General features: G+C 42.7%; 8 protein-coding genes across 15 annotated transcripts in view; 6 read left to right on the top strand and 2 right to left on the bottom strand.

Moving 5' to 3' along the window:
• The window catches only part of poc1b (POC1 centriolar protein B), a 25,804-nt gene extending 22,975 nt beyond the window's left edge, over positions 1-2,829 (top strand). For all 4 annotated transcript variants that reach the window (XM_027022254.2, XM_027022255.2, XM_027022256.2 and 1 more), the window contains 2 exons: positions 1,747-1,959; positions 2,175-2,829. In XM_027022254.2, coding sequence (XP_026878055.2) covers positions 1,747-1,959; positions 2,175-2,318 — 357 coding nt within the window. In that variant the 3' untranslated portion in view covers positions 2,319-2,829. The remainder of the gene's footprint in view (positions 1-1,746; positions 1,960-2,174) is intronic.
• Positions 2,830-14,541: 11,712 nt separating this feature from the next.
• On the top strand, positions 14,542-18,919 carry dusp6 (dual specificity phosphatase 6). Its single transcript, XM_027022252.2, has 3 exons — positions 14,542-15,495; positions 15,682-16,116; positions 17,115-18,919. Exons 1-3 carry the CDS (start codon positions 15,096-15,098, stop codon positions 17,426-17,428), a joined length of 1,149 nt encoding a protein of 382 aa, XP_026878053.1. The 5' UTR covers positions 14,542-15,095; the 3' UTR covers positions 17,429-18,919.
• A 15,151-nt stretch (positions 18,920-34,070) lies between these two features.
• On the top strand, positions 34,071-60,834 carry LOC113584991 (probable polypeptide N-acetylgalactosaminyltransferase 8). The gene is made up of 15 exons (XM_035532353.1): positions 34,071-34,223; positions 34,528-34,740; positions 34,788-35,243; positions 37,401-37,475; positions 38,008-38,110; positions 51,170-51,446; positions 51,768-51,934; positions 55,266-55,452; positions 56,793-56,990; positions 58,241-58,355; positions 58,521-58,706; positions 59,618-59,755; positions 60,248-60,340; positions 60,449-60,616; positions 60,715-60,834. Exons 1-15 carry the CDS (start codon positions 34,071-34,073, stop codon positions 60,832-60,834), a joined length of 2,649 nt encoding a protein of 882 aa, XP_035388246.1.
• Positions 60,835-67,582: 6,748 nt separating this feature from the next.
• Positions 67,583-74,657, bottom strand: ndufa9a (NADH:ubiquinone oxidoreductase subunit A9a). The gene is made up of 11 exons (XM_027022236.2): positions 74,554-74,657; positions 73,620-73,790; positions 73,260-73,357; positions 73,055-73,146; positions 72,784-72,925; positions 72,159-72,261; positions 71,815-71,885; positions 69,073-69,149; positions 68,446-68,541; positions 68,225-68,291; positions 67,583-67,861 (listed from the first exon to the last, which is right to left on the bottom strand). The coding sequence occupies exons 1-11, from the start codon at positions 74,606-74,608 to the stop codon at positions 67,691-67,693; spliced, it is 1,143 nt and encodes a 380-aa protein (XP_026878037.2). The 5' UTR covers positions 74,609-74,657; the 3' UTR covers positions 67,583-67,690.
• Positions 74,658-77,224: 2,567 nt separating this feature from the next.
• Positions 77,225-97,318, bottom strand: dyrk4 (dual-specificity tyrosine-(Y)-phosphorylation regulated kinase 4). Of its 2 annotated transcripts, none has more exons than XM_027022243.2 (14): positions 97,216-97,318; positions 86,923-87,006; positions 85,091-85,237; positions 84,742-84,889; positions 84,222-84,385; positions 83,265-83,401; positions 82,146-82,286; positions 80,862-81,000; positions 80,587-80,668; positions 80,046-80,218; positions 79,787-79,847; positions 79,531-79,660; positions 79,107-79,261; positions 77,225-78,809 (listed from the first exon to the last, which is right to left on the bottom strand). In XM_027022243.2, the coding sequence occupies exons 1-14, from the start codon at positions 97,267-97,269 to the stop codon at positions 78,490-78,492; spliced, it is 1,935 nt and encodes a 644-aa protein (XP_026878044.2). In that variant the 5' UTR covers positions 97,270-97,318; the 3' UTR covers positions 77,225-78,489. The 2 variants fall into 2 exon arrangements, with proteins under 2 accessions (XP_026878044.2, XP_026878045.2); XM_027022244.2 differs by lacking the exon at positions 97,216-97,318 and adding an exon at positions 89,898-90,453.
• A 5,253-nt stretch (positions 97,319-102,571) lies between these two features.
• c12h12orf4 (chromosome 12 C12orf4 homolog) lies at positions 102,572-116,336 on the top strand. Of its 4 annotated transcripts, none has more exons than XM_035532327.1 (14): positions 102,572-102,650; positions 103,176-103,359; positions 103,593-103,738; positions 105,494-105,675; positions 106,061-106,160; positions 106,656-106,777; positions 108,195-108,301; positions 109,033-109,230; positions 109,541-109,669; positions 110,271-110,342; positions 110,452-110,654; positions 112,265-112,322; positions 112,729-112,796; positions 115,892-116,336. In XM_035532327.1, exons 2-14 carry the CDS (start codon positions 103,182-103,184, stop codon positions 116,054-116,056), a joined length of 1,728 nt encoding a protein of 575 aa, XP_035388220.1. In that variant the 5' UTR covers positions 102,572-102,650; positions 103,176-103,181; the 3' UTR covers positions 116,057-116,336. The 4 variants fall into 4 exon arrangements, with proteins under 4 accessions (XP_035388220.1, XP_026878063.2, XP_035388221.1 ...); XM_027022262.2 differs by lacking the exon at positions 115,892-116,336 and adding an exon at positions 113,887-114,949; XM_035532328.1 differs by lacking the exon at positions 102,572-102,650 and adding an exon at positions 102,858-102,928.
• A 623-nt stretch (positions 116,337-116,959) lies between these two features.
• LOC113584973 (solute carrier family 45 member 3) lies at positions 116,960-138,374 on the top strand. Its single transcript, XM_027022237.2, has 5 exons — positions 116,960-117,123; positions 130,814-131,167; positions 134,146-134,991; positions 136,933-137,198; positions 137,671-138,374. Exons 2-5 carry the CDS (start codon positions 131,020-131,022, stop codon positions 138,082-138,084), a joined length of 1,674 nt encoding a protein of 557 aa, XP_026878038.2. The 5' UTR covers positions 116,960-117,123; positions 130,814-131,019; the 3' UTR covers positions 138,085-138,374.
• A 2,205-nt stretch (positions 138,375-140,579) lies between these two features.
• Positions 140,580-142,999, top strand: part of fgf6a (fibroblast growth factor 6a) — a 6,829-nt gene continuing 4,409 nt past the window's right edge. The window contains exon 1 of the mRNA XM_027022241.2: positions 140,580-142,683. Within this exon, the coding sequence (XP_026878042.1) occupies positions 142,344-142,683 (340 nt within the window). The 5' untranslated portion in view covers positions 140,580-142,343. The remainder of the gene's footprint in view (positions 142,684-142,999) is intronic.

Raw genomic sequence — 142,999 nt, 5'->3', positions numbered from 1 at the left:
TTGCAGTCATGAAATGCACAACCTCTGATGATCGAGCCATTGCCCAGAGCACTGTCAGGTTTTGCCTTCACACACGGGTGCTGAATCCACCAGATTTCGGCAATGGTGTCAGGAGGACATAGTGGTGAGGAGGCACGTGACGCCAGGCTTTGTTTTGTTAATGGGGCTCGGAGAGGACACAATGTCTACCGTGGCTCTGATCTTTCCTGCCGTTGAGACAAAACATTCCATTTCTGGGGTGTAGCATGGGGAACTGGCTGATATTTCAAAGGCTCATCGGGGCTTTTCTGCATGGCTGGAGGAGCTCATAAATATTCCCGCTGGCTCAGTGGAAACCAAGTACCTGTTTAGCAGCTGGCGAGCCTGTTGACATAAATTACAGCTTGGCCAGGAGAATGGCAGTGGGTCTGGCCTTGGAGCTGCAGGAAAACATCCAGCCTGTAATGACCCACCTGTGCCCACTTCAGACCCTCTGAACAGACTGCCAGGGTCACACCATCATTTGACTATATATGGTGTTCTGTACTCATTCGCACCACCATATTTGAACATTCATACTGCTAATTCAAAGCGCTTCTGGCAGTTGATAGTTGGAGGGTGTGGGTGTGTTGGGGTGGGTGGGTGGGTGGGTGTGGTTAAAAAAACAAAAAAACAATTAAATTAAATTAAATTAAAAGTTTGGCCCCTGTTCATGGGTTAGCATAACTGACCACGAGCAAGTCTGGAGATGGAATTGTTTCATCCAAGAATGTTCTTGCACGGTTTGGACAAAAAATTTAAAAGTGACTTTTTTAAGCACCTTTTGCAGATGCTTCTGTATAAGGAGCTAATCTGATGCTCAGTGTACAGAGAGAGCAATGATTTAAGAAGATTTTATGGTTTGAATGTGGCATATTTTTACAGATTTTAAAATGCTCCAAAAGGACTCACTTGCATAAAACAAATGACCTGATCTTATGAAGTAGTCATTGTGTTAAACTTACTTGATTTTGGTGGCAGCGATTCGCATACACTCAGGCCGGACTTCCAAGCGAGGCCTGTACAGACAGCCCCTCTCTGACGGCTGTTTGTCCGGCAGCCAGCCAGACCCCATTCTCCACGCCACCTTCCGCCCCACTGCAGTCAGGGGTGAAGTGAAGGGGGGGTAAAAAACACATCAACAACAAAAGAAAAAAGCCTCCTGAAAAAGCAGCTAGATCTGGAGAAGGACTTATGGAATAAGTGGACAGATGTTTCCCAGATGTTTCTCAGTGAGGGCAGGAGGGAACCCCGTAAGCTGCCTCTCCTGCACACTGGCTGCTTTGTTCCACTCCCCTCCTGACTCCACTCCTCCCCTCCCTGGCCACGCTGCTGTCTCTCTCCGGCCTGGCCTTTGAAGTCATGACGCGACACAGGAAGCCAGGGGCCACAATCGATTTTCTTCCTGCATTAGAGCAGGAATGTGTGGACCCTCCCCCTCCCCCTTGCCCATTCTGGTGAAGAGGCGAGTCCCAGCATGGCCAGGGAATCAGAGGCCCCACACACTGACACGGGGCTGCCAGGTTCCCAGAGGCAGTGGAGCTTCAGTAAAACAGTGCGAGGTGGCAGGTGTTTGGATGTTGACTAGAAGCAGAGAGCACTCTATTATTTGATTAAATGATTAGTTGGGACATAAAACACTGACCTATGTATTTTTTGGCACCGTTTCTTGGTTTGTGGCGCTCATATTCCATACCACACTTTCCTCTCCACTGTGTTTTCATAAAGGCCGCGAGAGGGCATGAGGATGGGCCCGCAGGCTTCAGAGGCCACGCCAGCGCCAGCACCCGCTTTACTCACCTGCAGCAGGAGATGGAGCAGGAGGAGTGCGAAGAGGAAGGCCCAGGGCTGACACACCTGCCGGGGGAGCACTCGGAGCTCCCGGGGGCGGTCAGGAGCACCCTGGAACACATCGTTCACCAGCTGGATGTCCTGACTCAGGTGAGCGGTGCCGGCTTCTGCTCTGCATCACGAGAACGACTGGGGCGTTTTGAAGTGGCTGTGTGGACAGAGGTCGGTTTAGTGCATGCTGTAACGAAGCTCATCATTCCGTCACTAAGGAGACGGTGGGCACGGTCGCACGTTTTTTCTGTAAGCAGTCTTTGTGTAGCAGGAAGTACTGGTGCCTGCCCTGACGCTCTCTGTTCATACCTCAGACAGTGGCTGTCCTGGAAGAGCGTCTCACCCTCACAGAAGACAAGCTGAAGGAGTGTCTTGAAAACCAGGTTCTCATTCAACAGGAGGCACTGCGGGCAGGCCAGACCCACGAGGAGAGCCGCGTGGAGGGGCCAGCCATCTAGGCTTCCCTGCTGCCCAAAGCCCTTCAGCTGACACGATTGCCCCAGCTTCGGTGATCACTGACTGTAGGGTTTACTAACCCCCCTCTGCCCCAACAGGCCTGACTCTTGACCCTTTGGTCTCCTCTCAACCCTGGGGTCTTTGTACCAGTCCAAAGAGAATTAAATCAAAACACTGAGTAAAGAAACAGAGGGGACTGAAAGTAGAGCAGGGTAGGGGGAGGAGAGGGGTGGGGGGGATTTGAGGGATCTTGCAGCAGTCTATTCCAGAAATTCATTAAGTCCCTGTGGAGGAGACAGCTGCAGCTAACAAAACATCCCGGCCTTGTTTTGACAGCAGTGAGGGGCTGCATTCTTCAGGACAGCCTCTCTAAAGACACTCAAGGAGATGGAGCAACACCTCTCTTGCTCTCTAGCTATTCCCCTGCTCTTTCACTCACTGTCCTCATGTCTCTGTCTGACTGTGTTTCATCACAAATATTTATACAAAAATAAAGACTATTGTGAATGGGTAGTAATGCTATTTGTGTACGAGTGTGTGCGTGCGTGCATGCATGCAGTTGTGGGTAGGCCTGGGCCGCTGTCCTCGGAGACTCTTGTTCATGTTGACTCTCCTGTAGCCGCGTGGCGTTCCTTTTGGCTGGAGATCAGGCATAAGTGGAGTGAGAAGGAGCACTGAGGGCCCAGCGGCCAGTGTTTGCTTTGGGTACCACATCCTTCCCTGTACTGGTGCCCAGTGGCTCTCCACCTCCCTCTCACAGAGCATTACAGCACTGGCCCAGGGACTCAAAAACAAAAGTTAGATCACTAGAAAAACAAAACACACAAAACATAATTTATGAAGTATGCACATGTGGTCCTCTTTAAAAGATAAATACAACAGTAAGATATGGTGAAAATGATTTGGGCCTATTAAAATAAAATGCATGAATATGCATTTTTTTAATGTAAGTCACTGGAACATTGGAGCTGCTCTGATGTGCCAGTTGACCTGTTTTCCGGTATGCCCCGATCAAAGAGTCTTTGCAGTTCGGCTCTGCAGGCTTAACATAAGAACAAACACTCAACACATGCCTCTTGTCTTTCTGATGCCCCCCACCAGCCCCTCGAGTGCTTCCTTACACACAGACACGCAAAGCAGGTGTGCCTCGACCTCCAGGGCAGAGGCACAGAGTCCTTGCTCCTTACCTCTTTGAACTGAACGAGGCTCTTCTGAGCAGTAACTAGGGTACATGTATTTAAAGTGTATGCATACACACACACACACACACACACACACACACACACACACACACACACACACACACACACACACACACACACACAGATGCAGTTACACAAATGTAAACTCTTTGTTTATACCGGTTAGGGGAATGGCGACCACTTTACAGGTAGTTCTCACGAACCTTTTTTTTTTTTTTTGTATAACATGTTGCTTGCTGTAGTTGTCATGCATATAAGTCTCCTCTTATCAAGGCTGCCTGGCACTAAAACTCAGCATTACTTTAAGGAAATCCCCTCTAAACCTCCAGGCCTGGAGGGAGAAGAGATAAACTGTGTGTGTGAGAACGAGAGAAAAAGGAGAAACTGGGTGCACGTGTGTGACTGTGTGTGTGAGCGCTTCAGAAACCATGCAGCGGAAAGGAACAGGACAAAGGTAGCATTCAGTCTCTCTGCACTGACACCTGCACACAGCGGACACGCTCAGGTGCTTGTGGCTTTTAGAAGGGAAAGTGTTGAAAGATTCCCTCAGTAAACAAAAATAGACGACGTGGAAAAAAGAAGCCGAAAGCCGTGTATCCACCTGTGAGAGCTGCAGGTCGGCTCCGGGCTCCGGCTGCAGCTGAGGTGGAGCTGAGTGGAGCTGGGGAACAGGAGGCATCAGATAAGCAACCCATGTACACACACACACAACGGTTAAGCTAAAAAGGGCAGGTTGGCACAATCTGGCAGTGTCTGCAAACCTTTTTTTTGCCTCTAGAATTGACATTTGATGTCAAGTCAACGATTTAACCTAGTTTGTCTCTTTTTTTTTCTTTTTTTTTTTCTTTTTGTAAATGTAATTGCAGCATTAGTATTTGCTAACCTGTGGATAAAGACCATACTGACTCTGAATTAAATAAAAACAGCATTACTGATATATTGGTTGATGAATCTAGTATTTGCAATTGATTTATGTCTTGCCATCAATAGATTTTATTTTAAATACAAAATCACAAAGCACCATGCCTGGGGATGGAGAAGGTGAGAGCCCTGATCCCTCTTTAGTGTCTGTCTGAACGTCATCCTCACTCAACACCAGCTCTGTGTGTGTTTGAAACAAGCCTGTCCCATCTGCTACCAAATCTCTGGCCTCTTATCTCCTGCTTTGCCATTCCAAGTCTGGCTGCGTTTGAAGCGGAACACTTGCACGGGCCATAGCAAATCCTTTGACCCCGAGCATCTTGGGGGTTTCCTTTGATTGGATAACACTAAGAGCCTGTTTTGCTTCCTGAAAGGAGAGATGTCTGGCCCACAATGCTTTTAGGTATGACCACATCACAGCTGCACGTAACATTTTGAGCAGAAAGGGATTAATGACGAGGGATGTTGCGCTTTTGGGCCTGCATGTGTCTTTGTTATACATTGTCTCGCAGCAGTTACCTTCTTTCTGAAGTCTGGTTTTTTTTTTTCCCCCGTGCAGTGTTCCAACAAGGGTGTTAATAGGGCTGGGAGCATCGCTTTTGAGTGTGAAGCTCTGGCATGAATGAATGTTTAGATTGACTGCAGTGTTCAAAAATGACTTCTAAGGGACTCTCAAATTGATTTGCAAATATTGAGCATTAAAGTGTGAACGGACACTGCTCAAAACTTTTAAAGTGAGCTGTGCTCTTTTTTGGCCTTTCTCTCCAGTCCAGTTTTTGCGCATGCTCTCGCGAGCTTCCGTTTTTCATGGATATCTTCCTTCTTTCTGTCTGCATCGTTTCCTTTGTACTGAAAGAGGAAGTGTGTTAATGGGCTGTTGATAACGTGGAACTCCACGCCTTTTCCTTGTGGGAATGGGCTTTAACGGGAAAGAGAAACTTCCAGGGGTGGCCACGAGGCCCCAACATCCTTCCAATCTCTCCACAACCTGTGTGAGAACCACCTTTCATCTGAGAGTATTACAGATCAGAAGGGTTGCAGAGGTGCATGGAAAGTGGTGAACTGCAGAATTCCGGCCAATGCCGAGCAGCTGTAGTTGTTATCTGTGCTGTATGCTGGTGTGAGTGCAGTCTCTGGAAGGGGCCTTGCATCTGAATCACCGGAGGGACTCCTGATGGGACAGACAGCAGCTGGAGAGATGGTGCTTCTTGAAGGAGCCATCTGGTGGGTGGGTGGCTGTACTCACTGCCACTCTGCACTCTGCCTTCCCCAAAGAAATGCAGGCCAACGCCGGCCACGCTGCCCATCGAAACTCGTCACAGCAACTGCCCAGCTCCTGTGCTGCCCTCTGCTAAAATGCAGCAATACACTACAAGAATTTGGCATTATATTTATTTGCGCATTTTTACGTGGTGCACGGTATAAGGTCCTTAGTTTGCATAGGGACAGTGCTCTAATGTTCTTTTGCTTCATTCCACCTGTGGTGCCTGCACGCGCACGTGACCGTGTCACAGATGCTCCTCCCAGCTCCGAGTACACGTGCCTGCTCCATCAGGTGCCCTCGTATCACGTGCTGTCTCCAGCATCTCTAAGCCTAATGAATTCTGCCTAAGCTGGACTTCAGGCCTGTTTCCTGTTGACTACTGAGGGGCGATGGGACCTGGGTCTGCCAGGTGGAGGGGCCACATGATCCCCCATCCCCTCAGCCCTCGCCTCAGATTAAGAGGCCCCCTGACGGATCTTGTGAGGGGTAGGCCCAAAGAGCTGGTGCTTTGTGGCGGAGACGAGAGCGTCACCGTGAGACACAGGCCTGTACACCCCCCTGCCTCCAACTCTGCCGTCTGCTCCAAGTGGATTGAGCGAGTCAAGGGCTCGAGTCTGCTGTTGAGTTAGGAAGGTCACAGGTTTGTTGTCTTGAACATATGTCTCTGTTTAGCAATTTCTCCTACTTTAGCTGTAGTTTTTTGTTGTTTGGGGGTTTTTTGTTGTTGGTTTTTTTGACATTCTTATTTAATACTGCAAAACATTTAGTATAAATTAAAATAAAATTAATTCAAATACTGCACCCAGTATTAGGAGTTTTAAAGTGTTGTCTTGAAGAGCAATGTTCTGATGGGTTCTCTGTGATTGACAGACGGCTTCCTCCTGAACCCATTCCACCTGAGTGAGTCACTTCCTTTCCTGCTGGAGATGTGCTTTTATGGGCTTCTCAACTGCCGCTTGCCAAATCTTGTGCAAAGTCAAACTTACCATCCATAGTGAGACTGACACATTATTTAGCTCCTCATTTTAAATTGTAAACGCACACTCCCACGCAAGCAAAACCTTTCAATAGTTACATATTTTGTTGTGATAATAGTATGGGTATTCAAGTTGCACCAGCCCCTGTGCTGAGTACTAGAGCTTCAGTTAAGTTACTTAATGTTTTGTATGACACTCTGAAGAGGATAATAAGGGCTTAGTTCAGTGATGTCATGTCCTCTTCCTGCCTGGTAGGTTTTGTGTAAGCGAGTGGTCACTAGCCACACTGCTGCACGGGTGTGTAATTAGAAAACCCCAGTAATCCCAAGAACCGCCAACAAAGCAGTGTCCCAGAGAACAGAGGGCTTTGCACGAGTGTGTCTGTGTGTGAGTGTGTGTACATGTGCGTGCGTGTGTTTGTGCATGTGTTTGCCCTTGTCTCTAATCCTTACCAGGTGCTTTCAGCAAAATGCCCAAATTCTCTGCCCCTTTAATCAGTCATTTCCTCTGGTGTGCATGTGTATATGGGACAGAGAGAGAGAGAGTCTGGCAGGCTAGGGGTGAGGTATGGTTATACCTGCCAAATGCTGTTATTCTATCAGATTAGCCACTCCTCGAAGTCCCACTACCACCGGAAGATATCCCCCACCCATCTGTCAGCTTTCTCCCCCGAAAAGAGGGGGAGAAAATGGGCTGAGCAAGTCAAGAGGAGGAATACAGAGAGAAAAGAGGATAAGGGGAGCGAAAAGCCTTGGGAGGTGGAGGTGCATGTGGGAGAAGGTCTCATGTCATCAGGCTCATCAGGCTGCCCTTGTTGTAGCACCTGGTGGCTTACAGCGAGCCCATAGCCTGTTAGCCTGCTGCCTCACACTCGGAGGCTTCGCTCAACTCAATAAGCAATGGCAAGGCTCTTTTTTTTTTTTAACATCGGATATTTTAAACTGTGGTTAAGTACAGTGGGATCGTTCATGAATTATAATGAAGGAAACAATCTCCGGTGTTTGATTATTGACCTCTAGGAAAAGCCGTAAGTGCGCTAGTGGTGTAAAGTGGGAGTGGGTCTCCAGTGGTGTTCTGGCTGATGCCGCGGCTCCTCAGATGATTGAGTCATGCTGGGAGTGCATGCCCTTACTGGCTGTCTCTTCCCCTCACAGGACGTGAAGGAACTGCTATGAACTCTCTTAATCTGACGCCAGGAAGGGACTTGTTCTCAAAAACAAAAGCTAATTTATGTTAGCCTTTCACATAACCTTATCATCCTGTTCTGGTTCCTGACAAAAATCTAAACAACAAAAAAAAAAAAACTCAAAACTTCCTGTTAGGAATCAGCATAATGTTTTCATATTTAAAAAAAATTAATAAATGCGTGACCAACAGCTAAAGATCAGAGTGAAGCACTCCAGATCTTCCTGTCAGCATCTGTTTAATTGAGTTTAGACTTCGGTTTTGCACAGAAAAACTTTAATTGAGTAATGGCCCCTACAGGAAGTGCTGCTGAAATTGACGTAGTTCTTGCTTGCTGTCGGGTGACACTTTTCACCCAAGTGCTTTTGTGCTAAGAAGGATTAGAACTGTTTTCTAATCTTTAAAATGCTGCTGCGCACGAGAGCAGGGTGGCCGTGCACGCGCCTGATTGGACGACTGCATGCAGACGCGAAGGTTTCACCACGGCAGGCGGCTCTCCAGCCAGTGTCGCTCTGAGCCAGTGAAACACTGATCCCCTAATGATGTTTACCAGGAGAGAGGCTCTTCTGTCCCAGACCTTCTGTTCTAAAGGGGCATAAGTCTTTTTTTCTGTAAGTGGGCAGTCAGAAACGTACAACTGGTGCTGTGTCTTCCGTGGTGTCCTTAGTGGGGGTTTTTGGGAAAACCGACAGTTATACACAGACTCGCTGTCTCTGTGTGTGGTACAAGCCCAGAAATGTTGATGACGGAGACGGAAAGGGTCGTTTCTTCCAGATCTTTCCAAAAACACCCCAAAAAACTCAAGATCTCGGTCTCTGCCTGGCACCTCTTGGTGTCTAAAGCTGGAGGGCAAAAGACAGGCGTTTTGATTGAATCCCATCTGTTCTCCTCCGCTCGGTATAACGCAGCTCCACCTGACCTGGACGGTGCTTGACATGCACGCTCACGCATTGCTGTAGACTGAGTGGAGCGGTCTGGATGCGTGCCAGCTGGCAGCAGTTCAACCTCAGCCTCTGTGATTAACACAGCTTCCACCATCGCTCATTCCCTTCTGTGGTCAGGAGATGTTTTGTGCTCGAGCCAGTAGAACAAATGTACAAACCAAAGCTCTGCACCCCTCAGGGTTTAGTAGCGAATGTCCACTGAACTGAGGATTTTTCTACCACTTAATTCCAACCTTCTGACCTCGGAGGGCACTTCTTTTCCAGACCTGAATGCACTTCACTTTCTAAAAAATAAATGATGCGTGTCTCCAGACTCTGGATCTCAGGATCTGGCGACTCATTTGTTTGTTAGAAACCTTTCTTTCCTAATTGTTTGAAGAGATCTTGATTTGGATAAATCAAATATCTGATTATTTCTCTAAGGACCAAAACAATGCCCCCATTGAAGGCTTTCAATCACCAATAACCTAGTGGGTGGTCCTCCCAGAGAGTTCTCCAGATGATAACATGTAGCCTGCCTACCTTTGCATCCCTATACACCAGCACAGGATGTCTTTGTGACCAAGACCCCTTGAAGGAGAAGAAAGGGGAGTGTGGTGAATGTCTCGACAGGCCACCGTGGTCCCGGGTCTGAACCCTCTGGCCAATCGGCTGCCTCAAGCACAGAGTGAAATAACACTCGCGCCTTGTTTGAGAAACTGCCGAGAATTAGGCAGGCGGTGACATAACAGGCCGGAGCTCACAGGCTCTACCTGGCTAAAAATGGGCATGTTGCATCTGCTCCAGTGGGTGGTCCAACAGCGCAAGCTGTACGCTCACAGCTTGAGCAGCTCTGAGTCTGATTATCAGAAAACGCTTATTTCACAGAAGCTAAGAAAGTGTGAGTCGAGTTTTGTAAAGGCTATAGGTTCAGCTGAGACGTCCGTTTAAACCCTTGCAATCTACATGTTTATCGCAGTTCTTCAGTGTTACTTTGAAAAGCACCTTTTCCGCAAAGACGATATTCCCTACAATGGCACAGCATAAGGCACCAGGAACATAATTACATGTTCTGACATGCTGACTTTTTGTCTTTGCTCCACTCAGTTCTGAATGATCCCTGATGCACATGGGCTGTCTGTAGACATGGGAATCGGGCCAAGCCGTGGTGCAGTGGCCCTGTTTGCCCATTGCATTTGGAGGGAGCCGCGCAGAACTCCGGCGTATTTCGCTTGTGTTGAATGCATCGCGCTGAAATGCACTGGGAGATCCTGAGAGGGATTGGCAGGAGGCCCGCGGGAGTCCACCTCTCCTTGTCTGCTTCAGCTTGGAGCTGGGGGACCCTTTTGAGAAGCGCACAAGGAAGCCACGCTCTTTCTACACTGCCCGTCTGCCTCAACCCACTGGACACTGATTACATGCCACTGGCACCACTGTCCTCCAGCCAACATGTAATAACCCTCATCCTGTCGACCCTTAATTACCACCCCCCCCCCAACCCCCACCTCCACCACACACGCAGTTATTACCCAGGATAGCCTGAGGCACCCCAGACAGCCACCCCTGTTTACAAATTCCTGTCATATTTCAGGATGTGCAGGACTCGTGTTTGGGGGCGGATAAAAACAGCTGTTCTAAGAGCAACAGCTTTCAGACTTATTCAACCCCTGGCCAACACCCGCCAGTCCTCTCCAAATCATTCTTCAGGAATGTGTTGAAAACGCGTGCAGGAGGCGAGAAGCACAAGGCCTGGGCTCTGCTGTGCTGGCTGTGTTATGTCTCGTGATGAGTGCAGTGGGAATTGTTTCAGGGGAGCCATTCCTGAGAACAGGAGCTCAGGGAGGCTAAAAAAGAGGTGAATGCTGCTAGTTGTTATGGAAACAAGGTGTCCTGAAATACCAGCACAATGGGCTTTTGTGTTTCAGGTCTAGACACACCCCATGAAGTGATAACGGTCTTATATTCAGTGCGGTTATGTTAATGGCCATGTCCATTTTTATACTGTACAGCTGGAGGTATTTGGGTATCTAAATTTCATCTCATAGTCATAGCATTAGATGTTAATTCATTATCAATACCCTCCATTAGTGTCTTCCTCTGACATCATAGTGGACAGTGAGTGGAAACTTCAGGTCCTATGTAAACCTTCTCATCTGAACATTTGTGTTTCAAAACAGCCACTTTGTCCAGCCTGGGGAGTGTCTGTCTCCCTCCTAGCATATCCTGTTTGTGGCTGTCCTAGCAGAGTCCTGCTGGGACGCCTTCTTCTGGAACTCCCTGGGGTGTTCTGGAGGACTCTGCTTCCTGTTTTGGTAAAGCAACAAGCATGCAATTTAGAAAATGTCCCTGTGATGGTACGCCTAGCCGCCCGGCCCAAAAGCTCAATTAGCCTGTCAGAAATACAGGCTCCATCTCCGTCCAGCACTACCTACCTCACAGCCCCAGGCTGGACTGCTCTCTAAGCAAGAATGCAAACAAGCATCTTTCAACACACACACACGTGAGGCTTGGGACGGCCCTCTAGAAATGCTCCGATATGCATCAAAATGACAGCATGAAGCTGTGCTTCCAAAATGTTTGGAATCAGTAAGTTCAAGCAAAACTACATTTTGTTGTGGAATTTCCTAATAAATGATGGCATCTAACAGCCTTCCCATATACTCCAAATGCAGTGCAGCAGGCAGTAAAATCTAAGAGTAAACACACACCCCATGCTGAAAGCCTCTTTGAGTAACTGTCAGTGTCTCCAGCCCCATGTTTAAGACCTCTGCTTTATCTCTAGCTGCCTATATTATCTCCTGACCTAGTCGCACAAAGGACAGAATTTCCACCTGAAACAAGCATGCAAACCCACACAATAGTCAGCCAGCAATGTGAGAGGAAGTGAGTGTCCAATGAACAGGAACTTCCCCTGTCCCTCGTTTGTGTGTGTGTGTGTGTGTGTGTGTGTGTGTGTGTGTGTGTGTGTGTGTGTGTGTGTGTGTGTGTGTGTGTGTGTGTGTGTGTGTGTGTGTGTGTGTGTGTGTGTGTGTGTGTGTGTGTGTGTGTGTGGAGGAGGCAGGGTGAAACCCAGCACACTACAGGTGACCTTTCACCCTCTGGGCTTTGACGGCCACCGTCCCTGTAGCAGAGAACAACAGAGTGGAGTGACGCAGGGCAGAGACAGCAGGAGCCCCGTGATAAAAGCGGAGCCGTCATTGTCTCGGGCTCCCGGCTGGCTGGGGGTCTGCTGGCTGAGCGGGGCCTCGCCATACAGCAGCTCCACCCGGCAGCCTGCAGGGAGCCTGAAGAGGGAGTGTTGGATGTACAGTGGGCGGCCACTAGTTGAGGAAGTGTGTGTATGTAATGTTTCTTCCACCCTACTCAAACACACACACACACACACACAATTGGAGTAATTTGAATGCATTTGGATGCAGGGAAACAGTAGCAACCTGATCTCAATCAGACATTTTCCCAACAAGCCATACGGGAATCTAAAGGAACTCTATGCTCGTTTGACAGTGTTTTTATTTTGTGTGAGCGTCTTGCGGGTTGAAGCTGTGGCACTGTAGCACACCAGCGTTCCACTCTGGCGTGTCGGACTGCGTCAGCGCAGCTGCAGTAATAGCAGGATGAGGAGAGTTGCCGCTCTATCTGCCTGCGTATGTACCTGCACGGCCTGCAGCCTACCACCCTGAACTTTATGCAGTGCCTTGCATGACTAGGGGAAGGCGGCGTCACCACAGAGTGGGCAGGAAAAGCACAGGGGAAGATCGGCGGCAGAGCGACTATTGCTGACAGACATCAACAGTTCATTATGCAAAGGAGCTGCTGCTCTAATAACTACACCCCAAAAAGTCTGGCCTTCCGTTCCCACCGGAATCTAGAGTAGGTCTGTTTCTGGATTAGGTTTTGGTTATAATTTATAATTATTCACCTAAAATCAGTAGGTACACAGGAAACCTATTCCTAGGTCAATAACTATGGCACTGTGTGATTCTTTACGAAGAATGTTTCCAATCATTGTTTTGGGGAAAAACTACTCATCATACCAATAGAGATGCTATGAATAGCACTAATATGTCTGTATCATGTATTAAACCAAATACCAGCCAGTCCAGTGTACAACTAATCAATCCAAAACCAAGGTTAACACTTGGTTATTGTCAAAATAGCTCACGCAGATGTTTCTGTCTCTTTAAATTTATCTAAATGTAACATCTACAGGCATAACAGATGCCTTGATGCGGGTGAAGACAGGAAACTCTCCTGTTTGAGACCAGGACTTCCTGGATTTATATGTCATTCAGCTGTTTATAAAAACAATGGCAAGAGAAAAGTCCTAGTACATGTAATGTCTTTTGACAAAATAAAGGTGATTTTGATTCTGACAGAGGATGGACAGCAGGCCAACGCCCAGAAAGAAAGAGAGAAACTGGAAGCACTACCAAAACTCCACAGAAGCATTTCTAAGAGCCCCAGGGAAAAAGACCTGGGTAAAGCCTGGCCTCCTATGTTAAAAGCCCCGCAACTGCAGCCACCTTTGTGGTCACTCTGCATGTGAATGGTAGGTTTAAATAGACTGGTGAGGGCAAGCGACTGCAGTCTGACCACTGGAGACAGGGTGTCTAAGAACATGGTTTCTGCTCCAATTCTTACTTGTCATTTTTGATCAACATGACAAAACTTTTATTGTTTTACAAATACCTGAGCATCTTGGAGTGCCCAATTACCATTAAAGTTAACTTTAAGACACCTATGAAGGTTTAATCTCAGTGCATTTATTTTTGAGGTAGGATTGCAGTGATTGTATTGAGTGCATAATTGATTGAATAATTCTGAATAATGTATTGTAATGAATGCAATTTGAGGATATTTGACTACATGCATATTCCCTACCATTCCTAATTAATTAAATATCTGCTCCGTCTTAAACTTACAGTTACGTTATTCTGTGTCTTATTGTCTTAACTTACTGGTAATGCCTGAATGCAATGCCTGAGAAATCTAAGTACTTACACACAAAGGTGTCTTGGCTCAAAAGACACTTTTGCACGATGTGGAGTAATTGCTTGCGCGTTCCCACTTAGGGAATGCAAGACGCATCCCGCGCTGAATTGCATTAATGGTTCTACTAATGTGTTTATTGGGCCATTACGTCTTTTACCATATCCTATTGATTCCCTGGAGAGAAACATAATTTGGGACAAGAATCTTCAGAGACAAGATCTAATCGAAACTCTCTTGACTCCTATCAAATTATTCGATGGCACAATGACAAAACTTTCCAGATGAACGAAACGTTATCTGAATTACAATCTTACTTAATTACAGTGAAATTATTTCGAAAATTGGTAACCACACCAAACTTGAATTCTGCATAATTGCTGAGCCAATATAATTTTTGACATTTCTTTCTCTCCTTCTTTAGCATAACTTGCGGGAAATGGCTGCTCGTAAGCACACGCAGTACCCAAACTAGGAAGCCGCACTCAAGCTCGCCTGCAGCTGAACGGCGTGTGGAACCTGAGCGTAAGGTATGGGCCCTCATCCTAAACACCCGCGCCGCCTCCACTGTTTGTTTGCGCTCAGTTGATCCGGAGCGGAAATTCTTTTCCGTTTTTGTGAATGACAAACTTATTAACAATTCATCAACACAGCCCGTTCCATCCGGCCCCGTTTCCAAGGCGACGATTGTTCGGCGCGTTCTCATTGGTCGGGCGGACATAATGTAATCCATTGAAACGCCTCGCGCTTGTGTCCATTCACTAGCTCGCAGAGCTCGAGAACACATTTAGAACCAGAGAGAGGAGAAGAGAAGAGCTTTCCGTCTCGGACGGTCGGGGACAAATCCTGCAAATCGAAAGGAGATACAGCTGCCAAGCGCTTTGTATTCTCCGCTGATCTGCAGTCAGTAGATATCTGGATATTTAGTTCGACTTTCGCGAACACAGAAACCTAGAGAGAACGTTATATAAGAGGAGGACAACATCAGGGGCTGCAGCTTACTCACTGACTAGTGTGAGTCATTGATAAATGCACAGGCATTCTTAGTACGATCGCATGAATGGATGGAAGCGGAGAGAGTCTGCACTTGACTCTTTAGCGAAAAAGAAAGCATTTGCACTCGAATTGTTCGTGGAATTCAAAGCTGTAAATATTTAGTAAAAAAATTCTCGATCGTTGAATAATTCAACAGCGGACTTTGCCTTAGCAGCGAGAACCATATGCTCCGGACACCGTAAGGCAACGGCCTCTCTCGGCGCGCCGACCAAACGCCTTCCCCTCCAGTTTAGGTGTCCAGAACGGTACGTTGTAGTTACTAATGCTCGATAAGTTTAAACCCGTTCAGTTCGATTCGGTAATGGCGATAAGCAAGACTGTAGAGTGGCTGAGGGAGCAGATCGAGACGCGCAAGGACTGTTTGCTTGTGATGGACTGCCGAGCGCAAGAATTGTATGAATCGTCTCACGTCGAAACGGCCATTAATGTGGCCATTCCGAGCCTTATGCTTCGGCGACTGAAGAAAGGCAATCTGCCGATCAAGTCTCTCCTGTCCAACGGGGAGGACAGGGAGCGATTTGCGCGGAGATGCAAGACGGATACAATCATACTGTACGACGAGTACAGCAGGGAATGGAACGAAAATGTCGACGGCGGGTCCGTGCTCGGCTTACTGCTGAGGAGAATGAAAGACGAGGGTTACAAAGCCTTCTATCTTGAAGGTATGTTTGTGACTTCTTTTTACAAACGCGTGTCACGTTTATTACTTTTTGTTCAAACGCGCGCCTTGAAGGCCTTAAGGAAATGCGCATTATTAAGACTTTTTTTCAAGAGCAAAGGCTTAATTTTCTCCGATAGCTGCACGGTGACGTTTGTCATTAAATAGCTCTAAACATTTGTTTTAACAGGTGGTTTCAGTAAATTCCAGGCCGAGTTTCCCGCATTGTGCGAAACGAACCTCGACGGCTCGCCCAGCAGCAGTTCACCCACTGCCCAGGTCCTGGGTCTGGGAGGGCTGCGGATCAGCTCCGACTCGTCGGACATCGAGTCCGACATCGATCGCGAGCCGAGCAGCGCCACCGACTCGGACGGCAGTCCCCTCTCGAACCCCCAGCCGTCGTTTCCCGTGGAGATCTTACCGCATCTTTATCTGGGCTGCGCGAAAGACTCAACGAACTTGGACATTCTGGAAGAGTTTGGCATCAAATACATCCTGAACGTAACCCCGAATCTCCCAAATCTGTTCGAGAACGCTGGGGAATTTAAGTACAAGCAAATCCCCATATCGGATCATTGGAGCCAAAATCTCTCACAGTTCTTCCCAGAGGCAATCAGCTTCATTGGTAAGCATCAAACACACACGACCAGAGGTACTTCTAGATGTTATTGCAAATGACTATGGCTGTTTCAGGTAGTGTCATGCCACCAGGCCTAGAACACTGGTCATTTCTGTTATAACCTCTATAATAATAGTTATCTTTAAAATGCATGATAGCTCTGTGCTTGTGACATTCAGATTAGATAGCTTTCTTCACTACAGAAGTAGGGATGGAACCCAGACTTGACATTAGTTTACAGTGTCTATACAAAGCAAGTCGTGCAAGTCTTTGTTTAAATCCTAACCAACCATAGTTTGACTGTAGTGGATGTCACTGTTCTTTTATGTTAGCAGTGGAGTTTAGTTGTGCCTTGTGTAATTGTGTTACACAGGCTTATGATGAAACTGGAGATTTTCTTTTTGGGGGTGGGGGGGGGGATGTAACATGAGCTCAACAGGAAGGAAGCAGCATTGAAAGTAATGTAGGACAGAGCAATGTTTCTCTACACAATGGGGCCCATTTACAGGGGAATGTTGACATCCTGCTAGCCATGACAGGGTGCCCCCATGGCTTCTACATTTACACGCCCAAATAGGGCCATTGTCAGGTAAGCTGGTGAGCGGAAGGATCATTTGATAGGCAATAATAGCCTACTTCCATGTCAGATTCCACAAAGAAAATGGAAGATTTGTTTTCAGCCTGTCTGCTGCCATGCACCAGAGGGCTGGTTGAATGAGGAGGTTTTTTGTGTTACAGCTGGGAGTCTAATGAATTCTGACACACAGCCCTCTCTAGGCAGCATGGGTAATGTAGTATTACACATTTATAAGGGAGCTTTGTGGGCTCACAAAGTGTGTTGTTTAGAGGAAAACAAACTGTGGCTTTTTTTTCGACAAACTAGTGTACACTGGGTCCATCCTGTCAACAGGCTGTGTGTGTGTGTGTGTCTGCTTGTGTATTTACTAGAAGGGCAGAAATGAACGATTTCTCATTCCCCGTCTCTCCCTGTTCACCTTGTGCAGATGAGGCCCGCGGGAGGAAGTGCGGCGTGCTGGTGCACTGCCTGGCCGGCATCAGCCGCTCAGTCACCGTCACAGTGGCCTACCTCATGCAGAAGCTCAACCTCTCCATGAACGATGCCTACGACATTGTCAAGATGAAGAAGTCCAACATCTCGCCCAACTTCAACTTCATGGGCCAGCTGCTGGACTTCGAGCGCACCCTGGGCCTGCAGAGCCCCTGCGACAACCGCGCGTCGGCCCCGTCGCAGCCCCTCTACTTCACCACACCCACCAATCACAATGTCTTCCAGCTGGACCCACTGGAGTCCACGTGAGGACCGCCCCTCCTGGCTCAGAGAAAGGCGCTCAGCCATTTGAAACGTGGGCTTCTCTTTTCTTCGTCACCCGGCAGAGGGTTCCCGATGTTCTCTTTTTTCCCCCCGACGCGATCGGCTCAAGACGGCGCCGGCACGAGGGGCCGCTTAGGTGGCGTGTGGTTTACCCGAAGAAGAGCGTCAGCCGCTGGACTCCGGGGGGCGCGATCAGGGAGCAGACCCAGCCTGAGCTCTGGCTCTCTCTCCCTCTCTGTAAGGTAGTTCCTGTTTTTTATATCTTCGTATCCAAGCATGTGAAGACTGTCAAAGCGGAACGTCAAATACAATATGGCTGGTGTGCCAAAGAGACTTCGTCGGAACTGGAAAATTATACAGAGACTCGTTTCTTTTGGTTTCGTTTTTGTTTGTTGGTTTCTAGCACTTGCACCTTTGCGTATTTTTTGGGTGTGATCTCCTTGTCTTCAGTGAAGACTTGCCTGTTTTGGGGATACCAGACACCCTCGGTGATGATGGCACAGTGTCGAGTACTCCAGTTTGTTTGCGTGGAGTCATTTTCAAAATGTTTATACATGTGTATATTAAAATCGTTAGTAAGCCTTGCCCTAAGCACAGTATACCTGTTGCAAAAGAGCAGGTACTCATTCTTTTATTTCCTGTTTTGTCAACTATGTAAACAAACTGAATATTGATCAATATTATCTATGAGTTGAATGCCAAAAATTGAATAGGCTTTGTGAGATTATAAAAGTGTATAATATATTTCTTCTTCTTCTTCTTTCTTCTTCCTTCTTCTTCTTCTTCTTCTTCTTCTTCTTCTTCTTCTTCTTCTTCTTCTTCTTCTTCTTCTTCTTTTGTTTTGCTTTATGGCTGAATTCAGCCTTTATCAACCCTCTCTCTTGGCCCCTTCCATACTCACAGGTCACCTCGTTCTTTTGCTTTAGGTCTTCTGTACATAGAACAATTGTTGTGCATTAACCTCTCAGAGCAGTTCCTCCATAAGCTTATCTGTCACCAGCTATTGGTTCTCCTTACGGTTAAACTATAACAAATGGCACATTCAGAAAGTATTGTTCAAACTTGTATCTGTATGTGTTCATAGCATACCTTAAACCCAAGTTGGCATAACTATGGCTGCATGCTCATGTTGAATCTAGAACCAGGACGCCTTGATCCTTTTTTTGTTTTTTCTTTAAGGTGGGGGTGATGGAGGTTTTGAGGTGAGCACCACGTTTTTGTGCGATTTGAGGTTTGGGAAATGTTGACAAGGCAGGAGACATTTGTATGCCTCTCCTCTTCAGGGAAATTATGTGAAATGCAATTCAGTTATTGGAGGAATGATTGAAATGGATTTTAAGGGGACGCTTGTTCCCTCAAAGCGAAGGCCTGTTCTGAAGAGGGAGGGGCTACTTTTCAATTGCCCTCCCTCCAACCCTACGAATGTAAAGAAATGATAAGTTATTAATAAATTGCTATTTTGTCTAATCAAACCTACTGACATGGCATTCTGTACTTTCTTTATGGTTATAATTTCAAAGACCCACACAATCACCCCACAGAAATCCTGCCATTCACAGACAAGCCAGTAATCCACCACACACATTACAGTTCACTTAGCATTTAATTAAGAGATTTCCATTTAACTGATCAGCAATCAAAGCACAAAGAACTTTTTTTGTGTTGTGCATTAACCTCTCAGAGTACATTCACTTCTAAGCCAGAGGTTGCACATGCACGGAAGCGTAACTCAGGCATATCCTGTCCTGAGGTCGAGATCATGTGACCGGTTTCCGTGGCAAGGCTGAAACATCAGCAGACAATGTGGGAGGTGTCTCAGTCCTGCTCAGACTGGCATTTCCAGGGAGCTTTGGGGGACAGGATTTTGGGGGGGGGGGGGGGGGGGGGGGGGTTCATTGGCACGCACCACTGCCCGACCGGAGAGCAATGAACCCTGCCGCTTCGCTTCAGTGTCTCTTGATGTCGGCAACACAGGAGTTAATACTTCCTCTTCTGTCTTTGTGAATTAAATTCTTAGGTTCCTGTAAATATACCGTACGTTTCAAGGTAGGTCTTTTCTTACTTGAATGTCACTGGCTGCACTCAGCATAATGACAGTAAGTTGTGTCATTTTTTAAATTTGTATTTGCAACGTAAGGTTTTGGACTTTTGACTGCTCTCTGAGCCGGACATGCCATTGCCACGGTTCATGTTTGAGCCTCCGTGACTTTCAGGCAGTGAAAACAAGCCTTGCAGGCTGAGGCTATACTTGGTCTGTGTGTTAATCCTGTGTGAAGGGTTTCTATAGCCCCACCATGCTCCTGTGACAGCCTCCCCTGCTGAGGATTTGCTAGCACTCCCAGCAATTTCCGGTCTTGTGGCAGCTTGAGTTCCCGTACCCTATTGCATAAACTCACACACACACACACACACACACAAAATGCCACTCGTTTCCGCCTACCCCTGCCTGCCAGGTGCACTCATGCAGTGCCATTGTAATGGATGTCACATGTTACACTCTCTCAGGCTCCTATCATTCATATCGTAATTAAAAGGTCCTTCCATTCCCTTGCTCCTATTGGTCAGTTCCCTATGAATTATTTACATTGATGTGATGTCAGCCCAGAACGTTTTGTGGTCATGTGTCCAAACGCTGAGCACGCTGCTCCTCTTTAGTTTCTCTTTGGTTCTACGCACAAGCTGCTCTACAGAAAGTTCCGGCATGTCACACCGAGCACGTCTCTCTCTCTCGTTTTTCAGAGCTGTTGTAGGGCTTGGCACACTCCCCTCCCTCCGATACTATTGTAAATGTGCAGTGGCTGCAAAGACGCCGTATCAGTGCACAGCCTACCAACCTCGCCATCGCTGCCGTCTTCCTGGAGTGGACAGCTGGCACAGACTAAACATGCTGGTGGTGTGGCACGAGCCAGGTGGAGCAGACAGCACGATGGGCGCGCGGAGATCTCCGCCATCGCGCCCAACAGCCGCGGGCTCTGCTCCAAACCGCCCACCGCGAGAGACAGAGCTTCCTCTAGCGCTGCAAAGCGATTGCTTAAGCACGTCCTGCTCTCACTCCCACCATCTCCCCACCCCTTCTCTCCACATAGACTTCTCTTTCTTGGATTCTTCCTCTGCTTCCTCTCTCTCTCTCTCTCTCTCTCCCTCTCTCTCTCTCTCCCTCTCTCTCTCTCTCCATCTCTCTCTCCCTCTCTCTCTCTCTCCCTCCCTCTCTCTCTCCCTCTCTCTCTCCCTCTCTCTCCCTGGCTATAACTCTGTCTTTTCCTCCCTCCCCCTGTACATCTCTTTTCCTTTGTCTTTCTTTTTCTTGTTCTCTTTCCCTGTGCAGTCCTTTTCTTAGCCAGAAGAGACTCTGTAATGAACGGCACTGCCTGGCAGGAATCAGGTGCCACAGTAGCAGAATTTAGAATGAGAATCAAAGTCTCGTTATTCACCAATACAGGAATAAAATGATTCTGATTAGAATACTCAGCTCAGCACAAATCACTACCCAGTCACGCACTGCATGGGTTTGTTTGTTTATGTGTGTGTGTGTTTGAGTGTTTAAGTACATGGGGAGATCACTAAAATCTCTCCACTCATCATCAGACTCTGTGTTCTGAACCTCCACCTACACATGTGCTGGAATGCTGGAGAGGAATGGCTCGAGTAACAGAGGACACAATGCTGAGCTTTGTTTAGAGATTGTGATTTTACTTTCATTTTTCTCTTTTGTGCAGTTCCTGGGCCCCAGCCCTGCAGACCAGCAAAGAGACGCAGTGTGTTCTGGTTTGTTTATGCCTGCCTCTGGTCCCGTAGCCCACAGTCCGGAACCCAGGCACAGCAGTGTAGTAAGCTGTAGGATTTTGCCATCTTGCGCTGTTTTCTAAGCCTGGGTGCAGATATGTATGTATGTGTTATGTGTGAGTGTGGTGTGTGGTCTACCTGCCTCAAATGAACCCTTGGGTGTCAAATTATATGTGGCCATCAGGTGAATGTCTTAACCTTAGAGAAGTTCACACCAGGCACTGAGCTGAACACTCATATAAACACACCTACACAGTGTGCTCGCATGAGAGAGAGAGACAGCAGTATCCTGGAGGCTGGGTGAGAACTGTGTTATGCAAGCCTGATCAGCACGCACACACTATTGTAAGAGAGAGGCAGAGCAAAGGCATCCGTGCAGACAGGACCCATGTAGTCTGCAGGAACAGCGAGAACATGACCGTCCCAGCAGTGCAAACCATGTCCCAGCAGGAGGCAAGCAGCTCTGAACTACACACCGTCAATAAGGATTCTGACCCACAACTCTGGGAGGAGGCATTTGCTGCTTTCCCAGGTGGCATAATTTGTAAAAAAAAAAAAAAAAAAAAAGTGTCTGTGTGTCTGGTGTTCAGCGTGATGTCTCATTGGTCAAGATCATATTAAGCAAAGCAAAGCGTCTGATGTGCCAAATCCTTCTACCTACAAACATGGAAACTGACTCAATGAGGAGGATGCTTGGCACATTCAGGAGAGCATGTCAAGTACGTCAAACAAATGCAGTATGGAACATATTTAAAAAGTCCTTATTAATGCCATCACAGCATAGTTAAAGAAACACACATCTCAGTAATAACAGTCTCAATAATAATCTAGAGTAATACCTAGAGCATCTTAAACAGTTACACATTAGAAGCCTACAGAAAATATGATAAACCAAATAGGTTGCATGTAAGGTACTGCTGTCATATTACACAGTGCTATAGTACGATAGTGTATAGCACTGCTGGTAATGCTATAGAGTGCTATAGTATGCTGCCGGTGGCTGTTTCAGGGCTGCTGTGGTCTTCTGTGTAGGCCGAGTAACCTGAGAGAGAGAGAGAGGTTCTGCTGTGGTTCTCAAAAAGAGCATTCCAGATGACATGATTCATCCGCTGCTGTCTCTATTGAGCCCACGCGCCTCTCAGAAATGGTGGGTAAAAATAGGCATTTAAAAGCGCTTTTAAAAATAACACGTAGGAGAGAGAAAGCGAGGCAGAGAAAGACGAGGAAACACTGCTCGACCCACACACTCTCTCTCTCGCAGACCTGATATTAGACCCAATGTCATTTGGTGCAGTGTGACTCCGCCACGCCGCACGCCTCTCATATGAAGTCTCTTTCTCTCTCCCTCTCACGCACAAACACACACATTTTTTATTCGGTCTCTCCCGCTCTTTCACTCTCTTTTTCTGGTGTAGTCATCTCCGTTCTCTCATTGTCCAGGAAGTGAGCTCAGAGCCTCTCAGATCACTGCTCTGCTCTCTGGGAAATGATTAAAGTCCCACATCACAGGACAGGAAGAGAGGACGAGAGAGAAAGGGGGCATCTAATTTGATGCCCTGCCAGTTGGAGATTACTATGCTTATCTGTGCACGGATATACTACATTTCGGCTCTCATCATTTTGATTGCTGGGTTAACATTCCTGTTGTCCAGCTAAAAGAATTCTGTGAAAATGTCCTGCACTTTCTCCTTGTGTTGCTCTGGTATTGAAACCTGATCTCCTTCTGTCAGTACGACAGCCCATCGACTCATCCCTACTGAGTCTCACTTTGCGGCGCCGTTGCTAAGCAAATACCAGGACATAAATAAATAAACAAACAGTTGAGAGAGAGCAAGAGAGAGAGACAGAGAGAAAAGGAGAAGAGATCAAGAAACAGAGCAAAAGAGAGTAAGAAACAAAGTGTGTGTGTGTGTGTGTGTGTGTGTGTGTGTGTGTGTGTGTGTGGGTGTGTGCGCGTGTGCGTCTGTAGAAAGTGAATGAAGAGTGTGATTGGATGAGACCTGCAGGTGTCTGAGTGCTGCAGCCTCTGGGTTAATGGAGCAGGTCAGTGAGAGCAGATGGACTCCTGCAGCCCGTCCTAAAGGCTCTGGCCTGGGGGGCCCTCGCTACCCTGGATGGCAAGCAAGCCCAGGGCCAGAGCTTTGGCTTCCCAGGCTGGGCAGAGTGTGCAGCTAGGCCCATCTCGGAGGGCCACACGCCTCCCCATCACGCCTGTCTGTCCCACCACTGCTCCGTCATGGTCTGGGCTGTGGGCGAGTGGCAGAGTCTCTGGAAAGCTTTCCTTTCTGCATCCCTTTGCCTGCTGAGGTTTCAGTGCAGCCACTCACGAGGCAAAGTGCGTGGGTGTGAAGCTCAGTTCTGAGCCAGAGCAGTTTCATGGTTGCGGGTTTGTAGAGCGCTCCCCTGATCTCCAGCTGAACTAGACATGTAGCTGCTGTGTGTTTGTATGGTTCAGTTAAACTCAAATGACGTTTAAGGAATCAAAACTGTGTTACATACAAGGTGAGTAGGCAGTGTGATCTTAAGGAACTTACATTAAAATACCTTCAATATCACGCAGTATATCACGCAGTAGGGTTTAGTAACTATTGAAACAAGAATCAGTCACATGATCCTTGAATGAAATCTCACAGGCTTGAAGTGACTCACATTAGCTGGCTGTCATAGAGACCTCCCAATAAACAAAGCCAAACACACACAGGCGCACACACACGCGAGCACACACACACACACACACACACACACACACACATACAACACAGGAAATGCGTTAGCTATTAAAAACAACCGTGCTTTTTTCTTTTAGGACACAGGTCATTGTGAAACCCAACACTACTGAACCTCCTCCCTACTACATGCCAGAGAACTGAAGCCAGCCATCCAGCTTTAGTCACACACACACACACACACACACACACACACACACACACATACCACCCCCATCTTGGCATGCCTTTGTGTGCAGGTATTTACCAGCATTACGACTTCCTGGCTACTTGAATACACACACACACACACACACACACACACACACACACACACACACACACACACACACACACACACACACACACACACACACACACACACACACTCAAATGCACACACAAATGCATACAGTCGCCCAGAGAATGTGAACAGCCCCTCAGTAAAATGACCAGCACCTTGCTGGCTAGCCCCTTCCTCCCCTGTAGATGTAATGGTGTTCCATTGCACTGACCTTACACTGAACCCACTCTGTTTTAAGGGGTGGAAGGACACTTCACCGCCTTGATAACATGATGATCACTTTAGGTTACTTTTGTTTTTCTTACTATTGCACCCTCTGAAGGTACTGGGTTTATTACAGTCTTTAGCAAGAGCTCAGTGACACTATATATATAATTGAGTCAGTAAAACTCATTAACTTGTCCTGTTTGATTTCACATCTTTCTGAAAATACAGTAGCGCCCAGATCTGCAACCTGATTATATCCTGAATGAGTCTACAGGAGGAACATTCGTGACTGTTCAGTTAACACAGTCAAAAGAGTTTCCAGCCCCAGCTTTCATAAGCAAATGCCATCGTGTGTCTTTGAATGGTCAGGATGAGATTGCACTCATAACCATGTGGCTGTCGCAGGCGGTGTTTACTGTCGTCATATCTCACAGCCACAGCGAGGCGTGGACACAGAAAACAGCTGCATGTACACCTGATCTACCACATTCATCTCTGTACTATGAACCCATGAACCTTTCGATGGAACAGGAAGAAAAAGGTTCCACAGAAAGAAAGAGAGAGAGAGAGAGAGAGAGCATGCAACACTTTTTCAGTGGGCCTGAGCGCACTTCACAGTCGTAGGCCCACCTCTCATCTCTTCTTGTGCTGTTCCAGCAACCATGCGTGTGGCAGGCTTCCTCGCTGCGGGTGACAGCTGTGCTTGGACAGCCTCAGGGGGGACGCATGGCCTGCTGGGAGAAAACGTATTTTTCCCGAGTGGCAGAGGGGATCACAGGGTGCATGACACCCTCCTGCTGCACTCCGACCCTTTGCCACCTCAACCCAATCATTCCACGATTCCTGAGGGAGCAGGCAATGGAGCTGACACACTCACAGCCTGGCATGGCCCCTAGCATGTGCTAGTCTGTGTGTGTGTGTGTGTGTGTGTGTGTGTGCACGTGCGTGCGTGCGGGTGTGTGTGCTCTGTAACGGTACCCACTGGGGAAGTCTGTGTGCTTTCTCTCCCACAGAATGCTGGCTGCTAGGTTACAGCAGTAGGTTATCAATCTGCACAAAGGGCCTTGTGGGGCCCCTGGCGCCTGGCAGCGACTGAAATGGATGCAAAAAGGGGTCAGGAACAGGGCTGGCCGGACGTTAACTGCCACCCCCCGCCCCCCATACCCCCACACCCCTGCCCGCCCTAGCTCGAGAGCAGATTTCACGCTGTCTGAGGCGGAAAGGAAAAAGCAGATTGGAAGTGTAGAGGAGTACAGGCCCCACAGATGCCTTTGAAAGGTGTTAAACGGTAGTGAAATGCTGGGATTAATGGGGAACAATGCAGGGCACAAATCCCCTTTTCCATGAAGGCTCGCTACCCCCCTTCACTCCTTCTGCTCTCTCTCGGCTCGCCCTCCCCAGCACGTCTTTCACCCTCCGAAGGACAGCATTGTACGGAAAAGAAGAGGCGAGGGAAGAGGAGAAGAAAGGGAGAGAGGAAAAGAGAGAGTGAAAGCTCCGGAGAGGCAGACCATGCGGCAGACCGCGAGAAGAAGAAAGAGTGGTAGACAGAGAGCTATGCAGGAAGAGGAACAGAAAAAAAGGGAAACTATCAACTCAGGAGAACTTTAATTTGTAAACAGAGTGTGTGAGTATTTTGTGTTTTCCTGTCAGCATTGCAGTGGAGGCTGGAATGTTTGAATAGTTTTCTGGGGAAGTCGCCAGTGGGACAAAGGTGTGAAAACCAACACAATCTCAGAGGCAGGGGCTGTGATGAAAAGGGCCGAAGGTCAAGGGTCATGGGGCTCCTGAGGCATGTGAGAGGCTGTTTTTCTTGTCACCCTCTTTGAGACAGCTGGTGGGAGGGACGTAGGCGAATGGAGGGGCCGTCACCGGGTCAAGAGGTCACCTTTGAATTTGAAAATAAGAGAAAGGCAGCAATGCTAAGATAAACCTGGAACGTTCCGGTTGAACATCCACGTGGAACTCGGAACACTTGTGACTGTGACAGTGAAGAACGACTTTGGGCACAAGTCATGCTATAGTGTCTGGCCTGCAGAAAATAACCTCTCTGTGGGCCGACCTGGTGTCTGACAGATGGGATAAAACACTGTCTGAGTCCCTGCCTCGCAGCCTGGGCCTCCTGCCCTGCCGCACACACTCCCTTTCCCTGTCCTGTATGGTATGGTGGCAGCCTGCAGGTTGTAGCAGTACTGAGAAACACAGAAGGGGAGAAAGAACAGGCTGATGCTATAATGTGGTTTCAGAAAAATTCCACATAGAGCCAAAGTTGTATGTGTATAGTAGATAACAGAGCTAATGGAGTTTCACAGAAGAAGATGCATTTCTGTTTATAAAGAAGATATATTTTAAAAGAATAAATAAAAGAAGTCCCTTAATTATGCACCATGTGCATCCAAAAGTCTGAAATAGAAAAGGAGTGGGTTTTTTTGAGTATGCCTGAACATGTTTAAGTATTTTATATGTTTGTGCCTCTGTGTGTGTGTGGAGTGAAAGAGAGACTGGAATGCATGGCAATAGTCATATTCTAAAAGCACTGCTGAAAGCTATGCCAGCTGCCTGGGGTGCCTGGACCACGCCCCCATCCCATCTGGGGTTTCCCACCACAGCTGCAGGGGAAGGAGCATTTCCTCCACCCAGGCAATACCCACTGCTCCATCACTCAGCTTGCTCGTCTACGATGTTCAAAGGGGTGAGAAAAGATTCTTCCCGTAAGGTTGACGGCAGAGTGTTTTATCAGTGGCGCAGTGTGCATAACCAGGGAACAGGCGAGCGGTGTCAGGACAGCACAGTGGTCATGCCAGATTAAAACTGTATACAAACAGAAGAAATAAAGACATAAAAAGGAGCTGGTTTTGCACTGCTGGGTCTCTGCCAACACACTGAAACTCCGCCTTTTAGTGAGGGGTGGAGCAGGTTCAGGCAGCCAGAGATAGGGGCCTCCGGTGTGGTGGGCGGAGTTAGGAGGGGGCTTGCATGCAGCAGCTGCTGGCCTGCCATCTGCGGGCGCGCTCCCTCCTCACTGGACTCTCACCCCAGGCCCCAGTCGAAGAGACACGGCTGCCTGTAGCCTCTCACACACTCTGGCTTCAGATGGCACTTTCTTTATTGTTCACACTCTAAACACACTTACAGTAAGTACGTGATAATTAACTATGAGGGCAGGAATGGGAGCTCATTTTTTCTTTCCTGCACACTCTTGCCACTGAGAGGATATTTTTACAACCAAACAAGAGAGATAATGAGAAAAGGAACGCTTCCTGAAGTTGTCAGTACTACAGCCTACCACTGACACACCCACACACCTATTCACACAAGCTTGCATGCACAATCACCTTCACAACACACACACACACATACGCACATACACACAAACGCGCACACAGACACACGGAGCGGAAAAGAGAAGCTAACAACCTTCCCAGAGGTCCACAGGGTCGCCGCGGAAGCTGCGTGACCCTCGCAGCTGGGGACAGAACAAACACAGCCAATAAAAGCCCCCGTCTTCTTTTACGGCCACTCCATGGAGGAAGCGGACCCAGCACCTCCTCTGCTTATTAGCTCTGTCTGTCATAAAAGCCCCGCACTGCGAGTCCTGGGGGCAAGAGGCGGAGGGGAGGTGTGCTCATTCAGCCTGGCCTTGGGGAAAAGGTTCACCTTGTGTGGGTCCTAATGAGAGAGAGAGAGCATGCGGTGCCTGGTGCTAGCCAGTGCCCGGCGCTAATCGCAGACGGGTGAAAGGAAGGAAGGGGCTCTCAAAGGGTGCTGTCAGTCGGAGCCCGGAACAGGCTCGCTTTAATGAGGTGGAGGTGGGTGGAGAGTTGCACTTAAGAGCCATTCCTCCAGACGGAGGCCACGTTGTGGCTGCAAGTGGCAGAGGAAGCCCAGAGTTTCCGTGGGGGGGGGGGATAATTACGGGCAGTCAGCCTTCTAATTCTAGCCTGATAACGACAGCATAAGTGATGCTCGCACAAGGGCCCCATGCACAGCCGGTGAGTGACAGGGCTCTGCGTCTCCGAGTTGGCCCCTTCGTGGAAGTGGAGATGGTGTAGTGCCAGGGTGAAGCCTCTGAGCTCATTCATTTTTAAGCAGCAGTTTACTGTGTTGCTGGGATCCTCCATTCCTCTCTTCTCTCATGACCGCTGCGTGAAGTTGCCCTGCCGCTTACCTGAATTTGCCCTTCAAGCTACGTGCTGCTGAATCCTACCCTTGATACGAAAACTCAAAACTCCACTGAGGATGTCTCAAAGTTCTTCTGCTGTTACTGCCAGACATATGATTAGAAGGCCTCCAAAAACTCCAGGGTCCTATCAACTATCTAGGCACTTTAGGAGATTTCAGCAATATGGCTCCTAAAAGGTGCAGATGCTCTACATGGTCTAGCATAGGAGATAAAATGAAACAAATTCCCTGTTGCGTCACCGTGGTCATGCGATGCCTAATGCCATTAACAATAGAAAGGAGGCTCTGATTTCAGCCTTGCTGAATACAAAGAGCATTCATGGTAAATCCTTGACTTGAATAGTACTCAAAAGACCAAAGTCTTTATTCTGGGCCAGTCCTTTGTTGATTCGGATAAAAAGCAGATCTAGGGTCTGAGACGTGGTTTCAGACAGTGAAAAGGTGAAGCTGCTGATACGTGTTTCCATGCTAATGAAAGTCTGCTTTCTCGAAGCGCACAAACAGGGTTATCGCATTGCTCCAAGTCACACCCTTACAGGTGCTGTCACCGTATGCCACAGGATAGAACTTTCCTGACCAGGAAGTGAACTCCACGACCCCACTCACATGACACGCAACACTAGCACAAACAAAACTGGGGTGAGTCACCAAATGACTGGTTTGGTCACTGAGAGATAGCATCACATTTAAATGTCTGAGAATCATATGAAAATGCAAGTGTAACTAATCAGATGTTTTTCTCTTTCTTTCTTTGCATGCCAGCAATATCTTCATGTTATAGTAACAGCACAAGAACAACAGTTACAAGAAAACAGCACAAGAACAACAGTCAGCACATTAAACACAACGGCAAGGACGGAGCAGATCAGAATAAGATCGTATTCACAAATGTTCCCAAACAATTAATTCACCTAGATTTTTATCCCCCTCTAGCTTCGTTTCACAGCTTTCAGTGGACATTGCAGTACAGTGGTGGGTAAAACCTTTCATATCCTTCGCTCGTGTTCAGGGGTCAAACCTGTGGCCTGAAGCAAGTCCCCCCACCTCTACCCTCCCTAGAACACTGACACCACCCCCTCGGCCAACACTTTACCCCCAGTTATAAAAATTCCACAGTGCTCCGGCTGGCGCTGCCTGGCCGAACGTTTGCCCCCGGGGAGGAGGTTCAGGAGGTCAGGAAGGAGTGGGAAAAAGCAGAAAGGAGCCCACACCTGATAAGAAGGAGATTATGCCCCACAGGGACCACGGGCCCCTTTCAACCTCTTCAGCAGGAGAGGAGGTGGAGAGGATTAGCACTTGACGACCACACAGTGTGACACAGGATGAGATGCTGGACTGGCACTTCTGTACCTCTTTGACCACACCGCTCTGTTTAATGAAGGTAGTTTTAGTCCAGTGAAAGGGCTTTCACAAGCCATCTTCAAATAAATGCTTTGTAATTACACATGTGGGAAGCACACAGCACTGATCTTTGTGTGGCTTGTGTGCTCATAGTGAGCATGCAGTAAATTGTGGGTGCTTTTTCCAAGATTGCAACACACTGTATGTCAGGGTTTAGTTAGAGCATAGCGTTTTCTAGATCAATCAGATAATGTGATCCTACTACAAAAATGGAGTGATCCATGAAATTGCCAGGCTGATGGGGACGTGTGAGAATCTGAACGTTTAAAACCGAAGTAAGAGTGATCGTGGCTGACATGGCTACAGTGTGTGGTGATCCCTAATCTGTCAGAGAAGATACAGTAAAACAGTTATCTTCCCTGCAGTTTTCCACTAACACATGTGAACTCCAGATGAAGTCTTGCTGCCTGAGAGTAGAGTTCCAGCGATCAGAGCAGCCTCCTCTCCTGTTACACAGCAAAACAGCCATTAATACTAAAGAGCTAAGACCACATTAAAACAAGAGATGTGCCTCCTCTTAAGTCTGGGGGCTGAGGGGAGGAGAAAAGGGGAGAAGGAAATGGAAGAAGGAGGCACAGGCCTGTTGAAACATTGATAAGCTGAAAACAGCTGTTCCCCAGCCAGTAAACTGCTCCTCTCAGCGTCCTTGTAGTGCTTCATGGCAACAGACACGATGCTCACCCTTCACTTCAATGCCCGTCTGTGGATGCATTTGAGACTCCTGTAAGATACAAGTCTGTCAGGTTGTAATACATTCCTGCAGGAGACCCAGCGGTGCCGCGCTATAGTAGTTTGAGATGCTGATGTGTAAGAGTACTGCCTGCGTATGTGATCAGTCAGAGAGATTCGGACCACAGGCCATGTTGTGGTCTCAGCTCGTGGCTGATGAGAGTGGGGTGGGTGGACTTTTTTTTAATGGTTTATTCAGATGAGGGGACGTCAACATTCCGCTCGGCAGGCTGTGACCCCATGTGGCTGCTCCATGTAACTGCGACTGGCGAGGTTCTTTCACCCTACTTTGCGACGGAGCTGCCCTAGTTTGCCCATCCCACACCATCATAATAATTAGCAGATTTTGGCTGAAGGAGCAAGGTTAATCATTCCTGTTGGTTAGGCAGGTGCTGGGCTGGGATCAGCCCAAAGACAGTGATGAATTGAATGCTGTGGGTGGATTAGGCTAATGGCAGATTCAGGATCAGGGGAGAGCTGTACAGGAAATAGTTACTTCATATTAAAATATTAACAATGCAGTCTCTAGACTGAAACAGAATTATGTGTATCCGTGATAGTCTCTTAGAGGACACAGCATGCTTCTTGGGAATGCCGATGCTTTGACATATGGTTGATATTGTTGCTCAGTTTCACTTAAAAGGAAGCTACTGCAAAAGTAAATAAATAAACAAACAAATTCGCAAGCTATTTTGAAGAGCTGCATCATTCTCTGTGCTGATCATCAGATCTCCTTTGCAGGGCAGTATAAGCAAAGAGAATAATGTTCTATTCTTCATTGGGTTTTGCCAACTTTTTCACTTTACATTAAAATGGAAAAATTTAAGTTTTTTTGGTACTCTTTTTTTTTTTACTTTAAATTAATGGGTCATTCTGACCCAAGAGAATCTAACATTTTAAACTCAGGTTTTACTGAATATTGCATCATTATATATATGTGTGTGCATGAGTGTGTGTGTATGTGTGTGTGTGTGTGTGTGCATTTAATATGATAGACAGAGGACCATTAATGCATTGGACAGCTGCGTGACCATTATGCAAGTTGGATAAAACCAACATCAGTAAGAAGTTCAGGTAACGCACCTGCTGTAAGCCCAGAATGTGTGCATGGTTGCCCAACCTACCACAAAGGAGAGAGAGAGATACAGATGAAGAACCAATTATAATATGTCATCTCGCTTCATCTTCACTTCGGTGTGGAGGAAATGGCCACAATGCTAACACTGTGAACGAAATATATGCTAACTTTAGTCACACAAAATCAATATGCTGGTGAATATTTCATATCATAACACAGCAGTCAGTGTTACTGAATATTTCATATTATACTGTCATAGTCCATTTTTTTGTAGTGTCTCTCTATACAAAAACATTGTTAATATTCTAAGGATTGCATCAGATTTTTGTCCATCGCTGGCTGGCATGCTTAAACATTGTACTCAAACTCATTTCTTTTTGACCAATTACAACAGTAGAATCAATAACAGGAAAACATATCTGATAGAAGATTCCGAATGTCAAAAAAGTTACCATTTTAAAAACAGTCTAATAATCTTTCTTTACAAATACAAAAATCTCTATCGCACACCCCCCCCCCCCACACACACACACATACACACACACACACACACACACACACACACACTCATGCACGTGCACACACACACACGTTTATGCACGTGCACGTGCACACACACCCACACACACACACACACCCACACACATTCATGCACGTGCACACACACACACACACACACACACCAGAACTAGGTGGGTGCTGTGTTACAGTGTGTTCTGGACAATTGTGGGTGACACACATTCCCACAATGTGTTAGATTAGGCTGAGAGTGTGAGGGGTTATTCTTGGTTCAGCCTGTGTGTTGCTGTCGGCATCTGATCTGATGGCCAGGCCACCACTGCTACGCCTGCGTGCCAGGTCTCTTCCATGTGTGAAGTCTGTTCCAGAACTCAGCAACACCAACTCTGTTCCAAGACATTCAGAGTAGATTGTCAGGCTTGTGCCCATATTTATCAGACTCTGTAGAGTGAGAGTGCTGCTCCTGGAACACTCTGATTTTTCATATCTGTAGAGACAATAATATTGATGGGGCTGGCCAGCTCAGCGCATGCTACCCATAGGTTCTTGAGAGATTCCTTCTTTGTACACAAAGCGTTTGGAGTAGATGTCAGTGTAGAGGTAAATGTTCTGCATCTACAGACTAATTACCATTTTTTATTATTCTTATTACTTCTTCACCTCCTTTCAGCGTAAAAAAAACATGATTAGGTTCAACCAATCAGGCTGTGGGAAGCGCAATCCACCTGCAGAGCCGACACCCTCTGTCCTGTTCTGGGTGCTGGGGATTAAAACCCACATGCAAGGTATCAGCTGGTCTCAGCAGGGATCTGGGAAAGACGCGTGAGAGGAACTTCTCACCTCTCCTTCATACCCGTACCAAACGCCTTGTATGGGGTCCATGATGCTGGGCCTGGGTGAACCCCTCTGGGTCGCCTCACTCAGCCCCACCGCTCAGCTCCGCCCCAGTCAGCCCTGCCCCTCAGATCCACCGTGCCTCTGCACCCTCCCTCCGCTGGGAGTGACTCCTCACCAGAGTTTTCCAGCACGCCAGCGCCTCTCGCTGGTGTCATGAAGGGGCTGGGGTGTGCTGGGGTGTGCTGGGGTGTGCTGTGTGCACGAGAAACCCTGAGCGATGAAGAAGAACTGGGTCAAGAAGTCAGGAGTAGTTGCAGGAATGGTTATCATCTCAGATCAGCAAAACTGAGCACAGTCCTGAAACGCTACTCACAGCAAAACATTTTTTGGGTAGTGCTTTATTTTAAGCAGTCTATACATTTTGTATAAAAATTCTTTGCTAGATTTTTATATTCCATTAGCATAACTAATTAACATATCCATTAGCATAAACCATTAACATAACCGATTAACATAACCTAAGTAGTAAATGTGACTGCAGAAGGTTCATCAGTTTTAGATGCATTTTTGCATTAATTTGCATTTTATTCAATTTGTTCTTTTGTAAGAAAATGGCTGTAAAGTATATTCAGGATATTGGTAATGGATGTATAAGGCCCACAGTAAACTACCTGTGGTGGCACACAAAGTTCAGGAAAGAATCAAGTTATGTTGAGCAGAACTCCATCCACAGCATGCAGGCCAGTTCTGCTTAGTGGGTGCTCACGAACTGCTGGCTAAGCTGCTGTAGGAAGAACACTAAATCCTCGAAACGCCTCAGCCATGTGCGCCTCCGTGTCCCAGTTGAGGAAGAGCCGATGACGTGTCTACCATTGCCATATCATGACTGGCCTAAAGCTGGGCGAGGCACCGCTGTGTGCTGGGAAGAGGAAAAGGAGAATAGTGTGGGCGATGGGAGAAGCACCCGACTTGGGCCGGAATGAGAAATTGGAACTGAGAGGAAAGCACAGGCTGCCCTCAGAATATATCCTGCATGTAGTGTGATGTGCAGGAGAGGGGAGGAGGTGGGTATGGGGGGGTGGCTGATTCATCCACTTCTGTAGGCTTCTTATTTTGGTGGAGAGACAGCGAGCACCGGTAGGTGGGGGGAGTGGATGTGGTGTCAAAGAACGCCGCTGACAACGGCCGTGACGTTGGCCGTGACGCGAGCAGGAGTCTCCGCTGCTCAACAAAGAAGGCCACAGGGAAGGGGCTGAGAGCTGAGATGGAGAGGAGGCCGACTTCCGTCAGGTGAAGGGTGAAGTACCGAACATCCTGCAAAACTCTGCATCAATGCCAGTTCTCACAGCTGGAGCTTCCACCCAACATCCACTCCTACACACAGACGCCCGTCATCCTCTCCTACACACAGACGCCCGTCATCCTCTCCTACACACAGACGCCCGTCATCCACTCCTACACACAGACGCCCGTCATCCACTCCTACACACAGACGCCCGTCATCCACTCCTACACACAGACGCCCGTCATCCTCTCCTACACACAGACGCCCGTCATCCTCTCCTACACAAGACGCCCGTCATCCTCTCCTACACACAGACGCCCGTCATCCTCTCCTACACACAGACGCCCGTCATCCACTCCTACACACAGACGCCCGTCATCCTCTCCTGCACACAGACGCCCGTCATCCACTCCTGCACACAGACGCCCGTCATCCACTCCTGCACACAGACGCCCGTCATCCACTCCTGCACACAGACGCCCGTCATCCACTCCTGCACACAGACGCCCGTCATCCACTCCTGCACACAGACGCCCGTCATCCACTCCTGCACACAGACGCCCGTCATCCACTCCTGCACACAGACGCCCGCCATCCTCTCCTACACACAGACGCCCGTCATCCTCTCCTACACACAGACGCCCGCCATCCTCTCCTACACACAGACGCCCGCCATCCACTCCTACACACAGACGCCCGTCATCCACTCCTACACACAGACGGGTGTGTTTTCAACCCCAGATATCGATCCTTTTGACTCCTCCTTAAAGGTAAGGAACAGGCCATCTCTGTTCGACACAAGTGCAGCTCAAACCTGTCAGGTCAGCTGCTTTGGGCACTCACCTTGCACTTCCATGTGCATGCATCTGTCATTACCTGTCAGAGACACAAATATCCTCTCTCTCTCTCTCTCTCTCTCTCTCTCTCTCTCTCTCTCTCTCTCTCTCTCTCTCTCTCTCTCTCTCTCTCTCTCTCTCTCTCTCTCTCTCTCTCTCTCTCTCTCTCTCTCTCTCTAACACTCTCTCTCTCTCCCCCTCTCTCTCCCTCTCTCTCTCTCTCTCTCTCTCTCTCTCTCTAACACTCTCTCTCTCTCCCCCTCTCTCTCCCTCTCTCTCTCTCTCTCTCTCTCTCTCTCTCTCTCTCTCTCTCTCTCTCTCTAACACTCTCTCTCTCTCCCCCTCTCTCTCCCTCTCTCTCTCTCTCTCTCTCTCTCTCTCTCTCTCTCTCTCTCTCTCTCTCTCTCTCTCTCTCTCTCTCTCTCTCTCTCTCTCTCTCTAACACTCTCTCTCTCTCCCCCTCTCTCTCCCTCTCTCTCTCTCTCTCTCTCTCTCTCTCTCTAACACTCTCTCTCTCTCCCCCTCTCTCTCCCTCTCTCTCTCTCTCTCTCTCTCTCTCTCTCTCTCTCTCTCTCTCTCTAACACTCTCTCTCTCTCCCCCTCTCTCTCCCTCTCTCTCTCTCTCTCTCTCTCTCTCTCTCTCTCTCTCTCTCTCTCTCTCTCTCTCTCTCTCTCTCTCTCTCTCTCTCTCTCTCTCTCTCTCATGCATTTCCAAGCCCTGCTGACAGGTTTACCTGTGGCATGTAATCATTGGCGTGGTTCACATGGCCTGTGGGAGGAGCTGAGGACGGCAGCCAACCTGCCCCCCATTGATGAACACTGGGAGGGATTCTCAGCACTTATATAAGACATTAGTCATCATGGCATGATTCATTTTTATACATTTTTCTCTTCCCTCTCTTTCTCTCACTCCCTGTCTCTCTGTGCTTTCACTCCCCCGTCCTAAGTCTTCAACCGGTTCTTCGGTTGCTGGAGACGCAGGAGGTTTTGACCTCTTTTTTTTTTTTTTTCAGCGTGGGTGCAGGATGCTATTCTGGGTCAAAGAAGAGCAGATTTGGGAAAACGTCCAATCCCCGCTCAGGAGACAGCACCAAATCCATAGGAACAAAGGAGAGTGAGGGGAAGTGGTTGGGATCGCTCTCAGGACAATAAGGACAGCTTTTTCTCAGTGAAACATTCAGAGTGAACTTTGGTGAAACAGCAAGAGGTCCATATGGATCACTGTCAATAGAGCAAAGCAGCTTTGGTACTAAATGAGCTCAGCACTGCACTTCTGAGCTTCTGTACATGTCACCCAGAGCACCTCTGATACGGCATCATCGTTATCTGTCCGATTCCTTTCATGTTTGGTTGGGTCCTCTACTCAGCGACCAACATGTTGCCAACTATAATGCATACAAGCTTTCATGCCCGTGTAAAACACGAGCCATCAAACAATATGTTTGTTCCGTATGCTCCTTGTTCTCTTCAGACATCTTCTAGAAGAAAGATACGAAAAAAACTGGGAATATGCATTGAATTCCCTGATATCTTGCACCTTCAACAAAGTGGCACAGATCTAGATGCTCTGTGAACGTGCCAGGCTTTTGGATGAGCCGATCGGCATGTCTGTGTCTCGATGCATCTCGAGCTCTGCTTGTGTCTCCCTGCACCTCAGGCTTCCTACCACGGATCCGCTGACGTCATCCAGCCAGTGTGACAGCCCAAACCTCACCGAGCACAGTGGTACTGCTCTGCTTTGGCTGAGAGCTTGTCTGAACGAAAAACCCGCCTTAGCCAGCACTGTAGGGCGTTTAGCTCTCTCTGCTTCCCCACAATTCCCTCCACCTTTGCTAATATCAGCACGTTTGATTTTGTCTGTAAGTCTGCATGTTGTTTTTGGTGATCTGTACTGAAAGTATGTCATATTTAAATTTATGTGATTCTGTGTCTGTCTGATGGTGAGAACGCATGTTTTTGCGGTGTGTGTTTGTAGTACGTGTGTGTTAAATGTGTCTATTGTGTTATGCGCATCTCCTTTGTGTGTGTTGCACTGCAGCACTGGTCTAGCCTGCAGAATCCAGCCTGTGTACCGTGCTGCATTTACCACAGCAGAGCAATGATGTCATCACCCTCCTCATCCTCAGCACTGATGAAGGTGGTAGAGTGGGCCAGGCTGGAGGATGGGTAAGCCCCTCCCCCCACCCCGCCCCATCCGTGATCGTATGCTCTGCTAAAAGGAGATTTCACTGCACTCCATTGAAAGCTGGCTGAGCCAGTGAATGGGGGAAAATATGAATGAATAAGCAGACATTCTTTCTATATCTCTCTCTCTCTCTTACTAGTCCTCTCATGCTAGTCCCCCTCTTTCTCTCTTTGTCTTTCACTCTTCATTCTTCTCTCCTTTCCCATCAACTCAGTGTGTATTTCTGTGTGTATGTGTGAGTGTGTGTGAGAGAGAGAGAGAGAGAGAGAGAGAGAGAGAGAGAGAGAAAGAAAAAGGGAAAGAAATGTGGGGGTTGTTGCCATGCAGATTATGGGCTGTAATCCTTAGGCAGGGAGAATGTAAATGACAAAGACCTGCTTTTGCTTCCGTTTCCAACAGCAGACAGGATGTTTCAGGCTTGCTTTTGTCATGGCAACAACAGCCACTAACACACCCCAGCATCCTTCCTTCTCACTTCTGCTCCACATTTCTCTCTGCTCATCCCCCGATCAGGGAGGGGAGCACCATGGCAGAGTGGAGGAAGTCAGCCTCTCTGTCTCATCATCCATTGAGAAAAAAGGCCAGCCAGAGGAGGAGGGATATGCTGCAGTGTGTGGTGAGAGAGAGAGAGAGAGAGAGAGAGAGAGAGAGAGAGAGAGAGAGAGAGAGATTCTGAGTGCATAATCACACACTGTGAACACACGAGGACACTCTGCAGTAGAGTGCAGTTAGTGCATTTTAATATCACGTTTTAGATGCTGCACTTTGTGTTGCCTAAGCGGCATTAGAATTGATAGCTGATAGAATGATGAACCAGATAGAGAGGGTGAAGGCATGAAACAGCTGAGAAAACAAAACGACAGCCCTGAAGTCAGAACAGTGACATCATCAGACTTCTGAACTGATTTTTCTGCCATTAAACTCCAGCTAAAAGCAGCTCTTTGAGCCTGAGAGGAAAACCTTTTTTGTTCTCGTGTGCACAGAAGTACAGGCATTATGCGCATGTCTAATGAATGAATAAAGACATTGCTCGCCTTGTTGATCCAACAGCTTGGCTGCTCTGTGTGTTGGGTGGAAATTCTCCCACTGCACGGCATACTGAGTTTCCTCTCACACACTAAGGCCCGGTCACAAATTTTTCTTTCAATTTATTTCTCATTTATTACATATGGGATGATAGATATGTTGAATTGTAACTGCTTTAAATGTGATTATAACTTCAGATCTTCATAAACAATCGGTCCAATTCTGTAATATTAAGGTAAATTGCAGACCGCTGGAAGGCAACAGTCTGAATGATGGGATCAAGCAATAAAGTCTCTGCTACCAAGTGTGATCAGTGGTTATCAAGTGCACGATAACATAAATAACAGCAACAGTGTTAGCTGTGTTAATCTTGCTTCTGGGGTGTCATATATAGGCACTGATGCTGACCATGGAAGAGAGTCAATCTGAAATCCCCTCGCACACGTAACCGTGCAGCTTAACAAATATGACACAAGTCCACTGTCTGGGGTTTAGGTTCAGCATCAGACTTGGTATGTTTGTGTGTGTCTGCAACTAATGTAGCGAATGTAAAGAAAGATTTTTAAAAATACAGCGACTACTTTTCTTTCTGTGTTTTTCTCTCTTGTCTCTTTTCTATTTCTTTCTGTCAGTCTGAAAAGTCAGAATGATGCAAACAAAACTTTCATAAAAACCTCAGGCAGGTATTACATCATCATCATCTTAATATATTATTCCATGTTATTACTATGGACCTGGTGACACTATAAACCTCACCCCTAGTGTCTATTTACAAGCCTTTCACGCCTGTCACTCTGCCCTGTGTTCACAGTAAGTTAATTGACCTAATTTGTTTGAACAGACAGCAAGACCATCAAACTGTGATTTCATTATCAGAATGAATACAAAACTAAAGACCATACAGATAGTATTTTTACAATAATTACATTCATTACTAAACCCTGTACACACTTGGCATTTTTACTGTGGAATACTATAAAAAAAATGCCTTTCAAACATCATGTATTGGTCTAAATTTCACCTAAACATACGAACATTCAATCCTCCTCAGTGTGCTTTCTGAGAATGATTCATATGTGCTGATCTGAGATGAATGGCAGGCCATACTGGACTGTGGCTGAATGGCTAACATGCTGTAGGAGGCGAGTTCACCGGATTTTTCGTCAGCCGCCCACTGAAATTCACACAGGTTTTGTTTCTTCAAATCAAGATGAGTGTCTGTTAGAGTGACACCATGCGCAATTCCCCCCCCCCCGAAAAAAAAGCATTCATGATACCTTCATACAGTGTCAGTCCATAGTTGCTCTTTGGCACATTTGTAAAATATCAAACATTAAACACAGTATTCCAGGAATAGTTCCCTTTATTTTGAGCCACCTTGTAATTATCCATGGGTTGATAGCCTTTGTAAGGCACGGAGTGCATGTCTGGGCCCAGAACTAATGTTCCGTTTCCACGTTGGAACGAACCCCTATAACTCGAGCAGTGTGATGCTGCCATCTGCTGGTTAGTGTGAGATAAAGACTCAGCGTTTCATGTCTCTGCTCAGGCTGGCATTGTATTGCATCTAAACGCATTATATAGATTGCCACCATAGTATTATAGTTACACATATGATCACTTTTTGAATGACAAGTAAAGAAATGTAAGGGATACTGATGATTGGGATGCTGAAACATTCCAGAAACATGCTTTAAGTCTCAAAGACTGAGTTCAGAGATCTGCTTTAGTTTCTGGTTTCTTTGCACCATCTTATCTTTGCACTCACTTTCTTTCATTTCCAAATGTAACACACCTTTTGCCTCAACAGAGCAGAGCCAATAGTACTTTAAGAACTTACGAAACAACAGGACCTTCGAGACTTTCCAATCTTTGAACCTCATTTGGACTGAGCATGCACACAAACTCCTGCATGCATAATTATGCTACATTTGAACTGCACCATCCTATCTGCATGCAAATACAATATATGCACTAACTCACATACAGATCCATTAACGTCATGTTCCTTAGCTAACAGCATAAAATGAGTTGTTTCACACACCCTGATGTATTCATTTCCCACTTATACATGATGTGTCTGATCTGTGGTAGACAGACATATGGCTCTTAAACTGATGTTTTGAATATGATATATTCATTATTTACAACTCTGCAATCCAAAAACATGAAAGTATTTCCATTAAATTATAAAAATATGAATTTTTTAGAAGCAATATTTACGTCATGTAGTAATGGTTCTCAGAAAAATTCTTATTTGACCAACAGCATGTTAGCTAAATAAAAACATTTATGCAATTATGCAAGGCAATCAGAACAGAGGGTGTGCATGTGTTGTCACAGTTGGTGGAAGTCAATGCCATTGTCTTCTGATTTACCATCGTCACGCTACCTTTATAAATATCCCGCATGCCATATACTTCCTCTATATCTGCAAAAACACAGTATAGCTCCTTCTGCCCTTCAAAATTTTCAGAGAAGACATTGTAAACACTGCTCTTACTTGGCATGAAACCACACTGCTGCTCATTAATGCTCACCTCTTGTCCTAATCTTGCTTCCACCACCCTTTCGCTTTCATTCAGTGACTGGTTAACATTATGCATCTGTAGTTAGTCACCCTTATCACCCTTATTCTTAAAAATGAGCACCAGTGCACTTCTTCTCCACTCCTTTGGCATCCTCTCACTGTGTGCAACAATCTACTTAACACCTCCATGCCTCCACACGTATGTCATCTGGACCAACTGCATTTCAACTCTTCTTCCTCTTCATATCTGCCCTGACTTCATCTTTGTTAATCCCCTGCACATCCAGATTTGTGACCCTGGAATCCTCTGACCTTCTCGCCCGCTTTCATTTTCCTCATTCATCAGTCCCTTAAAGTCCCTCAAGGTGCTCCTTCCACCTTCTAGCACATTCTCCTCACTACTCGTATTCCTTCCCTGTCCTTCAGCATGCTATCCTGTTGCACACCCATCCCAGCTTTGTCCCTCTGTCTAGGCAGTAGGTACAAGTCCGTTTGTCCTTCCTTAGTATCCAACCATTCTCACAACTCTCCATACACCTTCTTCTTTGCCTTCACCACCTCTCCCTGTACTCCTGTCTACTGTCCTCATTTCTCTGGCTATCCCATTTCTTCTTTGCCAACCTCTTCCTCTGTATACTTTCCTGTACTTCCTCATTCAAGGAAGTCACTTCATCGTTCTCTGTCCATGTGACATGCCAAGTTCCTTCCTAGCTGTCTCATCACTTCTGCAGTGGTTCCTTGGTCATCGGGAAACACTTCTATGTTTCTCAGTGCCTGAATTTCTCACAACAGCCTTTCTCCCATGTGCATATTCTTCCATTCTTCCATTTCTATTTTTTTTTTTTTTTTTTGCAAAAATTCCACCACCATCTCTCGATGTCTGATGCTGTAGTATGCTCTGGTCTCATCCCAATATGGCGCAGTGATATAACGTACAGCCGGTTGTCTTCACTGAACTGCTGGATGTCCAAGTGGTGCTCACAAAGCAATGTGGGATTTATAGATATTTGGAACACATTTGAAGGCAAGCCTGGCCTTTTAGGGTGGGATGGTATCCATCCTACTAGGGAGGATGCTGCTCTCCTTTCCTGTAACATAAGCCATAGTCTTACGACAGACCTAGTTAATCTATGACAATCCAGAGCAGAGGCCAGGCAGCAGACAAAGAGGCTGACCCAACCGTCTGCTGGTCGCTACATGACGTCACCCGAAGTTCATCATATTGACACTGTCTGTTCCCCGAGCTAAGCAGAAATACAGAAAACACAGGAAAACATGTCTTGATAACATACTTATTAAAGTATCTGATTCAAAGAACACTGCCTGCACCTTTTATCTAAAGCAGGGTTTACCAATTGCTAGATCCCTAACATCTAAAGCGCTCATGATAAATGAAATCCTAACAGATCATAGATTTAATGTCCTTTGCCTAACAGAAACCTGGATAAAGCCTTATGAATACATAGCTTTAAATGAAGCGTGTCCTTCTGGCAACAGCTATGTACAACGCCCTTGTCAAACTGGCCATGGAGGTGGCATTGCAGTTATTTATACTGGCACATTAGGCATAACCCAGAAAATAGGTTATGATTTTGAGTCCATTGAAATTCTTTTTACTAGCATAAATGATGTAGCCAGTGATAAGAAGCCCACCCACCCTCTTCCACTAATTGGCATCTACAGGCCACCAAGACCCTACTCAGAAGTTATTAAGGAATTTGCCGATTTCCTTTCTAATCCAGTCACTCTATTAGAAAGAGCCGTTATTGTTGGTGATTTCAATATTCACTTTGATAGTGCCCAAGACCCTCTGAGATTGGCCTTTACTTCTATATTATAATCAATTGGTTTCACCCAATGTATAAGAGCACCCACACACTCTGGTGGACATTTGACTTAGTACTGACATATGGTGTAGACATAGAGAACATAGTTACACTACCCCAGTCGAAGGTCATCTCAGACCATTCCCTCATTCCATTTGAACTACATATGAGCCACAATATAGTAACCTCACCTCGCTATCATACCAGACGCACGATCACATCAGCCATTGCACCTAGATTTATTGTAACTAGGATACCCTCAAACCCCACGATGCTTGATCAAATAACTTAATGCTTAGAATCAGTATTCCACTGCACACTCAATAAAGTTGCTCCACTTAAGAATAAAAAAATTATGGACAAAAAATTTGTACTTTGATATAATAACCACATTCACAATTTAAAACAAAACACTCAAAAAATAGAACGGAAATGGCACCATACTAAACTTGTAAGCTTCCAGCTTGCATGGAAGGAGAGCCATCTCAAGTATAGAAAAGCACTTATCTTTCTATCCTAATAGAAAATAACAAAAATAATCCTAGATTTCTTTTTTATTACAATTTACATCTAACTAGGAATAAAACTGACACCAATGCTCAGATTACAACATCACACAGTAGTAATGAGTTCGTGAATTTCTTTAATGAGAAAATTAAGCACATTAGAGATAACATTAAGTTTATTAACATGACATCGGACAGCTACTTACAGATCAGAACAACTAAAAACAACTCTAGAATCCTTTACACCGATTCAAGAGCTAAAACGTACATCTCTGATCTCGCGCTCAAAATCCTCCACTAGATTCACTGCCCACACACTTTCTTAAGGAAATCCTACCTGAAATAATTGAACCTTTACTAAATGTAATAAACTCCTCCTTGAACCTGGGCTATATTCCTAAATCATTCAAATTAGCAGTAATCAGACCACATCAAAAAATCTAACCTCGACCCATGTCAGCTGTCAAACTACAGGCTGATCTCAAGCCTTCCATTTATTTCCAAGATCCTAGAAAAAGCTGTAGCTCAGCAGCTAAGCTCATATCTGAATCAGAACCAGATACATGAAGTCTTTCAGTCAAGGTTTAGGTCTAATCACATTACCAAAACAGCACTAATTAAAGTAGTTAATGACCTGTTGTTGTTATGACTGGGGATATGTCGCTTTGCTTATATTGCTTGATCTGAGTGCAGCATTTAGATCACAACATTTTTCTAGATAGACTCGACAATACTGTTGGGATTAGCCCTTTACAGGTTTAAATCTTATCTAGCTTCTTCAATACCAGTTTGTTAACATAAATGGAGATTCCTCAGCATACAACAAGGTTAGCTATGGTGTCCCTTTGCTTTTTCTTTGTATATGCTACCTCTAGGTGACATTATACACAAACACTGCACTAGTCTCCACTGCTACACTGATGATTCTCAGCTATATGTCTCAGCCAAACCAGAGGACATATATCATCTTAGTACTATGCATAAAGGACAGCAGACACTGGATGTTGAGGAACTTTCTATCACTTAATCCTGACAAAACAGAATTGCTTCTATGAGGCCCAGAGACAGCTAGGTCCTCACTCTCTAATTACTCAATGAACCTCAATGGTCTCCCAATCCCATCTTCTCTAACAGTTAATGATCTTGGAGGTATTATGAATCCCATTCTCTCGTTTGAAGCTCATGTGAATAATATTTCTAGGACTGCCTTTCTCCACCTCAGGAACATTTCAAAGATTAAGAACATGCTCTCCTCACATGATGCAGAAAAGCTAGTCCATGCAGTTATTACTTCAACATTGGACCACTGTAATGCCTTACTATCTGGCTGTACCATTAAGTGCCTAAACAAGCTTCAGCTAGTTCAAAATGCAGCAGCCAGAGTTCTTATTAGAACTAGAAAATTTGATCACATCACTCTTATCTTACCTACTTTACATTGGCTCCCAGTAAAATTTCATTTTGATTATTGATTGATTATAAAATACTTCTAATAACCTACAAAGCACTGAATGGTCTTGCCCCACAGTACCTTAGAGAACTCATAGTGCATTACAATCCACCACGTCTGCTTAGATCAAAAGGTGCAGGCTCTTTACTAGTACCAAAATAAGAAAATCTAGCACAGGGGGCAGAGCCTTTTCCTATAAAGCTCCCACACTATGGAATAACCTTCCTAAATGTTCCAGACTCAGACACAGTCTCAATATTTAAGTCTAGTCTGAAAACCTATCTGTACAGTCAGACATTTTATTAATTACTTCCCATCTTGTGTAAAGGTGTAGATCTAGGGGTCCATGGGCATTGAGAGTTATGGTAAACTGGGATGTTATGATGCTGTCACTTCACCTCTCTTTTGTCACTTGAGTGTGTTGACTGAGAGCAGTGGATTGATGATGTTCCAGGGTGCCCTCATGCCTGTGTTTCCTTCTGGCTCTTTCCTTTTAGCTGTGCTGCCATATTTAGATCTGCCGGAGTTCATAACTGCACATGATAATTCCCTAATTTACACACCCTTGTACCTGGACATGCCTAATAATATAGTCTCTCTTTCTGCCCAGGTACACCTACCCATGATGTCATGATATTACCGAGCCTCAACCCGTCTCAGCTGCCATGACCACTACAGGCATTTAAGCCTCTATATGATCCCTCTATGACTGAACAGAGACAAGGCATCAAAGAGATTGCCTAATAGCTCAAAATTCATTGAAAAACTGTTTGTCAAGAATGGATGAACTCTATCTTCTCTTCACTATCATCGTGAAGCCCTGCATGCATCTGTACAGAAAAAGTACAAGGCCTGATTCATACCTACTGTAGATGCAGATATACCACGATGTGCACTGTAACTCCAGGCCATCTACAGTGCTCCATGTTCACTCCTCTTGTGCTAAGAGACCGTGCACTTTAATGCCAGAGCTGGGATGACGCTGCAGGACAAATCTTAAAGTTGCTCTTATTCAGTGAGCTGATTCAATGCAAACTCTGGAAACAATCAAATCCTGGAAGCTCTGAGGCTGAACCTGGATTCAGTGGCTAGTACATACTGATTAAATTCTCAGTCATCATTAGCAAAATGCACATGTTTCGGTACATGTTATACTGTTGTTGTCATCATAAAACTATTCCTATCAACAACAGGTCATTGTTGAGTCGTGACCGCAGTGCTGAAGTCCAGGCCACACCTTCAAACTCTCAGAACTCTAGGATAAGGTCCTATAAGTGTTCTCTGTTCTCTCTCTCTTTCATCTCACACACACACACACACACACACACATACATATATATATATATATATATATTAGTCTGGCACTGTGAAAAGAAATGAGGGGTGTAGAATAAGTAGGAGGCCCCAGTGAAATACCACTATTCTTATCGTTTCCTCACTAACCCGGTGAGGTGGGGAGACAAGCCACCGGCGGGCTCTCGTTCTGGCTTTAAGCATTCTGGGCCCTCTTCCGAGGAGTGTGACCCACTCCGGACAGTGGCAGGTGGGGAGTTTGACTGGGTGGTACACCTGTCAAAGCATAATGAAGGTGTCCTAAGGCAAGCTCGGGGAGGACAGAAACATAAATATAAGTATAAAGCAATACACACATTACACTGACTTAGCAACAAGTCAAATGTTACATACATATGTAAATATTTAATTAATTGAGAAATTACAACAATAATCACTAGACACCCAGCCATATAACTATTTTATTTAGGAGAGGCTATGCATAAGAAAAACATTTCTTTTTCACCCAAAGCAATCATTACTGTATTACTGTAAATCAATAAATAATACATTTTATAGCATTATGGCAGAGTGGTTTATATGCCACTACCTTAATTATTAGCTTTGCTGTTCAAGAAAGTGTATTTGGTTTGTTCTGTGAAAAAGGGCTAATATTTGTTTTTAAAACAGCTTTTATTTTTTTGGCCGCCTTGAGCAAACGGGCAGGCATTAGATGCTTCAGATAAACAAAATTGTAGGACATGTGAACACCCTTTTGGTAAATCATTATGTTTTGTTAGGTATGCGATTTGTATCGGAAGATAAAAGATGCGGTTAATGAAATTTACGTGGATTAGAGTTATTGCTTTTGCGGCCGTGGGTCTTGCATTTCTAAGTTACCTGACAATCCGAATAAATAATGAAACGGACAACAACAGACAAATTGAGGAAAGATTTGACAAAATGGAGCAAATTATTGGAAACCTCTGTGAGTAGCCTCTGAGTTCATATAGACTATACGGGAGCTGTTTCTTGATTTGTTAGTTTTAAATATATGCTTAAATAATGCTTGTAGTATAAGGCATAATTAGTTAATAATTATTTAAGAATTATTTGGATCGAAAATGCAGCCAGTGGTGGCCAAATTTGGGCAAAGCTTTGTATAGAAATAGTGGAATGGTCCGGTTTCTTTAGGTTAGACATTTGTTTAAAGTGTTACATCTGATGTGAGATTTAGACAAGAGAACAAACAACAGTTGGCAGCTCACATGCGATTCAGTCCCTAAGAAAGACCGTATAACAGTTCATATGTTCGTAATGTATAACTTGCAGATAAAAAGGATTTTGCTATTCGTGGTGGTGGTGGTGTGTTGGTGGTAGGTTTTGTTTTGTTTCACCAGTTTTCGATTAAGTTTGACTGATGGCTCTGTTTAAACAAGCGTTACTGCCTAGCATATGACATAAAAAGTAGATCCAGAATTGCATCCGAATTGATCAACTTTCTTGTTTTAACTTCTTCACATAATATTTGAGATTATCATATTAGTCAATACAAAGGCAACCGCACAGCCACAATTTATTTATTTAAAAATCAGTTTTGGTTGTAGTTAATACAGGCTGGCAATAAATCAGTGCTGAATATGATGACAGACAGACAGGCGCGAAGCTATGTCAGAAGAAAGTCTAAAACGAGTAGTGCTGTTACTGCTACTACTATATATAAGAAGAAGATTCCATATGAGTAACTGCAGTGTACTTTAGTAGGAGCTGTAGAAATATTAAAAATTTTAGTAAAGTGCAACAACTTGAAGAACCTCTGTTTGAAACAGTAAATTGTACTTTACTATATATATATATCAAATATACAATTCAAAATTGTAGTAAAGTATATCTATATTCAAAATTGTAGTAAAGTACACAGTTTCCAGCAAAACAGAAGTTTTCAGACAGTGGTTCTTCAACTCTGTATACTTTGCACTTTGTGTACTTTGTACATATACTTTGTACATATATGAGCACTGAAACAGGTACTGGGAGCCAAGTTAAGGGCACAATCATTTGTGTGTGTGTGTGTGTATATATATATATATATATATATATATTATATATACATACATATATATACACATATACATATATACATATACATATACACACACTTTTTTTTGGATAAAAGTGTCAGCTAAATGCTATACATGTTTTTTCTGGAAATCCGTTACTTTAGGTTTGTCTAGGAAACACACCCATGACCCCATTATGTCCTGGAAAAAAAAAACTTAAATGGTCCCCCCATTGTCTCATTCACTTTCTTACTCTTATTGTAAAATGAGAGGGTGCTCAACATCCCTTTATAGTAATAACTCCAATACCTTCAAACAGCCAAACACCTCAATTCCTGCCAAGCCAGGTGGTCTGCATTTAATTCAGGTTCTCCATTTTACCATCACCTATCGACCTGGATTTTAGAACACCAAAGCAGATGTCTTGTCAAGGCAGTTTGACTCAGATGCCATGCTCACCAGCCAGAAGCCCTTCCTGCCTCCTTTCTGCTTCCTGGGAGCCATTCCATATGGACCTGGACAAGCCATCCTGCAGGCAAACTTGTACCAAAGCTGTCCGGATCATTGATTGCATGTGCCACCTTAGTGCCTCTCATCACATGGGCCCATGCATCACTAGGAACAGGCCGCCCAAAGTCAACATGAACAGAACTGTTGCTTACTGCCAGATACTGCCTGCTACGCAGAAAGACAACATTAACCATGTAGCCTCCTGTACCTTCTGTGCTAGAAGCAAGTGCCCTTGCAGACAAACTGGTGTATCTGCCTATAGCTAAAGGCCATGATCTCACATAGCGATTGACTTCGTCACTTGTCACTTTGTTTCCATTGTCATTTGGTCCAAAATGGTCCATTTCATCCCTCGTCCAGCTCTCCTTACAGCTCTACAAATGGCCAACCTCTTCTTCCAACATGTCTCTTGTCCGTTTGGACTGCTGTAGGACACAGTGTCAGATTGAGGGGTATAATTTGAACCATGAGTCAGGCAAGAGCTCTTGAACATACTTAACATCTGTGTGAGCCTTACTGCTAGTTACCACCCGCAAGCTAATGGTGAAGTGGAGCAGGTGAACCAGGAACTAGGAAAGTTCTTCCAACTATACTGTCATGAGCATCCTAAGACATGGTGCAATTTCCTGACTTTAGTAGAATATGTCCAGAACTCCTTATGTCACGCCTCCCACAGGGATTGAGTGTGTCCTAAGGTTTCAGTCACCACTATACTCCTGGAACTCACCGATGTCATGGTTTCCAGCAAGGGAAAAGCTGATTGGTGAAGTGGACTGACACACGATCTCACACAATCCAAGTATGGGAGGACCAGTCCAGGAGTGAAGATCTACCCCAGGTACGTTGGCCTCCACGCCATCCAAAAACAAAACAACAAAGTCACCTACAGGATCAACTTACCTGTAGGTAGTGAAGCATCCTTCCTATTTTATGTGTCCTCCCTTAAGCCATTCATATCAGGCCCCCTCAATGAAGTCAACCCTGCAGCTGTTCCCCCACCTCTGTGGAACACTGATATTGGACACATCTACACAGTCAATGCCTTACCCAAAATTGCCATGGATGGTGTCAGTACCTAGTGGAGTGGGAGGGGTACAGACAGGAAGAACAACTGGCTAGTCAGATCCTCAACCCCAAACTCTTCAGTGCTTTCCACCATGCACATCTATCCAGACTTGCTCCTTGCCACCCTGGCTGCTCCCGCACCTGGGCTTAGGTGGGCCCTATACTTGTCACCCCTACATACCCTGATTTTGAAAAATCCATGGATCCATCCCTGAACATATCAGTGTGGTTGTCCCTGATCCATGGATCCATCCCTGAACATATCAGTATGGTTTAACAATGCAGGCTGGCAAGCACACATGCACACCTCATTTGCCTTTTTGCCTATGAACGTTCATGGAGATGAGAATATTTGAGGCATTTCTGGTGGTGCACACTATATAACTTAATGATAGTCTTGATACTAGGGTTATAGACTGCTTAACTGCATTTTCTCCAAATATCCCACCTGAGGGTTCAGGACTTGTGCCCCCACATGGACCCAAGCCTGTTTGGTTATTCTTCCTCATTTACATACAATTGATTGACTGCAGAATCTTCTGTGTGTATACATGTGTATAACAATTTTTTTTCTTTGCTGTGAGTTTAATGGTTGTGTAACTTACATTAATATTCAATTTATTTTGTGTGATTATGCATACATCACATTTTCTGTTAAAATGGTTTCAAAAACTGGATCAGCTAGCCAATCATTTGGTATAATAATGTTGCTTTTAGAAGCTTTAGATGTTTTTCCTGGTATGGCCTAACTGAAAACATATTATAAATTTAGCATCGTAAAATCAATGGCTCAGTTTTCGACTTGGTCCAAGCACAGAGTTAATGAAGAAAGCATTTTCAGAAAACTCACCTCTGGTGGGTTCCAAGAACTAGAGGTATCAGATTGAAGGGAAAAAAAACAAAAAAAACAAACGTGTTTAACTAAGAATATTAACAAAGCTTGCAGTCACAACTGGTGAGGGAGCGCGAGCTGAGGGTAAAGTAAAGGAGCGTTAATTCACCATGATTCAGATAAAGCAACGCAACAGGCTGTGATGCCTAACAAAAAGAGAACAGACACGATTAGGACATAGGCTTGGACCTTTTAGGAAGGGTAGTAAGTAGCTTGGTAGGCCGACAATAGGCAGCGCCCATGTAAGTAACCTTTGGGCTTAAATAAGGACGGGGAAAATAAGGAACAGGTGAGTAGAATTAATAGGCTGGTGATTGAGACCGGGCAGGTGCTGCGAGTGGGTATGCGCTGGAGTGGGCATGTCCCTCCTGCTGGATGGCCGACCTACCGTGATAGCTATTTGTAGCCCAGATGTAATGCCATTTTTAAAAAATTCATTCTGAATATTAATTACCCCTATATCTTTTTTGGTAAATAGTGTATGTGATGACATAAATAACATCTTTCTATTGATCTATTTAATGATGTTCATTTGAAGATGACTTGATGAGGACCTTCAAACAAAAGCAAAGTCAAATCCAAATGGTTAATGAGGAAATAATGCATGATAAAGGAGCAGGAAAGAAACCTTTGGAAGATCTTAAAGAGCCTGCACTGCTATTCCCAGAGTCTGATCTATTCAAAAACTGGGGAAAAAATCTGACACATGATGAACAGCGGGATGCACAAGCAGCCTTTGAACAATACGGATATAATGTCTACCTTAGTGACAGACTACCAATTGACCGATTGCTACCAGACACCCGTGATCAAAGGTAAATGATAAATTGTGGACTTCTGAATGAGAAAGAGGTAGACTAAAGCAGGTATTGAATGGAAGGATATAGTCAAATGAATGCTTTTATGATTTTTTTCAGGTAAGACAAGTTGATTTGTGTAGCAGTCTTCAGTGGTAGTACAAAGCGCTTTACACAGATAGTAACAGCAGGGGTATGTCCTACGTCATAAAATCTCATTTTACCAGGTTAGTGAAGCAAATGATGACAAAACAAACCAGGTGGTGGGGATATAGTCTAGATCCTTCAAACTGAAAATATTTTTCATCTAATTATGTTTCTGTAAACACCGTTAACCAGGTGTGCTACTAAGGTGTATCCAGAGACGCTTCCCACTCTCAGTGTGGTTCTGATCTACCTGGACGAGGCACTATCTATTATAAAGAGAGCCGTATGCAGCATTATTGATAGAACACCTGCTCACCTGCTCAAGGAGATCATTCTGGTGGACGACCACAGTACTAATGGTTCGTTAAAGGTTTGGTTGGTTTTGGTTCGTTTTGAGGTATTTTCTAATTATATTAATCATGATGGGGTCGATTATGTGACCTGAAATGATGCTGGCCCTCATAACGATAAACAGTGAGCTGTTGTTGGAGGGGGGCTGTTGTGGGCAGTTCTTTTCATTGATGGTGGTTATTTATCAGCCATTGCTTTTACAAAGTTATTAAAGCTGCTCACTGATTGCACTTGAATGAGTAAGAGCATGCATGTGTACAAGCATGTTCCCACTCACTGAATGTGGAATGGTTTCCGCATGGTTTAACATCACACAATTTGTTACAGTTTTCCTTCAAAAAGTTAAAATACTGATGAATATTACAACATTAAAGTTAACTCTAAACTTTTTTTGAGGTTTATATTAATGCTGCTGAATAAACATTTAGTCTATAGTTCATCAATATAGTCATCCTAGTTTACATTCTTGTGATTTAACACTGTAGTAACCCTTATCAGGAAGGGTAAAGACTGCTATTCTGTAGCAGTGTATAGTTCACTATCTGGCTCTAAAATCAAAGTCAAACAGCTTAGTTAGCCAACGCACACTAAACATTCTTGCACTCATTAGAAGATAAATGTGAATCTTAGTGTCATAACTGTAGCAATATATGTTAATTGACATTTAATATCTGGGACACAATGATGTTAATTATCATTGAAGACTAATTACTGTAAAGACTAATTCTGTAATAAAGACTGAAGGTTAATCAAGATTGTCTCAGTCCCACTTGAAAGCATAGTCTAGACATGGCCTAATACCTTTGATTAGAATATAATTCTTCTGATAAATTCAATTAATGAATGAGAATTTTATTGATTAATCAATAGCAAGAGAAATTAAGCATTATAAGGCATTGTAAATGAAAGTTGAAGACATGGCTCAGGTATATTAACTAGCTAAAGTTATCAGCATAAAGAGGAAAAGTGAATGAAATCAATAAACCATAGCACTACCAACTCCAACAATGACTTAAACCAAACACTAACAAGCAAAAAAAAAGAAGGAAAAAATGTTTTGGAATGAAGAACACTCCACCAGGAATTCTTAAGAGGGGTGCTGGATCTATGCCTAAGACTTAAATTAGACAGGATAATTAATCCTATAGTGAGAATAATTAATGGCAAAACAGATAGCGACTGTCATCAAATCAGAACATATGAACCAAAGGCCTTACTTTAGCTGTTGAGTGTTCAAGTTCACATGACCATCCGCTTGTGCTTCAAATGACATTACACTGTGTGATTCCAGGTATGAAAAACTGTGCATAATTCCAAGATGTTTGATATCACCACCACCGATATTCGGAACTGCCCATAGATACTCACATGTCAACGAGCCAGTTCCACTCAAAACTGACAAAGCTAAAAGATCCAGGCAAAATATACCAAGGAATATGTAGATACATGTTGTGGATCAGAACTTGGAAACTGATCACATGCATCTGGGTAGTCTGGACATTTACCAAATGAAGGTAGACAGAAAACAGCCAATATGGCTCACCCGTGAAGTAAATTGGAAAACAATGGAACTAGATACTGGTACTGCTGTATTTGAACAATATTTCAAATACTCTGCACTGAGGCCAACTGATATCCAGTTAAAGACCTAAACTGGAGAAAAGATCAAGCATTTCCAATACAGAATAGGTACATTCAAAAACATCAAGGGGCAAGATTATTCTGAATAAAAATGCTACACCAAAACTTCACAAGAATAGACATGTGCCTTATGCGATCAGAGAAAAAGTAGCAAGTGAGTTGGATTGTATGGAAGGAATTTTATCAAAAGTGGACTGAGCAACGCCAATACGACCTGTCCAGTGCTCCTGGCCCATACACAGAGAAGGGAGAAATTGGGCTATAACCACATTAGCCAGAGACCTAACTGACTCCATCTGACTGTGGAGTCCTTCGGTTCTCTGCGGTCCCAGCATGGTATCCCTAAGCCACCCCCCAAGAAATTTCCTCCAACAATGTGGCTACAGATACTGGTTGAGGTCCTTTCCCAGCTTTCCCAGCTTGGGATGTACCTAAGCACTTCACTGTAGGAAGTCCGTGTTCCATCAAAGGAGCTGGCGTCCTGTGGTGGTCGGTCATTCAGTAACGGCCCAAGTGCCAGACGTACAGACTCCATCAATGGTAATTTATTAAACAAACAATAAATACACTCAGCACTCACATACAACACAAATACAGAGACCATAAGCACAGATACAAACATAGGCAATGATTAACTACTAGGCACATGCCTACATTTAAATACAGACAACATAACAAGACTAAACCAGGTGCAGGTGTGTGCTAAACCTGGGTGTGGTTACAAACGAGACAACCAATCAACTCCGTCTACATGTGGCGGGCCGTACCACGTGACAGTGAGAGGGGAGCGTTCTGTGACGAAGGACATGTCTCAGCTGAGGTCCTTTTTAGGATTTATAAAGTATCACAGATTTCTTCCAAATCATGCCACAATCCTTCACGCAATGAACAGTTTGCTTCAAGTGGGCAGGGTATAAGAAGAGGACTCAACAATGTGGTGAAGCCTTTAAAAAAACAAAGAGGCTGGTGACCTCAGACACTGTGCTGACACATTAGGACCCACAGCTACCACAGAAACTTGGATGGGATGCTTCACCATATAGAATTGGTGCAGTTATGTCATGGGTGATGGAAGTGAACGCCCAGTCACTTTCACATTCCGATCACTTACAACAGTGGAGAAAAGTTATACATAGATAGAATGCGAGACACTGAGTCTTTGGCGAGTTAAACAGTTCAATCAGAACTTGTTCAGTCAAGAGTTTACCTTTGTCACAGATGACCAACCTCTTGTGTCCATTTTTAGCCCACGGAAAGGCGCACCACTTACTGCTGCAGCACAATGCAGTGGTGGGCATTATTTCTAGGAGGGCACAGATTCAAATTAAATTCAAAAGAACACATCATCGTGCAAACGTAGATGGAGTATCATGTCTACCCTTGCGAAATGACATGACATGTTGTTCCAGAGCTGCAGTTTCCAACTCTTGACTTAATGACCTCTGGGGTTAACAGTCATAGTGTGACAGCAGGAGTGATTGAGATGCAAGTGAGGTTGCTGAGAATCTATATTCTCCATATTAAAGATACAACATGCACAGCAGTGAGCTAACTCAAAATAAAAAAAAGGATTGCTGTATGTATTATATTGTAGTTTTTGCATAAGTCTTCTGTCTCCCTAATCCTGTATTGTAATGAATGCTTTTTCAATGGATATTCTTTGCATCCTGTGACTAATATAATTGTATTTTGACACAGAGAAGCTGAAGGAAGGCATAGATGCCTATATTGAGAGCATGCAGCAGCAGAAGCCTCACCTGAAAATGCTCATAGTGAAGCACCATCAGCAGCTGGGTCTGGCCCAGGCTCGGCTCTCCGGCTGGAGAGCCGCTACTGCTGAAGTGGTGGCCATTCTGGATGCCCACATTGAGGTTAATGTGATGTGGTGAGCACAGAAGGAAAGCAACACAGCTGTGGTTGCTAATGGGCTATGACCCAAATGACTCGAATGCTAGGAAATGTTTTAGACTCTCCTTTTAGCACCACTGATAATATTATGAAATAATGCTAAATTATTAAGTGTAAGTGACAAACCATATGCATGGTTATCGATGTGGCAAAGGACATTCCAAATCAAGATAATATACTCATATAGCATATGTATTAATACTTTGATACAAAAATTGGGTTCATTAACGGTCTTTACATCAAGATTCAGACTAATACTGGGAATGTAGTGTGTGGGATAGTGCAGGTGGAATGATACACATTGAGGTAGGATCAGCAGCTTAATAAATATAATAAACACTGTAAAGTACATTTACTTTAAAGTGACCATGAAATACTAGATATAGCTAGCTAGCATAATTTACAAGATGGATTCCCACTCTTAAAATCCTTATAGGTTTAACATTGTCAGTGAAACTGGACTAAAATAATGATAAATTCGATTTTTTTAAAAACAAGTGAGCCGTCGTCTTATCCCAGCGTAGTGTGACGTCACGATGTTGGTTGACTTGGAAAACCAACATTAGCAACCAGACAGCGACTGTGGATATGAACGTCAATTTAAGTTATTGACTAGACTGTTTCATTCATACTGACATATAAACCTTACACCGTCCCCCTTTCTGTGGCTAACGTTTGCTAGTGTTGTGCTTTTTATTAGGTGAAACTTGTGTTTTGAGTATATGGGTACAAGCGAGAAAGCCCCATTACCATATAAAGCTTACAATAACCTAATACATAGAACAATAAATGGAACCCCAGTAAAAATACAGTACGCGTTGTCGAAACTGCAAAAGCCAACAACAGTGAGAGTTTAACTTGTTTTAAATGTTCTAAAAATATAGCTCATGTGATATTTAGTGAATATACGTAACAAACTTATTCTGATTGACTTGAAAATGGGCTTCATGAGTCCCTGGAAACGGCCCAATTAGCCTAAGTAGAGTGGTGGAGTCTCTGGATATAGCACTAACCATAAGATTCTAAGTTATGGTTTCATGATATATATATATATATATATATATATATATATATATATATATTAGTGTGTGTGTGTGTGTGTGTGTGTGTGTGTGTGTGTGTGTGTTTTAGAGTTACCCTGCACAGTTTATATGAGCTAATATATTTTCTGACTGCTATTGGTGCAACATACTGATCATATGTTTAATGGTGCTAATAGCAATTGTTAGAAGTTGTCTTTATATAGTATTTCTATTTCTTTATGCTTACAGTTTAGTCACTTGTACAGATCTGTACTCGATGCTTTTATGTTTACAGGGCAGAGCCTCTATTGGCTCGGATCAAGCAAGACAGGACAGTCGTGGTCTCTCCTGTGTTTGACAGAGTCAATTATTATGACCTTAATGTTGTTCAGTACAACCCTGCTGCGCATGCCTTTGATTGGGCCATGTGGTGTATGTATGAGTCCTTCCAACCTGGGTGGTACAGCCTCCATGATGGATCCCTTCCTGGGAAGTGAGTAGGTTGGCTGAGTGAATGCCTCACTGATTGATTGATTCATTTGGTACTTTGCTTTCATTTTATCATCACCTTTAGTGCTGAGTAAGAATACTATACTGACTTCAGTGGACTTCAGTGGAGCCTTACATTTTGACATCTCCATAGTTTATCTTCTGGTATTTCTGTCATGTAAAGTTAAATAGAATTATTTACTTACAGGGCAGTCTGTAAATAATCAGACAATGTCACAATGTTTGGCTCTGCAACTCAGCACCCAAGATTTGAAATAAAACATTGACTGTAAATCCTAAAAGCAGAATGTGAACTTTAAAGTATTTATATTTAGGTTGGGTACATTTGTAGAGAGATTTCAGCCCTTTTTATACATATAACTTCAGTTTCAATGGATCATAAGTATCATGGCAAATTAAAGTAATCCTAAATAAGTATTGCAATTAGTAATTGATTTCAAATAGTTTGCAACCAGTGACTGCCTGAAGCCCAGTCCACAGAGCTGTGAGTTGTTTGGTTGGATCTGAGTAAGCAGGATGCTTCAGTGTACTTCAGACTCCATCTTGGTGCTACAACTGCAGGTCACATCATCAGTACAGAAAAGCAACATGTCCAAGCCATCGTGTTTCACAGAAGAGCAGCTCTGCTTTGTTCAGGAGTGGCTTCTTTCTCTCCACGTTTCCTCAATTCCATCACCCTGCTAAAGTTTCATCTCATGTATCCAAGACTGCAGGATTCTACAATGACTTTTACTTTTTTGTTTGCTTCTTTAAATGCAGTGTATTTTTATTTTTTTTTTACCTCTACTGAAAATCATAACCTGGCCTTTTTGTTGTAAGCCCTTTCCGGTGATGTGCATCTTGATGGGATATTTGTATTTATTTCTTAATAGGGGGCTTTGATGCAGCTGCCTACATTATAGCTGCCTTTTTTTCAACTGGATTTTTTCCTTTTTTAGATTTAAAATATTCTTTAGTCATCCAAAACTGTGATCTTCCATGGTTTCTATGGCTATGCTCACAGTTGTGTTCTTGATTCTTAACATGTAAATGAATACTGCATCATTTTGTCCTACATAATGTTGTGACTTATATGATGTTTTTATTCTCATTTTTCATCCTTTGATAACCTGCTTTACTGGCAAGCACACTTTTATCCACTTACATACACAGTGCATTTTGTATGGAACTTTTGGGGGTGGACATAGATAATGCAAGTGTGTGAAACTGCTTTTCTGAACTCCTCTGCACAAGGTCTCCTGCTGTTATGGGGATTCTGGTTGCAGACAGAGTTTTTCTGGGTGAGATCGGCGGCCTAGATGGAGGAATGAAGGTGTATGGTGGTGAAAATATAGAGCTCGGTATCCGGGTAAGAGTTACAAAAAGCATTTCACTGCCAGTTATACCGCGTATGACTATGTACGTGACAAACTTTGAACTACAGTACATTGGCATTGCTGGGTTCCTTTATGTCCACACTACCCTTATCTGATTTTAGCCTGTAAAACACTCATTGATCTCAGTTCTCCTTCAGGTGTGGACTTGTGGAGGCAGCATTGAGATTGTCCCATGTTCCAAGATTGCACACATAGAGCGCTCTCACAAGCCCTATGCACGAGACCTGAGCAAATTCATGATGAGGAACGCACTGAGAGTGGCTGAGATCTGGATGGATGAATACAAGTATCATGTAAACATAGCCTGGGGCCTCCCTCCCAAAGTGAGTCTGTACAGTGGGTATAAATTAGGATTGCCCAATATATTGTTTGTTAATCATTAGTTATTTCATTACTGGCCTCAGCAATACTAATATCATAGAGGGCTGGATATACGAAACAGGCCCTCATACAGATCAGAATTTTTCTTATTCTGTGCTGCAGGCATCCTGTCAATCACAGATATCAAGATCATCCAATATGCATAACTGTTTTTGTGAAAACAATGCAGGCTATTCTTCAACCATGTTATAAAGGGTTTACCAGTATGTTTTCATGCAGTGTAAGGGATATTGCAATTGTAATATGTTGTAATCCCTTCACAGTATACTATGTTGTCCATAATGGGCAGTATTACTATACTATACTATACTATATATATTTATACATAATGCATCAATAAGAAGCACAATGGAATCCCACTTTTGTCATTTCAATCACAAGTAAAGCTGAACATCTTTACTTATGATGGTTAAGACTATGACAGTGGGATTCCAATGTGCTTCTTATTGATACATAAAGTAAAAACATAGTATATGTATATTAATATGTTCATTTCTGGAACGTTCCAGTGTATTATTTAGAAGGAGTCGTATGAACTTATGTTAACCAGGTGCATCATATTTGTTTCTGTATATACTTAAATCATTTCCCTTAAAATGTTACACATGTTGATCAAATTATATGTAGCACATCTCACTGTGTTGCTGATGTTGTGTCAATGTTTTGGCAGTGTTTTTTAAATGTCAGATATTATATTAACTAATACAAATAATTATGATAATGTCAGGGTGTGTCTGAGCAATCTTCAATACAAATGACATTCTCTAGAAGTCTTTTATTTTAAAGAGTGAGAAATTCAACCCACCTGTGATTGAGTGAAGGTTTTGCCTGAAAATGGCATCATTCTGTACAGGATCATGGAATTGATATTGGGGACATATCAGAAAGAAAGAGTCTTCGGGAAAAACTCAATTGTAAGCCCTTCAGCTGGTATGTGGAGAATGTATATCCTGCACTAGCCACATGGAAAGATGTGGTTGCCTACGGCGGAGTAAGTCCCCTTCTGTCAGGAACATGTGACAGAACTAAATGTATGCAATTTTTTGAATGACAAATTTCTTTAACAAACCAAACATGCCTCCTGCCTGGGACCCATCTGCCCTTGGTTTTCAGGTGGCAGAATTGTCTGGACATACTAGACTGCAAAACTGGAATCAGCCCACCTGAATTTGGGCAAGGGGGACATCTTTAAAAAAAAATCCAGATAATGAAAAAATGATTTGTTAATCAGTGTCTTCTTGACCTTTGTACTGTTTATAGATGTGTCCCACATCAGTGGCTGAATTGCACATGAACACTAACTATACACAGTTAATTTGATCCAGAGCAGTTATTTTCTCCAAACTTTGCATGTACAGAGATTCAACAGAAAAGCAGCTTAATTAAATGTTCATTAAAGACTATAGTACAATAATTACAAAAAAAAAAAAGGTTTGATCAAATGTATTGATAATAATTGATTTTTATTTTTTGTTCTCCCAAGATAATAAATTTAGATGCACAGAAGTGTATGGATCAGGGTCCTACACCAGGTCACATTCCCATAGCCTATAACTGCCACTATTATCATCCTCAGGTAAACTACATCTGCCTACTGCACTAGTTCCTCACCCATTATATTGCATATGTCATAATCTTAACACCACTGACGGAAAATAAGTTACCTTCCCATTTGTTTTTACAGCATACATATTATAGACAGAATGGTGAGTTTTATGTTGGTGGGATAAAGTCCCACAAATACAATGACAACAGGTGTCTGGCAGATCCTGGAACAGGCAACCTCCCTGCTCTGTATCCATGCAAAGAAGCCATCAAGAAGAGTATGGGCATTCACTGGAATTTCACACAGGTGATGTAAAAAACTAATCAGGTCTTCCATAGCACATAATTTATTCAGTTACATTAAAAACATGTTTTTATGTTCACTGTTACTTTGGTTGCTTACAGGGTGGTGAACTACGCACCCAGAAGACAAAGAGATGTGTTGAAATAAAAGATAATCAACTTGTTATACAGGACTGTACTGGTCAAAGATGGAGGATGCTATACGTAGTCAGAAATTTCTGATGTATTTCTTGTATATTCATTTTTAATCACTCTCCTCTCATTCACAAAATGAAAAGTGCAATGTTGGATGATGTACATGTCTGAAATAAAGGCTATATCTGTATAATTATTCTTAGCAAAACACCCATACGCTACTATGATTCATGCTATAATATAATTGGACAAAAGTGTTCAAGACCCTTATCATTAACATATTTCCACAGAAAGTTGTAAAAAACATTACACTGAATAATCAAGAAGTTAAATGTTTACGATGGTATTACTGTAAATCAATAATAATACATTTTATATCATTAACCTATAGTGGGTTTAGATGCCACTACCTTAGTTCTCATATGAAGGGGGTTTTGAACGCAGCCCCTTTTACCCATTTGCTGTCACATTAAACGAACTGCTGTCTCATTACAGTTTCATGGCAGTTCGAATTTAACATCTGAAGCAATTACGTCAAACACGTTGAATATCGTTTCGACGATATTCATAAATCGATTATGACCAATTCATGATTATTTCACAATATTTTATACGTTCTTCTGTCGGTGTCTAAATTCATTAATTCAAATATGTCTTAATAGCCTATAGAATTGCAAAAATCACACCTTTATTCAGCACCATTTCTTTGCCTTGTATGCGTTCTCGTGAGACTTTCCTAGTCAAACTATAAATAGTAAGAACGATTCTACTTTCATTTAGAAAATTATCATAATCGGAAAATTGGTAAATCCATGCTTAAATGCAAAGATTTAATAAACCACCGTGACCCTCACTGGTATTTCCCCATATTAGACCCAACTTGCTGATAATTATATTCAGGTGACCGATAGCTTATCCGGGTACAGACTTGATAAAAGGTCTTACGTTTGGTTCGACGGTACCATGAAAGTTGCCATGGAGGCTCTGGGGATCAAAGATTTAGCAGTACTATTCCTGTGGCTTACCCAAGGTTTGTTTGCACAAATCTAAAAAATTACAGTCTAAATATTACGTTTGACTCTCACACAGCGATCTAATCCGTTGTTTTGTAGCGTTCAGTTCTCCGATGAGACTAGCCGAGTCACCTCCAACTCACTGCGACGTGAGGTCAACTGGATCCAAAGATGCTGGTTTGCAACACTCACTGTTCTAGAAGTCCAAATATGCTGTTAAATTTGTACCTGGTGAAGAGTATATTAGTGGTTTTTCTTTAGTTTACTGAGCTTTCAAGTAGACTTAGAGGCCACTTATTTAACATAATGGTGTCTTTCAGTTTTTAGAACTACACACACCTGTTCTAGACTTAGAGTGTATGCAGAATATGTATATTAGTTTATGTGTTTGCTACAACCTGATTCATTTCAGCTTCTGTCTGTTCTCTAATACTCTCAGGTACTTCATCTGTTGCTGTCTTTCAAATGAATGAAAAACTTAATGCTTCAATAACTGTGTTGGATGTCTCTTCGGTGCTACTAACTCTGGGAAATGTGTCTGAATCAGTGGAGGCACAGAGAGGTGCAGGAATGCTCTTAACATGCTTGCTTTCATTGCATGCTCAATTGCATGACACTTCATTTGTCTGCAGTAACCATTTCTGGATAGCATCCTAATGTTAATGACTCAATTAAAAAGAATCTGTGACTACAATTGTTGTAATCAGTGTCCCTTAAGAGAATGCATGCATGTATGGGGGCCAAGTTTCTAAAATGGGACACCTGCTTTATAAATAAACTACAGGGTTGGTACATCTTGCCTTAATGAAAGGGACTATAATGGAAATGGTATACATGTTGCACAACTAGTGATGGAATGTACATATTTTACAAACAGGTTTACCTACTGACCAGTCAATCTTTTGTTGTATCTACTGAAATGCATCTTCACTGTAGAATTGAGCCAGCTTTTTTCTTCTTTTTTTTTTTGCAGTGTACCTGAGAACTCAAGGCATGGTAGTTGAGAGAAATAAAGGTGAAGTTTTATCACTGAAGCCTCCAGGACTTGGCCTCAGAAAAAAACCTGAGGAGGTCGAGCCTTCTGAAGGTTTGTGTAAGGCTACTGGGCCAGGGTCTAGTTTGGAAGGTGTTCTGGAAGGCTCACATGAGGCTAAAGGGTCTGACTTTGGCTCTGGAACAGGTTCTTCTTGGCATGCGAGCACTACTGCAAATTCAAATGGGAAGGCTGCTTCCGGGAATGCGAGCACTACTGCAAATTCAAATGGGAAGGCTGCTTCCGGGAATGCGAGCACTACTGCAAATTCAAATGGGAAGGCTGTTTCTGGGAATGCAGGCACTACTGAAAATGGAAAGGCTTCTTGGCATGTGAGCACTACTGCAAATTCAAATGGGAAGGCTGCTTCTGGGAATGTGAGCGCTACTGCAAATTCAAATGGGAAGGCTGCTTCTGGGAATGTGAGCGCTACTGCAAATTCAAATGGGAAGGCTGCTTCGGGGAATGTGAGCACTACTGCAAATGAAAAGGCTTCTTGGCATGTGAGCACTACTGCAAATTCGAATGGGAAGGCTGCTTCGGGGAATGTGAGCACTACTGCAAATGAAAAGGCTTCTTGGCATGTGAGCACTACTGCAAATTCAAATAGAAAGGCTTCTTTCAGGAATGCAAGCACTACTGAAAATGGAAAGGCGGCTTGGCATGTGAGCACTACTGCAAATTCAAATGGAAAGGTGGCTTGGCATGTGAGCACTACTGCAAATTCAAATAGAAAGGCTGCTTGGCATGTGAGCACTACTGCAAATTCAAATAGAAAGGCTGCTTGGCATGTGAGCACTACTGCAAATTCAAATGGAAAGGCTGCTTGGCATGTGAGCACTACTGCAAATTCAAATGGAAAGGCTGCTTGGCATGTGAGCACTACTGCAAATTCAAATGGAAAGGCTGCTTGGCATGTGAGCACTACTGCAAATTCAAATGGAAAGGCGGCTTGGCATGTGAGCACTACTGCAAATTCAAATAGAAAGGCTGCTTCGGGGAATGTGAGCACTACTGCAAATTCGAATGGGAAGGCTGCTTCGGGGAATGTGAGCGCTACTGCAAATTCGAATGGGAAGGCTGCTTCGGGGAATGTGAGCGCTACTGCAAATTCGAATGGGAAGGCTGCTTGGGGGAATGTGAGCGCTACTGCAAATTCGAATGGGAAGGCTGCTTGGGGGAATGTGAGCGCTACTGCAAATTCGAATGGGAAGGCTGCTTGGGGGAATGTGAGCGCTACTGCAAATTCGAATGGGAAGGCTGCTTGGGGGAATGTGAGCGCTACTGCAAATTCGAATAGAAAGGCTTCTTGGCATGTGAGCACTACTGCAAATTCAAATAGAAAGGCTTCTTCCAGGAATGCAAGCACTACTGAAAATGGAAAGGCGGCTTGGCATGTGAGCACTACTGCAAATTCAAATGGGAAGGCTGCTTCTGGGAATGTGTGCACTACTGAAAATGGAAGGGCTTCTTGGCATGTGAGCACTACTGCAAATTCAAATGGGAAGGCTGCTTCCAGGAATGTGAGCACTACTGCAAATTCAAATGGGAAGGCTGCTTCTGGGAATGCAAGCACTACTGAAAATGGAAAGGCTTCTTGGCATGTGAGCACTACTGCAAATTCAAATGGGAAGGCTGCTTCTGGGAATGCGAGCACTACTGCAAATGGAAAGGCTTCTTGGCATGTGAGCACTACTGTGAATTCAAATGGGAAGGCTGCTTCCGGGAATGCAAGCACTACTGCAAATTCAAATGGAACTGCCACTTCTGAACTTGGTCCCTCAGTGAAGCCCATCTCTGCTCAAGATTCTTCTGGAAGGGTGAGCCATCCAGGAGACTCAAATAGGATTAATGTATCTAAGCCTGGATCTGGTATACTATCGCTGCAAAGTAAAAACCTTCCAGTCCATGTGAAGTCCAACTGTCAAAATGATTCTTCTGAACATGGAAGCCACCCTGCAAATGGTGAGTGCTGTCTGCTTTTAATGGACGTTTACTGCTTTCTGATTCACTTCATGTTCATGGTGGGTCAGGCATGGGTTTTTGTATGTGGGATTTCAGGTCGCAGGATTCAGTCAATGCAAACTGATCTGATCAGAGCAAGACGTTTTAGTATTCAGGGTTCTGATTTTGGTCACCAACTCTTCTTACATTTTGCATGTAGGAGTTTTCCACCTTCCAAAAGTAGCTGATTGCCATGTTTTTAAGATTTGTATTCTTGACTGCTTTTACTTTCTCTTCTAGGGCTGTTGAGGTCACTGTCAGAATTGGAAAGTGAGGGTTTCAGCATGGTGGATCCAAGTGAACATGTGGTCTGATGTCAAGCTCCAACATTTAGGTTGCCTGAACTTGAACGTGCAAGTGATTTTTACAGGACGTCAAGGTGCTGCGCTCCCCCCGGACCACGGTTCTAGAAATGCTGTGTGCACTTTTTTTTTTTTTTTTTTTTTGGAAATCCTGTGATTTGAGTTCATGGATATAGATGAGATGGTTGGCTCTGACCAAATGACAATGGTCTAATAGTTGCTGGGAATGCAGAAGTAAATACTTCACTTGGTGCTGTTGGTCCCATTTGTAGTCAAAATGCTAGTAATTTTTTTTTTTTTTTTTTAAATGGGAATCATGGGTTGTGTAACTTGTTGCTCACTGCATCTCTAAATAACAATGTGGAACTAGTTCTCCTTCTCCAAGCTTGTCTTTTGATGTAAGCAAAGCCAAGCTTATTACTGTGATGCGCATCTGCTCTCACTTCAGGAAGGGTGTGTTGTATCAGGGGGAAATGGGTGAACTATACTCACTTTGTATTGAGTAAAATATGACTCTCTTTAAAATCCCAGTGCATATGGTATCCTTTCTCCTTTAGCTAATTTGTGGTCATACGCTGCAGTTTCCATCACCAGCATTCACAAAACATTTGTGCATGTCCCATTTGATGCCGCCAAGGAACTTTCCCCATTACTTTTGTGGTAACAGATCTGTATGCAACAAGTGAAATTCACAAGTCTTTTTCTTACTGACCATTTTCCTGTATGAAAAAAGAGCTTTGCTTTTTATGTGGCTGTAGCTACATCTTAAATACCGTCATAGCACTGTATGAAATGCATACCTGAGGGCTATACTGAGTGATCCAATATGACCCTGATCAATGCAGTTATTTTTCAGACAAATCATTCCATTACTCAAGTGTAAGAAAATGATTGTTTTGAATATTTAGACTAATATTCTTCATACTTTAGAAATATCTACCCATCAAATGTCTGAAAGCTGCCAGCAATAGGATTTTTCTGGTTTGTATCCTCTAATAGGTGTTGTAAAGTGTCCTTAAAGGTGCTAGAAGTGACTCCATTTGTCTAGTTTCCACAAACCTACTGCACCCTAGCCATCTAAATACTCCCAGGCATCTACCTGAAGATGCACCTGCTGCAGATGCCACAGGAAGGGTGTACATTACGTTCTCTTCAGCTTCTGTCTTGCTGTTACATCCCCTACATTAATGCCATGAGCCTGAATATTACATTGACACTTTATTTAAAAAGGCTTTTGACTTTTTTTGTGCCAAAGTTTGCATATTGGTGTGTCAAGTTATGACAATAGAGTGTTTGAGAATTTAGTTTATTTTAATATTGCAAAAATATTCTTCATAATGAATAATTTATGGTGTTAATTGACACATGTTGCTTTCTGTAATACTTATTTCTGTGGAGACTGAGATGCTCCCATGAAAGATATAAGCATGTTTCATATAATTGATCAGTTTCTTTGAGGTGGAATAAATATCAGGCATTGCAGCTGATTGAAATTAAATTTACTTCAAGTTTATAAGCACTTTAAGACCCCACAGGAGTTAGGACAGGAACTGCATTTCCTAATGCTCAGGCTCTAGAAGCCAGAGTGGAGAATGATTTGGATATGATTTTGGAGCAAACCTTCAAAGGGAGATTCCAGCTACCCCCAGTGCATTTTTCATGGGCTTGCTCAGAATATCTAGTGCATAAGGCGCATGTGCTCTTTCTGTGTGGTTGATTTTGTAAAAAGGGACAACTTCAATGATTATTCTGCATAGCCAAACCTATAGTAAAGCAGGTAGCAGTTTCACCAGCTTTACATTCTCTTCATATGCATATCATAGATGTGTTTAACAACCTACTCATATTCCAAGCTGCACATTTTCACCTCCATAAACTTCCATTCCTTTGTCCAACTCCAAACTCTGAACTTAATATAGTCTCTCTCTCTCTCTATATATATATATATAAATAAATAAAACTGTTTAATGTTTAGATTTTTGTTTTATTTATACATCCCCAACTTTACTAGAAATATATATATTTTTATAGGCAGAAAAATTCATTTGTGAAAATATTTTCAAGCCCTAAAATAGCTCAATTTTCTATGCTTAATGGGTTTTTCCCTATTGAATAAATATTGAATGGATTCAATATGAGCCATCTAACAAATCTTAGTAACTTTGTTACTATGTGTTGTGAAAAAACCAATGTTTCAAATGAGTGCTGATAGCACTTTAATAAATGAGGCATTCACATGAGCCAACACTAAGTAATTCTGGGTATTTTAATAACCAAGTTACATTAAGGGTTTACCAATGGGTTTTTTTTCCCCCATAAGTTCTGTAAATCATACAGCATTTATAAGATGTGGCAATATAATTGCAGATTTGGTAGACCTGCTACCTTTACCATTAGGAGACTTCCAATCTCATTTTTAAAATGTTTTTTTAAGCCTAAAAGGTATGTCAAAGTGAGCAACAAATTTCCCATTCACTCACACATTATGAGCCAGAGCTGGAGGTGGAGAAATTTTTATTTATGTACAGGGTCATGGTAAAATGTGAAAGCACACAGGGAATAAAGTGGAGAGCCATGCTGTGACAGACTCCTTAGAAGTCAACTGTTTTCATTGGCTTGGCCTCCCCGATCTCTTCGTCCAGGTAACGGTAGCGGCGGTGGCGACGCAAGACCTCGATGGCCTTCTGTTCCACAGAGTAAGGTGTGATGCCCAGGTCTTCAAAGCCTGGCAGATCAGGATACTTCATGTCTGTTGTGTGGAACTAGCAGGAGGAGGGAGACGACAGAACAGTCACAGTTGAACTCTGGGTCACAGAATGTAAATGAGCTATCCAGTAAGTCATTACATTTTTTACAGAGTGCACCAACCTCTGATATTTCAAATTAGTCCTGATGGCATTTGATGAAATGAAGCATTTTTACAATCCAACACACCAAATAACCAAGATACATTAAGAGTTTACCAGTGACCGTGTACTACAAATCATGCTGCAATTGCAAAATGCAGAAATATAATTGCAATATAAATATGTTGGTCCATATCTCTCTTTTTGCTAATCCTTAAGCAATGTTATACTCTAAACAGTGATATGCTATGCCTATCTTAGGGGGTCTTGGGAACATACCCGGTCAACTTTGTCACGACTTGTCCAGGGCTCAAAGGGACTCATTTCAAAGAATCTTGCCACGAAACTAAAACAAAAATACTTTTTTTTTACTCTTCTACAGACATATTGGATATTATCTTATAATAACTTTAAATACCATTATTATTTACTCACATATCAAATAGTATGTCATCATACAGCATACACATCTCAAATTCTCATGTAGGAGAAACACTTACTGGTAGAGTGGGCGTGGCATGGGATAGGCCACGAATGGTCTATGAACAACAGCATACACATACTGCACCAGATCATGCAGAAGGTATCGGTTGGGCCTGAGAGCAGAGATCGTGGCAAATTGTACAAGGGGTGTACAAGTTATTATTTAATGGATAAACAACAGCAGTTGGATGTGGAAGTTGGCAGGAGATTATAAGTTACAAAAGGAGAGCTGGCAGGGGATCAGATCTCTAGTGTTATCGCTCTACTGTTTCTGCTTTGTGCTTTGCATGCTACATTCAGAAACCATGAGTGCTCTAAGGATGTTTGCGCTATAATATTATAAACCTATTCCACGTGGCTTTTTTTTTAAAGGCTGTCTGACATGAGCAGACCATTTTATTTTTGTCTATTGTTTACTTTAAAACCACTTAAAGTTAAATAAAATAACAGGAATAATATTATTCTTTTTCCATTACAATTAGCACAGGCAGGATCTAAGACAACAATACATGTTTTTGTCCTCCATATGCACTGGACAGAAAGGGATGGGGGGGGGGGGGGGGGGGGGGGGGGTAATGTATGGCCAGTCAACCATAAACCATTAAAATGCAACATTCCTGACCGTACACAGAGCCGGTCCTTACCCAGCTAATGCATATGTTTTTCCATTAGCATCCGGATCTCTGGCAGCACTGATAATGGCCTTGGCAACGTCCGTCACCTACAGACAGAAGGGAGGGGTCATTCCTGTGCATATTCCTGAAGAAGCTGAGAGTCAGTAACCCAAAAATACACACACACACACACACACACACACACACACACACACACACACACACACACACACACACACACACACACACACACACACACACACACACACACATACACACACATACACACACATACACACACACACACGTCCAAATAAGATTCTAGGTGAATAACTGCAGTGTACTGCAAGAGATGTAGATATATTCAGAATTCTAGTAAAGTACAGTTTCCAGAGAAACAAAACATTTTGGACAGAGATCCTTCATCAGCTGTGCAAGCAAAGGGCTTCTGAATTAGTAGGAGGAGCCAGTTTATATATGAAAAACAGATGTTTAAATCATAATTCATTCCATGGGGTTCTAAAGTTCAACAGGTGTAAATGAATACATTTTTTTGAGATTCCCAATTTCTTTGCTGCCATATCAACAACTGGCAACACAAACAGATATGTTATTAATGCAGTGTCCCTTAGTATTAAAAATGCCTTGCCACTGCAAATGACAAATCCTTCATTCTGATGGTCCAACGGTGTTCAGCAAACGAATCAGAAACCTCCTCTTGGGTTCTCCAATATAAAGCTGATTACATCTTCTAAGTAATACAGTGGACAACTCCCACAGTGGTGCATGAGGAGGAATGGGGGATGACAAATGATCCTTTAGTGCCAGTTATTTTAGTGGCTGTTTTAATAAATGTGCATGTAGCACATCTACATTTAAGACATTTAGCTGACGCTTTTATCCAAGCAAATTACAATTATAACTGACAACTTGAGCAATTGAAGGTTAAGGGCTTTCCTCAGGGGCCCAACAGTGGCAACTTGGTGATGGGGCTTGAACCAGCAACCTTCCAATTACAAGTGAAGTACCTTAACCACTGAGCTACCACTGCTCTATCTAGAGCAGCTGCAAGCAGCCATACAGTACAACAGCCAATATTGAAACAATCATTTATCTCACTCGATGAGCATGTCTTTGATGGTTTTGTCATGTCTGAGGAGATTATTGAAAGATCCTTAAAAAGGGATGCAGTCTCTGCCTCGTCATGGAGGATTTTGAAGTGTTGAAGCATAAAGCTACCGTTTTATTTGTAGGATGATAAGTCAGCACCAAGGGAACTCTTGTAGTCTTAACAGCAGATTGTTTATTAAGTCAGTGAGTCTACTCTCTGAATATGTACAACATGAGCAAAGGCATCATCTATGATTTCCTCAGGACATCCACAGTTCTGAAAATATTCAAACATTTCCATTCCTTTCTGGTGGAAGTCTTCATTCTCATTGCAAATGTGTTTAAGTCCAAGTAGCTGTAAGGGATGGAGTTTTTACAGGCCTTGGGATGTGAAGAATTGGACTGCAAATAGGAATGAGAGTCTGTAGGTTTATAATAGATGGTGGTATTTAGAATTGGCCAACTTCACTGAAACATCCCAAAAAGGCCATCATGATGCCAGGATGTGCTATACTCCATGTATATTCCAGAGCTGGGTGGAACTTGGAGAACGAAGAAATGAACAGAGGTCTAATGTATATGCAGTAATACCAAAAATGTCATCAATGAATCTCAGAATCTAAGTGTACAGGTCCAGTATATTGCTCAAAAATGTTCCCCAAGGAATCCAACAAAAAGGATTGCAGAGGATGGTCCTATTTTAGTACCCATATTAACTCCTTATTTGTGGGAGTATTACTTGGAGTTAAACCAGAATCAGTTTAGAGTTAACACAAGTTCCGTCAGTCTGAAGAAAATATCTTTGGGAGTATTTTTCTCAGGTCTTGCATCAATAAAATGTTTTAAAGCTCCCAAACCATCTTCATTAGGGATGAATGTGTACAAACTTTTAATGTCCATTGAAAAAAGCAAGGAGTTGGCAGGTAGCATTTGTTCTTTCATACGTTCATGAATTTGTAGAAAGTGTGATCATCCAGAAACAGGGATATTTATTTCTCTTTCAGGAACAAGCAGATACAACAGGACATCCAGAATGATTTTCCTTAAGAATTTTAGGAAGAAGATAGAAAAGGCTACAGGAAGGATTATCTACAATAAGATTTTGTGCAGAATCAAGGAGGTCTCCTGCTGAAATAGCATGTTTAACAGAGGATTGGATGGTAGACTGCAACTGTGGAGTGATATCAGAGCTGTTCTGCATATAAAAACTAGTATCAGATAGCTGCTTGATTGCTTCCTTTTTGTAAAGGTCTTTTCTCCAAATGACAAATATATTTATGAAGAACATTCCAGGTGAATAACTGCAGTGTACAGTAGTAGTAAATGTAGAATATTCAGAATTGTAATGAAGTACAGAAGATTTAAAAAAACCAGGGCATTTTGGACAGGGGTCCCTCACCAGCAATGAAAGCAATGTGCTTCTGAACTATACTTCACTACAATTTTGAATCTCTCTCCCTCTACCCATCTATCTGTCTGACTGTCTACAAGTAACACTGAGTTCCTTCTTTAGCTGTACAAGCAGAAGGCTTTTGTCAGAAAAATTGTTTCTCTGGAAACCTTGTGTATTTCACTGTAATTTTAATTACCTTTGTGTACATTTGGCTATATAAGAGCACTCAAGCCTACAATGTAAATAAATGATGGCATTAAGGTACTCACATTACAGGGCTGCTTTACTGTTTTCTTGCCCATGGCTATAAGAGGTATAGCCTTGCCAAACCAACGCATGTCTAAACAAGACAACACAGGCAGTCCACTTTAATGCAAACAAAGTAACTAGAGCAAAATTGCTTATTTAACCACGATTTCCTTGGCAAGAACTGTTTGAATTGCTGGTAAGGTGTAAATTAGGTCCCTAAATTACTCTTCATGGGCACATATTTAATGCATTAATATCAAATCTGCTGGCCAAAACAACCTAGAAAACTGATACAATGCTACAGTGAACCTTTGTGAGGACTGTAGAGCTTTGCAGAGCAGAAGAGATACTGCCAGAAACATACTAGCATAGTGGTTGAAAAAACGGTCTTCTCTCCCAAAGAACTCAGATGGCTTCATGATGATGGCATCTGGGAATTCGTCCCTCACAGCAGACTCCCCAACAGCCTGTTCAACACACACTCAATATTTTCACTTTTGACCAGTGATTTAGCAAGTGTTTTCACAGCTGCAGTCTTCTTGATAACTTTCTCTGGATATAGCAACTGAAGAAGTCCACTCCACTCCCTGTAATTTCATATCCTTCCAACTAAAACTTTCTCCGAAGCCTATGCTCCCAAAGGCATGGAGGCTCGATGCTTAGCCAGTCATTTTGAGTACTGTGTGCATATGCTGAATTACTGACATCTCCTTACATCTGTTTTAGCTCAATTTTTAACTTATGGTATATTTCACGTGGAATAATTTGTAATAACTTGTTACCACTAGTTAACTGATAGTACAGTTAAGTTGTATTGAATTATGTTATAGCCTGATAGTTTATTAGTTTAACATTTCCAAATTCATGATACATCAGACTTCTGATTCTGATCAAAGTAGTGGATTTGTGAATATGAAAAGACAAATTCTTAAATTAGATAAAACTCAGCAGCACATTCAGAGCCAGACAGGTGACCAGCTTATTTCTACCTTATTTCTCAGGTATTTTGAGGGACTGCGAATGTCTGCATTTAGGTGGGACACATGGATGAACGTTTTGACTCCAGCTTCACGTGATGCCTTTGCAATCTGCTGAGGGATGGTTACGAACACATCCTCGAACTTATAGTTTCTTCAAAGAGTAAAAAAAAAAACAAAAAAAAAAACACGTATGCATCAAGTCACTTATAGAGGAATCATTCATCTAAAGTATTATAGCAGATCCAATAAACATACATTATGGTTCTAAATTCCCACATACCTGGTCTCCCACTCTCTTCCCACCAGATTGATTACAACATTGGAGTGAGCAATTGCTCTTTGGATTGATTCGTTATCTCTTGCATCCCACTCCTGAAAGGAGCCACAAAAAGATTTTCTCAGAATTGTATGAGAATAACTAACCCAAAGGCAAGAGGCTTTAACAATGACAGAATTCCAAGGAATAGAGAAAGTCCTGAACACACCATAAAGATGATCTGGCCAAGATCCCCCATGGGTCTGAAGTACATGATGTCATACTGATCGCATCTGTAAGGGATCACTATCTGTGAGCCTATACGTCCTGAGATCAAAACAAAACTCATCAGTGGGAGGGAAAAAAAATGTGCTCTTACGTCCGATTAATTTCAAATCCCTATAAACAAGACAACTGGAATACCTAAACGTACATGCACTTAACAGACCACTTTAGCAAATCGGATCTGAACCATGGTCTTCATTAAAAAACAAATCTCAACACAAGTTTCATTTAAACCGCTTATTACTCAGATACCGTTTCGTGCATTTTTCTGTTAAATAATCAGCTGGAGAAAGCAGAAGCTCACCAAGTCGATTGACAACATATCGGCCCAGAAAGCCAGTAGCCCCGAAAACCGTCGCAGCTATTCCGCTGGAGGATGAGCGACCACCTTTGCCTTTCGGAATAAGGGCATGGTGGACCTTCCTGTGCTTAATCGCAACAGGCCCAGCCGCCAGCAACAGCGGGGAGCAGGTACCTCGATGAAAGAGAGACGGAAACGGTTACAGGCGAGACATGGCACACTTAGCCTTATTGATATTAGAACTAAGATTTTGCACGCAAATCAAAACAAAAAGGTCAAAAATGCGTTAATAAAATCATGTAAAACGTCCGATTAAACTAGTTAGCTAAGAAGTATAGTTGTGTTGGTTTTTTGTACCTACAAACCACGACAGTGAATGAAGCAGATTTTGCTAGCTAGCTATCCATCTTACGATTTCGACGTGAAGTGAAAAGAAAGCAGGTTAAGCCAAGCAGCTGGTTAACTCTATTTAAATGGGTAGTTGAATAACACGCATTACGAAAATAGATTCATCATATAAACCAGCCCGAAAAACAAAAACATATCCAGTGCCATCAAAAGCTTCACAGCTCTCTAGCGGTAGCATAAAATTCTGAGAGCTACCACATTAGAAAATCATAAAACGCATAACCTCTCCAAGAATACTACTGAGGAAGTTATTGTTGACAATGCAGCCGAGTTATAGAAAACATTAAGTAGCTAGCTAGTATTACAATGCACATATTTTAAAAAGAAGGCTATGACTTGATGGCTGTCTAACAAGAATAGCCTCTAAGCTGAATCAAGCCGGGGTCACCAGAAGCTTTAGAGGGCGATGGATTGCTTAAATATCAACTTGTCTCAGCATTGCGGATCCTTTGCAACATAAAGTCACAGTTTCAATATGGGTTACATTACGCACCTATAGTCACTGCTTTGTTATCAGGTTAATACTTACTGGATAGCCTCGGAAGGACACCAATAGGACGGCTAACCAAAGTGACAGCCGCCATCTTCCTGGCCCATTAACCAAAACGGAGTACGGCATGCCCAACGGGTCAAACCTAGAGCCTCTTCAGTAGCCCGGATACTCCTATACACACTTGCGCATTAATTGAAAATGTGGATTAATTAGTGGAAAAATAGAATATTGGCTAATTTGATGTTTGAACCTACATTAATTCGGTCTGTTTGTAAGACAAATATGCGAAGGATATAATGTAGATTCTAAAAGTAACTTACCCACTATAGTGACGTGTTATTCCCGACATGTTCACGATTTTTTTTTTCCAAATGACGACAAACATCTTAGGGCACTTTCTGAAGACATAAGTTTATCATAGCCTAATAGACTATCGTATCGACGCGGTAGGCTATTAGTCTATATAAATATGTCACACAGTTATATGTATGTATATGTATCGGTAATGTTTAAATTTCATAGTTTTGGTAATTCTTCTGTTTCAGAAATGGCTGGGATTTTTATGTAAGCAATGGCCACAGGAATAATGGCGCTGGCATATGCAATTAATTTCGGAATAATTTTCAACTGCCTGACGTCCAGTGTAACTAGGGTTGCAACACGTCCCTTCAGGGATGGACTGACCATTATGAGTACCGGGACAATTCTTTGTGTGGACAGCTGAGATAACTAAAAGTAGAACCCAATTAAAAAGTGTTTTAATATCCAAGTGTGCGTTGGCCCACAGTATCCTTAGTGCATGTCCATCATCCAGTCACGGAAATACCGCCAACTAGAGAACAACGTAATTGTATGTAGAAGTAGGCAGAACCAGGAGAAGAACCAATCGTACATGGAAGTAAAACACCAACGGTGCAGCAAATAGAAGTCACAGTAACAACTAGGCTTATTACAACTACTTAAAAATGACACACGTTTCAATTAAGTCATTGCGTGATAAATAAGGAGTTATTTAAACTATTCCTGAATATAAATAGCTTTAGATCAGACGTATTATGTACTATTTGGTTGGAAGTCTTGCCATTTCATGTCCATTATAGTGCACTACATAGGGCAGATTAAGTAATTTGAGACGTGCCATTCGTCTCTGCTCCTCAAAAAAAAGTAACATGTCAACTGTTTTTAAAATAGAATTGAAAACGCAGCATTTTAATTTAGGAAATTAAAGTTTAGGAATGATTCTGTGAATAAAACAGTGCTTATTATTGTTCAGAAATATACGTTCACAGTAACTGATAGTACGCTTATTTATCTTAGACAAATGTGAAAGCTCAGGTTTTACTTCTAGTAGTATCTATCGGTTTACTGATACAAGATAGGGGAAACCCAATCGAGCCGTTTAAGCATGAATGCGGAGCTGGCAGGGGGAGCAGTGTGTTTTCATTTTGAAGTTGCTGTGATTGCAGTGGGCCTATCTAGAAAAAAAGGCCAGACCTGAATTTAGTTCCCAGTCCGGCCCTGCATCCCGTATGAAAGGCTTCGGTATCTTTCTATATTGAAAAATAAAATGCGGCGTCTTTGGTTGAATCAATACTTGATGCGATTTCTCTCGTGTTTTCATGCACATTGTTATGAGAATAACATAATAGTGAATAAGACCGAATCAGTTTCACAAGAATCAACCCGAGGAGCTCAGGAGCAGTACACCACGGGGCAGAGAATGACAGGCAAGCTGAGTGCGAGTGAGAAGACACAGGAAACAATACTCTAAAGATGAAGGTGTCTCTGTGTGTTTTCTGCCCGTGCTTAATAATATTCCAGCTGTGTAAGCGGACCACAAGTCAAATTCATAGATAACACAGTTCTTCAAATAGATATAACGCATGTGAACAGTCACTGAAGTGAAGTATTATCATAAAATATGAAATTATGTGTCATCACAACACCTGGTTTTGTTTGCAGATCTGGGTTGGGCGGGGTGAGAAGGCAAAGATAAGAGTGAGTTCAGGTGGTCATGACTATCTTATGGTAGGCTATAGCCTAGGTGTAATTTATTGGGGACGCTGAGAACTTGTCCCCACGACATTCTGAAATGGCAGATTTTCTCTCCAAGTGTACTAGTGTGACTTTAATATATTTGGATTTTTCTGGTTCGTTTGGGTAAAATTTCCACTACCAACCGCGTAATTTATTCAATAATAATTCGAGTAATAACGTTTTTACCATTAAAACGAAACGATTATGTTCCCAATGACAGAATCAGATATATATTTTATATTTAGATTTTTTTCAGATTATATATGGTCACACGATACCGAGATAATAAACGAAGCATAACTGACATTTCGTAAAACGGAAAATGATTTTTGCTCAAAGCAGATATAAACCAATTCTACAAAAAAATATATATATTTGAAAATTATAGTGCTATACTTTTAGGATTGTTTCGCGCCAACAGGTTTGACAAACGCAGCCATTCATGAAACTCTTCCTTTCAGGATGATTTCAGCGAACCCGCGTTCTGATTTGTTAAAGGCTGCAGGTCCCTTGAAAACATCTGCAGTGATTACCATTGCTAGTGGAAGTGTGTAGCTTTAGTGAAGTGCCATGTAATACAAACATGAAGGAACCACCGTCCAGCAAAAAGCTGTCCCACAATTGCGTTTGATGATACAAATGTAAGCAATAAAGCAACGAGACAATGCGGTTGTGGTTGTAAAAATATTTTCTTTCATTCATAATATGCACGATCAATACAAGAACAAGTAAAACCTTGTCTAAGTTTACATCACCTCATGGCATACACTTATAGTGCATGGCAAAATGTAAGAATTGTATATACAGAAAAACAAAATCCGAAAGCTGACATGTTAGCAATAAAGTACTTAAACATTAAAATAAAAGATACATTGTTGGTTTCAGTACTCTTCATTCTCAGTGTGAAAGCCTTTGTCATTCTTTCAAACATTATCACATTCTTCACTCTTAATACTACTTTGTCACAATCATCACCACGATCATTTTAATCAACACCAACAGAATCAAATAATTTTCTGCAAAAATGTTGTAAAAAATGTACATAATTGTGTCACATTCTGATCAAACATTTCATGTGTCTCTCTGTAAAGCAGGTGTGTCCTGCTCCTGTCTTGGACACCGTCTCTGCTGTGCTGACCTCACTAATACAGCAGAGTCATCTCATGATCAGAGTCAGGTGTACTCTATAGGAACACAATGACTGCAGTAACTCTACTGACCGTGAGAACATCTTGTTGGCTCAGGCTCATTACACTCCCATAGGTAGTAGTGATTCCATCTTACAACAAGGCTAAACCTAAACAAGAAATGGGCAAGTCGTAACAAATAATACAAACATTTTTTAAAGCATGTAGAAATATTGCACATTATAGTTGCTTGAGTATTCAACTTCAACTATATTAAAAGCTAGTGTAAAGACATTTTTACACAATGTTACTAAAAGCATGGTTACTTCAATACGATAACAGCAGGGCCTACAGCAGGGCCTAGACACAATAAATGTTCACATGAATGCATAATACTGGGTATGTGAAGAAAATGTCAGTTTTCAAGAAGGGCTCATAGGATTCATTCATTAGTCATAAAGTAAGGTCTAACCTTTCTAAGTATAGCACAAGCAGCCAAAAGCTACCAACAAGTTTGGGAATAGTGACAGCTAAATAACTCTGTTTGATGCAGTTAAAATGTACAGATTGGGATATTCATTTTACACTACTGACTTTCAGTTTTCTTTTGATTGGTAAAAAAAACAAAACCCAAAACCAGACGGTGGTAGAAGACTGATCCTAAAAGCAAGCACACACTAACCTTTCTGAGCTTCCAGCGACATAAATTCAGGGTGAGAAGGGTAGATTTCCTGCAGACTCTATCAGTGCAGCTACCCAGGATAGTCTTAACCCTGTGGCCAATGCATTCTGGATCAAAATTATATTGTTAAATGATTGGCAGAAGATAGTGAGACTCCCGCTCCTCTGAGTCTGTTTTTGATTCGGCCTGAGACTGAGGTTTAACGATGATTTCAGCGGCGCACTCCCCACTGTCTGGCTTGGCCTCTGGGTCGCTCTCTGCTTTGCTGTCTGGGTCGTTGTGTGTGTGGCGGTCCTTGCTGTGCATGGCCTCACTCTTGCCCACTCCTTCACAGGTGTTCTGCTCTGCAGAGGCGCCGATGGGCCGCAGGCGTTCAGAGGGCTCCTCAGGGCCTCTTCTGGCTGCGTTCTCCCTTTTCATTCTGTCTTCTGGACCAGACTTCTCTCCTGTGGCGTGGAAACAAGGAGTCACAGACAGGTCGGGTTTATATGAGTTTTCTTTCAATTCTGTGTACAATAATTGTAAGTTATTCTAGACACCTTCTAGAAGTATGAAAAAAGGAAATATATTGACTCATACAACAAGCAAGCTGTAAGCATTTTTATGTTTCCTTTGACAAAGTAAGGACTGCCTAATAACAGTGTAAGTTATTTATGGAAGTCTTTATTCGGTGTAAGTCACATAATATTCTTAGTGCAGGCTAAATGCGTAAAGTATATTGAGAATAGAGTAAAGTAACTCACCAGTCCTGTTGGTGGTTGTTCTGCGGCAAGTGTACTCGCAATTGTTTTCAGTCTCCCCAGGTCTCCTGAAGGGGCGGAGCTTGTTGAGGCGGCCCTCGTGGATCCACTCGTGCTGTATGCCCTCATCCGGAGTCATGCGCTTAGTGGGGTCCCATCTGCCACAGACGCAAAATCAAACGCATTTACAAAAAACATTTTTACATATCCTTCTGAGTTTAAGCATGTGTTTGGCCTGAGTGCATTTAGTGGCTGTGAGTGTGTGTGTGTTTGTGTGTGTGTGTGTGTGCCCGCACAGGCATGTATAATATTTGCAAGTATTTGCAAGTCAATGAGTGGAACTGAGTAATGAATAGACATGAATAAACATGTTTAAATGTAACTCAAACATGAGAAAAATATTGGATCCAATTTTGGATGTACATACACTAAACAGCGGCGTATAAAGTCCAAAAACATTGGATCATTGGTTTTCAGCATACTGGCAAGATCCTTGGAGTTCGGGCTACGTTTTTTCCCCTTGCTATTGGTGATGTTTCGTGGGTTTCCTTTTGAGTCTGAATGAACAACAGAACACGCAGCAGTTTAAACATGATTACATCTCCAGAGCCCACTGTTTTAGTAGTCACTACAGGGCCACTGCACCGTGATCAGTGATGTTCAGCTAGAACACCAAAACATACCAAAAAATAGCCTTCTCCTGGAAGCTGTCAGAACAAATTCACTTGGAGGTAGGTCCAGCACCTACAAGCACAGATGTATTCAAGAAATTCAAACGCAGTAAATATATATAACTCAGCATTAACAAACATGCATTTCTATCCACACTGTGAAACCTGAGTCGGAGCGAGGACGTGATGTTTCACGGTGCCATATTATTTCTGTTGTTCCACAATCAAAATAAAATCTCGTGAAAGCGAATCAAATGAAAAGCACGCAGACCTCCATGATGCAGGCGATCTGCTCCACCTCGCTCTCCCCAGGGAAGAGGGGGTAGCCCGTGTAGAGCTCGGCCAGGATGCAGCCTAAGCTCCACATGTCTATGGCCATGCTGTATGGATGGCCCAGGATCACCTCTGGTGAGCGATAGAAACGACTCTGGATGTATGTGTACACTGTAGAGAGAGCCAGACAGAAGCTTTGTAATAATAACAATAGATTAAAAAGTGGGAAAGAAAAACAAAACCTTTGTGAATGAACACGCCTGAGCTTGGAGCGGTCTGGTATCCACAATATTCAACGCCTAAGTCTTGAATATGTTTAAAAAGTCTGTGCACTTGTCTGGTTTGTATGTTACATGTCAGTCATGTTTGGACACACCAAGACAAATTCCTAGTATGTCTATCACACGCTGTGAAATAAAGTGACTGATTCTGATTCTCAAGGACATTAAAGGTCAAAGCCAGAGTGAGTATGTGGGACTGGCCATCTGGAATGGGATTCTCATGATATTACAAATGGGAAGTGGGAAGGGGGGTGTTACCTCTCTGCTGCTCATAGCAGCTTGACCCAAAGTCCACCACCTTGATATTCCCTTGCCCTCGCTTGGAGAGCAGAATGTTCTCCTTCAAAGCACAACAAAACAGGCAAAAGCATGTTAAAAACATGACCTTTAAAGACAAACACACCAAGGATTTAGGGGCATGTTTGTAATCTTCAAACCTGCCTTCTAGCTGTCACATTCTAAAACAAAGATCTCAAAAAGAGTACCCACTTCCGGGTGCTCCATAACTTCAGTGAAGACTGGAGAAAGCTTACCGGTTTGAGGTCACAGTGGATGATCTTCTCCCTGTGAAGCATCTGAAGGCACTTGAGCAGAGAGTGTGCAAAGCGGCGGATCAAAGCCAGACTGAAGCCTTGGAAGTTGTTTTTCTTGATCAGTTCGTACAGGTTTGCTCTGTGTGGAAACAAAAGGGAGGCGTAATGAAAGCATCTCTATTTGTGTAATGGAAAGTAACAGTGGCATGGCTGTGTGAGTCACGTTTGGGAAACAAAGATGCATTTTCCAGATTGCCACCTGATTAAAAAACATTTATATGCAATAACACTTTTCACCTCTAGAGGGCAGAGGGCAATTAGTTTTAAGTCGAAGGCTGAACGCCTTCCAGACCACGTCAAATACACGTAGTCTTTAACACGCTCGCTGATAAAAGTGACATCCCTCTAAAAGCTGCGTTAACTGCTAAGCAATATGAACGGGTCCTTTGAGAACATTGGTGTGAGAGTTCTGTTTGGCAACGAACGGGCTTGCAGCAGCAGCTGTGAACAGCTCCTCCTGTGGCTCAGTGTAACTGGAGACTTCACACCATGAGCAGATGATGAAAGAGATAGGGACCCAACCAAGGCATTAAGTAAAGGAATTGGTGACAGTAACAGGAGATCGGGTGGCAGGTTTTCTGAAGGTCAGGGTGCCTGAACATGGAACATATCCTCAATAAGTGCCCTAATCCATTACTTTACCCCCAAAGCATATAGCTGGACTCTCAGTCTGTGTTAACCATAGTAAACCATCCCCAGAGAAAGGTTTTCGTCAAGGTTTTACACACGTCTGATTTAAAGTAATTATCTTGTCCTGATTTGAATAGATGATGAAAACATGATGTCATCAGTTAGTAATATTTTACCCCCACCTGCTCAGCCTTGGTGATGTAGCCAAAAATCAAATGTTTCAAAGGCAAGCAAAAGTCAGTGAACTCTCAAATAGTAATTAGCATTTTGTCTTTTAAACGATTCTGAGAAAACACGCACTGCATGACAAAGGCCATCAATTTTGACCTTCCAGGGTCAAGTTTGATTTCGGCTCATCGTTACCAAGGAATGTTTTTAACTACATATGCGTCATGTGTAACACAACATAAGGTGGGGGGGGGAAGCAACACCCCATGCTTGACTCCAACTGTGCCTGTACTACACTCTCTTTTTCCATGCTGTATTAGTGGAAAGGGATGGCAGCGCGGCTAACCCCTTTATAGCTGTGGTCATATTAAATGCTTAAGGTCATCCGAATGACGAAGAGTAGGGTAACTCTTCTGGCTGCCTCACCCCAGGAGCTCAAAGGAGATGCAGAGGTGGCCGCGGAAGGAGAAGTACTCCTTCATGTGGATGACATTGTGGCAGTTGTCGCGGTCTTTCCTCCGCACAGCGTCCAGGATCTTCAGCTCCACAAGCGCCTGTTGGTGGAACCTACAGACCACCCAGCAAACACATGCCCACATCAGCACTGTGCCTTCCCATCTGATACCTTGCCTGGACAATTTTTCAGCTAAACATACACTATGAGGTCTATAAACATGTTCTGATTTGTGTTACTTTAGTAATAAAACTGAATTGATAAAGATCTTGAGTTTTTTCATTATAAAAGCTGCAGTACGTCTATTTTTAAAATCCACGTTGGTGCTACAGTTCACTAGGCTTTTATGCAGGCCCTTGTTTTTACCCAAGGCCACAAGCATTTGCATCTGTAGTTCAAGTCTAAAGCTTTTGAGTGGAGCACAGGCAGGCCCTGAGCCACTAAGCTCTCGTTTTGTCTCCTGCATTATTGAAAGGCTGTAAACCTGATGGCGTCTGTATCAGTCACATGGGGAGAGGCTCGGCCGGAGCAGCGTCGGCCCGCCGGAGCGAGGACACGTAACGCAACACCAGCAGATTCTTTTTAACACCTCTCAGAATGTCACTGTGACCTACCACCCTGTCACTTATAGATCTCAGTGCCTGGAATGACATGACATAACTGGGATACGGCGAGATAACCAGCTTCACAATAAGTCCACTTTTAAAAACGCATGCAAGGACACACACTCAGTGCTCTTGTTCCTATGTGTGACCTTTAAATGTAACTGCAATATTTTGACTCTTGACTCTTTTTTTCTGGTTTGTTCAAAATATAATTTCAAAGGAATACCTCAAGAATACTTTCTTGAAACCACTCTATACTTTTTTCTTTTGCTATTCATTTTTTAATGTGCTTTTTTTCATTTTGTAAATAACATACTCTAAATTACTCGAAATATGTCATTCATTAATTCATTCAGTTAATATTTAGTAATATTATATTGCATGTTTTCTAAATGATGATGCTGATGAATCGTGTGCAATATCGCAAGGCCTCCTACTGAAACCCGCGACAGACAGGCGCTGGAGGAGGAAGCATTTTGGAAATACCTCTTCTTGTTGCGAATGACCTTGATGGCCACCATCTCATTTGTTTTATGGTCCAGGCACTTGAGGACCTGTCCGAAGGAGCCCTTCCCGATCACCTCTAATACTTCGTAGCGGTAGGCGATATGGTCATGAAGCACCTACACGCAGACCATATTCGGAAGGTCAGTCATAGCTGGGCTATGGATAGCTGAAGCAAGGGCTATTTCAGAGTTCATCTGGCAGGAACACTTAATGTATCATGGTGGGGGAAAAAATAAATAAAAGCCTAGTCAGACAAAATAAGATCAAAAATTCCCCTTGCCACATTTGCCTTGTTATTTGTTATTTTAATCCATTTATAATTTCAGGCCCGAGACTAACCTGCTCCAAATGTATGGTGTCTGGATAAACTGCTCCAAGGTTATGTTGATAACTTTGGGAGATAAGCATGTGCTGTGTGACTACTGGAGGAGTCCTTGCTGGGGACACTAGCTCCGAACGCTTAAATAATGGAAAGAGCATGTGGTGAAAGTCTGTGTCTGAGACTGTGTGGCCAGGTCTGAGACAGGGTGGGTCAGTTCACAGGAGGAGCTGGCAGGAGATTAGCTTGCCTTTTGCTGTAATGCAATTTCACGGTTTCTTGTGAAGCTGAGTAGGAGGTCCGTGTGTCAGTAAGTATGTTGTTTTCCGAAAGCCTGAGCTGATGCAATGAAACTCAATCATGGAGAACTACACATTCAGAGAACGTGTTCATGTCATCACTTATGAGCCACATTGTCGTTGACCAACAAAATGGGACATGAACAGATAAAAACACAACGAACATGTCTTCCTTGTGTGGGCAAAAGCAGCAAGATTTGGTTTTCATATTTGTTTTATTAAACGAACTTGGATCTATGTCCTTTATCCACAAAACACTACATAAACAGGATATGGCCAAAAAGCTCTCCCAGTACCTGTGACACCATACGACATTACCTTGAGGTAGTTTCCATGCTCATCATCATAGCCAGAATTGTGTGGAGATTCCTGGCTGCCTTCTATCTTCTTGGTGTCCAGTCCCAGGTACCAGATCTCAGAGTAATCCATGATCTCCTCCTGCTCATACACGGTAAGCTGCTTCTGAAAGTGCTTCAGTGCAGCTATTGGACAAGACCAGGCATTAGTTTACGCCACTTATCTCTGTAACAGGTCAAAATCACCTGCAAAATGTGCTGCCAAAATTGTTACAGACAGTGAAAGCCTAACCTGAAACCTTTATTTTATTTTATTTTATTACTATTGTGAGTTACATAACAGACAGCCGGAAATCTGGAAACCTGGAAATAGAAAACTGAATGGTTTTCACAGACTCTTTGAACGAGCTCAACAAAAAGTATCATGGTCATTTATAAATTGACCCTTTCTCATTTTGTTCTTCATTTCCTGGAGATTTAAAGTGCAAGTTATATTCAGTCAAGCCCAGCTGGAGGGTGAATCCAGCACGGTGCCAACTGACCTGTTGGTGACATGGGCAGCTTCTGTCCCTCATAGGTCCTGATCTTCTCAAACTTGTTGATGATACTTCTGGTTAATGACTCGGAAATGCTGTCCACCGAGGAACCAAACCGCGTAGGAAACTGAGGCCTTGACCTCTCCCTTTCCTCCTGAAGGTTAGTATAAGACAATAATGCATTTATGTCATATGAATTAGTCCTCTAACTTCAGCTCTGATCAAGGAAAAAAATATTAGCTTTCAGCACATCTATCTAATCAGTGTCCTAGGGACTTGGAGCTTAGATTGGCTCTAAAAAACAATGCAGGGTTTACAGAATCACCAACCTGAAAGATGAAAACTGTTCTCTTACCTGACTTTGTTGGACATTCTGCACCAGCTGTTTTACAATGTTGGGTAAGGTGCCATCTGTTTGGTGTAGGAGTCTGCCATTGGTCACCACCACCTGTTTGATTGGTGGATCAAGTTGAGGCAAAGTGCCAGTCCTTGTCCTGCGCTTCTACAAGACACATGAGAAGGATATCAGCATCCAAAGGTGATGACAATAGAGCAGAATGGCCTTTCAGGAGGATTATATCAATTTTCAGAGTTGGGGACATGGATTAATTAAAGAAATATATTACCCAGTAGATGTATTTTGTGTAAGAGATGAATCCAGTGTCACTGATGAGTTGAGCGTCAACTGACTGAAGTGAAACTTTAATGAATTGTGCTGAAACTGGATTTAATCTAAAACACTGCCACCCTGAAACTACTTCCGATAAACACACAACCTCCCAGCTACTTAGCTTGCTTGTTAACCATGTTGACTTAACCCCTGGGTAGAAGAAGAAATTTCAAAGAAGGGAAAAAAATGAGGAGTAACAAAAGCTAAAGTGTGTGCTTTGATAGGAAAACACCAGAAACCTGAAATGCTGATGAGCTTTCTGAGCCTTTTATATATGAAAGCTTACAAGGCATTGCAACAGTACTGTATTGCATATAACTGTTTATGTCAATGTAGAGATGGGATTTCTGCATCCAATTTACAGTGATTCATAAGTCTCAGCAGTTTTCCAGGCAATTATTTGTTTTAGGTTTGGGCATAACTGTAGCATCAGTAACAATGTGCTATTGAAAACACTTTAGTTTAGAACCAAGCTCACATTTCATGAAATCAACTGTGTATCTAATGTATGAACGGTACCATAATCATTGCTGCGTTTGTGCCAAACTCTTATTATAATTTTACTGCAGAGATCTTCCAGATACAGCAATAAATATTGTAAAAATAAAATGTTGGGCAATATATCAGGGAGAAGGTTCATTTGCACACTGCAGTTTTTTTCCCCCCCTGACCTGAAGGTTCAAACTCAGAGCTCGACAAATTTCTGGGCCGAAAAAGGAGCAACCCCATCTATAGATAGATATGATATTTAATCTCATGCTCCAAGGCTGCTGCAGTATCTGCCAACTTGATTATGATGCATGGAGACAGAAGCTAAATTTAGTGCAGAGGTACCTGCACAACCACGTAAGTGGGTGAATACAGTAGCAAGGTTGTAAACAAGAGGCACCCAAGCTGTCCAGGTAATGCAGCTATTAAAACCACAGTCAGGTCAACGGACTCTGGCAGGGAGAAGCTCTGAACAGCCACTCCTCTGGGGAGTGGTGCAGATGGTCACCGCAGCCCTCATTAGGGGCTATGCAAAGGAATGCATTTAGTCAACTATTAAAGGAAGTTAAAGGCCTGTTTAAAGGAAACATTACCATGCCATGCAGTAAATACTTAGATACTCTAACATTATCAGTTTTGCTTGAAAATGGTAGTTTACTAGCTGACTAATAGTTTTGAGGATGATCACATGGTTTCAAAGGAGGAACTAACCTCCAGTTTGTTTTTTCCTAGAACTGCAACAAGGGAACACATTCATCCTAAGCCACCACCAGCCTTCACCAGTCACTGTACAACATTCCATACTGACCAATATAAATTGTAATTTTACCTAGTGCACCTTTAACACAAGCACCTTCCATAGGAGCTTTGGATTGGCCACCCACTGTCAGACAGAGATGGCTGAAGTATATGAGAAGAATCTATTTAAATCCAAAGCACCTTATGAAGGGAGGTGCTACTCTATTTCAGATTTTTGCATGGTGGGCAGTTCTGTTCAGAGTCACCCCTGTACATTTGAGAGGGTGTACCTGGGAGAGATTGCGGTTGGTTCCCAGGCGTGCGTCTTCCACCTGTGCCCTCGGTGGGTGAGGGAAAGCTTCTGGTCTAGCCGCCTGCAAACACCAACAGATAGAACATGTGGTGAGCGGGCAGCCTCCCACGTTCCATGGCTTCTGCTGGACCTCGATGGAGGGCCCACTGTGTAGGAAGCTGCGTGAACACTGAGGGAATCATAATGGAACTAATAGATAGCTCTGTTCCCCAAACCTGGATGACTCATCAAGGTCTCCATTCATAATCGCAATATTTTCAGAGAGGAGTTGAGATGTGCACTGCTTCAAAAGATGGCATTTACAAAACAGATGTGAACATTTTGTTACTGCGGTGTCCAATAACTGATAGTGGGTCTAATGTAGGATTAGGTAAGATGAGGCATTAGCCATATAATGTCATTTCATTTGGTTATGTTGTACTATATTATCTGAAGAGAAATGGCACCACAAGAGAGTCAATCTGTTGCACAAAACATTAAAGTACTATGAATAAATCAGATGTTACACTAAAACTGGCCAAATCTACATGACAGATTTAATGTGAACTTGCTATAAAAAGCAGTGGCTTTCGGACTGGTCCATATTTCACAAAACAACTTTAATCTCTCTGGAGATGAGGGGGCAAGGTGCCAGTGAGTCCTGAAGAATCATGGTGCCATATTAAGGTATGTGTGGAGGAGAAGAAACAAACATGCTCTAATATTAATCATGGGGACAACATGTCTGTAGTGGTGACAGGCAACATAAAAGACAGATTCAAATCCCAAGACTAATGGGTGTTATCTCAGCTCTGCCAAGCCCCAGTACCAGAGGGTTCACACACAGTTCACTTTTCTGTGCTCATATAAACATGATTAATAAAGGACATATTAATCAGATTAAAGGTTTAAAAGGTAAAATTGGTATATTATACAGCGTAGTAAATCAGGGAAAGAACTTCAGTTTACGCCTGTTACGCCTCCAGAAGTGAAATTTGACTCCCTTTGCAGTAGAGTGTCTCTGGGTTAAAGGAAGGCTTGTGCAAGGAGGATACAGCAATTCAGATGTATGCAAGCAATTCAAACATACCAGTCTGGTAGAGCAAAAAAGAGTCTTGCAATGTGATGACATGGCATATGCTTCAGGGTTTTGGGTGGTTCTTACACCCTTAATCCAACATCTTTTCTACTTTTTCTGAAACACATTTGTACATTTGATACACAAGTATTTGGCTTGGAGAGGCACCTGCCCCAAAGGGAGATGTTGGCTTAGCAGAACCATCACACACACATTTGGGTTTGGACAGATGTCATAAAGGGTGATGTGTGTGAAACATGTAAAATTAGAAAGAACAGAGATTTAAAAAGTTCCCATCTAAAATCACATCCAATTTGAACATGTATTAAATAAGATAGCTGATGCAGATTTTAATTTTAACAACTCAGTACAGAAATGACAGGAACAGAAAGGAACATATATTCAGTTTGTATGAGCTCAGATGTCCAATGTAGGTCAGTGGCTCAAACACATTGGAATATTAACACCTGTGCTGGTTTTCAGGCATTCCCTGTACCTTAGAGTTGATATCGCTATATGGATCAATATGGAAAGCATAGCAGAGTCTAAGAAAACACCTCACCTAAGCCAGCTAATTGATTTAAGCTACACAACTGTGCAAGCAATACACACTTTAAGAAAGGAAAATGCTTTTACTATGCATTTACTAAGATCCTTTATTGCAGCCTGGCAGAAAATTAACTGAAATCATCCTTGTTTCAAACTAATGTGATACCAAAATAAAACAGATAAATCGGTTTACATGTGTTGATACTGATGTGTCTTACCTTAACACAAAATTCAAGTAAAAGTCTGAGAGTGACAGCTCTCTTTAATGATTCAACTGACATTCTTATAGCTATTGGTGCATGTACAATTCAAAGGATATGAACTCTTTAATCTGCTTTGCTGAGTTTCTGAAAATGATTAAGGGAAACAGATTACTGGGACTCATTTGTGTTACTAATCAAATGAGAGCTCATTTATTCATTTGTTTTTATTTTTTGTTTGTACTGATAAATACAGCTTTTGCTCACAGCTGAAATCAAGCCAGGCAATGTTTCCCTAAACCAACCGACAACATTAAACTAGTCGAATTTTACAATACACAGCACTGTAAAGTATTTGAAAGCGGCTGTCTGAATTCCATGGGGCACGGATATAATTAAAGGGACAGAGTCCAATACTACAGAATTTTAATATAATATTAACATGGGGCATGAGTATAATTTAAAGGACAGCATCCTGTACTACAGAATATTAAAGTAATATTAACATGGGACACGGGTAAAATTAAAAGAACAGCATCCTATACTACAGAATATGTAGTGCTTAATGCTTAGTGGGATAAACCTTGTTCCAGCATGATCTGTGTCATTTATTACCAGTGCCTTCAGATGTATGATGTATAGTTGGACAGTTGGCCTCTTATTGACAGCAACTGACTAATCACGTCTTGCAAAAAAAAGTTTTTAAAATGTGGCAGGGGAATAAGTAATTTAAACAAACAGGCCCTCAGAGCTAAATAAAAATAAATAAAGCAGAAGCAGTAGTCATAAAAAGAAATAAAATTATACTTAAGATGAACTGCCAGCGATACAATGTAGGACAGGTGGCAAAATCCAAGTAGTCTTTGAGCGTTCCAGCAGGATAATAAACAATAAGAGGTGAACGGTAGAGGGAGGCACACTGAAAGAACCTTAGAATAATATATGCGCCCTTTCACGATGTTCCAGCCCAGTGTCATTTGTACGTAACAAAATCCACCCATAAAGGTTTAAGGATTACATGTCTGTATAGTACTACACGCTGACCGACGTTCATTTGATTTAGAAAATCAGCATTTTAAAACACCTTTGAAACTCACATTTCATACATGACATTACCCTACAAGAAAGTCATGGGAGGGATCTTACCTTGTTGATTTCGGGGAACATGTCCCTTTTGGAAACTTAAGACACGGGGTATTTAAATCATGGCAGCGAGGCAAGTATAAAAATGTCGATCGCTATAAAATCCAGGTGTAGAAACATAATTAAATTATCATTAAATTCTTTCAATCAGGTTACGAAAGGCCTTTTCAAAAGAAAGAGCAGCAGAAAAACGTCCAAACTGTCGGAAGTTTGTCTAAAAAGCTTTCGTCAGCAAAAGATGAAATAAAGAGACGAGCTGTCCGTTGCTCCGCTTTGCTGCGTACGCCCCGAGATGCGCCACATGCTCAGGTTTTCCACGCCGAAGGCAGTTGCTCTCCGACTGTACAACACACGTGTATGTTGTCTGCTTACCTATCATCGAACACCTACTGCACAAGAAACGGGGCTCTAAATGTTGGAGAGCATTGTCCGGGCGGTCTCCGACACTGACACTTTAGCAGCCCTTGCAGAGGGTGCTTGACTGGCGAGCTTTACAGATCGCATTTTCCTCGCAGCACCGCCTCCCTCATCTAGCTATGTTATGTCTTCTCTCTTAAGTTTCCAGCGGTCAAGGAGCGATGGGCCAAAGGCGACTGTAATAAATTCTATCCATCACTACGTCGTTACTTAGTAAGCGGCCTGTAATTCAAAACGGCAGGCAGAGGCAGAGGTCAGCGGATAGGTCCAAAATTGCAGCTCAAAGAGCAGAAATGTTAATTATTGTAAGGTGTACATAAATCGAAACTTGATATCCAAACTTCAAATTCAGAAACAACAACAATGTATTACAACAATTAAAAAATTAGAAATCAGATATAAATATTGCAATCAATGCTTATAATAATGAAATGAAAGCTATAAGGAAGAAGCTATAAGAAAAATAGCTTTTTTCAACTTAAACTATTGCCCACAGGCGATGAATCACTTGCCAAAAGTAAAAAATAGTAACAGGTCACGAACCTTCCACTGTAACATACCTCATAACTAGAACTTGCCATGCACATGTAAGAAGTTGGCAGAAAAGGTAACTGTATATTACACAAGATGACTCATTAAGAGCATCACAAACCACATCATTCTGAATAAAAAATCAAGCAGCTAAGTTTATTTCTGTAATTATCTGGCAAGGACTTTGGCAGGAACATTTGGAGGAGGAAGAATACAAAGTGCTCTTGAACTACAACAAGAAATTAGAAGGCCAGCGAAGTGGTATATTCTTGAAAAATGATAAAATATGTTAATATATGCATTGCATAGTATTAAGTTGGTAACAGACATAAGCAAGCAACATATGCTTGATACAATATGGTGCACCATTTAAATTTTTAAAATTGTATAATTCTTTGAATACTTCAATTTTATAATGCATTTTCCACTAGCTATTTGGGAAAAGTAATAAAAAAAAAAGAAAAAAAAAACACCGAACAAAAAAAAAAACCCAAAATGAAATAAATAAAAACAATGAGTAGGAACTTTTAAAAATTGAATATGTAGACTACAGTGACAGTAATGGATATCAGCTATCTTGATTTGCTGGTTTTAGAACTGATGTTAACAGAGCCCTGGTTAATTAAGCATTCAGCTTAATTATGTTTGATTCAGCACCTCACATCCATTCTATTGTTGAATATACATTTAATATCCTTGTTACACTGCCTGACTCTGGCTTTCTTTGCATGCTTACCACTGAGATATTCACACATGTACCATCTCTCATGGATTAATGCTATATTAATTGGCTAGTTTTTATTTATACTACAAAAGTAGATAATATTGCTCTGACCTCTCAATGTCTACATTAGTTGACTGTGGCCAAATGTCACATTAAATATTAAAATGGCGCCCAACATCTGCCAGCTGACGTTAAAAGATGCACTGTCTACAAAAATCAGCTTACAAAAATTACTTCTAGAAGGTTGTTAAATCAAACGAATGGCTTTTATAAAGTATATTTCAACTTAACTAGCTAGTTGTAATCAAATGTTAGCAAAGCCAGCTAAGCCAGTATGCCTAAAATTCCTATTTCTTCATTAACCTAGTTAGCTAACTGCCTTGCTGGCTAGCTAAGTACCTTCCTAATATTTTATAATGTGCTATCACTGTGCTGAATTATTTTAATTAAATATAACTACTCCACCTTACAGCAAGTATTGACCTTTATGACAAACCTAAACTGTACTTTTCTCATTCTGTCCTACCTCAGAACAGAAATATGAGAAATATAAATAAGTAGCAAAAAGAATACTATAATAATATTTGTTTAATATTAAACAAATGTTTACAAGATTTTATTTTGATTTAATCATCACTGACTAAATATCAGGACAATCTTTAAAGTGTCATTATTGAGGGTACTTACATACTTATTCTAGGGGTATACTTATCCTAAGTATATAATCTTGCACATATGCATCTAAGCAGGATATACTATGAACTGTTTTTTAGAGTCTCTAATTCACTTATAATTATTGTTTGTCTCAACAGCAATGGAACAAATCTCCATTCCATGGGAGCAAAATAAAGGTTCACTAAACCTTATGGAATCTCAATTACCAATGTGGGTTTTTTTGGGGGAGTGTTAAAAAAAAAAAAAAATCGTGCGTGCATCCACTGAAGATGGAAGATAACGGAATGAATCATGAAATTAGTGTGACAAACGCCAGTTTAAGAGGTTATGCAACATAATCACAACTATTGTTTATGATGATAGGGTTCTTTTCTGATCCCTCTTTCATAGCTTGAGTTAAACTAGTCAGGTCTGATTTTTTCATTTTAAATAACGAAGTGATGAGGCATCTCCTGATTTAATTGTAGGATATGAGAAATAATAGATAAGTTAGAGATTTTTAGAGTAGCCCTATGTCATTTGACCTTCATATAAAGAGGAGAGTAGTTGTTTATCCTAATGTTAAAGAGACATATCAGTGTGAAGAATCATTTAAAAAATTGTAAAACCATTCATATAATGAAAAAGTTCTTTACCAACTAAAGGTTCTTCCATGAACCCTACACCCAGTTAAAGAACCTTTTAAGAACCTTGGTTTAAGAGTGTGGGCAGAAACATTGCAGCCTACATGTTTGGAGGGCAATTGTTTTCTTATTGATTTAGACTCTTCTTATATCTATGCCCATGTGTATGTTATGTCTGCCTTATTAATTTAAGCATATCTATACAACTGAAATTTGTCTTAGGAACTGGAACAGCCCCTATCTAACATCCATACATGACAGAATGAGAGATAGTTGTTTTCACTTGTGAGTAATTGTTTCCTAGATAAACAGCAAGCTGTTGAAACACCACTGAATCAGAATGTGGGTGTGTGTGTGTGGGGGGGGGGGATGTGTCACGACAAACGAGCAGCGCATATGAAGAAAAGCTGTGGCTGTAACCCTGAAGTAGTCCAGTAATCAGAGCAAGCCACAGAGATGAAATGTTCTTGATGGAGTGGTCCTTCAGCACATTAAGCCTCAGAGATGACACACATATGCATGCACGCACGCACGCACAAACACACACACACACACACACACACACACACACACACACACACACACACACGCATTTCATGCCAGTCTTGTCATCTTTAAGCTCATGTTAATCCCATTTACATGCCCTCTGCAAGCAAGATTGGGTTCCCGATGAATATCTCACACATTTACACTGTGCAACCAGCAATGGAAATGTCTATCATAAACAGTAGCTCTTAATAACAGCTGTTAAAGAAACTTTAGATGATAATAATAAACCTCAGGTTACATTTTGAAATTATAAAAGAGTCTTTCAAGTTTTTCTGATAACACACATTTGATATCTGCACAGTAATTGAATTTATGACTGCAAAAGTGTATATTTGCCTTGGAATAAAGGATAGACAATTTTCAATAAAAACTTTAATCATCCCAGGCTTTTTTGCTCAGAGTAGCCTGGTTAGTGATAACAAGCTGGTAATATTTTTCTTATTCGATCTGAGCAAACATCATAACACCGAAAGAATCAATAATTCAGCTCAGAGTTAACAACTGAAATAATTAACTCAAGCCTGCTCTCAGACATGGCAAGCCGTCCCAGTCATTTATTAGCAATGTTTTTCTTAGGTTACACTATATTCTTGAACAGCCTGTTATGGTTACTAATCTATGCCCTAAAACTTAAACTATTTCATGTGCATATAGTTGGAGAAAAAAAGCATGTTTTTAAATAACAATATTCAAAAAATTGAAGTGATTGAAGATCTTTACTGTAATCTGAGGTAAAATTATACATCTCATTATGGCTATTCACAATGAAGTATAAATCAGCATAAAACATCTTAAAAGAAGCCACAGAGGAAACAGCCAAAACACATAATTAATAAACATATGTGCTCATATATTGTCTATGGTGCTATTTCAACCATTTCTGACTAACTTAAGCAATGACACAGCACAGTTTGTTGACAGCCTGCTTTGACTCTTTACCTCTGGCTGTACTCTCCTGTTCCTCTGGTTGCAGCTTCCCCAGTAGCTCCAGAGGAACTCAAAGCAACAGCAGGTTGGCGAAGGCCCATCTTCCCACATGACAGGGCTTCCAGTCCATGCTGGTTCGGCCTTTGCCTGCCCTTCGTCCCAGAGTGCTCAGATAACTGACTAATTAATTAGGCTGCATCTCATTTTGAGAAGGGATGTTCTCTGCCCAAGAGTTCTACACCTCTCTCTCTCTCTCTGTCAGACTGAGCTCCGCATAGTTACTGCTTACAAGCTTTTTCTTTTCATTCGTAATATCTACTCAACCTTAATGCTAGGAAGCTCACCGGTTATGAAGCTTGAAGCTATGAAATCTCAGCTGGTGCTCCTCACACTTCGCTCTGTTCTCAGACCTGCGAGATGTGTCTTCCGGTGCACTGCTCTGGCTCTCTGTGCCATGATCCTGGCTTGGGTAGAGGCAGGCGGATGCAATCGCACAGGGAGCCTGCTTGCATGTGGAGGGGGCGCCACAAGGGATTCGTCCTGATCCGGAGACCAAGTCAGGGGTTCTCAGCACTGCCTTCCTCTTCCTGCTTGGGGGGCATCAGGAGGAGGGCAGGGAAGCTCATTTAAGAGCCCGCACAGGAGCAGCTGTGACTGACTGGGTTCTCTCACCTTCCCCTCCCTCCCTGCTCCTGTCTCCTAGAGACAGATCCTCCCAGGCTGTCATATTTCCTCCCCTCTGCTGTTCATTCCCATGGGATAGTGACAAACATCTGCGAAGTGCAGAGAGGAAATCCTATCCCCCCCCCACCCCATTGAGTACATGTCAGCTTTGGACTGCAGCACAGCACTAGCTCCAGATAGCTCCAGCACCAGAAAAGAGTGGGGAAAGTTATCTCTGCCCCTTCATAATGCAATCTCAGCCATTTCCTAGAGGAATCATATTCCTCTCTTTGGAGTCTTGGAGGAGAATCAGATAGCTGATAAGAATGTGTGTGCATAGCATATAAACAGAATTAAGAGGGTCTGAGAAGTGACTGTGGTACTGTTCTCACACAGCCTGACCTAACATAATGTGACAGATAATGTGAATGTGTTTTACTATCGACATCCAGGCTGAAATAACAATAAAAGCCTACAAAACATATTTAGCAAACATCCCAACATGGATCTGTGTGCCTTTTGACTATCAATAATTAATAGGGGAAAATGAACAACTGGCAGGACATGCTAACCGCTTCCTCCCCAACGCCCCTATTTGCATTCTGCTGAGACTGACTAATCTAATGATAACACCATGGCAACTGCCAATCACAGGGCAGCAGGGCTTGGCTCTGGATATCATTATGCTCTGCTGAGTGCCTGACACGAGCTGCCAGTCAATGGCCTGGATTGCAGTCACGCTGCTCCACAGCATCTGTAGCAACCTGTGCTGCGTGGGAAATGGCTGACCAGGTGATACCAAGGGCACATGCTGACAGCAAGAGAGACGATGCGCTGTGACGGCCGCAGGGATTAGTCACATGATCCACACAAACTGGTAGAGCATAGAAGCAGGAGGCTGGGCCAAATCAATTACTATACGTGCAGCGCGGCCTGCCTCGTTACTTGAGACTGAAGCTTTAGTTACACAAGAGATGCTTGTTTGTTTTCAGGGAGAGAGTCAGAGATGCATTACTTTACCATTACATGGCTAAGGAGGAATGTGCAGCAGTGCTGTCATTTATGAAGTTATGTTTTGGGTTTATATAAACACTGTTTTTCTTTTGAAGAGGAAAAAAATGAAAAAGATATAAAGTATCAAAGATAATGAGACCTCAGTATTCTGTGACACACACAGGTAAAGTGATATACTACAGACATAGGCATACTGTATATTTATAAATGTTTTTCTAAAATAGACCTTTGATAGCTAGAAGTAGGACAAAATAACTATTTTGCTAGCTACTGGAAAGAGACGAGGGGATAAAATAGAGAGACCCTACAAAAAATAGCTTTTCTGAGAAGAGGTAAGATAAGTAAGATCATCTGTTAGGTCATCTGTCCAGACACTGTAATCCCCACTGCCCACACAACAGTAGCAATATAACCCATATTTTCTACATCATTTTTATCCCAGCTGGACACTTAGAACTCTTTGATCCTTTTGTAGCCAGATGGCAAACAGGCCATAGGTTTGATTCCGCCGATTTCCAATTTTTGATCCTGGGTTGAAACAAGTGACAAACTAAGGCCATTCTCTAAGGTCTAGGCCACTAAGGTCACTGTCCTCTAACCTTCTGCTAAAGTTATCACTACATGCTGCACCTGCTATTTCAGTAACTGGTACAGACAGGGTCCTGACTAACAAAAATAAATGCACCAATTAATGCCTGAATTATTTTAATTAAATATAACTACTCCACCTTACAGCAAGTATTGACCTTTATGACAAACCGAAACTGTACTTTTCTCATTCTGTCCTACCTCAGAACAGAAATATTGAGAAATATAAATAAGTAGCAAATATAATACTATAATAATATTTGTTTAATATTAAACAAATGTTTACAAGATTTTATTTTTGTTTTAATCATCACTGACTAAATATCAGGACAATCTTTAAAGTGTCACTATTGAGGGTACTTACCTACTTATTCTAGGGGTATACTTATCCTAAGTATATACTCTTGCACATATGCATCTAAGCAGGATATACTATGAACTGTTTTTTAGAGTCTCTAATTCACTTTTAATTATTGTTTGTCTCAACAGCAATGGAACTAATCTCCATTCGATTTTTAGGATACATCTCTTACTATGAGAGAGAAATAGTAGTGTTTACTACAGCGTAAGGCATGGGTTGTCCAACATCCCACTCCATCCCTTATCCTACCTCATCTCTGCTTTTCTCCCTTTGCTTGCCGTCCGTGTGTACCCAAGGGCCCATGTCCACTTCGATCAGTGATGCCTACTCGTGAGGATGAATCCGTTCTGAGGTGATATGGCAAGTATCAGCCACTCAGGCAGAAGAGGAAGGGCGCCAGTGTTAGCGAGCCCTATCCGATGAAACAGCCGGCTGGTGCTGTCATGCTTAGGCATGAACAAGGAAGCAACCTGAGGCTGGGCCAGTGAGTGACAGAGGCAGGTGCATCAGGGGATCCAGACCATATACAGGATGGCAAGTATGTGTGTGCATATGCGTGTGTGTGTGTATGTCTGTGCATATGTGTGTGTGTGTTGTGTGCGTGTGTGTGTGTGCAAGTGTGTGATTGGTACTGCCCAATGGTTACATTTATGCTCAGTTATTCATCAGACATGAGATGCTCATTTCATATATGAATCCATATTGCTTTGTATACAAAACTGGACATTTGGAAAAACTGCCTAAATTAAATTAAATTGGGTAATCTTGTTAGATGCATAAGATGACATGGATTCTATGTTTTCACTGACTGCATTCAATCAATCTATCTAAGCAATGACTAAATGTAGGGAAAATTGAAAGACAGGTAATATTGAAAGACAAAGCAAACAAACAACAAAAAACTAAAAAACTAAAACTAAAACAAAACCACAGTTTTATGGACCCGAGGAAATGTCTGAACTCCGTAACGATGACTATGTACACCATAGTCATCACTGCTGACTAACGGTGTGAAGCTGCTGTCCAAGGTGCTGGAGAACAGGCATCTGAAGAATTCTCTCAGGTAATCCGAGAATTGTTCTCTCTCTCGCTCACTTTCTCTATCTCTCTCTCTCTCTCTCACACACACACACACACACACACTCACACACACATACACACACTCACACACACTCACACATGCATGCACAATTAAATCATCGTGACAGCTGAGGCCACCACTTACACTTCAGCAGTATTACTGCATCAGCTGGCTAATATGCAAACACATGCATAGACAGATGCAGATACAGACAGGGTTAGACCGGGTTTAGACAGATTTAGTCCATTTACCTTCTCCACCGTTCAATGTGTTCACTATCCACTATGCATTATTATTTAGTCTGCATAATTTAATTCCTTCCACCCACAATCACAATCAAAAGAATTAATTTACTGGTAACCATCATGTAAAAAACAAGAATCAATTTGAATGCAGAAATTCATAAACAAGATGGCGTTCATCATAATACGGAGTCCTTTTGTTCTGCTTTAATGGATGAACTGAAGAATGACAACTGTTGCTTCTTTAATATTTTCTAAGCAAGCAGTGTTGGTGTGGAAACCAATATTATTCATACTGTTTGTGTGTGTGCGCATGATACACGTGTATGTTGCCAACAGTAGCAGCTTCTGACAGAGCCTCCTGCTTACTAAAAGATGACTGGGTCTATAACCTACCAATCTGCCAATCTGATTACAGCTCATTCGGATGACAGGGCATCCCAGCTGACATCTATCCCCAAAACATCTGGCCAGAGTATATCAACAGAGGCTGCTATGCCTCACCTCACCAGTACCAGACCATCCACCATTTTTATCCCATTGCTTTTATGTTGTTGGCAACCTCTGCACAATGTAGAAGGGAAACAAAGGTACTTGGGTTCAGTCTGCCTCACGAGCTAGAAAACATGTTCCACAGAGGAGCTATGGATCTAAAACCAACACATTCGTTCACTGTGTCTTACTACGGGTGCAGGCAGGGAGAGATGGGTATTATCGGGTGAAAGCTTCATCGGTGTAATGGCTGCCTGGCTGGGATCTACTCTGTAGGGGGTTGGTAGCTCAGTCCACTGCTGGTGATTCCCTGGTGAGTTTGTTAATATTCCACAGGGTGCACTGGCAATGTGAGACTGTGGATAAAACTATACATTTTAGAGCTGGGCAGGACAACACCATAGCATGGCTACAAGGAAATGCATTTCAAAAAGGTACCAGTTCGATAGAATTACTTTAGCAGGCCGGTATTCCACATCAGAATCGGGATTCAGAATCAGAATCGGGTTTTTTGGTCAAGTATGCTGATAGACAGACAAGGAATCTGGCTCTCGCTCTTGGTAACTCTCAAGAAGCTTACAATGTCACAAGCCTAATAGCTCTTCTGTACAAAGCCCTCTGACTCAAGTGCCTGTAGACTGCCAGCACTAAGTATCACAGTCATGGAGGTGACACATGCTTATAGCTTTCCAGATATTTACTACAAAATGTTAATTGTTATCATCTTACACCTTAAATGCCATTGTCTGCGGTATGGCGGTGGCTGAATCTACAGTTTAAATGGCATATGACAAACAGAAAAACTCAGAGGGATGTGAAGCACATTAGCGTGGGATGACTATGTGGTGAGAGAGTTCCCTCTTTAAACAGATGCAGCGCTGCCCACTGTTTTAGCACCTTCTTAGAAATGCTGTTTTCGTCAAAGGAGACAGAAATAAAATAACACCTCCCAGCAGAACAGCACAAAGCACAGCCCCTTGAGCAAAGTGCCAGTGGTTTCCATGGCAGCGCACTCTGTTCAGAATAATAGGGCCCTCTCGGAGACTCAAAAAGCTTCAAGGTTTATTCTGCCTCTCCTTTCTCTTAATGACCAACACTTACGTAAACACCAAAGTAAAGGCCCACGTTAGCTCTGGATGTAGTACCACTGGCACGACTCAAATGACACATGACTCGGAGCACTGTTTATAACATAACAATGACTTAATAAGGATTAAAATGCTAACACCTCAGAGAGAATTCTAGAAGTATAATAAGGATAAAATTATATCACTTCAAAATAAAACTTTCGTGTGTCTTGTGTACCTATTCTGTTTCTGTGTGTTCTACACCTCTGGCTAGAAGGTGCTATTCCCAGCTGTCGTGTCCTGCATTCAAGCCGATTAGTGCTGACTGCAGAGAAAGCCAGCCAGAGAAGCTGATATACCGACAACATTAATCTCTTTGCTAAGAGCAAACTATTCAGCAACTCTGCACTTCCAGCTCTACAAATAAATAAACGCTCAAACCGGTTATCTGGTGTCACTGAATCAGTGAGTGTCTACATAAACTTGCAAAGAAACACAGTATGTTGCTGTGAGTTGTCATCTGGAACACAGTGTTCTGACTTTTAGGATGTTTGTTACCTTGAACAGCGAGCAGTTTGGGCAAAGGTGTCTTAAATGCACTGCAAAATCCCTCTCAGTTTAACACCAGAATTAGTCTTTATGAGAAACAATGTCTCATGGCCTTGCCATAAATACAACTATGTGCAGGCTGTGACAGCATGGGGGATTGCACATTGCACCGATGGTGATTTGGGGAAAAAAGAACGAAACAAAGAACAAAGAAGAGCCCAGCTGAAAGTGTGTAGAAACAGGAGTTCAGTGGGAAGCGTGTGCTCCTAGTAAATCAGTCCGGTGGACACACACAATGACTTCTAACCTTTCTTAATCTGCTGAACACTTTATACCTGATTCAACTGGCACTAAACCATCAAAATAAAGAGAGGCTACCTTTTTCAGTAGTGGAAAGTTCTGGTTTCTGTCATTTATGAGTGTCTCCAGCTTCTCTCTTGTAATCTTTCTGCTCAGGAAAGAAAGTTCCATAGTTAACAATAAGCTAATTTAAGCATTATATAAAATTACCATACCAATGCAGTCTGATCTTAAAATCATATCTAACAGCTGCTATAGCAATTCTCTTGGTGATGCTGTTAGACGTCTCAGCGGAGGTCAGGTCTACTGCAAAAAAAGTGGAACTACTGACCCCAGGTGGCAAAAAGTAGCTTCATGTCAGCAATAAAACCTATTGTATACCACATTGTCACATTTGTTCAGCAATGCTTATGAACAGACGTAGGCATAGAGACCGCTTACCCAGCCTATGTGTACAGTCGTTCAATACTTAAATTATAAACAGGCCTAAAGAAACCCCTGTCTTTGTCAAAACTTGTAGGAGCATGGCGCAAATGGAAGCGAACGACATCAAACACCAAACCTACACTTTTAAAGTTAAATTTAAGACTAGTGTTCTTTACCATTCTGATTTTATATATAACAACACATTAATACGTTTTATATTACATGTGTAATAGAATCTAGTTAATAGAATATATATATATATATATATATATATATATATATATATATATATATATATATATATATATATATATATATATGTATATATATATATAAAACCAAGGATAATACTTACTTTCTGTCCGTCATTAGGGCAGTAGCGTTCATTTTCGGAACCTCGGAGGTACTTAGTTGATTTCGGTTTAGACACAATTCGGTATTTTTCCCTCTACCAGCTCCAGAGCAAACATGGATGTGATCTCAAGTTGATGCCCATGAAAGCGCGCTTGGGGACTCCTGCCTTCTCTACCGCGCCTCCACGCTACGCAATCTAAGCACATTTACACACGCACACCTACTTTAAAGTACTCTTTGCACCCTTTGAACTAACCACATAGAATCTAGAGGATACTAACGCTACAGTTCCAAATTAAATTAGGCCTTTTTACAGTTTAAGCCACTGATGTGCCTGCAATTTGTCTAAAGCTTTGTGTAAACGCAGGAATCAGTTCACTAGGCTTCCATAGTAGCCCACTAAGAATTCCGTTCAGTAAGGCTCTATTTCACGATGAGCTACTTAGACAAACGACCCTTCTGTTCACTACTGCTCTGTCAGTGATTTATGTTTGGCAGACAACCTGTCAGTAAATATTAAGATGGTAAACAAATGAGACGCACTACCTGCAACTGACACCTCATACATTTTAACAGGGGTCTTCTCCATTTAATAATTAAATGAGTTGTGAAATCAATTCCTGTATTCACGCCTGATAATGGCGCAGCTACCTTGCACAGTGGAAATTCTATAGCCTAGTCATAGACGCACCTGACCGCCTAATTGTAATGACTAAAAACGGAATGATAGGTTAAGCCTAAAGCGGATTGTCATTATCGGCAGCCTCAGCATGCCAAAGTCTGATATTCGATTCTATTCTATTCTGTCAGCTTTCTTGCTTTATAGGCTATGAGAACTAGCCTTCATAAATAAACTAATCAAACGTGAACAATCTTGTACTTTTTAGTATCTTTGTGATTTATAACATACTTTCGCTAAATACTATCTGCTTTTAACCCGAAAATTAACAACAGAAGTACAAGTATATACTACTTATACAATATAAACAGTTCTAAGTAAGATTTATGATAAAATAGTGATAAATACTGATAAATATTAATATTATTGATAAATACATATTGATGAATTTTGTGTCGAAACTGCAATTAGAAATATGCAACTAACTGGTCAGCTGTTTGAAACGAATGAATCAACCAACGGCGTGTTAGTCACAAGGAACTTGCAATTAAAAGGTATGAACAGCTGCGTTATTATTGTTAATAATATTTTCTGCTTGGAAAATATACTCTTGTCTTTTCAACGATACGCATGTTTTTTGTTTTTTTATATGGACGTCAGAATGCAAGTTAGCTAGCTAGCTGTGCTGTGCTAGCTAGCTAGCTAGCTATCTGGCCCAATTGTATTTGCCTAAATTTGATGCAGATGGTTGTTAACTAGCTGGCTATCGAGCTGGGGTAATATTAAGTGGATATCGCTCACCGTTTGTTTGACTCTCACATACAATCAAACGGTAATTGTTGCCAGTGTTTTCTTGGCATTTTGTTGTGGCTTTTTTTATACAGAAAGGCTAGATAGCTTAGCTACCTCTGTCATAGCTCGTTAGCTAAGTTAGTTATAAAGGAAATAAAGTATGACTTTAGCTGTCAACGAGTGTGTGAGTGTGCCTGTCTGTGTCAAAAATTCAGAAATTATTATATACTAGCGTCTAATTTGCAGCATTATACTGCACTTTCTTTTTCTTTGTTGACTTCTTACAGGAGAGAATGAGGAAAATCAAAGGTAAAACAAACACAACCGAAAAAGAATTTGTGTTTGAGTTCAAGGCAGGGAGAAATCATTGTGTCCTCAAAGTTCCCCTTGAGTTTCCCGTTAAAGAAAACGTCAGTGATCTTCATGGGAGACTCATGTTGCTTCATAAAATCCCTTGCTTTGTAGAACATGGTAAGAATGCTTGATTGCTTTGTTTATTCACAAGTCAGAATTATAACATATTAACAGTATCTGCTGGTACCAAGCTCTCACTTGACCAAAATGTTTATTGAGGTTCTTTGTTGCACAGTCAAATCTATTGTTTTGCTGTCATTGTGATTAGGATTTTAAAAAGGTACTAGACTAATAACATTTACTCTTTCCATTCTTTACAAATTCACCGTTATATACTGGTTTTATTTCAGACTTGAAGAATAGACTTCTGGCTTTCATTGAGAGTGAAACGTTAGAAGATTACAACCGGGATGCAGAAGCAGCACTACAACGGCTGACAAGTGGAGAAGTGGACATTAACAAACTGACAAATTCGTGGGCCAAAGCGTATACTGAGGTAAGTGCACTGCATGCTTAGTGCATTGTGGTATGTGTTGCCTAATTAATGTTCGTGTAGCCTTCAATTTCAGTAATGCTATTTGAATAAAAACATACTAAATGTTTTTTGTTTTTGTTTGTTTTTTGCTTTGTTGTATTAGAGCTAGGTAGAAATAACAAAGATTTGAGTGTATAGTATTTCTCTCTGTAAAGACAAAGCCACTGGTCCTGATGTTTTGCTCGCAAATGTTAGTTGTAGAACATCTTGATTGAGGCTGATTTTACTTTTCTGTTGCTAAGTAAGGAACTCTTATTCTCATTGTTTTCATTGTGTGCCAGTCATGACTTGGCTACCATGTACAGCAGGGTTCCACCCTGGAAGGTCAAACCACTGTTCTACTGCTTGCTTTCCCAAACTTGCTCATCAGTTATTTTCAATTTGTTCATGTGTTATTCTGGCAGGTTATATAGGCTTTGAGCCCCTCAGAAGATCAGACATGTGCTCTTGGTGTATAGGTTGGGTATTCGCTTGAACTGTTTTATAACATGTATTACAACATAGGAGTGGCAATAAAACATGATACATAAGAAAATATATTTTTAAAAGTTTGAAATGAGATCTTGTATGAATGTAAAATGTGTTTATGTAAGTGGCCTTATTTTTAGCACATAGGTGTGAAAGAAAGAAATGTCATGCCATCCAAAGAAAATTTAAAATAGAGCACACAAAGTGCAGCTGTTATTGAAGAGTACATGAAATAAATGTACTAAAAACATTAGAGTATCCATATCCATATCAGTACAAAATTAAAAGCATTGCAATGTCATTTTTTAGCAAGCCCATAGTAGAGACATTGGTGTTTTGCACATTTTTGATGTGCAAAACATGCCAGGTGATAAATATAGTCATGCCTCTGTATCAGTTATAGTACTTTACTGTGGCACTTGAACACTTAAGCTACCAAACTGAGGTTATAAAGCGTAATGTGAGCTTTTTGACATATATTGTATGGGAGATGCATCTGTCCATTTTGAATCAATGTTGCCTCCACCCATGCATGAAATTCCTTTGAAACAGAATATCCTATAACCACTTTTAAGAAGGTCAAGCAGATCATCCAAATTTGAACTGCAGAGTGTCAAGAGTTTAAATTCTGCTGCCACTTGCTCTGTCTTGTTTATAAAATGAAAACCTACTCCTCTCTGTTTCCCGTAAAGTCCTGTAGGTTCAGGGCTCTGCGAGCCTGCAGGAACACATTTAATATTTTACTGTGGCTGTACACAAATACACATGGGCCATCTCCACGTGCTTGTTTACCTTCTTATTTACAGCTGCTCACGCAGCCTTGTACTGGTTAACTGGTTGACCCTGTAAATGTTCTCCTTCGTGTGCCATGTATGCAAAGCTGGATTAGACCTTAAGAGTTGGCACAGATACCAATCTTCCAGTACTCATGGCTGTTTCCAAATAGGTTTCTGAATACTCAGTCTCAAAAGCACTACTAAGTATTACTAATATGTTCCCATGAATGTTAGTATATACATATTAGATATTGTAGTTCGAAATATCAAGTAAGTGGCAATGCTATATTAATAGCATATGGCTATGTTGGTGCAGATCATCAGAAAGTAATTGTGTGACACTTGTATCTTTAGTAGAACATGTGCAAAACAAAATAAAAGCTCATCATATCACGGACCGTTGTGGCGGAAGCCTGCCCATCTTTGTGGGCATTCGCCTCTGAATGGCTGTGTGTGCGCGGTCTGCCCTCAGACAACCCTGGAGCATGCCCGCCCTGAGGAGCCAAGCTGGGATGAGGACTTTGCAGATGTCTACCACGAGCTCATCCACTCCCCAGCCTCAGATACGTTACTCAACCTGGAGCACAGCTACTACGTCAGCGTGTCCGAGCTCATCGGCGAGAGGGACATGGAGATCAAGAAGCTCCAAGAGAGGTTGGTGGGCCATGGGCTGCTGCTCAGGCTTGTAACTGCTGCTGGTTAACAGTACATCATCTTATCACTAAATCATGTTTGTGCTGTAGTATGATATGCTAATAACACCAAGGTTATGGGATTGATTCCCACAGAGCACACATACTGTCATACTGATAAACATATGTATAAGTCACTCTGGATAAGAGTGTCTGCCAGATGGTGAAAATCTAATTTAAATGTAAATACTTTAGGCATTAAAGTACTAATTTTCTCTTTTCTGTGCATCAGAACATGTACAGTCTTGTTTATCTTTAAGAGAGTCATGCTTTTATCAGATGTTGGACTTAGCATGGAAATGGTTTTACAAGGGGTTTTTGATATTTATCTATCTACCCGCCTACAGGCAGGCTGCAGAAATGGATAAAGTTATGCAGGAGCTGGGAAAGACAATGAGTGACCAGGATGTGAATACAGTGGCCTCACAGCATTTTGACGCTCAGCAGGTAAGACCATGGCAGAGGCGTGAGACTCAACAGTTTTCAGCCTGTCTCATACAGTACAGTATAGGGTTCTTCCTACAGTAAAATGACCTGATGTAGAGTTCTACTGGTTTTAATTATACCCAGTGCATGTCATGCTCTAGTGTTGCTAAGCGATCCTTTATGTACAACTCTCCTTTTCTGTGTTGAAGGTATAGTAGTGCCAATTGTAATTGCTTACCAAACTACAACAGTATAGAATATGTAAACAAACAAACAAACAACTTAAACATTCTCACATTGCCAACATTTTAATGAAGACAAACAATACAAATTAATGATTGGATGTAGTGTAGTAATAGTAATGTATTTTTCATACATTGTCATGATTACTTAAATTTCTTTTGAGGCATTTACACAACACCAACTGACCCCTGTAGGCTTACAGTAATTATTAGCAATGGTGGTGGTTTTGCTCTGGCTATGTTCTTGGTACTAACTGTTGGGCCTGGTCTTTAGGATCTGGAGAACAAGTGGGCCAATGAGCTGAAGCAGGTTACAGGTATTCAGAAACAGGAGTACCAAGAGTGGGTGATCAAACTGCACCAGGACCTCCACAACCCTAACAACAGCACCATCAGGTACGTGTTTGCAGTATAGTCTTGCATTCGTACTGTGTTTGCACCTGCATTTGGAATCCATAGGCCAGTACTGGAAGCTAAGAGCTGATTCAGAAATGCAAAGGCCTGATCCGGACTACCTGGGCCCAGTTCCTGTCTAATGGCAAATAAATATTTATCTTTCCACCTTTCAACAAGACAAATGCATGAGCTTAATTTTCCTGTCAGTAGTGCATTAAAAACTTAAGAACTATATCTGACCTCAGAGACTTACTGTAATAAAATATGTGACCACTGTTACACCACATGGTAAAATGGAGGGTTGAAGCAAGGCCAGTATGAAATTCATTATTCCTAAATAGTAGGAGCTGTTTTACAAATTATCATGATTCACCACTGCCAGTTTGGATTATTACAACTGAAAGAAGTAAAGGGCAGGTGAGGAAGGGTTTTTAAAATGCTAAATGCTAATATTTCTAATAGTGCATGGAAGCTGTTTGAGTTCACGCCAAGTGGGCCTGTACTCGCCTCAGTGTATTGTAAGGCAGTTCAGGGCTCCGCCTAGCTGTCAATGTGGAACTGGGCTGCCCCGTCATGCTTCTGAGCTGAGCGCGCTGCCAGTACCAGCACCCCGTGGACAAGGCTGTCTGAATGAAGATAACGTGCGGCTGAGTCAGGCCTTACGGTGCTGAGATTATTGACACGGGGGATGGTGCCTACTCAGCAAGCAGCCAGCCACAAGGAGGCAAATGTGGGGCAGACACCCTCTTGTAAGAAGGTGTCTCATTTTTTGAATCTGTCCTAAAATTGTTTTGATATTTTAAATGTTTTAAAGTCAGCACCTTTTGATAATGAGGATCTAAGAACTAAACAAGTTTATGTATAGGAAGCTGTTTATGGATGGTTGCATGTACTGCAGCTGTTGATTGCTGTTGTCATGTTGATTGACCAGTTGGCAGCATTTATATCTGAAGCTGCAGTTCAGTGAATATTGTAACAAAAATGTAACAAAAAAACTCAATCGTGCAGAGGTTCCTCCAGGACCATTGGACAGTTTGACTTTGATTTAATTTTAATAGCGCAGATCATACAACTTTGTTTTGTGGCAGTGTTGAAGGAACATGGTACACAGTGATGTGAAATTAAGGTGCCGTGCTCTGGTTTGTTGTATAAAGGAGATGGAAAAAGGCACTACTTTGGTCTGCAGGAGATTAAGCTATAGTGTGTTCATTGTGTTGCACTGACTATTAAGATGCAGTGCCCCATTTATGATGGCACTGAGATGGTTAAGATGCACTCTCTTGATTTTGTGTCGTGATGAAGACATTAAGGTGCAGTGTTCAGATTTTTTTTGTAGCAGTGGGGAGATTAGAGAGCAGTGCTCTAACTTGCATTGCCGTGGAGGCCTTAGATTAAAGCAGTGCACCTTGTGTTGCAGCGAGGAGATTAAGGTGCAGCCTGGGCAGTTGGCGGAGGGCGGGGAGTTGGGGGCTGGGCTCTTCGAGGAGCAGCAGCAGCTGGAGGAGAGCTTCACCATTCACTTAGGTATGCTGCCTCCATGGAAAAATAGGGCACCTCCTTTTTACACTCACGGAGAGTACATAAAAATACACTCTCTCTAGCAAATGCTTTATACATGCCATTGCAGTAAATTAAATTCACTTCCAATGGGTGTGCTTGGGAATGTCCCTGATGCTTGCTAATGCTGGAATTATCTAATCCATTATAACATTGTGTGATGTGCGGTATTTTTGTGCTCGTCTGTTAAAATCGTGAAGTGAGGTTTCATAGAATGTTCAATTTAAGAAGTGTGTTATGCATTGAGCTTCTCTCTGTTAGTTTCTGTGCAGTTGTTGGCCTTGAATTTATAGTTAATAAATATAAAGTTTTGTAGCACTTTAAATATGAATTTGCTATCTCTAAAGTTTGATAGGTAATGTTACATTTGTGCTAATATCCTAGTGAAAGTAGGATATAACATTCGAATAACCATTTTAATTGTTCTAGCTGTCTTGTGGATATCAATGACACCAGTATATGTGCATAATTCTCAGTAAAAATAAAAGAAGTGAATCTTGAATGATGCTTGACTGATTTTGCAGTCAAGAGCAATGTTCCTTGAAAACTCCACAGAAATATTCTGACTTTGCTAAATGAATGACAGCTACTATGGCTGCAGTTTCACCTGCACTTCTCTCATGACACTGACAGGTCTTTGCAGCTACCTTGGCATTCGTTGAGTAACATGTAATTTTACCGTCGTCCCGGCCATTCAGGGGCTCAGCTGAAGACTATGCACAATCTGCGGCTGGTACGCGCCAATGTGCTGGACTTCTGCAAGCACCGTCACCACGGCAGCAGTGGTGCCAAGCTCCGGCGCCTGCAAACTGCACTTTCGCTGTACTCGTCTTCTCTTTGTGGCCTCGCCCTGCTCGTCGACAACAGGGTCAACTCCTACAGCGGCATCAAGAGAGGCATGAGTCCTCACCATACCCACCTAGCACACAGCAGTGTCCACGGCAACTTTGCATTACAGAAATTCCTTACATGTGCATCAACAATAGCTGTAAAATCATGTGAATAATTGCTGGAAATACAGTTTAGAATTTTGGTGGTTCCAACCGTAATGCATGATTTAATGTAAATTAATTGGACATTATTTAGATATAAATAGTAAATGCAAAATAGGCAAGTGTATATGTAAATATAGGAATGCAGAAAAATTAGCATCTTTACTTTTAACTAGACATATAAACTAGACAATAAATTGTAATGTCATTCCAGATTTTGCCACGGTCTCAAAAGAGTGCACAGACTTCCATTTCCCCCGACTCTCTGAGCAGCTGGAGGTGGTCCAGCAGGTGGTGCTATACGCCCGGGCTCAGCGCAGCAGCAAGCAGAAAGAACAGCCGGGTGAGTGACACAGCAACTGTGTGTGTGTGTGTGTGTGTGTGTGTGTGTGTGTGTGTGTGTGTGTGTGTGTGTGTGTGTGTGTGTGTGTGTGTGTTGTGTGTGTGTGTGTGTGTGTGTGTGTGTGTGTGTGTGTGTGGGCGGTGGATCCCCCCATCCAAAACTCCCAACCCTGCATTGCACCACGGCATATCCAACTTCAGGGGCTCCGCAGGGAAGTGTTGCGTTTCCTTACACTGGTGCCAGCAACAATGAAATGGGATCCAGCTCTTTTCTGGCTGTCTAAATATTTTGCCAGAATGTGGAATGAATGCCCTGGTAGTCACTGACTTGGATGAGAATAATTTATTCTGTTTTATCTGTAAAATTGTGATTCGATCTGTTTATTCTGCTAATTGAGTGCTGCATAAAGGATCTCATAATTTGTTTTATAAATCTGTACATAAGGCAATTCAGGTTGCCCACTGTAATCAAATTAAAGCTTCGGATTCTCAGCATTGTTACTGGTTATAGATATAATCTAATTTATAATTTCTATATATAATTTATACTTACTTCACATATCCTAAATAAAACTGCTTTATTTTGTGACTTTATTCCATAGAAATGCCAAAAAATGGAACAACCGAGGATAAAAACAAGAACATTGAGCGAAACTCTTCCAATATTCTTCCTGGTAAAGCTTAATGTCTCTAAGGGCTCATCCCCCTCTCGCGCAAGCCTTGTGTGACTGGCCTTAGGGTCACTGATACTCATCATCAGACATGCTTGACTCTCCTTTGTAGGTGAATTCTACATCACTCGGCATTCAAATCTGTCAGAGGTGCACATCGTGTTCCATCTGTGCGTGGACGATAACGTGCGCTCAGGGAACCTCACAGCCCGAGACCCGGCCATCATGGGTTTGCGCAACATCCTGAAAGTGTGCTGCACGCATGACATCACTACCATCACCATCCCGCTGCTGCTTGTGCACGACATGGCTGAGGTGAGGGACGCCCTCGCTGGCCGTGCCCACGCTCGCTACCCCGCACCGCCCGTGAAAGCTGTCAGACTGAATCCAGCTCGGAGCCGTGTGTGTGTGAGGGAGAGAGACATTCTGGGCTCTGTCACATCAGTGTTGCCCCAAATAACACAATCAGGGTGGTGTTGGTTGATGGCTTTGCAATGTAGCAGTTTTAGAGTTTAGAATGAGCTCTCGATAGGAGTCAGTGAAATTAAGGCTGATTATTTTTGTAGTGGCTAGACCTTCTTTTTATTTATAATTGTGTGGTTGTCATTTTTAAAGATACTGCTGAATTAAATAATCGTCTATATCAAAAGACATCATTATCAAGTAGCAATATTTTGCAGATGGTTGTTGTTGATCTTATGTTTAACTTCACAATACTTTGCGCACTCACTGTCATCATGGTGATCGTCTCTTTGAACAGGCCACATTGATTGTTATCTGGTCCACTTTCTCCTTCAAAACTAAAGCACCATTCAACCTGACTCAGAACTGTCACTCCTTGTGACTGCACAGTTACCATCGCTCAGACCATGCATTTATCCTGACTTATGCTGTCAGATGTGATGCATTTAATCTGTTGGTGCTCTGTTAATTTCTTCTGCTAGTGTGTTAGAAACAAGTTTCCCATCTCTCTGCTGGTACTGTGCAGCTTTGATAGGCTTTTGAAGAGAGGAAGTGGGACCAACTGCTTTCAGTAATTAGCAGACCAAGCTCATCCGAGTCCAGTCCTCCGTAGACCCAGAGTGAAGGAACTTCACATGCCCTGACATGCCTGATGAAATGTCATGGGGGGTTTTTTCCCCCCAGAATGCTGGGTATAATTTTACATCAGATGTTCCTTTTATGCAGCTGCCAGATTGCAGATTTCTCATCTGAAACATAGAACATGCCTGTCAGTTTACTTTACTGAACTACACTTGGGTGTTTTAGTGTGTTTAGTCTTTTAGCTGGAGTTAAAAATAAATTATTGGATCCATCATTTATCAGTATGTCTTGTGAGTAAAATGTATATTAAGTTGTCCTCGTATTCACAATTGCTAGAGATATTTTGAAGTCCTTTTATTTGTGCTGCTAAAATTAGTCACTTCAAAAATACATAAAATCAGATTGATGTGTCTTATGTGCTTGCTGTTTATAGAAGGCATTTTGAAATGTTTTTGATGCTAACGCTGCCGTGTAATTTACAGGCGGCTGTGTGTAGGCCAGGCTGGCCCAAGTCACCAGTATAGTCTGGGGGAAGCTGCAGCCATCCATCACAGCCCACCTGACCACAGTCTGTTGCTAAGGAATGCTGAGTGTTCAGAAAATGTTTTTCATCCAGGGGGATGAACTACTGGGTACACCAGCCTGCTTCCCCCAGGGGTACCTTATCTTAGCTCAATCTCAGCTCAATCTTAGCTCAGTCTCAGCTCAGTCTTGCTTTAAAACAGAAAAAGCCCCAAAACATAGGACTCTACAAAGCCAGCACACTATAAGTCTTACCTCGAATCTGGGTATATATATAAATTTTATTCTCTCATATATTCTTTCTTTCTCTCTCTCTCTCACTATGTATCTACCTGCTTTCCCTTTTGCTCTGCCTCTAGGAGATGACCATTCCCTGGTGTCTGAAGCGAGCTGAGCTGGTCTTTAAATGTGTGAAAGGTGAGTGAGCATACAGCCGAAAGTGGAAATGCTGACGTCGTTCCTCTGGGGCACTGCTAATGAGGGTCAGCATATTACAGAGGAGCCCTCCGGCCTTACTTGTTCATTTCATCTGGGTTTACCAACAGATCCACCAATACAAGCTGTAAATGTTGTGATACTATGATTATAGATGTGAATGCATGATGTCAGGATCCATTTTAGTAATTTAATTCAGTGAAGTTTCAGTCGATGAACCAGCATGGAACATTCACTAATTTTGTTTGTGCTAAAAGTAACTAAATTTGCCTAGTGAATTGAATTTCTATCCTGAAGTGAATTTTTAAGCAGTCTTGGGTCCGCTCACTGTTCTGTTCTGCCAACATTAAAGATAGCTTTAATGTTGAAGTTGTTTGGCCATTGGCAGGTTTCATGATGGAAATGGCTTCATGGGACGGCGGTATCTCACGGACGGTCCAGTTCCTCGTCCCACAGGTACAGTCTAGTAATCACTCAAACTCCTCTCTTGTTTTTTTAACAACGTCTGCATCAGTGTAAAGGCACCAGTCCCTTGCCAATGGCAACAAGCTAAAAACATACTCAGCACAGACCTCGTGTGTCTCTATAGCGCAGCCTTTTAGGTTGACCAGAAAAAGTACTTGTCACCCACCAGCCTCCACGCCGATAAGGCTTTGCTATATTAAAGAGAAGCTCTTGCCATCAGTCATTCTCTAGGAGCGTGTGTGTGCTTGTGGCATGCCCCGTCTTGCTGACAGGCTGAAGGGGTAAAACGAGCATCAAACACCTCTTTGACATTCACCACTGCCAGGTTTACACTCCATCACCTTTCAAAATTAGCTCCTGTAAAACCCTTTTATTGTTTTGTTTTTGTTTTTTTTTTTCCATGTCAACCAACTGCATAGCTGTGTGAGGTAAATACTGTGTGTGGGGTTGGGTGCGTGATGTGGAGTAGCTATGGTTTTAGTCTTGTATCGCCTAAGACATTTATGGAGTGTCCTATTCAAATCACGGAGCTTTAGCCTTTCTTGACTTAATGATCAGGAAAGGCTTTCCATGCATAACACATTAACTCAGTGAATTCAATACTTCGGTCTGAAATGCAGCTGTTGTTAGTACTAAAAGAAACCTGGTGGTGGCCTGTGAACATTATGCAAATTAATACTATGCAAATGTGATGATGCTAAACGCTCCCCTGTGGTTTTCATTCACGTTTCCACATTATTATTTTTGGCTAAAGTGTTATCAAGGGACAGTTTGGACAAAAGCTAATCCATGTTACAGATAATGAATATTGAAAGGTAGATAATGACCTCCCTAATGGCATTGGGCGAATTACCTCATAGTCTGTTATTTCTGTGTTTATTTACTTATAGCCATTTAATGTTTTTTATTGAATTCATCATGTAATGTAATGTGTAATTTCTATTTTCTTAAGTATAACACTATATTTTATGTTATGTATAAACCTGTAAAGAGAGAACCAGTGTCACTACAGGTATATAATACATAAATATGCATAGTAAGCACTCAGTTACAGTCTTTTCTAATTGTATTGTATTGACAGAGTATCTCAGAGGATATGTTCTACCAGCTGAGTAACATGCTGCCTCAGATCTTCAGAGTGTCCTCCACCCTCACTTTGACATCCAAGCGCTGACTGAGATCTTGCAGAATGGCTCATCATATGTTAAATTTAAGTTGCTGGGGTGGGACATTTTATGTTGAAATTTGGCAGTCAATCATACCTTCAGTGCAGTTTGCAGTTGTTTAAAAGAGGCTTGATATCCATGACTGGTTACTGATTTAATGCTATAAGGCTGTGCAGTCCCTTTGGCTGTGCTCCTTGTCCTGCACGTGCCCTGCTGGTATACTAGGCATTCTGCCTGAACTCCCAACCTGCTATGAGTGGTTATAGGTCTGTTGGAAAGTGGGAACTGGATTCTTTTAACATTTCCATGCTTGAAAGTTGGCTTGTGTTAGTCCCATCACTGATGGCCTTTGGAACCTGAAAGGCTTGTTCTGGAAACAGCCAGGACTCAGCAACATGTGGTTATTTTATATTGGCATGTGTTAGAGATGTATAATACCAATTTTCCTAGGTATTAAAAAGACTGAAGGGCATACTTGTATGAGATGTCACAAGTTATTCTTACTCTCTACCATCTAACACGTGTTTTTGAAATGAAAACTATGCCATCTAATGATGACTTTTGTGTGTCCTGCAATGTGAATTAAGATGTTGAATATGTGAATTACATCTCCTTTAAACATATTAACAAAGGGAGAAACATGACTAGGCAAGCTTGTTTTGAGGCTTGTATTTTGAGGGCCTCTTCCTGAGCACCCTTTACAAGAAAACTATGTTGCGCTTCTTGTGATGACAAGCAGTTTTTCTGGGTGCTGCATTGCAGTCAATCACCATTGGCACCTTATGCCACCCCTCTGACTAATGAACAGCAGAGGGCGCTGTTCTAACTCACAGTAACAGTAGCTTTCTATGAGAAGTGAGCCTATCGAGACTTGCTGATCTGAAACGTCAAATGATGCCGACTATTCGAGAGCTCTAAATGATTTACCATGTGTTTTTATAATAGTTGCCAATTAAAGTCCACGCATTCTCACTCTAATGGTTGTGCTTTTTCATTTATTGTGTCATTTTGGTGCCTGTAAGTTAACCTGTTAATGCTTTTATTGATTTTTCAAACTTAATGTTGCTTGTATTTCTAGTCACAGTATAGGCTAGTTTCCTAGGGTGAACACAGCTTTATATAACTGCTAATATTAGGCTTAACCTTGGACTGAATTTCTAACATGCACACAGTAAACCAGTCTGGCAAAGACATATATGAAATTAGGACAAACGCAGATTGTACTGTATGCATGTACGTTACTCTAAAGTGGCCCTAAATGGTGCATATGAACCAATTATATCCTGCACTCCCAAGTCTTTGTTAGTTCAAGTGTTAAACTAAATCTTAGAAATATGTACACTTTGTGAATACAGTAACATTTTAAGGTTGTTTGCCTGCCCTTTTTCAATTTTGAAGAGCCATTATGTGTTTTTTATTTATTTTTATATATATATATAATATAAAATTATAATATTTATTATAATATTTATTTATTTATTTCTCTTTGCTAGTATAATGACAAATGTGGTATAAATTACATTGATCTCTAGTCAAATTGAGTATCCTGTCCATTTTTTACTTAATATTTTAGTTAGCAATTTGACTTGCATTCATCTTCCTGTATGTAATCCATTTGAAAAGGGACATAGTTTAAATATCTGCGTATTTTGTGATATTTTCACTCAAATTTTTCTTCTTGACACAGTTTCATCTAGAAAGGAAGTTCACGGTGATTTGTACAGTTTTGTTCTGTCTTGTTTTGGGGTTTTTTTTTTTCTTCATGAGAACAGGTGCAAAGCTTTGTCATCATGTCCCTGCCGGTCTGCACTATTCATGCACTGGTGTGTGTCCGGCGCCATTCTCTGAGGAGCGCTTGCGAAATGAAGGAAGGAAATGTGTCACTAAATGTCTTGGGTTTTTGGTCTGCCTCCATCTCAGATTGCTGAAGGTGGAGGTGCAAACTCCTGCAGAGTGTCGTTTTCCCTTCTCTGCCACCCAGCCTGCAAGCCAGCCAGGCAAGACATCAGCCGGGGCTTCTGGAGCCAGATGCACCCCACAGCTGTTCCAGCTGGACTAGTGTTTCTCACCTCAGGCTTTAAATAGTGGCCCCTACAGATGCACTGCCTTTTCTCATGTGTGTGTGTGAGTGTGTGTGTGAGTGTGTGTGTGTGTGTGTGTGTGTGTGTGTGTGTGTGTGTATAATGAGAGTCCACAATATCACACTTGGCCTGAATGACGAGTCATTTCAGGGCAGAACAGGAATGAAGTCCCAGTTTTTCTCTGCTGCTTATGAATGCAGTAGTTGCTTAAGTTTTTGAAATTGTTTGTTTATAATATACATGCTGTACAGCCATGTAAAATCATAAAACTAAATCCCACGTGGTAAATCGTGTTATGTCGGCCTTCACTTTAAGTTACAGTTTATGGGCCCTGCTGTGGCATTAGAGAACATTTAAATGAGTAACCAGTTTGTTTGTTTCCTCTCTAAAAGTCTGAGCAAAACTCTCAACTAGCATTGAGCTGGTAAACGTGGTTGTTTCCATATCTTTCAAGTGCCTAAATATAAAATATAGAAAAAGTGCCTAGTAAAAGGCAGATTAAAACCTACGGAGATTCATCAGTAACATTTCTTTACATCTAAATATAACATATTGACACACACAATTAAGCATTTTCATGACATCTGAATTACGTCATTATATAATAACATTTTCGTCTAGACGATCCCTTAATTACTGCTTTTATACAGGCTTACCATGTTGGAAAGGGGGAAAAAACACTTACAAATTTAGCAACAGCCTACAGTTGCCAAACCGACATCTAGCGTTTCAGGAGATAAATGAAAAGGGAAAAAATACACTAACAGCTTTCGTCAAAAAAAGGTGCTTAAAATATACGTTTAATTGATGTCATTTGCGCGCGTCTAATGAATCGCGCTTTTCGCGTCTTCTCCGGTAATCGCATCACGTCACAGCAAAGTCCTTCCCACAAGTTGGGCAACGGCAGCTTCGGGAAAAGGCAATAATTTGCTCCGTGGAGCACACACGGGAGCAACATTTAGAAAGTAGGAGGACTCGCCATTGCTCGCAATTTATGTAGTCTTGAAAGATTTGCTTTTACGCTTCCTTCGGACATAATGTTGCTTTGACCACGAGATGCCTTAAGAATGTGTAAGTAGCGTGAAACTTCTTCATTGCAACCTATCAGAAATAACTTCCGTTTCTTACATTGTGCGCTTGCAGTTTAAATCCACTATTGTAATTCAAAGCAACATCTATTCTCTCAATGCTGATGCTGTAAACAAAAAGATAGTATATATAGATCGTAGAAGGGCAGTGACGTGATGCTAGTGTTTCCTCAGGAATGTTATTTATGTGGGCTGTGCAACAAACAAGTAGTTTTGGGGGCAATTGCACTTGTGAAACTTGACCGCATGCAACATATAGCACGAAGTTATAAAAGCGAACGTTATAATCCGCTTTCCTTCCATTTAAGAGTTGACAACGATTGTGTACTGATTAAAGACTAATGATTATTATTCTTATTTATGTTTGTATCTGGGCCATAAACGTTTGGCGCTGCTGGTAAGACCACCGCTGTGTTGACACATGGGTTAGGGGGAGGTGACGTAAGTATTTGGGGTCTTCTGAAAGGTTTCTTTCTTTGTTTGGTTCCTAACCTCATGCATTGTCCCAGCCAGTCTCGATCTGTTCTCTCTCGCTCTTGTGAAATGTGAGACTCAGGTGGCACTGGATTGAGAGAAGAAAAGCTATAATGAAAGTTTTATGAAAACGTTACGGGGTAGGGAGTCGTCGGTCATTGGTTTAAACTAATGAACCTAACCTACTTGTGGTGTTTATATTTGGTCAGATTTCCATTCTCAAGAGCAATCATTATGACTCACTAGACAGTATTTATGGGGAAGTCTAGACACACATGCATTAATAGCCACACTGAAATGATTCTCCATCATAACTGAAGCTTCTTAATGAGGATACTTATACAAATCCTATGGTTTGTGTTGCTTTCAAAGGATAGTTTGTTTTGTTGGACACATTTTGATATATGTTTTCCTAGAAACAGTAGTGTTCAATTGCTGTGATTGCATTCTGAATGGAATGAGTGTTTTCATGATTTATTAAAATATAGGCTTACAGTTCCAAAATCTGTCTAAAGGGAAGAAACATACAAAAGGGAATGAGTAAATGTTGTTTTTATGGCATGAGAATTCTCGGAGCTACTGACACAAGAAAGTAGAACGATATGTTAAAAATGACACTTAACATAGATAGTAAGGAAAGTAATCAGAATACTAGGAATTAGGCAAATGAATACCTATCCTGTGTTAGTGTGCTTGTTTCCTTAGAAATCAGTGTTATGTGAGAGGTTGAGGTCTTCACTCCAGGGCTCATCTGCATCATCCTTCACCTAGGTTGGCCTGACCATGCCAGCTGCACTCAGCTCAGTTCCTGGGGATCAGGAAATGCAGGCCACAGAGCCACTTTGGACAGACAGAGGCTTTTTCTATGTCCTTGATCACACATTATGCATCATCTCTCTGCACTCACCGAACTGCATATATTCATCATTAAAATGATGTAGCTGAGACAAAATTTGTCATTTTCAACTGAGATCAGGAATGTTGTAATGTGGCTCAAGCACATGCACAGAGTGTGTTGACATCCCAGGCCTTCCTGTAGAGGTCCACCCTACTTAGACTGCTCAGGTTAAAATATGTAAATCACCCTGGATAAGTGCATCTGCCAAAAGCCACAGATTTAAAGTTGGTCACCTTCCAGGCCCTAATCTCAAGAGAATGAGATCGCTTGTAGTATGTGAGAACAGCTCTCTTAACATGTTCATCCATCATTTCAGCCTGCACTACCCATCCACTGCAAATAAAATCCCCACGCCTACTCAACTGTACAGAAGCAGACACCTTCTGGAATTTACACCTAATAGAGTGACTGTAACCCATGATGGGCCCTCTTCTGCTCTCCTTATCTTCTTTACTGGGACTTTCAGTGTCTGGGAAACACAAAAGCATTCCGTTACCCCACCAAGGCCTCTGGCTTAGAGTGTGTGGTGTCCATGTAACTGGGGGCCACAGGTGAACAAGGATTTGCGGAGGGGGCGGAGGATGGCCACCTCTTGGCTTTGGAATGAGTTGTTTGGAATTATCTTCACATCCTGCACTGTGTCTGATCATTCCTTCCACATTATCACTGGGCTTCTTAGTGATGCAATAAATACAGTGGATGAAGTATTTTAACAGTACAGTTTTGAAAGTATATGTTTTGTGTAAAGTATATAACAACACAGTTTTGTGTGTTATAGTTAGTTTTAGTCAAGCAGGATTCCAGTTTTAGTCCTAAGGGCTGGGTTCCTCCAGGCAGATTTGGCTTAATGCATAATTTAAGACTCTATCCATTACCCATTAACGGCATGTTTTAAAGTGGCATAAAACTAGCATGCAGAATACTAGACTGATCCTTGAACACACCAGCTGCTATTTGCTTCCATTGAAAAATCAGTGACAGGCCCTTTCTGACTCTTGGAACTTTCAGATCACTTTTTTGACCGATCACCCCTCCCGCTCAGGGGTCTAATGTCCCCGCCCACCCTGGGCTCTACGGGACAGCAGTAGCACTAGTACCTGTGGCGCAGGGGAGTCCTCATTTGACGGAACTCTTCCGGCCGTTTGTGTCTTGCTCCCACCTTCATTGTGCTTAAAACCTTTTGCGGCATCGCGTTCTGTTTGCCTGCTCTTTACCGATACCTGAGCCAATATGTTATTTAACCACCGCTTTCAATGTGTGGGGGTAGTGGAGGTGTAATTATGTAGTAATGATAACCTACATTAATTACACCTTCTCTTCAGCACCTGTAAAATATACACAGCAAGTGCCAGCCCAATAGTTATTAGAGAAATGCATACATTAATGGAAATCCTGTTATGATACCTGTTATGATCATACCTGTTATGAATCCTGTTATGATTTTGTTAAAGTCAGCCATGCTGCAGTGAAAGCAGGCAGCCTGCAAACTTTTGTTCTTCCTGTTACTCTTTGAAGCTTTTAAGCCAGTCTCCCGTGTGTAATTGAATTTAAGAACGTGACTCGGTTCTGGCCACTTTGTGTTTTCATGGAGGCCTTCTATGGGCAGCAGCGAATGACACAATGCAAATCCATGTGCTTTAGCGAGAAATGCTTCCATACGGAGGTGAGTAGGAATGTGGTACATTCGTTCCCTTACATTTATTAAGTAACTTTATGAATAAATTGTATTTCAATACAATCACCAAATCTGCTCTGATACTTGTTGTACTTACATGAACAATATCTAGCCGATATCAAAAACCTCGAGTAGCTACAACACATGGAACAGATGCCAAGCTAACTCATCCCACATCTGGCTAATGGCAGAATATTGACCCCACCAAAGCCAGTTACAGGTTCAAGTCAATCCCCCCAAAATTGGGACCTTGCTTCCCCCTGACATTCTGATTTGCAAAAAGCTAAGCAGCTTTAAATAATGTTGTATTATAACTTCATCCATTATCTTCAAATGTTATTTATGTGGTGTTAAATAAGTTAAAATGAGCAGACAGAACATCATTTGAAGTTGAAATCAAGTTTTTGTAAAAGTTATTTAAAGTGAAATTATGTTTTAGACATATTGGGTTGGGGTTTCTATGTACTGCATATGTTCTGTGGTTCTGCAGTTCTATTTAGTTTACACTACTTAAAGATTTTGTTCCACTTGTTCTTCTTCTTCTTCTTCTTCTTCTTCTTCTTCTTCTTCTTCCAGTATACTTACATTACATTAATAAAGAAAAGAACATTAGTAAAGAAAATCGATACTAAGTAAAATTGAGTCCCTCTATGTTTCCCCTGATGGACACTGAAGAGGGATGTTTTTCATGGCAAATATATACACAAATCATACTACTGTAAATTTTAGAAAAAGGTTTATACATATTTTAAGTGTAAAAACAGCCTGATTTATGCAGTAGCCTAATTATATATTTATGGCAAAATTGAATTGCCCTGTCACATAAACTATGACTATGAAAAGCAATATATTCTAATAGATTCAAATCTACTGTATAAAGTAGTATAAGGCCCACCTATTTTAGTTTGTGGGGAAAAAAAGTTAAATTTTTATTGCCCAGTGTTATGAAATTGCTGCTTGAATAGTCTTTTCACTAAATACTTTCTTAGTTTTATTTGAATAATCATTTCTGAGTAATTTTACTTCTACTTGAGTAATTATTATAGTAACAATAGTTTTACTTGAGTACAGTTTTTGGCTACTCTACCCATCTCTAGGAATGAATGTTCAAAATTACTGTTGTCACAGTTGGGTGGAGTATGATGTGACTAACAGCAAGATAAACCAGACTCATCTTGTCATTTTTCCAGGGTGATGAAGCCATATGGTTTAAAACAGACACAGAGAGACGCTACACTGGCAAAAGCATGGGAGAAAAGCCTTTTAAGTAAACATTGTTGCTTGGCTGAGTAAACAATTTCTGAATGTGCCAGAAGCTTGGGCTGAGCTTAAGAAAAAAGAACATGGACTGAAATGAAAGTTTATGATTGACTGTCCATTTAAGCGGCGCACTGTGCATGTCGCATTGAGGGGGAGTGTGGGATTTACTTTCATGTCATGAGCTGAAAGGGATGGAAGAGCATTATATGAGGGCAGTGGAGGACCTTTGATATCTGAGAAGCCCAGAATCCAGTGAAAGGATCAAGTCTCTGATTTAAGGCAGCATGACTGGGTGCTGGGATGGCTGTTTCAACTCTTCACTTCTCCTGTTAAAAACGTTTCATGTACAAGGTGGATGAGCTCAACCTGGAGTGTTGACATTGTGCCTGGGCTTTAACGTTTGGGAAGGTGTACACACACACACACACACACACACACAGCTGTATTTAGAATGTTACACACCTAGGTTTTTATATTTGTTGTAACAATGACTTAGACACTTCTAAACCTGCAGAGCCCTTCAACAACTGCACCCAGAAGTCTAAAGTACCATTTAAGTAAACATACTCCTGAATGGTTGAATGTACTGTGTGTGTCCACAAACCAAATGTTCAGTAAAACTGCCTCAGTAAGGCCTCACTCTCCAAATACTGCTCTCTAAACTGCTACCATTGAATCCTAGAAACCTCTCGTGTTGCAGTAAAGGTAGTCAGCGCATGCAGTGGGTGTGACAGGCGAACATATGCAGCTGATGCGCTTAGCTGAGTGTTATTGCCAGATGTTCCCAAATTATCACTTTCCTCATAATGGAATTTTCCAGTCCGTAATGGCTGGATGGCTGCTTGGCGCTTTGCCCTTCCTGACCACTTCCCTCTCTCACTCACACATGCAACCCAGGCCACATTTGGAATTGCTTTTCCATCAAATGATAACCAGCGGTGCTGGTATCTTTTCAGCACAACTGATAGATGTGCTGAGTTTTTTGGTGGGTGTCTGGAACATCATCTTCCCACATATGGAAAAACTCCTGCTCACCTGGGACTGGTGTGAGATGTGCCTCAGAGCAAGTGTTCTCATCTTGAACCTAGTAAAATTCTCCTGTAAAAATGTATTTCATTCATGTATTTGTTATGATGAACAAAAGACAGCAAACAGCTTACTTGATTACACAACTCCCTGCTTTTTCAAAGCCTCCTTGGCAACATTTGGCAGCAGAAATTCGTCATATTTGCCATCCAGTGACTCATGAGGCATTTGAGATGCACCAGTTGACTCTACCTTTTGCTTAGTCCTTTCTCTTCACATAGACTGTTTTGTGTTATAGGAGTTACACACTACAGTAGAGCGGTGGTCTGTTTTGCCTGCCCTGCAGCTGTGAGTAGGGTGATAATCACCCAGGCTCAGGGCACTCTGAGCAGCTGTTCTAACCATACTCCAACATCTGTTGTGGGACAGATGTACAGCCTGTGAGACCAGAGCACTGGAGGCCACTTCACAGACACAGCTGAACACCAGGCTTTTCCTTAGCTAGAGTCTGCTCCTGTAAGAAGCTGCACCGTCCGGATGTTGATGTTAATAATAGTAAACTTTCAGGTTGACCCTGAAGTTAAAACCAGATGCACTGTCATTATGTTTCTCTCAGCTTTGGCTGTGTGTGCCTCTCTTACCCCCCATGAATACATGATGTGTTTAGCCCTATCAAACCCCAGCTACTTACCTCCAGGGAAAGGTGCTGTCCTTGGGTCTGTAAGGTTCGTCGTCCCCGTCTTCAGTAATTGTCCACCAGGCTTATGTGAGGACAATTAACAAACTCTTTGCTATCACAGAAGAAAAAAGCAATCAGGGTTCATGTTCATTCTTTATTGTTGAAGCCAGTCGATGGAAATGAGAAATCCTGGCTGTAAACTAACAGCAAATTAACAATCAATTTGCTGGGGGGAAACAGTGAATGGAAACAGTGAGTTCAGCGATTGTGTGTCCTTTCCTTGAGCTGCTTAACACTACTGCCGACATTAATTTTGTCTTTGATGCAGCATGCTGTATGCCTGCTACTCATTTTGTTTAGCTCAAAGTTCACAGTAGATAGATGGAGAGGGAACTCTTTCATAGTGAAGCATATGCTTACTCTCTTTCACAGTAAAGCATATGCTTAATCTCTTTCATTCGTTCTTTTGGGTTTGGATGTGCTGATCATTGCCAAAAGCAAATTCATCATGATCCTGCCAACTCAACAGATTGAAATTTTTATAGTCACAGATGGTGTTTTTAAAAATTTGGAAACCACCAAAATTGATGAACCATTAAATTGTAATTTGACAAGAGGATGAACGTCTGGCTTTCCTTAAAGAAAAGTTAATTAACTCCTTGGCTCAGTAAAGCATGTTCTTAAAAACAGGTGGTGTTAGGAGTTCACCTGAGCAGAGCATGGTTATGAATATGGGAAGAGGTGTAGCCAGCAGTGGTGTGGTTGTTGCTGCAACTGTGGCCTGCTGAAACAGTAGACTCTTTTGAGAGGAGATGTGCTCTGATCTTTTCCTGGTCTGCCACGTCACTTCTTCTGTTTTGTTATCACATTTAAGGGGAGGGGAGAGAGAGAGTCTGGGGTCAGTGCAAGGATGGTGTGTGTGTGTGTGTGTGTGTTTCTGAGAAAACTGTTAATTAGAAATTGTACAGGACTTGCAGATGTGGATTTTGGCTTTAGACTTGGGGTGAAAAAACTGTTCTGATAGATGCTTAACATGATGCAGGATCTGAAGTGGGGGAGCTGGTCTCAAGGCAGGGAAAGTGGACGAGTTGAGCTGTGTTGGGGGCAGGGACAGACGGAGAGGTAGCACACTCCTGTGGTGGGACTGATATGAATTTGTGCTTTGTTTAGCCTGTTGTGTTGTTACAGTCAGGAGTTTGACTAATGTGTGCTAGGGTGAAGTCTGAGGCTTTGGGATCCTGATCCATTACTGTGGGAAGGATTTGTGCTCAATGAGGTTTCTGTTTGCTTCATGGGGGGGGGGGATTGAGGAGAGAGGGGGAAGGATCAGGGAGAGGTAAAGAGAAAAAGAGACTGGAAGAGCAAGAGGGAGAGATGATGAGAGTTTAAAGGGAGTTGGTGAGGAAGGGATCAGCACTAAGGATGCACCAGGCTTAAGGGCAAGTTGCCACATTTTGATGAAGGGTTAGAGTAAGAAAAGGTTTGGAGGTTTGGATCACTTCTGGGGGAACAACAACTTTTGAATTTAAACTGGTTAGACTGCTTTCTCTTTGATGTTTTTTTAACTCCGCTTTGATTATTCTACATTTTCTTTTTTCACTGATGGACTTTGTTCTGTCATTGTGACAGGCAGCTGTGGAGTGTGTGTGTGTGTGTGTGTGTGAGTGGGGGGGGGGGGGGGTGTAGTGTAGACGTAGTAAACACTGCTAAATTTTAATCTTACTGCTTTGAACAGAAGTGGAAAATGTCTGGTAGATAATAATCTTCCCTGGACGTGCCTGTTAACAGAACTGCATGGAAGCCATGTGCATCTCATGAAAGTGCAGCACCACTTGTCTATAGTGATTGTAAACATTAACTTTAGCGCATTGCCATTTGTAACCTGGCATGAGTGGAGCTAGCGGAAGGTGCATACTGCACGGATCACTAGTCATTCACATGTCAAGCAGATGCTAATACTGTTGTTTCCAGATTATGCATAATGCATCACAACTTAGATTTACATGTTAAAAATCTGTATGTGCGTGAAAGCAGAATTTAAGTAGGTTGATGTAAACAACCCCCCACCCACATCACCAGACTGATGTTGAATATGATCATCTCATATGGGCACATAAATGTTCTGCAGTCAGCTAAACTAAGAGATCGGTCCCCCACCCCCACCCCCATCTCCTCCACCCCCAATCAGTGGCTGCCTTCCATTCTCCCTCTTTTGACCTCCTAAGTGTCTCTTGGTATCGTATGTCCGTAGTAAAATTGAGCGCTGGTCTCCCAGGAGCCCAGCATGGCCTCAGGGCTGAATGGCCCTGGCGGATCAGGTTGCAGCACCTGAGTGGTGGGAGAGGAAAGCCCCTCTGTTTAAAGGCCAGAGTAGGAGATAAATGTGGTGAAGGGGCATTCTTGTGTTTACCCTGAAAAGCTCATTAAACTACCCTGGCTGGGTGGTTAGTGTTGGAGGTTGAATGGCCATGCGAGAGGACTAGATGGGAGCTTTAATCTCAGCTTCACGCTGGAGGGGCTGCAGTTTGTTTGATCGTGGACAGTTTTTTTTTTCTTTTTTTTCCATCATTACATGTGTAGCTGTCACAAATTGATCCTTAGAATTAAATGGATAAAATAATTACATAGAGTGAACTGTGTAAGTCCTCTTATGTGAACAGAACTGGAGTGATTAAAAAGAGTTTTAGTGACTGACTGACCGTAAATTGTTTATCTACTCAAATGGTGATGATTACTGAACAAGGGAACAGTTCCATTCTGGTCTACACATGGATAAAGCCATTCTAAGCAGTGTTCTAAAAGTAATTTTGGCTTTAACATATCCCACAAGCCAGGAAGTTCACAGTGTAAGGGTGTGTTTACACTTGCCAGCTTTGGTTCTATTAAAATGAGCCCTAGCACGTTTGCTCAGATAGTACGGTTTGTTAGAGCAAGTATGATTGCTGCTTTCCAAACCATGGAAAGCACTAAACAAGAGGATTGAAATGAGCCAACGAAGAGGTAAATGTCTCATTAACATTTGGTTCACCGAGCGTATCTGTGCTATACGGGGGGAAATGTACAAAATGCTCACGCGTTCAAAATGCCCTCGCACTGTATTGCCTCTAATGCATTTTGACAGCTCATAAGTTTTCAATTGATAAAAATGCCACCTCACATAAATAGACTCCACAAGCACATTTAGCCCAACATAATGTTCTAGTTCAGGTGGCATTATCGTAGTTATTGTTGCTAAATATACAAAATAAAAGCTGTTAAACAGGATGTGAGGTATCCATTTAAATTTTCTTTACATACTTTGGTCCGATAGGAAATGTTTCAGTGTGAACGCTAAGCGAACCAGGGCTAAAAAGCAACAATGTATAATTTTTTGGTTTGGTCCAGACCAGTGGAACTGAAATACAAATAATAAATGAGGCCTAAATATCACGATTGCTTTTGTGTGTATGTGAGAACTAACCGTCAAAGTGCTGCTTCTGTCTGAGGTCAGATTTGCCACATGAGTGGCAACAAAAGTTGATTCCAAATGTGATATTAACAGACTGGCAAGGTGAAGAGTGCTGAGATGTGCTATGGTCATGTGACCTTGCTTAGGTAGAGACTTGCACTGAGACTTGCACACTATAGAATGCATCAAAGACTCCTATAACATGACACTGAGTTGTGTAGGCATGTCATTGTGGACATATATTGTGTCACTTAGTTTGAAGTTTCTTAGCCTTAATTTCTAGATGACAGCATTGCCTGGACATGTCGCTTTGCTGCCTTTTCATACTTTCATGGGGAAAGTGCTGTGTCTTTCAAACAGATCAGTTATTTTCATCTTGCAGATTAAAAAAAAAAAAAAAAAAGACACAGACTCATTAAAAATACTGTTGCAGGTCTTTTCAATCCCAAAATGACCAGGTCTTGACATTTTTGTGGCCTTCAAACCAATCAAAACTAGAAGTGTCTTGACTGGAATCAAGACTAGAAGTGTCTTGATTAAAGCAGAAGGTTCTCTCATTCATTCCTCTTGAGTCACATCACCACAGGAAGCTCCTTTCGAGGTGTTTGCATTGATGTCTTGTGTCTTACTTGTGGTTATGATGTCACATCGGAGCTATCCTGCCCTTTACCATTGGAGCTATCCTTTACCACTCCGGCCTCCACAGCCATTTTAATGTTTCTGCACGCCCTCGGTGTTAACAATACGTTAATTGAAAGGGCTTGATTCTTTAGTATATCAGATTACTAACACAGACTCAACGTACACAAAGCTTGTTTTGTATGGTGATAATGCCCTTCAGAGCCATTAAAGCTTCACTGGGTGGCAGAGGTGGGGGAGTTGAATAGGTCTAGAAATGTGGACTTGTCGGGGAGGGGCAGGGGTGTCAAAGGAAGCCTGCTATCCCCTCTGTCTCCCCCCGCTCAAATGCCTCAGCCGTCACATCAGCCAAAAGAAAGGCAAGCACACTCAGACAGAAGGTATTGGACTGTCTGGAATGACAGGGCCTGGGGTGGGCCTCCAGACAAGGTTCTGGAGTGGTGGTACGTTCAGATTCCTGCATCCAGAAAATCCAAAAAGTTTGGCCTCTAAATTGCATGAATTATTCTACGCAAAGGTATGCACCAGGCATGCCAGATTAATAGACAGCATGTGGGATTTACCTTATGTGTAATTCAGAGTTGGCCAAACATGCTGATAAATTCCACACGGTGGTTCCCCACCACTGAACACTGGCCCCAGCTGGGATTCAACATTTTGTAAGCCTTATGGGTAAAAACAAATTTTGGACGGGCTCCACTGTATTATGTTTGATGGACGGGAAACCCTTCTTATGAGAATGGGGGTGCAGTGAAGAAGTCCTGCAGGTGTCTAAATTCAGTATTGAATTTCTGTCCTGGGGCCCTTTTGTATGGTGCATTTTTGTACCTTATTCAGCTCTCACAGGGATTGGTAGCCACACGATGAGTTGAAACAAGCTCATTGTGGCAGCAAAGACCGGAGTGGAGGAGATTATCTCACATTTAGCTCATTTGTAAAATCATTACCATCAAAAGCAGATGAAGTCAAGGGAAATGACCAGTTGTGGGCTTGGGCGGTGTTTTATGAGTCCCCTTACAAAGCTCGACAGAGGGGGGGCTGACTCTGGAGAAAAGCGTGCAGAGAGGGGAGGGAAGGTGTTGTGAGTCGGGCGGTTGCCTGGGCATCGGGGCAGCAAAGTGGTGACCGAGCAGGGTGGGACAGGGCTGGATCGCCTGACGAGGTCTTTTCAGCATTGTAGCAGTGGGATTTGGGTGTGAAATAGCTGTGCAGTCCCAGTGAGCTGAGCCTCCCACGGGTTTCTGTGTGAGGAGCTCTGTAAGGGGGCATCTGCTTTGTCCTTCGCATATTGTGTTGTGTTGTGTTGTTTTGTTTTGAGACACTTCAATAGTGGCCCAGTGGATGAGATCATTAACATTCCAAGTTCTCAAAACATCCTTTATTTCAGCTACTAGACATCTCACAAAGTTCTCCTCATGAGAATTTGTCTTCATCTGGAGGTGAGATTCTGATGTCAATCCTGTGAGTGCAGATGGTACGTTATATGACATTCACATATTAGGTTATGTTGAAATATGTGGTTCTCACGGTTCTCACAGAGAGGGAGAGTTCTCACAGAGAGGGATATGATCAGCGTAGAGCTTGTTTTGCTGTGATGGTTTAACTAAACCTTCAGGGAGACTAGTTGAGTTCTGGCTTGAATTGAATTATGCTTTGTCCTTATGCTTCACTTATACAGTTCTCAGGTACAGCAATTAATTCACTGACATCACTCCTTTCCAGGCTGCAGTTGCATAAAATCTCCAAGACTCCTTAACAAACATCGCACACTCATTCTGTCTCCTTACGAGAGCAGATGGAGGCAATACTCATGGAGGAATTTCACACCAAATATGAATTTAGCACCTGGCCGGGTTTTTTCCTCATTTTTTTTCGTTCCTTCTGGAAGATGACGTTTGCTCAGAGTGTTCTCTCACATTCATCAGACTCAGATGGTGCAGTGGCAGCAGGCAGGGGGCTCGGGAGCCAAAAGGAATTAGAGACACACTTGCGGACAAGAGCACAGCCCTCAACCAGAAAAATGGGTTTCAGCACCTCATGCTGTTCGAAGAGCGTTACATCACTTGACCTTCCACAGTCAAGCAGGGCTGGAGAAAGCCAACCCTAAATGCTTGTGCAGAGTCCTGGACTACAAGTAGATCATCAAAAAAGTTTTTCTTTCTTTCCTTTTTCTGTTTTGTGAAGTGCTGTTTACTTGATTTTCAGTTGGGGTTTTTTTGGTTTTTTTTTTGGTTTCAGTTGTTTTTTGAATCTGCAGCCTTTTTCCAAGTCTTCCAAAGTGATCAGAATGCGGAGTGTTGAGTAACTGACAGAAAGGCACATTTCTGATTGTGCACACTTCTTGACATCAGGAGAGAGATGCCTTTTACTGATTGACATGGAACACCCTTGTGGGAGGACTTGCTCTTTGAAGTGGGAGGTGGTATTTGTTTGGTGTTGCGTTTCGTTGGGCAGCACATTTGAGATGCACTGTTTGTGGACATGGACACCACTCGGTGGTTATAGACAAGGGTGTGGAGGTAAATATCAGCTATTCTGGGTAAAAGACATAGTTGTTTGAGGCTTTAAGCTGTAAACTAGCATTGCAGGGCTAAAAAAGGTTTATACTCAGTACTAACATGAAACTCTGGTGTTGAAGAGAGGAGCAGTCTCTGTATATCTCCCATCTGTTATTTGTCTGTTATTAAGACTTCTAAACCTGCCCTCAAGGACTCCCATACAGACTCTGTATTTCTACTGTTGCAGCTGCCAGAGCACCAGCCAATGACCCTGGTACGAAACACCGGTCATCTGACTCGGGTGTGTTCGTAGATTTAACAGACCCAAAATGTGGAATATCTGAGAGATCCCTGAGGACTCAAAGACTTCTTTATGAAAATATGCCAAAGGTCAAGTTTCACAGGTTTTCTCACATTTTTTGAGGGCTTGTATAACTAATGACAAGTTTAATTCTAAAAGCAGTTTATGTCAAAAAAATACACACTGAATATTTATAACCTTTTATGGAACTGTATGTGTATTCCATGAGCTCAAACCATCGATATAAGCTACTGTAATATTGTTGCATCACTCAGTAGAAAAGAGAAAATAATTTGTACATGATATTCTCGCTTTGCGTATAACTTCCTCCCAAGATTTGGCAAGTCCACAGGAAGTGCTAGGAATCTTGACTCATTAGGAAAGCTTTTGCACAAACAATGGCTGCTAATTAGAGGCGTCGTGCCTTGCCGAGGGGGCTCTTGTCACGGCCTGGTCTAATCAGGCCCGGGGGAAGCTTGTGCATGGCCAAGTGGGGGAAGCGAGCCCACGGAGAGGAGAACAACCCAGCTGGGGCCTGGGTAGTGAGGCGTACGGATCAGAAAGTCCTGGAGGAATACCCCCCTCCTCTGTCACCTGTGCACCTCCCAGATGCTCAGGTCTCCTGGTTTAGCAAGCAAAGCCCAACTGGGCTCTGGCACAAGAATGTGTCACCGTCTGTCTCTGTCTCTCCCTCCCCGTCTGTCTGCTTGAGGAGGTGGCTGCTTTGCAATCTCACTAATCAAACGCTGCTTGCTGTGTCTCCGTTTTCCTCAAGGTCCAGAATGCTGAAGCCATGACGGATCGCCCAGGTCTGAGCTTGCGGCAGCAGCGACCCAGCCATCCCGATCTTTCTCATCGCCCCCCGCACACCCTCCTTGCTCGCAGACACCTCGCCACAGCCTGAGTAGAGCCTACCACCATCCCCAAGCCCCTGTCCCTCAACCCCACTCGGGTGGAAGGCGAGCCCTCCCACGTGGAATTATGCCTGGATGGAGGTCCCAGTGGCGTCTGGTGCTACTCAACCTGCTGACATGTGGTCTAGAGATCTGTGTGGCGGCTGGGATCACATACGTTCCACCCCTGCTTCTGGAGGCTGGCGTAGAGGAGAAGTACATGACCATGGTGCTGGGTAAGGCCTCATTCACACAACTCAGCTTTGCTCTTTGAATAGATGGTCCAGTCAAAATGGCTGAAAATGAGTGAAAGCGAGTAGATTGTGCTAATAATGCTAACTGATACTAATCCGCTAATCCGCGTACTTTTTTGTGAGAGCTACCCCTCAGGAATCAACACCAGAATGGGGTCACTTTTTTTGGAAACTGCGTTAACGGAGGCTTTCAGCAGACACAACTTTATGTCCTGCACGGACTCTCTTTGTAGCCTCTTTTAAACACACTGTTGGTCCAGTTTTTCACACACAGCACCTCTCAGCTATCACCAGTCAACAGGGTCTAGAGATTGGAAACAAGATATAACTTAAGAAGGAGATAGCATGTGAGGCCTGGTTTGTGTCACATGGCTTTGGCTGGGTTAAGGACAGGTTATGTTGAGTACATGCTCGGTTTCTTTCCGAAGAAGCAGTTCTATATTGGGGGTCATTATCTAAATTAGTGGCTGTATTACTTGCTGCTTTGCACAAGTGGTAATTAGGTGTTAATTGAAAGGCATGGGACACAGAAAAAAGCCTGGACTCTGAAGACCAGTGTCGAGCCTGTGTATTTCACTGTAGCTGGGCTAAACGTGCAATACTTTCCTTTGGATCCTCTATGTCTTTCTCACACGTGCGTGTGTGTATGCGTGTGTGCTGTGATCGTCGCCTAAATTTTCCATATTCGCTAAGTTGCTTGTCCAGTTCAGTAGCTCTTAGATATCATATGGGTTTTATATTAGTTCTCAGAGTGCCAGTGGTTATTTCTTAATGAAATTAAACACTTCTAAGACAATACATAGCAGATCATTGCTTAGATGTACTGCTTGCAACTCTAAAGTTTATACTGCTCCCATTAACGTGACCTAGCTAATTATTTCATCTATTTAGTGTGTGTGCTGGTGTTAATTGGACCTGAGCATATGAATATATACATATTCCATAAGGATCCATAAAGGTAAATGATTTCCAAATAGAAGTAACAATATGATTATGTATCTCTCCATGACTGGTGGGATATCAGACTATGGTTTTCCTTCAGCAGCTACAGAGCAAAGACAGAGAAGGAGGCTTTGTGTATAGACATGTCCACCCTGGCAAGTGTTTTTTTCCTAATCACACAATGGCCAAAGAATTCAAAACAAGCCTTTTTTGCAAAATATTAATGGTGTCCAAAACCGAGCAGGACGGGCATTGTTTAAAAACATAAAATGGGGTTTGTAAATGAGGTTATCAAGATTAAAATTTTTCCTCATACAATTCCAGGGACTTTCCTGGAAATGTTTCTCATTGGCCAGCAGCTCGGAGTGCGATTGGTGCTCCTTTCTTCTGCTTTGGTGTGACTCGAGAAAGCAATTGTCAGTTTCTCACAGCTGGTGTCTTTCTGAGCAGCATAATGGTCCACACCACCCTCTGTGTTTTTGTGCAGAGTTAGCAAACACATCACCGAAGTCATTACTGAAGCCATGAAGTGTGTAGGGGTGTGTGTGCGTGCATATGGGAGTGCCTATGCTAGGCTTAACTATTTGTGCATCTTTTCATGTGCATGGTATTGTGGGCAAAAAATGAATGACCCCACTGATATCCATTGAAATTCAGATTCAGGAAGACTACAAAATGCAGTGAAAACTGGTGATTTTTTTCCTGCTAAAATGCCAGACTATTTAAGTTTCATCCAAGTAGCTTGTTGCTGTACTGGGAGCCATCCAGTGAGCTCACACACCTGAGATACAGGTACTGTTGGCACAAGCATGGAATAGCCCTTTTGGTTTGAGGTTGTGTGTGCTATAGTTAACTATCTGTGTTTGTACACGTTTGACATCATAGCTGTGCATTAGTGCTGTTGGCCTTTTGTGTGATTTTACATACAATAGTCTCTTATGTCAGCCAATCAAAATAGGATCATTATGTTTCATACAGTGAAAGAGGTAAATACCCACAGACCCTGAAACACTCAGAAATCTGTTTAAACTTTTAAACCTCTCTGCTGAGGAGGTGACCCTCCCTATGTTGTCTTACACCCCTCGCTGACAGCTATCCTTTGAAAATGTTCTCCAAGGCCAGCTAGTTCCCTCGGCTATCTGGTTCCACTGCTCCCACAGAGATATCCCTCCGCAGGAATAACACACGCTTTGTCAAGACCTGCTTCAGTGCTTTAAATTCACAGGGGCAGGCTTGAATTGTTTTAGGGGTGCTGGTCCAAACTAATCCCACCTCCTCAAAATACCCTTCGAAAACACAGAACCTATGGGAATTTGTCCTTTTGGGTTGTGAGCAAATTCTTTACAAATGATCTTTGTGTATCATCCATAGAGATCTTTTTAAATGACCAACCACACAAGATTGTTGACAGTAATCTTAGTTTTATCACCATTGCAGACAGATTTCTGACATGACATTAAATGGATTTTATTATTACTTTTTGTGTTCATATCTTGGATTACATTTGGTGTTCTGGCCCATGCAGTATTTATGCCGATAGCGTCTAGTGAACTTAATATGTTCTTGAACATCTCCTCAACTCATCACCCGCCGCTTCGGGTAGAAATAGCCTCTGAGAATCTGGACATGAATCAAATGAAAATCCAGGCCCAGCGAGCACTCTTAGTCATCTTCTTTAATTAGAAAGCCTGTCGAGAGAGAGGGAGAGAAAGAGAGAGAGAGAGAGTGGGAGAAGCAGAGAAAGCAGGAAGGAGGGAGAGTGAGTGAGTGAGTGAGCAGAAGAGAGAGGGGGATGGGGGAGGGGGAGGTAGAGCTGAAGCTGAGGTTTGGCGTTTGTTCAACAGGCCCATTACAAGCTGTTTCCACATATACTTATTGAGACTGATGCTGCTGAAGGGGTCTGGTCAATACAAGTGTTTAACAGCAAATCAATATGGCACAAGGTCCAGTGGACGGCTAGAAAATACAGCAGCATTAGAAGAGCCCTTCAGCCTAGTCCTTGTGTCCCCTGTGTGCAGGTATCGGTCCTGTCCTGGGCCTCCTCTTCATCCCCCTGATCGGCTCAGCAAGTGACCGCTGCAACAGCAGCTACGGCCGACGCCGTCCTTTCATCTGGCTGCTGTCGCTGGGCGTGCTGCTGGCTCTGCTCATCATCCCCCACGCCGACGTGCTGGCCACCCGCCTCAGCTGGGGCGCCACCCGTCCCAGCCGGGCCCTGCAGGTGGGCCTACTCGTCGTGGGCGTGGGTCTGTTGGACTTCTGCGGGCAGGTTTGCTTCACGCCGCTGGAAGCGCTGCTCTCCGACCTGTACCGCGAGCGCGACGACTGTGCCCAGGCTTTCGCCACCTTCTCCTTCATGGTGAGCCTGGGGGGCTGTGTGGGCTACCTGCTGCCCGCGCTCGACTGGAGCGGGGGCCTCCTCGCCTTCTACCTGGGTGGCCAGGCAGAGTGCCTCTTCGCCCTCCTCATCATCATCTTCGTCATCAGCGTGTTAGTCACCATGAAGGTGTCGGAGGAGGCCCCACGCGGGCTGGCCACACCTGACGACCGGCCGGCGGAGAGCAGGCCATGCGGGCCGTGTGGTCCTCGCGCTTGCTGCTACGTGGTCCGATGCAAGCTCCGCCTCCTGAGGGCCAGCCCGCTGCTGTGCCTGCTCAGAAGCTGCTGGTCCATGAGCCCAGCGATCTACCGGAGCTACTGCCACGTGCCGCGTGTCATGCGGCAGCTGTGCGTGGCTCAGCTCTGCAGCTGGATGGCCGTCATGTCATTCATGCTGTTTTATACGGACTTTGTGGGCGAGGGGCTGTATGAAGGTGTGCCCAGTGCCGCGCCGGGCACTGCACCCAGACAGCAGTACGATGAAGGTGAGATTGCCTACTTTTCTGGCTTAACCGTGATGAACTGTATAATAATATACAGGTTTATTACTTTAAATGGCTAAAAAATCTTTTCCCCTTTGATGCCGTGGCAAGAGCTTGCTTCTAAAAATGAGTGAGGGGAAAAAAGGAATTCAACCTTATTTTCCTAAACTTAACACCCATCACCTAAAACAGTGTAACTGTGCACAGAATTGTTTTGGCAGTAGTCACAGTTATGATAAGTGAAAAATGAAGCTGTACAGAAATACTGATAATAGTTCAGCAAAAACAGATGTAGAAAAAAGACCTTAAGAAAATACATATTCCATACTTTTCTGTGTCTACAAAATGAACTGAGTCATGTCTCTGCAGACAAACAACCTACAGTCAGTTCACCTCTGCAATGTGAAAAAGCTAATAACCATCAAAATGGGGGGGAAAAACATGTTGAAGTTAAATATATGACCAAAACGGCATTTTCGCAATTGGACCAAGGTGGTGTGCACTAATAATGGAGTGTACAGTAGTAGTTAATGGAAGAAACTGAAATTAAAGCAGAGTTTGAATGCGCCCGTAGACAGAAATGTCCTGCTCTTCTAATCAACGTTCACCACCCTTGGCCTCCCTTGATGGTCTGTTTTCCGTCAGAAGTAGCCCACTCCACGTCTGCTGCCTTCACAAGTAAACATTTTCTCCACTAATAAGCTGTTTCCCAGAGCCGGTGTGTGTCTCCTCCCTGCCTCTGTGCCAGTGTCTGGCTCTTCTGTGTGAACTTTGGTTCCGCTTGGTCAGCTTATGAACAGTGCCCCAGCAGAGACGCACGGCCGGAAGTGCGAACTCCTTCCTCCACCTCAGCTAACCAGCGAGGCCCATCCCGAAGCTCCATCCAGACCGGCTAACACACCTTTACCTAGCACTCCACCGTATCTGTCTCCTGCATGGCAGGTTAATGCGCTGTGCGCAGACTCGAGAGCAAATAAATGAGGTCTGCTCTGAGTGTAACCTATCAATAGCAACCGCAAGCCACAGTCATTATATACAGGGGTTATTTTTGAGCACTGCTGTTTGACTGGATGTGCTTCAGACTCGCTTGCTTACAGAAGCTCTGGCATTCTGCTGCCCTGCATTTAGAGACTGAATTCCAGCTCTGTGGGGAAAGATCCTTAAGTGTCTGAAAAGAGAAACTGGGACTTGGTAAACATGAGTAAGAGTTCGAGTTAGCTCTATCTGTAATGTTGTGATGTGGTCAGTGGAGTTCGAGTTAGCTCTATCTGTAATGTTGTGATGTGGTCAGTGGAGTTCGAGTTAGCTCTATCTGTAATGTTGTGATGTGGTCAGTGGAGTTCGAGTTAGCTCTATCTGTAATGTTGTGATGTGGTCAGTGGAGTTCGAGTTAGCTCTATCTGTAATGTTGTGATGTGGTCAGTGGAGTTCGAGTTAGCTCTATCTGTAATGTTGTGATGTGGTCAGTGGAGTTCGAGTTAGCTCTATCTGTAATGTTGTGATGTGGTCAGTGCAAGCTGACTGAACTTACCTTTGAAATGGTTTCTGCTGGACTTTTGAAGCAGGTTTCCTGGAGATAAATTAATCTTAATCACAGACTATGTTTCAGTGCTAGTAAGAATTCTCCCTTGAAGATCCTACTTATTGTGAAACGGGGAGATGAAGCTGTACTCTCAGCAGGCACTTACTGTGTTCTCTAACTGAACAAACTTACTACTCATTTGAGATTTGTCTAAACTTAAGACCTATATGTATTTCCACTTTAACAGAGAACATGCACTGACCTCTGCAGTGCTAATAACTGTCCAGGATTTCACTTTGACACCCCTGGACTGGGATCCTGAGTTGATCTTGTTGTTGTTATCATTAATGAAATTGATGAAATTAATGAAATTAAAAACATGGGGATGATTTCTGACTGTTTTCCCACGGTCTTCCCTAAAGGAATCCGCATGGGGAGTCTGGGATTGTTCCTGCAATGTGCCACCTCCACGGTCTTCTCGTTGATCCTCAGCAGGCTGGTGCGTGCGTTCGGCTCCAGGCGGGTCTACGTGAGCAGCATGGTCTCCTTCACTGCTTCCGCGCTGGTCATCTGCCTGTCCAAAAGTGTGCTGCTGGTCACAGCCATGTCCGCCCTCACGGGGTTTGCCTACGCTGTCCTGCAGACGCTGCCGTACACTCTCACCTGCCACTACCACAAAGACAAGGAGGTCAGGAGCTTCACCTGCACACGGTCTCATGCCCACTAGCACAAGTTCAAGCTAAAGTTAATCTTCTAATTAGCAAATTCAGGTGGTTGGAATAAAATCTCGAATTAATACTTTGTGGTTCAGAACTGTGAAACTCTATCATTGCAGTGCAGCTAACATTTATTCTGCTAGATATCTCGTATGCTCAGTTTCATATAAAGTGGTTACCAAGCCCAGTACACACCTGTGGTTTCCATACTCTGAGCATCAGAGTTCACCTGCCAAGAGGTTGATAAGGGCCTGATGAGTTCAGCTACCTGGTCTAACAAACACAAAAAAAACTATGCAATGCATGTGGTCTCTAGAACAGGGATGAAGAATCACCATTTTAATGCCATATGACCTGATTTTCTGTGTGTATAGGTTTTGCTCTACATTGAAAACAAACAAAAAAGAAGTTGAGTTTCTTAAAATGTATCACCACTTCCCACAGGTGTACATGCAAACCAGCAAAACCAAAAAGACGCACAAGAAGGGGCTGAGTGTCGCTCATGAGACTGCGTGTCTCATGCTAGAGGATGACATGGGTGATCTAAGCCTCAAAAGCGGACCCACCAATGGCCACACCTCCTATAGCCAGCACACCCCAGAACACTACCCCTCTCAGAATGGTACGGTCCCTGGTCCGGAAGCAGATGATTATGACAAACGAGGGGTGGGTTTGGATTTTGCCATTCTAGACAGCACCTTCCTGCTCTCTCAGGTCTTCCCCACACTCTTCATGGGCATGATCGTCCAGTTCACAGAGTCTGTCACTGCCTACATCGCTTCATCTGCCGTTTTTGGTGCAGTTGGTGTCTATTTTGCCACGCATGTCATCTTTGACCAAAACGACTTTGAAGGCTGAAAGAATACATCTGATGGAAGGATTTAAGATACAATATTACATTGTCCTCCTTCACCAAGTTCACAAGCTTTTGCCTTATGACGTGTGAGTGTGTGTGAGTGTGTGTGTGTGTGTGTGTGTGTGTGTGTGTGTGTGTGTGTGTGTGTGTGTGTGAGAGAGAGAGACAGAGAGAACATTTAATAGAAAATGGCATTCTGTAAAAGCATGCAATACAAAAGTATGCTCTGTAACAGTTTACGAGGTGCCAGAACAACAAAACTGGTCAAAGGCAAAAATGTTACATCATAAAACAGCATGTGGAGTCATTCATCATTTCAACATGCCCCCCTGTTCCCCCACACATCGTTCCTGTGCTGCCAGCATTCCTGATTCTCCTGCCACTTCATCCTCTTCATCCCGGGCACAGGTTGGGACACTCGGCTTTCTCCTTCCCTGCTCCGTTCTCTTCTTTCCCTGTGTGCACTGTTGCTGAGCTCTACCAGCCGACTTCTCATTCTCAAACTGTAGCCTTTTCGGTGATGACCCGAGAAAGCCCAGCTCGGATTGAAAAATGCAGATGCTGAGAGGCATTAAGGCCTTGTGGGCATCTCATGACCCCACCCTGAGCGAGGGGCTTTAGTGTTCTTTTCTGGTTATTTGGGGGTTTGGGGTTGATCATAGTTCTTTCTTAAAGGTTAACATGTATTATGCACCCAAACCCTTTCCATCTCCATGGTGAGCACAACTTGGACCAATGGACACTTCTGACAGGTGTGATGTGTTCTAAAACAAATGCCTTTTATGTAATGTAAAGATTAGACATTTTTAGATAATAACTATTTTAATGTATGTATTTTTGTATATTGGTAATATATACATATAGAAATATATTTATATCCCTATGGGAATTTTTTTTTTTTTATGCAGTCTGTTTAGTGAGGCTGTCTGTTTTATTTATGTTCTGTTGCATTAAACAGAAGTGTCGTATTTCATGAACATATGTGGTTAAAATACCTGGCACTAATATATCCAGATTTCTAAAAGGACAATCTAGGTTATTTTGTACAGGAAACTACACTACATAAATCATACTGTACAAACACTTCAAATCATCCAAACTGCATCAAGCTGAGAGATGGGAGTTAAACCTATTTCTATGAAGATGACCCATCATAATTTAGTACTGTCACGTGTGTGTGTGGGGGGGGGGGGGGGGTTGAGTGGGTGGGTATTTGCAAATAAGCATAAGATAAATCTGCAGGACTCTCAAGAATGACCCAGTGTCCTGTTAGCTTGGATTATATAAGTCTAGCGCATGAACAATACAAACATGTATCTGTTAGCTACTTGTACACTGATTGAAAAAGGTATTTTCATTGAAAGTATTACATGACGTGACTGTTGTTTACAATTCAATCTCAAATAAATTAATTGCAAAGGTAAAAAATAGTCTTGATTAACCTATTAATTATGCAGTTCGATTCTAATGGCAGGTTTGCTAACAAGTGATTAGTACTTTTATTTTGAGTCTAGCTTTAGCATTAAAATTGCGATTTTCCTCATTGCCATGCAAACTAGATTTTCTAATATTAATTTTGCATTTATTTATACTCTTGTTAGAGGCGAATGGGATTGTAACTCACTCACGGTTATCAGATAGTAAAGTCTCCACTAGGTGACGATACTGTGAAAAAATACAACAGTATGTAGCTTGGCATCAATGACACTGTGTCTGCGTTTCAATAGTCTTCTTTAACATGCCTTCGCCCACCCCACCTTGCCCTGAAAAAGCGCTCCTCGGGCTCATTTCCTTCCGTCGTACTGTAGCGTTAAGTGGCCACTTGGGCGAAGCTGGAGTGCTACGCACCTCCGAGTAGTATGGGGAAGTGGCCGTGTTAAAAGAACTAGTATAACTCGGCTTGTGTGTTCTTGTTTTCGTTGTTTAACTAACGTTTTAAAACCTTGCGTTCTCTTCGGTATGGAAAATGATTGCCCAACTTCACCAACCCTGGTAACCACTGGACCTTCTAAGTACAAATGAATCGACTTTAGTGCCTAAACAAAGTCAGATATTTCTGCAAATAGGCCCTTATTGGTCAGGTACACTTATTCCCATTTTGCCTTACGAGAGTCAAGGACAATGCCCCATGCTGTGACAAAAGATAAATCATTATTTTTATATGGAGATGTAATGACAAACTAATATTTAGCCATTTTAAATCTTTTTCCCATTCCATTCCACTTATCGTAATAAAGAAATATGAGATCCAATGTATAATTATAATAAATAGTGTTAATTTGTATTTGATATTATGTTTAATCCTATGTAATGTACAAAAACGAAAATGGGGTTGTTGGTTCACTTCAAACCACGACGGAATACGCAACCGCTCAGTTATAGCAGTGGTTAAGGTACTCAACTAGTAGTAAGAAGGTTGCCAGTTCAATCACCACCACTGCCAAGTTGCCACTGTTGGGCCCCTGAGCAAGGCCCTTAACCCAAAATTGCTCAAGTTGTATTCAGTCATTACTGTAAGTCGTTTTTTTTGTTTTGTTTTTTTGGGATAGTGTCAGCTAAATGTCCTAAATGTAACCCCCATATTGCTGCGCTCTACGTGCTTAGAATTTAATTGTAATAGTGTCCATTGCAATCTGCCATCCCGCAATTTAAGAATGCAGTCGAGCGTTTACTTTTAATGCTTTTACAAAAACTACTTTCATGAATTAACTCTTGACACATTAACTGCTGAAAGTGTGGAAAGGCGTGCCAAAATCACAAATTCCGTTAACTTTGAGCAGTAGTAGTTAGACAATGCTGTGTCTGAGCTACTATCATGTTGCATGTATTCTTCCGTTAGGCTACTGATACGCATGCGCCTGAGTAATGCTATTTGTGGTCACTGAATTGGCCGAACACGCTGAGACTTTTTTATTTTTATTTGTTTTACATTTATGATGGATTTGTTAATTAAATCACCCTAAATTAAACATTTTGTAACAGTGTCACTCCCTGTTCCCTGATTATTGCTATCACCCATTTGTAAGCGTGATATAGTTCTTTCATGATTATTTACGCTTCTCACATTTTGTCAGCAGCTTTTTTGGCGTCATTCATCAAGACTCCTTTGTCTCAACATGTTTGCAGTTTAAAAAATGAAATGCTACACATTTTCTTTAACTCCGTTGTTGTATGTTTATCTTATCCCCTTTGTAGTTTTGCTGAAATTGCTCCAGATTATTTTACTGTAATTTAGACCTGTAGTCTGGTTCCTAAACCTATATCTGTATTATATATTCGATGTTTACACCCTTCGCTGACCATAGAAACGGGCTACTAACGTCTACCGCGTGAAACAGCACCACCTACTGGACGCTGTTTTCAGACAGGTTCACGGCCTGCAGGTGAACTACGGTGTTATCTGCAAATCCAAAGACGGTTAAACCATTTTTCCTTGATCACTGAACGTAAGTGAAAATAATCATAATTCAGGAAAAAAATTAGCTAGTCTGTGTTATTATACAGCCTACACAAAATACTCCATTTGGTGACTGTGAAACCTGTAGACCTATTGCACAAAAAAGGGGTAGCCTACATTCAACGTGTAGCTCAATGGAAAAAAAATAAACAAGAAAAACCGCAGGAAGTGTTTTGCAAGGTTGACGTGACTCTGCCGTGACAACCGGCCTGTTTTTACACCTTCCTTCTAAATAAGGAAGCGACTAGTTTGACATATGACTACCGATCCAATTTCGGAGCTGCCAAGACTCTATCACGTCCCATGGTCGCCTAATGGCATCCCGCGAGCTTGCACTCTTCTTTGGCTCCCCTCGCGGACGGAGCGCGTTCAGCTTGAACCGGCTTGGCATTGCTCCCGTGCACTTCGCCGCTTGTTTCGCGCTGGCGTGCAACTTTTCCCCCTGCCCCGTCATCGGCGCTGCGTTACCCCGACGGGGGCAGCGGTGAAGTCAGAGTGATGTCATCTTAAGGACAGGCAAGGTGAGCTCGCGTTTTCGTGAGTGAGTGGTGCTCCCCACGCCAGCGTTGCCCACCGAGAGAGGCGCGGAGAAGCAAAACATGGTAATCATCAGCACTGCCAGCTCAGTCTCCGCCGCGCTCTCTCCGTGCTGTTCCCCGCCACCGAGGGGCTGGCGTTACACGCCCGAATCCCTGACCTGCGTTCCAAAAATAAGCTTCTTCCACCATGCCGAAGGAAGAAAAACAAGAAGAGTGGTATTTTTAGGGGTATTAATTTTGACCACGTGCCCCGAAGGTAAACCGGATGGCCATTGCGCAAAAGCTCCTCATCAGTATGTCCTACGAGACCAGCACGCACTGGACGTTGACCGCGATTGTTCTCCTGGGCTTTCTGGTCGGGATTGTGTCATCTTACCCTATCTCAAGCAGGACTAATGCAACTTCGTTGGAGAGAAGATGGGAGACCCTGTTCTCCCGCTCCGTTTTGGGGATCTCGGGTGAGAAATCGGACCTAAACTGGGAGAGTGACTATTTGCTGGGTATCAAGAGAGTGCGGAGGCTGTACTGCAACGTGGGCATCGGGTTTCACCTCCAGGTCCTCCCAGACGGAAGGATAAACGGTGTACATAATGAGAACCAATACAGTGAGTTGCATCCAGAAATGAAATGCAATAGACGACACACTATACCAGAGGGTGCAAATAATCGGAAGAGCTTCTGCATCCCAATAATTTTTTGCATGATACCGGCCGCGTGGGCAAAACAGACATGTGTCCTAAAGGCAAAGACATATCTATTAAAAAACCACTGTCCATCAGTGCTAAATATTTTCCAAGACTCAAACATGACGCGAATGCTGGGACGAATTTAGAGGCTAACTAATATTACACTGCGTCCATTTGCGGCTCAGAAAAGAGTGGACTAGTCGTGCACACCCAAATCTGCAGTACCGACAGGATT

This window comes from Electrophorus electricus, chromosome 12, assembly GCF_013358815.1.
Source record: "Electrophorus electricus isolate fEleEle1 chromosome 12, fEleEle1.pri, whole genome shotgun sequence".
NCBI lineage: Eukaryota > Metazoa > Chordata > Actinopteri > Gymnotiformes > Gymnotidae > Electrophorus > Electrophorus electricus.
This window is presented reverse-complemented; position numbering and strand designations above follow the sequence as displayed.

What these genes read in the sequence shown, in the direction of transcription:
- dusp6 (XM_027022252.2), top strand. Translation starts at nt 15,096, where the DNA reads ATGCTCGATAAGTTTAAACCCGTTCAGTTCGATTCGGTAATGGCGATA. An exon ending in CAAAGCCTTCTATCTTGAAG is followed by an intron (nt 15,496 to 15,681) that starts GTATGTTTGTGA and finishes TTGTTTTAACAG; the next exon opens with GTGGTTTCAGTAAATTCCAG. An exon ending in AGAGGCAATCAGCTTCATTG is followed by an intron (nt 16,117 to 17,114) that starts GTAAGCATCAAA and finishes CACCTTGTGCAG; the next exon opens with ATGAGGCCCGCGGGAGGAAG.
- LOC113584991 (XM_035532353.1), top strand. Translation starts at nt 34,071, where the DNA reads ATGACTGGCCTAAAGCTGGGCGAGGCACCGCTGTGTGCTGGGAAGAGG. An exon ending in CCTCAGAATATATCCTGCAT is followed by an intron (nt 34,224 to 34,527) that starts GTAGTGTGATGT and finishes CATCAATGCCAG; the next exon opens with TTCTCACAGCTGGAGCTTCC. An exon ending in ATTGAGGTTAATGTGATGTG is followed by an intron (nt 55,453 to 56,792) that starts GTGAGCACAGAA and finishes TTATGTTTACAG; the next exon opens with GGCAGAGCCTCTATTGGCTC.
- ndufa9a (XM_027022236.2), bottom strand. Translation starts at nt 74,608, where the DNA reads ATGGCGGCTGTCACTTTGGTTAGCCGTCCTATTGGTGTCCTTCCGAGG. An exon ending in TGTCCTTCCGAGGCTATCCA is followed by an intron (nt 73,791 to 74,553) that starts GTAAGTATTAAC and finishes TCTTTCATCGAG; the next exon opens with GTACCTGCTCCCCGCTGTTG. An exon ending in TTTTTTCAACCACTATGCTA is followed by an intron (nt 71,886 to 72,158) that starts GTATGTTTCTGG and finishes TGTCTTGTTTAG; the next exon opens with ACATGCGTTGGTTTGGCAAG.
- dyrk4 (XM_027022243.2), bottom strand. Translation starts at nt 97,269, where the DNA reads ATGGGCCCTTGGGTACACACGGACGGCAAGCAAAGGGAGAAAAGCAGA. An exon ending in GGGAGAAAAGCAGAGATGAG is followed by an intron (nt 87,007 to 97,215) that starts GTAGGATAAGGG and finishes TGGTGTTTGCAG; the next exon opens with GCGGCTAGACCAGAAGCTTT. An exon ending in TTTATACGCCGCTGTTTAGT is followed by an intron (nt 79,262 to 79,530) that starts GTATGTACATCC and finishes CGTCTGTGGCAG; the next exon opens with ATGGGACCCCACTAAGCGCA.
- c12h12orf4 (XM_035532327.1), top strand. Translation starts at nt 103,182, where the DNA reads ATGAGGAAAATCAAAGGTAAAACAAACACAACCGAAAAAGAATTTGTG. An exon ending in CTACAGCGGCATCAAGAGAG is followed by an intron (nt 109,231 to 109,540) that starts GCATGAGTCCTC and finishes ATGTCATTCCAG; the next exon opens with ATTTTGCCACGGTCTCAAAA. An exon ending in CTCTTCCAATATTCTTCCTG is followed by an intron (nt 110,343 to 110,451) that starts GTAAAGCTTAAT and finishes TCTCCTTTGTAG; the next exon opens with GTGAATTCTACATCACTCGG.
- LOC113584973 (XM_027022237.2), top strand. Translation starts at nt 131,020, where the DNA reads ATGCCTGGATGGAGGTCCCAGTGGCGTCTGGTGCTACTCAACCTGCTG. An exon ending in CAGACAGCAGTACGATGAAG is followed by an intron (nt 134,992 to 136,932) that starts GTGAGATTGCCT and finishes TCTTCCCTAAAG; the next exon opens with GAATCCGCATGGGGAGTCTG. An exon ending in ACTACCACAAAGACAAGGAG is followed by an intron (nt 137,199 to 137,670) that starts GTCAGGAGCTTC and finishes CACTTCCCACAG; the next exon opens with GTGTACATGCAAACCAGCAA.